The sequence below is a fragment of the Heloderma suspectum genome, chromosome 3, assembly GCF_057233095.1.
Source record: "Heloderma suspectum isolate Gila_16-S chromosome 3, 16-S_ref, whole genome shotgun sequence".
NCBI lineage: Eukaryota > Metazoa > Chordata > Lepidosauria > Squamata > Helodermatidae > Heloderma > Heloderma suspectum.
In genome coordinates this window covers 42,124,691-42,260,118 of record NC_139460.1, presented here as the reverse complement: position 1 = coordinate 42,260,118, position 135,428 = coordinate 42,124,691, and the positions used below count along the sequence as shown (strand labels likewise).

Genomic DNA, 135,428 nt, shown 5'->3' with positions numbered 1-135,428 from the left:
CATATGTTTGTTAAAAATGTTCTCACCAGTTCAGCTGTAAAGTGTGTGTGTGGGGAGTGGTGGCTAATGTTTTACACTAAAAGGAGCATGCATAGGAGGGGTCTCTGAGTCAGTAAGAAAGCAAGAGGGAAGGCTAGTGGAATCCAGATATTGCTATTAATTCCTAGATCTTAGCAAGCAATCCACAACTATTTCTCATAACTAAGGATGCCTTTATATACACTGGCAAAATTGCAGTCATTTGCTGAATAACACTTCATAGACTTGCTTGAAGGAAAGTTTAATTGTTATTGAACAGCACAATGAGGTGAACTGCTGAGGAGAGGTGAAACTTTAAGGGTGTTGTCAACTCCACAGTGAGGCTCCCAGTAGAGAAGCCAGCTATTGTCAGCTGAAGCATGCAGGCAACAGACGGAAGAAGAGTGGACATGATTAAAGGTGCTAGATGACAGAGACCTGGGTTCCAATTCCTGCAGCATTTATGAACTTGAGCAGGTTTTTCACTATGGTTTTCACTTCTCCTATGCCTATAACAGCAGCTCAACACACAAAAATTTAGCAGCTGAACCTTTTCCTTTACCCCCTTCAAGACAATGCAAGGAAATGCTTCACCTGCTTAATTTCTCTCTGTTGGGTTGCTGTTAAACGGGAAATTTAAAATTAAAAGATCTAATAACTCTGTATCTCACATTTCTGTGCCTTATGATCTGATCCTAAAATGCTTGCTCTTAAGTAAGTCCCAATTAATTCAATGGGACTTCCTTCTTAGTTAGCATGCACAGGATTGTTGCTGCTATTTAGGAACTAGCTGCAGTCTCTGGATATCACTAGCCTATAGCTGGGCAACTTGTGGCCCTCCAGATGTTTTGGCCCGCAAGTCCCATCAGCCCTACCTAGCATAGACAATGATGAGAGATGATGGGAGTGATAGGGCCAAAACATCTGGAGGGCCACAAGTTGCCCTACCCAGCATTTCTGACCATTGGAAGTTGAAGTCCAAAACATCTGGAGGGCACCAGTTGGGGAATGCTAGACAATACTGGGTTAGATGAACCAATGATCTGGTATGTTCCTACTTTGTGGGGGCCACTTTCTTACCCAGAGATCCGTGGAATAGAAGGGCAGAATTTGGAACACTGATAGGATTGTGTGTGAAGATTGTGAAGTGTAGATATCAGGAAGTAAAGCAGGAAGGCTAAGAGTCCTGGATGCCTTCTACTGAGCCACAGAGTGCAAAGGGACACAGCTTGGTGATACAGCTTCTCAGTGTCCTTGCAACTGGGTATAAGTACATCTCAAATGTCCCACCTTTGGCTGAGTGCTGCCCAACTTTGTGTATGCTAAGAGGCAGGCTAGCTTCTACACAATAATAAGAAATGTGAACTTTGTGTGACTGAGGACAATGGCCTTTTTGGAGGGACTAGAACAGTACAGTGAGGAGGAGGAGGCGCCATTGCCCAGCTGAGATATCTGAAGACTCATACAGGCATACCTGAGGTCAGAGGAAGGATGCTTACCAAACTGACAGAGAAGTTTTCTGTGAGAGTTACATTAGTTACTCGAAAAGAGCTGTGTAGAAAGGCATCTGATTGGAGCCAGTGTTCCTCTCCTTGAATTTAATGAATGCTATTAACTTTCTGTATTGTAAAAGCAAAACAACACAAAAGGACCACCCCACCCCCCAGGTTTAGCATGAGAAAGAGAGAATGTCAATGAAGTAATTTTTTAATGCTTATTTATGATGGTGAGTGTGTGTGGCTATTATTAAACATGGTATGAAAACAGCACATGGAGATACCTGGTATGTGGCAGCTGCTTCCCTCCAAGAAAAATGTAACTGGGTTACTGGGAAAGGAAAATGTATTGGTACACACTCCCCCAAGTGGAGAGAAATTGCAGAAGAAGTTTACTGAGCTTAGTTTTCTTTGGAACACTGGAGACCTACAGTGTCTTTCTCATACTTGCTTCATTTACAAATATGCAAGCAGAACACATTGGAAGCAAATAGGCGCACCTTCAGAGGGCAGAAGATTCCCAGGAGACCAACTTGTGTAGCCCACCCCTTCCCAGGCTGCACCCACCAATTCCAACTAACTCTGAAGGTAGACACTCTCCATTTTGTCTTCCTACGTCTCTCTATTTCTTAATTTTAACCACACACTGTTCTTCTTTCTGCCTCTCTGCCCTCTTCCCTCAGTGGAGCTGTCTCTCCTTCTCCATGCTTTGATGGGTGCTGCATTTCAAAGTGAGATTCCCAGCTATCAGGAGATGATCTCCTGTCATCATCCCTCTTTTCATTGAAACATCAACCAATCATCCTGACTTATTAGTCAGCCATCAGCCTAACAAAGGAATGGTGAGCCTGATGAGGAAAGGTCTTCTGTTGACCTGACCCTCTGTATTTCCCAGTTTTGAAACAGTTTCTCCAAATGCTCTTGGGACTGATTTCCCTCTACACTAGATGCTAGAAACACAAAGGGATGAGTCTGTATATACAACCCAAGATCTCTGTCCTCACCAAGAGTGTGAAACCTGAGAGTGTTCTGCTTGGAAATGGAACTGAAGACAAGGATGTAAAACATCATCCCATATGTACATAATCTTCCAGTGGCAGAGTCCAGGCAGTACTGCTGCTCTCTGAATGGGCATAAGGGTGCCTCCACACTTGCCTGACCTCATCCAGGATGACAGCAAGCACCTTTCAGGCCATTTGCCAGTCTGACAGCTGTTCCAGAAGAACTGCCATGCTGCCTCCAATCCTTTGAACTCTTTGATGAGTATAAGAGTCTAACAATGCGCTATAGGAACATGCATATAATGGAGACTTGACACTGTTGTTTGTGTTTGAAAGAGTGGGATTTTGAAAGGAAAAGCAATGCAGGAGGGGGTGCTAATCCTTTTTTCATCTGCCTCCCCCCACCCTCCAGATCACACATTCTCTCTTGTGAAAAATATACATTTTTCACCCCACGCAGTTAAAAATGCATATACTTGAACACTGCAGAGGGTGGGGGAGCTTCATGGGGCAACTTGAGTTAAGCAGTTCTCCCTGCCACCACCCTGACCGGTTCTGCTCAAAATCCTGTCCCTGCCTCCAAAGCACCACGTCTTTAACAAAAAAGCACTGCCTGGTGTCTGTTACATACACTTGCATGTTAACATGTAATTCTGCTCCTAAAAAGAACTAGGAAGGGGATTTATGATGGGCGAACACCACTTCCCTCCCCCAGTTCTCCTTGGATTGGCTCAGAATAAGTCAAGCTATTCCCCCCTTCCCCCAAATCAGGAAATAGCCTGGCTTATTTTCAGTCAATCAGAATCAAATTGGGGCCCTGCCACAGACCCCTGTTGGGGCATAATGGTGTCTGATCCATCCCCCCATAAACTTTCAATCCCCCTCAAGTCTTCCTGCACTCACCCATCCATGAGCCTTCTTCCCTCCTGCCTGAGATATACACATTGACCTGGTTCAGACAATATGACAGCCCACTGTGGGTTAATTAACCCTTGGGGCACCACAACATGTTCCATGCACCATTATGAATATGCAAGCCCTAGCTGGGGGTTTCCATGGCTTGTCATGTCATCCAAACCTGGACGGCAGCGCTTGTTTGAGGGTTAAACAACCCTCGCATAACCCACAGTCTGTTTTAGGGTAATGCGAAGGTTGTTTAACCGTCAAATAACCCCTGCCACCTGGGTTTGGATGACGCAAGAAGCCACAGCAACCCCCAGCCAGGGCTTGCATATTCATAATGGCAGCCTACATGTGCCATAGCTCTTCACGGGTAAATTAACCCATGTTGGGCTGTCATGTCATGCAAACTGGCCCATTGTAATAATCCTATGCACCTCTACTGCCCCAGGCAGATGTGCATAGGATTGCACCCTCAGATGACTTCTTAAAGGGATTAAATATATTCCACAAAGGATAAATCTTGCCAATGGGTATCAGTAAGCCTTGATAGCTAAATGGAAACACTGTTTCCAGATGCTGAAGACAGTGGAGGTCTTTACCTTCATGCCCTGCTTGTGGGCTTCAGAAAAGACCTGTGGGGCCATGATGGGAAGTGGATTAGAATGTCCTTTGGTCTCTTATGTTCTCATCAAACATGAGGGCATGACTGCCTGGATAGAGAGCATGCTCTGGGCAAAGAAGACCAGTTTGTTCTATTGGGTTGTATCCAACCTTAGTCCAGCTTAAGTCTAGGGTGACCACTTATGAAGCACACCACACATACACACACACAAGGAAATGAATCACCAAGAAAAAGGGGGTGGTGATTTGCATATGCTAATGTATATACATGCACATTTAGAAATAATAATTATAATTTTAAAAATGCAGTACATTTCACCATAGTGGGGAAGGCTATGACCAGGTGACCTGTGTCCCTTCCTGTTCAGTCTGCTGTTCAAGTGCTAATGGTTGATGGGTAACGACAGTTCATTCATTCATTACATGTCTACACCACCAAAGAGCCAAAGCTTTCTGAGCATTTCTTTCTCTTTTATTTACTGCAAGTACATTTTAAAAGTCTCCTGGAGCAGCTTACAATCAGTCAGTAAAAGACAGTTGTATTTATAAGAACATAAGAGTGATGCTGGATTAGACCAAGAGCCCATCTAGTCCATCTCTTCACACAGTAGCCAACTAGCTGCCAACAGGAAACCCACAAGCAGGACATGAGTGCAACAGCACCCTCCCACCCACGTTCCCCAGTACATAGGCATACTGCTTCTGATACTAGAGATAGTGTATAGCCACCAGGATTCGTAGCCATTGATAGCCTTACCCTGCATGAATTTGTCTAACCTTTTAAAGCCAGCCAAATTAGTGGACATCACTACATCTTGTGGAAATGAATTCCATAGCTTGACTATGTGCTGTGTGAAGAAGTATGTCCTTTTATCTGTCCTGATTCTCCCACCAATCAGCTTCATGGGATGACCCCAGGTTCTAGTATTATGAGAAAAGAAGAAAAATGTCTCCCTATCCACTTTCTCCACACCATGCATAATTTTGTACACTTCTATCATATTCATGATGGAACATAATATAAAAACTTTAACATACAAAAATTTAAAGTACTTTAAAACAGTTAAAAATAATTAACAATAAAACTACCAGGACCTGATTAAAGAAAAACCCTAACATTAAAAAGCCCCATCATATGCCATCAAATGCCTGGGAGGAGAAGAAAGTCTTAACGTGGCACTGAAAAGATGACAAAGCTGGTGCCAGGTGAGAGTATTCCACTATCAGGGGCCCACCACTAAGAAGGCCTTATTGTTGCCATCTTCCAAATCTCACCTGGAGGAGGCCCTCAGAGGAGGTCCTCGGGTGTTGATTGTAATGTACGGGTAGGTTCATATTAGGAGTTCGGATGGTTCTTTATCTTTAAACTGGAATTGGACAGGACAGCCCCTCAATAGAGGATCTTTTCACACATAGGATGATCGTCTGGCAGCCCTTCACATAAATGACTGTCCTCTATAAAGGGGACACATGGCCGCTCTACGTGATTTCATTTCAACTGGCCTGCTCTAAGAAGCACTAACATTGGATACAACCTATGGCCTTACATATCCATTTTGCAGAGCCTCCTTTTTACAGACCTATGCCACTGGTTTCATATCTGCAGGGTTGTACCCTCTTGGGGAAAATGCAGGTTGAAGTTAGGCTTTTTAGACTCCAGGTGGCCAAATTGCAGCATGGATGCTGCAAGTGGCACAGGCAGCAGAGCTCTGTTACAATTTCTCTTCTAAAATGTTTTGTCTGTATACCCCACTTACATGGCCTCAGGGTGGCAATGCCTAGAAAGGTTCAGAACAAAGGATGGGAAGGGAACAAAAGCAGATTCCCGGCATTTGAAAAATACAGAAAAGCATTGAGGCCTGCCTAAAAGGGCTAAGATGGAAACATTTTTTAAAAAAACAACAACAACACCAAATTCAATATTGCAAAATAAATATGCAGTCTTGTAGAGCTGTTTTTGAAAACATGTTTATTCATGAAAATAAAGTTTTTTTAAAAAAGTAATCCAATTCCAATCATGCATACATTCATGGATTCCAAGTCTCTTCGTGAATAACAAATTCAGTTCTTGCTCTGTCGATCATATCCCCAAACGTGAAATACATATGCTACAATGACAATGGCTTTGTATAGTAGGTGTTCATAGACATCTCTGAAGCCAGAAAATGTCATAGGAAAGCCATTCCATCAAGCTCATTCTCACAGGGGCAAAGGATGTGTTAAGAAAAACTATTTCAAGGAACTTATTTGTTCGTATAGTTATCACTTATAGAACAAAAGGAGGCGGGGGAAGGAAAGCAGTTCTGATAAAGGTGAAACTTGGACACCTTTTCTCCAAAGGTCAGCTTTCTCATGGGGAGAATCAACTATTAGATAATGATTAATGAGAGGTAAACGGTGAGAGATCTGTGTGTTTCTTTAAATTAATCTCGGACTGATGAATAGCATTATCTGTGCAATCACAGCAGGAAGGAAGATACGAAGTGTACAAGAAAACAGGATTGCAATATAACCGCAATATTATATATCTTACAATAAGTCAGTCTTTAAATCATTCAAAAGCAGATCACCTGAAAACAAAACAAAAAAATTATCCCCCTGATTCTTCCGTACTAGTGTAATGAATTGGGCCTCAGAGATACAAGCCTTCTATAAAGACTAGTGGGGACCTGCAACAAAATATTGCAGTGTACCCCCAGCTCCTACTAGGCTTACAGGGAGAGAGAGAGAGGAACAGAAAAATTCTATCTCCAGAAAATGAAGTGAGTTACTCTGAATTTCTTATCTTTATAGGCAAAACTAGCACCAACATTCCTAAAGTCCTGGAAGCTCACAGAATCTTGTCAGAATGCTTTGGGTCTTAAAAAAAAATTGTTGTTGTTGTTATTCCTTTTAATTTACAACCATATTTCTGCCTTCCTAGGGACTAGTAGAAACCACAACCTTATTTTTAGGTGGCCTGTTTTCAATTCCAAACTGATAGCACCCGTGTTCAGTAAAAAAGGGTATGGTATTATAACTCCTATTTCAGACTATGTGGTTTTGTGTGTGCGTGCACACACACACACACAGAGCCCCCCAAACAACACTCTTCAATCACATTGATGTTAAGTTAGTTCATATAAATAGCAAATGCCATAGCAAAAGTGTCCCTGGACTGTTCTACTTCCGAGTGTAGGCTGGGGGTTGCATGATATATGTTCCTCTGTATCGAAGATCCCTACGCATATGGAACTAAATGTGAAAGACAAAAATCTGGTATAGCCTTCCCCTGATGTAGTAGTTTTGTATGTTCAGGGAGTCTTTTGCCTTTAGAAGCATTCATCCATGTATTCAGGGAGTCTTTTGCCTTTAGAAGCATTCATCCATGTATTGCACCCCGCATGGTCTGAAGTGGCAAAGTGCAGGAATGCTTTTAGCAGCTTATCTGTGTAAAGCAGGCTTTATTTGATTGCATGCTATTTGGAGCCCCATATGGCTGGCCAGACTGCTAAGGGATTGTGAGGAGCTCCAGAAGGGCATCTCCAGACTGGAAGAACGGGCAACAAATGCCAAATGCAGTTCGATGTAAGCAAGTGTAAAGTGATGCACGTTGGGGGGGACCCCAACTTCAAGTATAAGCTGATGGGATCTGAGCTAGCAGTGACTAACCAAGAAAGAGATCTTGGGGTTGTGGTGGATGGCTCAGGGAAAATGTTGATCCAGTGTGTGGATGCTGTAAACAAGGCAAATTCCATGAATAGAATAATTAGGTAAGGATTTGAAAATAAAACTTCCAAGATCGTACCCCCCTTATAGAAATCTATGGTGCGACCACCCTTAGAATACTGTATACAGTTCTGGTCACAACACCTAAAAAAAAGGATATTGTAGAGTTGGGGGGATCAAGGGGATGGACTAACTCCCCTATGAGGAAAGGGGAGCTAAACATCTGGGATTGTTTAGCTTAGAAAAAAAAAAAAGGCTAGTAAGGGGCGACATGATCGAGGTGTACTAAATTAAGCACTGTGTGGAGAAAGTGGATGGGGAGACATTTTTCTCCCTCTCTCATAATAATAGAACCCAGGGTCATGCCATGAAGCTGAATGATGGGAGATTCCAGACAAATAAAAGGAAGGACTTCTTCACATAGGACATATTTAAACTATGGAATTCGCTACCACAAGATGTAGTGATGGCCACCACTATATGGCTCTAAAAGAGGATTGGACAAATTGCTGGAGGAAAAGGCTATCATTGGCTACTAATCCTGATGGCTATATGCTACTTCCAGTATCAGAGGCAGTATGCCTATGTACACCAGTTGCTGGGGAACAGGGGTGCTGTTGCACTCATGTCCTGCTTGTGGGTTTCCTGTGGGCAGCTGGTTTGCCACTGTGTGAACAGAATGCTGGACTAGATGGTTCCTTGGTATGATCCAGCATGGCTGTTCTTATGTTCTTATGACTTCACTCTTCTTCTTTTCTGTGTGCCTTCTCAGCACCCTATTTGTGCTTATCAAAATAGGTCAAGTGGGATTGAGGGGAGCATATGTTTATGAAGGGCTCATGTCACCAGAAAGCATTGTTGTGTAGGGGAGAGAGAGGGCCCATCCAGATGTTTGTTTAAGTGGCCAGATGTTGCTCAGATCTCAAGACATGGTTCCTTATGGAATTCATTCTGTTGCAGAAATATTGCTGTGCCTCCAAGCTGAAACATTACATAATGGCAGGATATTAGTTCCATCACTGGTGCTGGATCAGGGGCTAGCACTAATGAAGTGCTAAAAGTAAAATCCATCTATATGATTGTCTGGTAAGGTTCATGCACCCTATGTTTTTTGTTGCAAGCTGTGCATTGCAGAGCCATATGGTCTTGAGCAAGTCATTTTTTGTACTTGTTTACACATCTGCAAAATGCCCAAATTATTTGACAATGCCCAGTATCCTAGTTGTGAGCTACTAGGAATGCTGGAGAGGGAAAAACGAGCTTGCTCATTTTGTTACACACTCCTGTTGGTCTCTTTTGGATCATTATCATGGTCCAGTGTTACCTGGATAAGCTGTTGAGAATACTTCTGCGGCAGAAGACTAGTTCCTACCCAAGTAGAAATTAAATTCTCCAAAGCATTGCAGCTCTCTGTTACATAATTGCTCTTTGCTCCATGGGATCTACTTCCAACGATTTACACGAACTCCCTATGAATATATAATTGTGTGTTCTAATGACAGGTTGGCTTGGGGTAGATCCAGCTGAAGGAAATTCCTCATAGAGATTTTATTTTGAAGTTTCCTAAGACTAAATTCCACAATCAAATCCAGTGATTAGGAAAACTCTTTCCTGCAGCACACCCAGAAAGAATGTTACTGAGAACATAATCTGGGAACACAGGCTGAATGATCCAATTAGTAGTACCATTACCATCCCCTCTGATAGCGAACTTTGGTGGTTGAGTGCTGACAGGATTGGAGCCAAAACAGGGCCATTAAGAAACAAGGGAGGCATTAGCATTCATGAGTGAACATGTTTGAAGCATGCAGAAGTACAATTTTAAAAAATCCAAAATGGCCCAATGAAGACTGAGCATGCTCAGTGGGCTTCAGGAGTCATGGAACGTTGAGTGTTGGCCTTCTTGAGCCCCTTACATCTCATATTGCTGGTTGGCTGCCTATAAATGTGAAAAGGACCACACGTGTTAGGGGGTGAGAATACACTGAAACATTTTGTTGCAGGGCCCACTTATACTGGCATTAATTAAGCTGACTCTCTCCTGCCCATTTGGCCAAGACCTCTGAGATCCTTCTGACACTTCAGATGTTTTCTAGTAAGAAACCAAACTTACAAAAGGAGGCAATGCAATGAATCTTGAGTTAACAGTACATTCCTGTCCATTTTTACCCCAAAGTAAGTCTCTTTGGCCTGGTTCAAGCCATGGCGGATTACAGTATGTGCTGGTGGCGATTGTGAATATACAAGCCATGGCGGATGGTTGCCACAGCCTGTTGTGACGTCTGAACCTGATGCAGGGTGGGTTGTTGCAGTAGTTAACAATCCACCCCAACCCCAAAACAACCCATGGGTTGTGGGTGGTTTGTTAATCAAGGCACCCTCACTGGGTTCGGATGTCACGATAAGCTGCGGTGACAGCCTGCTATGGCTTGAATATTCACAATGGCTGCTGGCATGCACTGCAACCCACTGTGGCTTAAACCAGACCAAAGACACGTTTGAGTAAACATGGATGGGATTGTGCTTGTAAGCCACAGTAGGCTGCTGCAGTCATGCGAACCGGCCCATAGAGTTCAAGGGGGGCTACTCCCAGGAAACTGGGTATGGGATTACAGCCTAAATGGCGTGAGGCATTTTTGTTGTTTCTTTCATCAAGTTCAAGGCTGATTCAAAGAGAAATTACATTTCAAGGGTATATGTAGGGGAGGGAAGCTGACACGTCCCTCAGATATCCACAGTCCTTTGCACAAACTTAATTTCAAGCTCTGTTGAAGACTGCATTTAGCTGCATTTTTTTTTTTAAAGGCATTGGCTTAATTTCTGAGGCAGATGTGTGAAAATGAGAAAGATGGACCTTTCGCTGTGAGGATCGCCTCATACTTGGTCCTTGAATGTTCAGAACAGCATTGTTTTTCCCCTCCCCCCAGCACTGCAGCTGAGCTCAGACAATGCACAGAACAGCTATCCTTGGCATGCTTCAGTGGAGACTGTTGCTTCTTTCAAGGTATTAGGTCAACTTTTAATTCAAGAAGACTGAAGTTTATTAAAAATAAATATATCTGCATTTAAAGGAAGTAAATCTGTGGGCTTGTTGAGAAATTCAGCTTGGATTGAGGAAACAAATCTATCCCTTTTTAATTGCAATTCAAAAGGATGGGAAAGATGAAAACAACACATATCAAGAAAGAGGCTTCACAGTGTAATCCTGTGCATGTTTACTCAGAGAAATTTAATGGGGCTTATCTTCCTCCCACGCATGTGTGCATGGGATTGAAGCCTAAATCTACAATTTACCTGATGCACAATTTATAGAAATGGAGGGATGTGCTTTAAATAAAACATTGACTAGGATCCTGAGTTTTCTCCTCCTGGCAGGAGTATCTCCTGAGTGAACCTCTGCTCTCTGGATGCTCCTGCCAGCTGAAGGGGTGGGAAGGGGATTTTCACTGATTTCCTTTTCCCTCAGCCCATTATGCCTTTGATAATCTGCTCAGGACAGCTAGAGAACCTACTGGAACAGGCACAGGGTGGCTGCAGGGGAAGAAGGGAATCAGCAAAAATGGCCTTCCTCTCCCTGCCCACCAGTGGGAATCTTCCCCTGGTTCCCAGTCCCGTCCATGAACAGGAGGAGGCCTTCCATTCCCAGAAGCCTATTTGGGACCCAAGGCAAACTATACAAAATGTAATAAAAAGAGATCCAAATATAATATACAGGAAAAACAATGAAACAACATCAAATAAAGTGAACAGGGCAGGAAATACATAAAATAGACCACTCACATAACCAGCTTAAAGACCCACTTTAAAATGTCTGGGCAAAGAAATAGGTTTTGACTTGGCCAGAGGAAGTTTTGACTTGGCTGGAGAAAATACGATGTCGGTGCCAGTCAAACCTCCAAGGACAGGGTATTCCTCAATTGGGGTGCTACAACAGAGAAGGCTATCATCGTTCCCCCTGAAGTCCCCAGTGGCACCTCACAGAGCAGATTCGGGGGGGGGGATAGGGAGCTGCTGGGCGGGGGGAGGAATCAGTAAAATTACCTTCTTCCCCTCCATCCACAGGGTCATCCAGTTCGTGGAGTTCCACTTGGCCCAATCCTAGATCCATTGTTTCAACTCCAAATGTTAGCTGTTATCTGCCTTTGTGAACTTTTCTTTCTCAAGTGAATTCTTATTTAGGAGACTGGTAATGTCCCGTCCCGTCCCGTCCCCACAAAAAAATGACAGAGCATGGATGAAATAAGAGAAATGCCACATTAGTAGCTATACAGCAGCCCTTCCCAACCTGGTGCTTTCCTGATGTGTTGGACTGCAACTTCCATCATTCCCAGTCAGCATGCTATATAGAATAATCCCATGGCAGTCTGTATCTAATAACATAGAAACAGCCAATATATCACCATCAGTCTTTGTGGCACCATACAGAAAATAGCTCACAATTGAAAATGCAAAGCAGAGAGAAAACCAGTCCAAGAAGAGAGATGACAACTGGTGAAGGTGAGGGACTGTGATGTCCTGTGTATCTCTTTCCAGCCTAACCATGGAGATCATTCTTATTCCCATTTTACAAGCTGAGGTCTTGGAGCAGGGGTTGGATCATGTAGCCAGATGTTGCTGGACTCTAACTCCCATCAGTCAAAGCCAGCATGGCAAATGGTCTGTGATGATGGGAGTTGTAGTCCAACATCTGGAGGACTACAGGCTCCCCAAGCCTGAATTAGAGTTAAAACCTCTTTAAGCAGGGATCTTACACTATCAACTGTTTGATGATGGGAATTGTAGTCCAACAACATCTGGAGGACCACAGGTTCCCCAACCCTTAAAGTTGAAAGTTACCAGCTTCCCCCGCCCCCCAGCTTTTAGCAGGATATTTCCGTTAACATCTGTTTGTTGACAACCAGAAAATCAGCCAGTGCATCTCTTTGCTTTAAATTCAGCTGCTCAAGGCAAAGGAAGCAGAGGGGAAATGTATCCCCATTTCAAAGGGGAAAATGTTGGCAATCCTATGGGTAGCTGATGCTGGAAGGAAAAGTAGGGTGCAATCCTATGGGGATGGCTGTAAGCCTCTGAACTTGGAGGCCATCCAATGCAGAATGGGAGGAGCAGCAGAGGCAATCTTTGCCTCTGTGCTCCCCACACTCTGCATTTCAGCTAGACAGGTGTTTTCACCCATCTAGCTAAGCATCAGGGAGGGGGAAGGAAGAGGCTTGGGAGGCTGAAGGATTCCTCATATGGCAGCCTCCCCAGTCCCCTCTGCTCCCCACCTACAGAACCACCCCCTTTCCCCCCTCTCGAGGTTGGAGCACTGACTCCAGCCTCAGATCCAGGAATCTGAACTGTCCTAGGGCACCCAGACTCTGTCTAAGGGCCATGGGATTGCTCTCCCTGTGACTTTCCCAAGATCATACAACACAGAAACAGCAAAGGTGGGGCCTGAAGCTTGGTTTCCTACAGGCCAACCTTCTGTCCACTGGTCAATACTGTTTCTATATTGGCATAGCGTTTGGGAGAGCTTTGGTTTCTTTAATAGATATTCATGATATTGAATGGATATCAGATGTGCTGAAATAAGGGGCATCCCATAAATAAGGGACTACGGACAACCATAGAAGGATTCAGCAATTTTGTGTAGTACTCACTAGAGTAATTGGACCATTTTGGTGTGCTGATTCAGTGAAAAATTAATTCAGTCTCCAATAGTGTATACACATTGGCTACGATGGAAACCAGATAAGGCTGACGGTTATTGGTTGATAGGTCTTGGGGACCAATAAAAAAGGTTATTGCTTCCAACAAATGTTTGAGTTTTGCTTCGATGTTTGATGAAGTGGTCTGAAGCTAGGTCATTCAGTCTAGAAGAGCATCCTGGGAGCTGTCTGGTATTTGCCTGTCTAGACTTCCAATTAAACTATGGCTACCTAGAAATTTCCCCTTGTTTAATGAAGCCAGTTATGGGGATACATATGGGAACTATGTGTTTGTTTTCATTACGCAAATTTATTTGGTTTGCATTTTAAACGTTAAAATGTACCCTTTGAAGAATAACAGGGAATTTATGACTCAGAGTCAGCTTAGCAGTGGTGGAGCTGACTGGGGCAACAACTATGTCCCTACACTCTGGTTCATTAAAAAAAATGCCTCTAGTCCTTATTGTTGAGAAGAAGTGCACCATAGGCTTCTTCATAGGCATAGTAACCATAGCAATAAATGAAAAGTTGACACAGAAACTAAGAGTCCACAGAGGAGTAAAGAAAAGAGACACTTTTGAGAAGGATTGGCAAAAATATATAGACTGTGTAAAAGAAGAGTCAAATGGAACAAGCTTGGTGGAAGCCTATAGAAATCTATGGGACTCATGAAAAGAAGACAATAAAGGAATGAAACAGAATGAATTAATACATTATTCTGGAACAGAAATAGAAAATAAAGGAAGAAGAAGAAACCTGAAACTGTTTGAGCTGGGGGAGGGATTGGGGAGGGATTTTGAATTAATATTAATGTGTTTTTTTGTTTGTAATTTCTTTTGGAAAAATTTGTTTTAAAAAGGAGAGGAGACCAAAAAAAAGTTTAAAAAATTGGGAGCTGCATCTTGTAAAATCTCAGAAACTCTGACAGATCAATCCTATCAATTTTTTTTCCTTGAAGCAAGTCCCATTGATTTAGTGGGGCATACTCCCAAACAAGTGTACACAGTTGTGCAGCTTGATCCTATGTATGTACCTGGGAGTAAGAATCATTGAGTTCAATGGGGCTTACTCCCATAAAGTGTGCAGTGCAACTTGAGGCTAATCTGCCACAACCCCCCCCACACACACACACAAATGCACACACAGCCTTTGAACATCTCTATGTAAATAGGTAATTGCTATTAAAGTAGACTAGAACAAGGAGGAGAGGAGAGGCATTTGTAATTCAAGTGAGCATTCTGGCCAATATACATAAGTTTCACATTTGAATTGCAAACCAATTTGAACAAAACCAGTTTGTAGACTGGTGGGAAAGTGATTGGAATCTTCAAGTGTCTGTCTATAATTATATTAGAAACTGACAATCAAATTCTTTAGCCAGTTCAATGTTTTTGTCAGGATAACTGCTATCCATTCTATCCATTTTCAGCTTTTAATACAAAGATGTACAGCAGTGATGACATTTCTGCTATAAAATATTGAGAATCTATCGGTATAGCCTAGAGAGCTGTGCAATAGATATTTCTAGTCTTTGCAACACATAGTGAAAGATACAGAAAAGGACAATCAAAATATGTATTCTGGGGGCTGGAGAAACTCCCCTACAAGGTTACATTTGGGGTTTTTAGTTTAGAAAAAGGGTGAGCAAGGGGAAACACGATGGAGGTTTATAAAATTATGCATAGGGTGGAGAAACCAGATAGGCTATATATGAGAAGCTGGGGTCATTCAATGAAACTGAATGATGGGAGATTCAGGACAGACAAAAGGAAGTACTTCTTCACAAGCACATAGTTAAACTATGGAATTCACTAGCGCAAGATTTGATTATGACCACCAACTTAGATGGCTTTAAAAGGGGATTAGACAAATTCATGGAAGATAAGGCTATCAGTGACTACTAGTCATGATGCCTATATGTACCTCCAGGATCAGAGGAAGCAGAAGCATCCCTCTAAATACCAGATTCTGGGGAACAACAGCAAGACAGAGCTATTGTGCTCATGGTCCTGCTTGTGGGCTTGTGTACAAAATTATGTACGGTGTGGAGAAAGTGGATAGGGAGACATTTCTCATAATACTAGAACCCGGGGTCATCCCACGAAGCTGAATGGTGGGAGATTCAGGACAGATAAAAGGAAGTCTTTCACACAGCACATCGATAACTATGGAATTTGCTACCAAAAGACATAGTCATGGCCACCATTTTGGATGGCTTTAAAAGGAGGTTAGACGAATTCATGCAGGGTAAGGCTATCAATGGCCACTAGTCCTGATGGTTATATGCCACCTACAATACCAGTATGGCTATGTACACTAGCTGCTGGGGAACACGGGCAGGAGGGTGCTGTTGCACTCATGTCCTGCTTGTGGGTTTCCCATGGGCAGCTGGTTGTCCACTGTGTGAACAGAACGCTGGACTGGATGGACCCTCGGTCTTATCCAACATGGCTGTTATTCTGTTCTTGTGTTCCAAACAGGCACCTAGTTGGCCACAGTGGGAAATAGGATGCTGGACTTGACAGACCTTTGGTCTGATCCAGAAGGGCTCTTCTTATCTTTTTATGTTTACTTTCATATTTTGCTGGTATTTTCATATTAAATACAGCTTTCTGTTCTTCCCATCCACCCTTTAAACAACAAGAGTAAGAATTTAGCACATAATATTGCAGAAGGATGAGGGTGAGTAGGTGGAGGGAGACAGTTTTGCACACTAGACAGTGGTCCAATAGTCCAGGGCTCCCCCAAATGACAATTTGGAGAGCAGCAGACGATGGGGGTAGTGGAAAACAGGGCTCCTTCTTATTGTTAAACGTTTTAGAGTTTGGGGCCAACTGATTGGGCATTTTATTATTTTTACTTTAAAATGTATTATTCTTTTCCACAACAAAATGGTGTTTATTCCCAAATAAATGTGTTTAGCACCAGGGCAGCAGAAGCAAACTCCATTTCATTCCTGTAGTCATAACAGTGGTTTGATTTAAGTGGGTTTAAACTGCAAAACTGCACATGCTCAGGGTATTTCTTTTCTTTTTAAATCAGGGTTGGCAAATAGGTCCTTCTTTTGTTTGCTTTAACATAGCAGGAATGTAGAACCAGGTGTGAACAATGGAACTGTGGGATGGGGAGAAGAGAAAAAGGAGTTGTGTACTTCATAACTGAACAGTGGAGGCTGCTGGCTCTGATTTCAGTGGGGCTATGACTCCATTCTGGGTTTCAGTCAGAATCAGCCAGAACTCTAAAGGAGCTATCCAAAGTGCTGAACCCTATCCACAAAATGGTTTCAGCACCTTGAATAGCTCCTGTAGAGGTCTGGCTGGTTCTGACTAAAGCCCAGAACGGATTCAAAAGTGAAATCACAGCCACCAGCCTCCACTGCAACTGAAGTAATACCCATGGCTGTCTAAAGGGGGTCGGGGAGCGCATAAGAACATTAACTCCAGAGTCTACAAGGACCTAGCTGCATTGCAGCGATGATAGCTCCTGTCAGACCGGGCCTCCCTCTGACAAGCGTCTGTGTACGGATTGGCTTTCAAGAGTGAGGGGGCCGCCATGTTAGACTCCAACTCCCAGCATGCACTGTTCCCTAGCGGGAGCGTCCTAGGCGTCGCGTTGCATCCTGGGAACTGTAGTCCTAGAAACCCCTCTCACGCAAAACACAGAGGTGTTAACTGAGAAGGGGCGTGGCCCCGCGACGGTCGTTTAGCGGAAGTGCTGAGCGCGAGCCTCCCTCAGGCGGGCAGGCGGGCGGGCAGGTAGGTGAGCGGCTCCATCTCTTTCCCCGGGCGCGGCTTGGAGGCCGGGCGGCCGGGCGGGCTGTCGCGGCGCCGAGGAGCGGAGTGGGGAAGTCGGGGCGCCACGCGAGTCGCTTCTCTTGACCGTTACGGGGCGGGCTCGAACCCAAGCCGGACGGCCGGGCGGCCCTGGGAAAGAGAATTCGAAGTTGGCCTTTCCCCCACAGAGCGTCTGTGCGACTCAAGGCTCTTTTTAGGCTGTTTTTAAAAACGTTAGCGTGGGGAGACAAGCGATGAAGAATGACATGAATGCAGATTTTAGCTTTAGTATTACTGGCAGCAGCGTCTCCCCACCCCCACCCTCCGTAGCAACTCTTCTTTTTACCTCAGGTCTTACATTGTGTAAACATTTAATTCAAGAAGATAAAACACTTACATGTGTTTATTTAATAGATTTATGTACCCATTGCCATATTTAAAAATACCTCTAAGTGGTTTACAAGAAAACTTAAATTCATTAAGGGCGCAATCCTATCCGTGTTTAGACATGGCTGGGGCATGCTGGGAGTTGTAGGACTTCTTTCTGTCTAAACATGCATAGGATTGCGCCCTAAAATACCTAATGATTGTGCCCTAAAATACCACAGCCCTTTTGCCTGCTGAGCCTTGGAGCACAAGGCTTCTGGATGCCGCTGAGTGCTGAATTTTGGCTGGGAGGGGACTTGTAACAAGACAGATTTTTGCTGAAGCGGTTTGCAGGGGGTGTTTGCGTGTATTTGTTGTTGTTGTTGTTGTTCAGTCGTGTCCGACTCTTCGTGACCCCATGGACCGTAGCACACCAGGCCTTCCTGTCCTGCGCTCTCTCCCGGAGTGTGCTCAAGTCCATATTCATTGCATCAGTGATGCTATCTAGCCGTCTCATCCTCTGCTGTCCCCTTCTCCTTTTGCCTTCAATCTTTCCCAGCATCAGGGTCTTTACCAGTGACTTTTCTCTTCACATTAGGTGGCCAAAATATTTGAGCTTCAGCTTCAGTATCTGTCCTTCCAAGGAGCATTCAGGGTTGATTTCCTTTAGGATTGACTGATTTGATCTCCTTGCAGTCCAGGGAACTCGTAAGAGTCTTCTCCAGCACCACAGTTCGAAAGCATCGATTCTTTGGCGCTCAGCCTTCCTTATAGTCCAGCTCTCACAGCCATACGTTACTACTGGGAAAACCATAGCTTTGATTAGATGGACCTTTGTCGGCAAGGTGATGTCTCTGCTTCTTACTATGCTGTCTAGGTTTGCCATAGCTTTCCTCCCAAGGAGCAAGCGTCTTTTAATTTCATGGCTACAGTCACCGTCTGCGGTGATCTTGGAGCCCAAGAAAATAAAATCTGTCACTGCTTCCATTTCTTCCCCTTCTATCTGCCAGGAAGTAATGGGGCCAGATGCCATGATTTTAGTTTTTTTAATGTTGAGTTTCAAACCAGCTTTTGCACTCTCCACTTTCACCCTCAACAAGAGGCTCTTGAGATCCTCTTCGCTTTCTGCCATTAGGGTGGTATCGTCTGCGTTTCTGAGGTTGTTGATAATTCTCCCGGCAATCTTAATTCTGACCTGTGATTCATCCAACCCGGCGTTTCTCATGATGTACTCTGCATATAAATTAAATAAGCAGGGCAACGATATACAGCCTTGTTGTACTCCTTTCCCAATTTTGAACCAATCGGTTGTTCCATGTCCGGTTCTTACTGCTGCTTCTTGACCCTCGTACAGGTTTCTCAGCAGACAGGTAAGGTGGTCTGGTACTCCCATCTCTTTCAGAATTTGCCACAGTTTGTTGTGATCCACACAATCAAAGGCTTTAGCGTAGTCAATGAAGCAGAAATAGACATTTTTCTGGAATTCGCTTGCTTTCTCCATGATCCAGCGAATGTTGGTGATTTGATCTCTAGTTCTTCTGCCTCTTCGAAACCCAGCTTGTACTTCCGGTAGTTCTCGGTTCACATGCTGCTGAAGCCTAGCTTGTAGGATTTCGAGCATAACCTTGCTGGCATGTGAAATGAGCGCAATTGTACGGTAGTTTGAGCGCTCTTTGGCATTGCCCTTCTTTGGAATTGGAATGTAAATTGGAATGTAAACTGAACTTTTCCAGTCTTGTGGCCACTGTTGAGTGTTCCGAATTTGTTGGCATATTGAGTGCAGCACTTTAACAGCATCATCTTTTAGGATCTTAAATAGCTCAGCTGGAATACTGTCATCTCCACTAGCTTTGTTGTTAGTAATTGCTTCCTAAGGCCCACTTGACTTCACTCTCGAGGATGTCTGGCTCAAGTTCAGTGACTGCACTATCATGGCTATCAGGGACATTCAGATCTTTCCTGTATAGTTCTTCTGTGTATTCTTTCCACCTCTTTTTAATCTCATCTGCTTCTGTTAGGTCCCTGCCTTCTTTGTCCTTTATCATGCCCGTCTTTGCACAAAATGTTCCCTTGATATCTCCGATTTTCTTGAAGAGATCTCTAGTCTTTCCCATTCTACTGTTTTCCTCGATTTCTTTGCATTGTTCATTTAAGAAGGCCTTCTTGTCTCTCCTTACTATTCTCTGGAACTCTGCATTCAGTTGGGTATATCTTCCCCTTTCTCCCTTGCTTTTCGCTTCCCTTCTTTCCTTAGCTACTTGTAAAGCCTCATCAGACAGCCACTTGGCTTTCTTGCATTTCTTTTTCTTTGGGATGGATTGAGTTGCTGCCTCCTGAACAATGTTACGGACCTCCGTCCATAGTTCCTCAGGCACTCTGTCTATCAGGTCTAATCCCTTAAATCTATTCATCACCTCCACTGTATATTCATAAGGGATAAGATTTAGGTCATACCTGAATGATTTAGTGGTTTTCCCTACATTTTTCAATTTAAGCCGAAATTTTGCAATAAGAAGCTCATGATCTGAGCCACAGTCAGCTCCAGGTCTTGTTTTGACTGACTGTATAGAGCTTCTCCATCTTTGGCTGCAAAGGACATAATCAATCTGATTTCGATATTGACCATCTGGTGATGTCCATGTGTAGAGTCGCCTCTTGTGCTGTTGGAAAAGAGTGTTTGCTATGATCAGTGTGTTCTCTTGGTAAAACTCTATTAGCCTTTGTCCTGCTTCATTTTGTACACCAAAGCCATGCTTGCCTCTTATCCCGGTGATTTCTTGACTTCCTACTTTAGCATTCCAATCCCCTATGATGAAGAGGACATCTTTTTTTGGTGTTAGTTCTAGAAGGTGTTGTAGGTCTTCATAGAACCGATCAACCTCGGCTTCTTCAGCATCAGTGGTTGGGGCATAGACTTGAATTACTGTGATGTTGAATGGTTTGCCTTGGATTTGTACTGAGATCATTCTATCGTTTTTGAGATTGTACCCCAGTATTGCTTTTCCCACCCTTTAGTTGACTGTGAGTGCTACGCCATTTCTTCTAAGGGATTCTTGCCCACAATAGTAGATATGATGGTCACCTGAATTAAATTCGCCCATGCTTGTCCATTTTAGTTCACTGATTCCCAAGATGTTGATGTTCAGTCTTGCCATCTCATGTTTGACCACCTCCAGCTTACCTTGATTCATTGATCTGACATTCCAGGTTCCTAAACAATATTGTTCTTTACAGCATTGGACTTTCTTTTCACCACCAGACACATCCACAACTGAGTGTCCTTTCGGCTTTGGCCCAGCCAGTTCACTCTTTCTGGCGCTACTTGGAAATTCCCTCTGCTCTTCCCCAGTAGTATATTGGACACCTTCCGACCTGCAGCAAAATAGTTAAATCACCCCGTGCACTCCTCCGGTCAACTTGGCAAAATCCTTTCCCCTCCCCTCCTCACATGCTTGCATTTCCCTGAAGAGTAAAAGAGAAGAAAACACCAGGGTACTGTATCATAATGCTGGACCACGCTGAAAAGTTGTCAGATACTATTTACTCTCAGAACTCTTCCCCATGCAATATGGGCACAATAGAATAGGGTAACATTGCAGGGCTGTCGTAAGCCGGGCTGTCGTAAACCACGCTGTCTGTCTCCCCTGCTGCCGCCCCCCTTTCAGTATGGGGATAATGATTTGTATTGGACTTGGCAGGGCAATTTTAAAAATGTTTAAAGACTCAAAGATTAAACTTTTCACAGGAAATAAGACTGGAGCTTGAGTTAGAATAACACTTTTCCTGCAGGAAGATGATGCTGATAACCATTCACAGCTATATTAAAATCCTGAGTTTCTCCATTGTTTCCTATAGAAAGCTCTCACTTTTGCCCTAGGAAAAGGTTTTTTTAAAAAATGGCTTCCAGTGTGAATGCAGAATTTCCTTATCCACACAATAGATGGATTACAATGTTATTTCAACAGTCTTGTGGCACCTTAAAAACCAACAAATTTATCTTGGCATAAGCTTTTTGGGGCTGTTGTCTACTTCATCTGCTATGTTCTTATCTCTGTTCTTTCCCTTCTGCAGCACAGTTCAGGAGGCAGGAAGATACCTGCATAGACCTCTTCCTGAGGCACCACATTAAGACTGGGCTCCTAAGCCTTAATGGGACATAAGCCTCCCTGAACAAAATGCATTTTTGTGGGTGAAGATAGAAAACCAGTCTCTTGCACCTTGTATCGCCTCCCTGCTTTTATATTTTCTATCAGTAGAAAGTTTCCCATCCCTTTCCAGAGTATGGACACTTATGGGACAGACATCTTGTTACTGGCACCTGTGAATAAGACTTGGCTATGAAAAAAATGAGGTGACAGGGCTGTCAAGCTCTTCTTTAAGGCTCTCTCACCAGTTCTGCTGGCTTTCAGTGGTTATGAAAAGACACTGTATATGCTTAGAGCCTTTCCATCCATTTATCTATATTTTTCCTCATATTCCAGGACTTATACCTAATAATATACAATTTCTGGGGCTTAACTATGAGAAACCTGGATAATCCCCTGACTTGGTGTTGACCCCTAAGATGATGGTTCTGGGTTCCATGTTGAAGCCATCAGGTCCAGGGTGGCTCAGGACTTCATGGTTGCCATGACAACCATGAGCCTGTCCCAACATGTTGGGGGACATACTCTTGATCTGGTTTCTTGATGGGTAGGAGAATAGCGATCTGAAAGTGGGGGATCTAACATCTATTTATTTACAACATTTGCATACTGCTCCACATCTAAACAGATTCCAGAGTGGGGAATAACGAGATAAAATGAACAAAAGATAAAAAGAATAAAACACAATATTAAATTATTTAAAAAACAGTTGCCAATAAAAGTGAGGCTGGTTAACCAAGGATGGCTTCCTGGAAAACAGTTGTTTCAGGAGGCACCGAAAACAACCCAGTGTTGCTGCCTGCCTGACCTCCAGAGGCAGGGAGTGCCACAGGAAGGGAGCCACCACACCGAAGGCTCTTCTCCAGGTGGACCCCAGTCAGGACTCAGTCCACGTGGAACCACCAGGAACATGCCTTCTGATGACCTCAGTGATTGGGCAGGTTGGTAAGGGAGAAGGTGCTCTCTCAGGTATCCTGGTCTCAAGGTGTTTAGGGCTTTGTACACTAGTATCAAAACCTTAAACCACATGTTTAGACTCTCAGCAGCCTTTTCCCTTTGCAAGAGTGGAGTATATATTAAAATGGTCCACCCTTGGAAGCTGATGGATTCTAGAGGGCTGTGGGGGATTTTCCTGCTGGTATGGCTGGCAGTCCTGTCCTGGTTACTCTGTGGAATACAGAGATGACTAGGGTGGTTGACATGATCACTCCCAAGTGCCCTCTCCCTCTGAGCGAAGCCCAGGCATCTCCTTGGTGTATACCTGAGCTGAGGGCAATGAAGCAAGAGGAAGGATGGTTAGAACACTGGTGGAGGAAGGCTTGTGCTGAGTCTTCTAGATCCCTTTCAATCAACCTTCAGACCTGATTTTAGAACAGAAACTGCCTTGGTCACCCTGTGGGATGACCTTTGCCAGGAGAGGGACAGGGGAAGTGCAGCCCTGTTGATTCTCTTGGACCTCTCAGCAGCTTCTGATACCATTGACCATGGTATCCTTCTAGTATCCTTCTGGATAGGCTATCCTGGCTGGGAGTTGGAGGTACTGCACTGCAGTGGTTCTGCTCCTAACTGGATGGCTGATTCCAGAAGGTGGTACTGGGGGATCATTGCTCTGTTCCTTGGCAGTTATGTCATGGGGTATGCCACAGGGCTGTATTTTATCTCCCATGCTGTTCAACATCTACATGAAACCACTGGGGGAGGTTATCCGGAGATACGGACTGAAGTGTCACCAATATGCAGATGACACCCAGCTCTGTCTCTCCTTATCATCAAATCCACATGAGGCAGTGGGCGTTCTGAACCAGTGCCTAGGCATGGTAATGGACTGGATGAGGGCCAATAAACTGAGACTCAATCCAGACAACATGGAGGTATTGTTAGTGGGCGATTTGTCTGCCCAGTTAAACGATGTTCAGCCTGTTCTGGAGGGGGTTGCCCTCCCCCTAAAGGATCAGGTTTGTAGTTTGGGGGTACTCTTGGATCCAGAGCTGTCACTTGAGGCACAGGTGGACTCGATGGCACGAAGCACCTTTTATCAGCTTAGGCTGATATACCAACTATTTCCCTATCTGGACAGAGATAGCCTAGCTAGAGTTATCCATATCCATATTCTGATAACCTCTTATTTGGATTACTGCAATGCATTATATGTGGGGCTGCCTTTGAAAATGGTCAGAAACTTGAACTGGTCCAAAACAGGGCAGCAAGATCATTAACCAGGACTGGCCAATATAATCATATTATGCCAGGACTCTTTCATGGGCTGCCAGTCCATGTCTGGACCCAATTCAAAGAGCTGGTATTGACATTCAAAGCCCTAAACGGCTCCAGGCTACCTGAAGGATTGTCCCCTCCCATATACACCTGCCCAGACCCTAAGATCAGCTTTAGCAGGCCTCTTTTGGGAGCCCCTGCCAAAGGAAGTGATGTGGGTGGCTACTAGGAGGAGGGCCATTTCTGTGGTGGCACCCCAGTTGTGGAATGAGCTTCCCAGAGAGCTTCTCATGGTGCCTGTGTTGTATTCATTTTGGCACCAGGTGAAGACCTTTTTATTCTCCCAGGCAATTTAGCATTTTAGTTTTTATCTGGTGCTATATTGTAAATGTCTTGCTGCTAGTGTCTGTTGATTATTTTATTTTTATATTGTAGTTTTAAACTTTTATATTGTATTTTATCTCTATTTTATTGTTTTGTATTTTATTGTTTTAATTGTTGTGAACCGCCCAGAGAGCTTCGGCTATTGGGCGGTATAAGAATGAAATAAATAAATAAAATAATGTGTCACATTGAACTATAATACCAACTGAGAATAGCCCCCTATGTTTCAAGTCTACTGTGTTCTGTAGTTTAGAATGTTAAGGTTGTACTGGGGTTATATTCAAATGCTGGGGTTATATTAAAGTAGTTCAAAACACCAAAACAATCACTCTTCTGTACCCTCATCATAATTCATGCCACTGCAAAAGAGATTGCATGATGTAATTACAGTGTAAATAAAAATGACTAATAATAATAATAATACTGAAATTTGCCTCGGGGTGACAATCACTATGTAGCCAAAACAGCATCAACCAGGCAGAAGACAGTATCAGCATGCTTGGGAGAAACTCAAGGTTTGCAACAGTTGAAAACATCTTGAGGGCCTATTCAGCAAAATTGCCCGCTCAAACCATGGGCCAGATTCAAACAGTACAGGGGGAGAGTAATTTCGCCGACTGATAGAGGAGAAGGTAGCGAGAAAGCTGGAAAGTGAAATTGGTAGGGCAGGGAAACAAATGAGGACAGATGATGCAAATAAAGTTGGATTTGTATAGGGCACAAAATGTATTTTTAAAAATATGTAAGCCCCTTCCCTGCCAAATAAGGGCTGTTCATGCTCAGTAGCCATGGTGTGTTGACTTTCGGTTGGAAAAGAGAAATGTAAAGCTGGGGACAGGTATTTGGAATGGAGTATCCTGGAAGAGGGCATGGATGTCTGCCTCAAACCCTGAATAGGAGACATCCCACGCTGCAACATTTTGTTGCAGGTCCCACTTGTATGTAATAATCTACTTGTGTTTATTTGTATCTTACAATAAGAGCTTCAGTAATGGAAAAGAACTTTATTGGCTGAAAAACCATAATTTCATCTGGAGTGTGGAGGTCTGTACAAGAGCTTACAACAGATGCCTTAAATTATTAGCATTTTGAAATTGTTCTCCCCTCTCCAATGGAGAGGAGGGGAATGGGTTGTATTAATCAATGGTGGCAACTAAATATAGCTTATCTAGCTGGCTGCCTCCATATTGAGCAATAAGCAACTTGAAAAGTTCATATGCTTATATAAATTATGGAAATGAACAGAGATTCACAGTTCCTCCACTTGGGATATAAGGAGCTGTTTGTACCTTTTGTTCATGTAGCACAGTATCATATAGTCTTGACTTGACAGCAGCTCTCCAAGGCCTAAGCAGAGGTCTTTCACAGCCGTGTTACTTGAGACTCATTAACTGTAGATGTCAGGGACCTAACCTGGGACGACCCAGAAGAGGTTGCAAGTATTGTCAGGTTTAAAATAGTATTCCTACTATAGTTTAAATGCTATGACATCCAATTTGAAGAGTCAGTTGTTATGAAGTTCTGTATTATTATCACATTTTAATTGCTTTTCTCATATTCGTTACAGATCAACTAATGAAAGAATAGAAGATGCACACAAGATGGTTAAAATCTAAAATATTTGATCTAGAATAATACGTGCATTACATGATATGCTCAGAACGTAGAGTACTTTGCAAAGATGCTAGCTTCCTTACTCAGCTGCCCAACAAGAGCATTTACTGCTGCTTTCACTATTGTACCCATTAAGTTAAAATGTTGGTGTGTCCCGAAGAATTAAAGAATTAGCAGAGTTCACTGTTGTGCATGGCGTTTGGGAGGAAGATGTCCCTTTCTCGAGTTGAAAATCCTTGCTTTCTGCTTTTCTTGATCATCTTTCAAGCAATATTCATCTTGATACTGTACCGAGGCAGCACTTCAGTTGCATTTCACAGTTTCTCAGCTGTACCTAAGCAATTGGACTATTCAGTAACAGAGGATGTCTATACAAATCTCAGTTTGTTCACTCGTGTTCCTGATAAGGCAACTATGCGATCCTGCACGTCACAGTCATCAATACATGGTATGTACAAAATGAAAACGATGCAAAATAAGGACCTTACTTTTTCTCAGTCCTGTTTACTGATCTGGGTCAGTAAAGCCAAATGACTTGACTAACACATGGAAGCCAAGGTTATCTTAGTATGTATATGTCAGGTAGTTGTTATCCTGTGACAGGCCCCCAGTTATGACTAGATGCATGAAACATCTTCTATAGTGTTAATTTCAAATTTTATATCAGTCTTTTAGCATAGATAAAACTGATAGAAGTTGACAGCCTGTTGGCTGCTTTAAAAATGCACACACAGCTAACAACCCCCCCCACACACACACACACACTGTTTTAGCTTTTTCTAACGTTGGGATTGCAAAATACCCTATTCATTAAACATTGTGTATATTTCTCTTTTGGTGCTTTGAGCCAACAGACAACAGAACAAGTTCTGTGATTTACTGTTTTGCCTTGGCAGGCGATTGTTGTCCTTGTTACTTGTTTCATATACCACTGTTTTGATGTGTGCTAGAAGACCCTTAGTTACTGCAGGAAACATTGATCTGAAACTTGATGACCTTTCAGTGGACCCAAAAGTTGTGTCTTGGGCTATTTGAAAGGATTAGTTCAAGATAAAAAAACTAAAAATAGTAGTGTGGGGCAGGGCTTTATTTTTCTGGGGAAATTTTTCCATTTCATAAGTTCATTAGTAACAATAAATGGATGGCAATTACAAATACAATATTAGGCAAGTGTGGCAGTTTCAAAGTTGTAATTAATGTTTTTCAGGTAATTATCCCTAGCAAATATGTGAGAGAATACATATATGTCACTGAAATACGTATATGTCTCAGTGTCAAGTGGAACTAATTAGAAGTGACAGAAAAACTGAATGTGCCCCAACAACCATAGTGGAAGAGAGTTGAACTCTTTTGAAATAGATGAATAGTTGTCAGTATGTCATGCACAGTATTTTGGGTTGCTAAAATTAATTAGTTCAGCCTTCTCCAGCCTGGTGCCCTCCAGATGTGTTGGGCTACAACTCCCAGCATCCCCATCAGCCATGCTGAATGACGCATGGTGAGAGGTGTAGTCCAACATATATGGAGGGGAAGGCTGAATTGGAGAGCAATCCTGTGCTCCCTGGGTGAGTGTCCCAAGGAGCATAAGATGGCTTGGATTCCCTCCTCCAAGATCAGAGACAGCACAACGACCTTGGAAGTGGGAAGTCAGAGATCCACGTGCGGCCCCCCCTCACTCACCCCTTGCTGCTGGCATGAAGAAAAACTCAGTGGCTGCCTCTCTGACGTCAGGAACATTGAACTTGGAAAGGGGGTGTTCCGGTGAACAGGGAGGGGAAGAGACCAGGGTATGATTTATCCTGAGCCTCCTCCAGCCTTCTTCCCTCTTTTCAGCTGCGCCCTTATTGTGTTAACAGTTTTCAGTACCTCTGTTTCTTTCTTACTTTTAGACAATGTAAGGGAAGTACATGATTTTTTTTAAAGTTTTTACAATTATTCCAATAAAAATGTCTACATAATATAACATTTAAATCACATTAAGTGTACTTTAATTTTCCCCTTCAAATATTTCAGGTCAAATACTTGTGGTGTATTGGGACAAAAAAAATTATAATTTGTTAAGCTTTGTTATTTATTTTACTTGTATTTAGTAACCATGCTAAATTAGATCACTCTCTAGTGATTTTCTGATACAAACAGAACATTTTCAGATGCAAAGTGAAATTTTCAGATGCAAATGACCCTATGCAAGTCAGCGTAATTTGCATAGGAAAATTTTCTAATTCAAAATTTTCCAGGAAACTGACATCACAGTAGATAGTAATTGTATAATAGATAGAGATTACTTTGTTCTGGAAGAATTGTCAAATGTCGACCCAAATAGAAAGATTATGGAAAACATGAAACTAGGGGTGGGCGAATGAGCAATGTTCAAGCTCACCAAGATTCTTGGAACATCAGCTCACTGATCATCTTTCCTCGATTTGTGTCATGTTTGCAAAAACTGTTCATTTGTTTGAACAGGAAAATTGCACAAAATGAGCAGCTATCAAATGGGGAAAGTTCTTTTAAAAATCCCCAAATCTGCACACATTTCCAAAACTGTGCAGATTTACCCCATAGACTAAAGTGTGGGTGATTTAGAAGTTGCACATTTTGAGAAAGTTGTGCATTTTTCAAGGACAAATTTTGCGAATGCAAGTTTAGGAATTTTCAGAGAAAATGTGCTCCCATTCATGCTCAGAATTGTGAATGGGGCATTTTCAAGTGTTTTACAAACTGGAATGACATGCTCCTACTTGAAATGTGATAAAGACGGTCAGTGTGACCTATCTAGTAAGGGCTTGTGAGGGTAGATTGGGCATTAATCTTTTATATATAATAATCTGGTTATATCTTCTGGAATGGTTTTGTTGGATTCCAAGATATATTTTTGAGATTTTTTCCATATTCTAGCGATGTTAAATATAGGTGCTTGTGAAGATTAAAGTACAGCTTCTGTCAGAGTTAAATGAATGGGGGAACTGGAAAGAAAACTGCTGTTTCTTGTCTATGTCAGAAATTGGATTGTTGGTAGAATCAGTGAATCGAGTCAGGCAATTGACTTGAAGAGCAGTTTCAGTCTTGTCCCCCCAAAACACAGACACACAAGCAGGTAAAAGCTGGTTGAATGTCTTGATGTCTCTTGTGTTCAGGCATTCCAGACTGTGCCTGTGTGACAGGTTTAGCAAGTGCTCCTTCCTCCCAGCTGCCGTCCCACCTATATGCCACAGAGCTTGTTGGGCGTTCTGACTTTCTGTGTAACATAGACCTTATTGGGTTTTTGTTGTGGTTTCTCAGGTCTTCTGAGACTACCCAGATATAGTTTGGTAACACCAGATATACAACTTTGACCTTGTGTTGCTTTGCTGTTAAAGTATATTCTAATCTGATTTCGGAAACATTGGAGTTTTTGTGCATAATGCCTTTGAGACTCATTCTGCATTAATCTGACAAGAGGTCATAATTGTCCTTTCAGCTTCTTGCTTTTATCGTTGAAGTTTAAGAAACTCAATGTTCGTTTGGATGGTAGACTTTATTTTTGTGCTTTGGGTTAGGTATTTTCTTTTCTTTTCTTTTGCATTTCTTTATGTAGCTGTCTTTTCCAGGAAGCAGATTTTCCTATAACAATTAACTCTCCTTCTACAGGATGTCTTAAGATGTTGTACCAATTTGCATGTGCTAGAAATGCATCCAGTAATCTCACATTAACTACTATTTGGCATGCTGCTATTTTTGAAAGTTATGAATTTCCAGTAACTACCTCTGAGTAATTGTCTGACTTTGAATTTGTTCTCATATGCTTTGCATGCCTGCTTACGTTAAACTTACAGCTGCTTCAGGATGCAAATATCCCATAATTCGTTAAGGTGCAGTTTTCTGTGGCTTTTGGAATAAGGAGCAGTCGGCCAAAGGCAATGACATGAGAGAATCAATGAGCTCTTCTTTCCAGGAGGAAGGAAATCCGAAACCTGGGAAGGTAATTTGATAACAGATATTTGCTGCTTTGGAGTTGGGGCATAGTGTGGCAGCCTGGACTTTGAATCAAAAATTAGGTTGCATAGGCTAGACATCACAGAGGATATTAGCAGAGGGACCACTGCAGTTGCTGCTGCTGTCCCAAAGCCACTGACTTGCACAAAATCCCAAGGGCAAGCAGCTTGGCAACAGCTGTGGATGTTCCTGCTAGCCATCTTCTAGAGCTAGTTTGCAGAGAGTGCATCAGTGGCTGGTGTCACTGCTACTACAAGGGAGGTCAGCATAACTGAGTCAGCTAGTCTTGCAGCGATGATAGCTAATTTCTTTCTCTTCCCTCCTCCACCAGAGTGGTGGGTATAGGAACCAAAAGGCTTTTAAAAGCTTGGGAAACATGGGTGGCAAAAAAGTAAATTAGGTTTTGGAGGCTATTATACAATATTCTACCTGTACTTATTTATTTAAAATATTTCTAGGCCGTCTTTAAAGGCAGAAGCCCTCCCAAAGCAGCTTACATCATTAATATTCATATAAAAATTTAAAAAACAACAAAAACAAAACTATGCAATAATAAGGCAGCAAACATTCTTAAAACAACAGTCACCAGCAATAAAAGAAATTACTAAAAGCGTACAAGATTTTTAGGTCATTAGGGGATTTGAATCATTAGGGAATCTGGAGCTAAATGCCATCAGTATGCTGATGACACACAGCTCTATCTCCCTGTGACATCTGAATCAGGAGAGGCTACGCAAGTCCTGAATTAGTGCCTAGACTCAGTAATGGGCTGGATGAGGGCCAATAAACTGAAGCTGAATCCTGGCGAGATGGAAGCTCTGTGGGTGAGTGGTTCCCAGGTACAGGAGATAGGCTCATTGCCTGTTCTGGATGGGGTTGCACTCCCTCAGAAAGATCAGGTTCATAGTCTGGGGGTACTCTTAGATCCATCATTGTCGCCAGAGGACCAAGTGGCCGTGGCAACTTGGAGTGCCTTTTACCAGCTTTGGCTGGATCGCCAGCTACAGCCTCTCCTGATCAGGGATAGCTTGACCACTATGGTACAGGCATTAGTAACCTCAACACTGGATCATTGCAATGCGCTCTGTGTGGGGCTGCCCTTAAGGCTGGTCCGGAATCTGGAGCTAGTGCAGAATGCAGCAGATTGACTGTTGTCGGGAGCTGCCCCTTTTCAGCATGTTAACTCCTTTCCTGAGGGAACTGCACTGGTGGCCTACTTGCTACCGGGCCAGGTTTAAATTATTAGTATTACTGTACAAAGCCCTAAACAACTTGGGACAAGGATACCTGGGAGAGCGCCTCCTTCTTTACCAACCTGCCCAGTCACCGAGATCATCAGAGGGCATGTTCCTGGTGTCTCCACATGGACCCATGGCCTAGTTGGAGTCCACCTGGAGAAGAACTTTCAGTGTGGTGGCCCCCTTCCAGTGGAATTTTCTACCTTTGGAGGTCAGGCAGGCGCCAGTGTTATGTTCCTTCCGTCGTCTCCTGAAAACATTGTTATTTTGAGAGGCCTTCCTTGTGTGAACAGCTGTAGTTTATTAAATTCAACTTTATTGGAATTTGTGTTTTTTAAAAATGTTTTAACTGTTTTAACCTGGTGCTTTCTTCTTTTACCTTTGTTATTCACTGCTCTGAAATCTTCTGATGTGGAGCGGTATATAAATATTGTGAATAAAATAAATAAGATAATTGCAGTTACAGAGCAGAACAGTCCGATAAAGCGTAGTCAGGGGAAGGCCAGAGTAAACAAGTAGGTGTTCGGGGACTTCCTAAAAGGCTGCAATGATGGGGCCTGATTGACTCCTGATGGCAACTCATTCCAGAGGTGTGGGGCCACTGCAGAAAAGGCCCTCTCTCATATACTTGTCCACCTAATTGCCCTCAAAGGTGGCCAAGTGAGATGGGCCTCTCATGCTGATCGTAAAGTGTGGGCAGTCTGATGTGGGTGAAGGCAGTCCTTCAAGTAATTTGGTTCCAAACCATGTAAGGCTTTAAAGGTCAAAACTAGAACTTCAGATTGAACTCGAAAACATACTGGTAACCAGTGCAGCTGGTGCAATATAGGCTTTATATGATTTGACCACTTTGCCCTCACCAACACTTGGGTGGCTGCATTCTCCACCAGCTAAAGTTTCTGGACTGTCTTCAAAGGCAGGTCTGGATGTCACTAGTGAGTGATTCTGGATGAGTCTGGATCCAGTGAGTCTGGATGTCACTAGTGAGTGAATAATGGGCAAGGTCCGTCCTCTCCAGATAGGGCTGCAGCTGGTGTACCAGCCTAAATTGGTAAAAACACACTCCTGGACACTGCAGCCATCTGAGCTTCCCCAGTTAGCACAGAGTCCAGGAGGACTCCCAGACAATGGATTTGGTCTTTTAGGGAGAATGCAACTCCATCTATTCCTATCCCCAATATACACTGGGGACAGGAATAGCTTTCTTGGGTGGATACCCATGCTGTTGTTCTCCGCATTTTTGTTTTTGATTTAAAATAGCTGTGTGTGCTTCCATATAGGAGTCATCATAGAGCAGAAAAGGGTACAGCTTTAAAAAAAAAAACTCAAAAAGGAAAAAAAAATCCCTAATACCAAAGGTTTATAATGGGCAAATTTGGGTGTGATGCTAAGCCATGATTTAGTTGTTATGAGAATGAGCCTTTGCTTTACCTGGGCTCATGCATGCTCCCCTCCTCCTCCAGCACAGTTGCAAGGAAGGGGTTTTGCTTCCATTTAATTTTAGATTAACCGCAACTTACCATGATGTCCCAAGCCAGACAAATTGTGGTTAATATCTTCTATGGTTAGTGGAAACCAGCTAACTTCAAACCATAGTTTATGAAGCTGGTTTGTTTTCACTAGCCATAGTTAAGACTAACCACTGTTCAGTTTTCAGATGACATGCTAAACTGTAGTTAATCTAAAATGGAAACAGAACCTTCCAGTCTCCTTGCAGTTGTATTAGAGGAAGGAATAGTGTGAGACAATGGGGTGGGGAGGCTAGTTTAGCTTTATGTCCAGACACAGTCAACACAACAACGTGGAGGTGGGAAAAAAAGAGAGGGAGTTGTGTATTGGTTTATCCTAAAGAGTATTAATTTGGTTTCCATAAAGCTTCTGCAGTTAATTCCATTCAGTGATCATAGTATCAACAAATGTGCTGGTTAACCTGACAAAGTAGTTTTTTCTGTCTATTTGACTCCTGACAGGAAGCCAATAGGTTTGCAATTCACAAAAGTGACACTTTCAGTCTTTCAATCCTTGTCTAGAAAAAGTAACGTCTTGCTCCATCCAAATGGTTTATTCAGACCGTGGAAGAGATCGTGTTCTTTGTTTTTGTATGCACAAAATGTCCAGGGTCCTCATTAGTAGTGGAAGAAATAACTTCATTTCCATATTCTTGAAGGTTAAGATCTGTAGGAGGTTGTCTGCTGCTTTTCTGATTATACTCATGATTTATACTGATGATTCAATTTGCTTAGTTAACACTGAAGTCTTCTGCACTCACCTTGACCATAACTATCACCGAGAACTGTTTCTCCTCCTCCCTTGCAATCTGTGCTGTTTTGTACCAATATCTAGTACCAAGGCTTCTATTGATTATGAAAATGAAACACTTTTAATTTTAAAATACTAATTGAAGCTCTATGACCCTAGGAAGCTGCATTGTATATTTAATCACTCTTGTTATTTAAAAGGAAATTAAGGACTGATCCCATAATTGCATATGGAAAAACATGCTGGAATTGAAAATCCATGTAGATTTTGTAAGAAAGCAATAGATGAGCCCCTTCTTGGTGCCTGTTCCATGTGGATTTTGCATTTTGACATATTGGTCTCATTCAGATGTAACACTAAAATACGGTTTAGCATTACAAGAATGATCCTGTGCATGCCTCTGGATTGCACACTTCCCTTCTAACCCCATCTCTTCTGATACAGTATACAGTTTATTGCTTTTTAGCCAATCAGGCCGTCCGCACACAAAACAAATAGAATTCTCACATCAACCCAAAAGGGAGACCAAAGTACAAATTATTAATAAAATAACTAACAAGAGCAAGTTAAAAACATTTTAAAATCCTAAAACAATATCTGCCAGAATATTATTACCATGTTTACGGATTTAGTTTTTTTATAACAGTCAATGACTTTCGCCTCTCCAGGGCTCGACTGACAAACTTAGCAGTCCTATATGATGTATAATGATCTGTTCCAGCTAATAATAATCGAGTTATACTTGCACCAGAAGCATCCTCAAGCACAGCTAATAGGGGCTCAAGATATTGCTTCCTCAAATCGATATTTCTGCTAAAAAGTGTACCATGTCCTCTACCTTGGGGCAACCAGCTGGGCAATCTGCACTCATGCCATGATGGATCCTATAACGTGCCTTCACCTCCATCAGTTGGAGTGAGTTCAGTCTACACCTAGTCATGAGCCATCTCAATTCATGTGAGGTGATGGAAATCAAATACGGGGGAGCCTTCCCCAGAGAGGTCATGATGCTTTTATAGATCTTGTTAGAGCGACTTTCAGCAGCAACAGCCATTGTTGTTTGAATATCAACATCCTGTAACCTCTTTGAAATCTCATCCCTAGCTCTATCATGGCCCCACGCAAGCAAATATGATTGTGAAAAGCCCAACTCAGAGATAGATGTGGTTATCTTGTCTGCCCATGAGCCCCTTCCCATAGCTTCATATGCTAATAAGACCAAGGGGGAGGCCAGTTGGAACACTATCTTTAACCAGAAGAAAGTGGCAGCTTTTTGAACAAGCATTCCCACTGAGTGACAAGCTGTTTCTAGTCGGACAATGGCCTTAGAAGTGGATCTGGGAACCCCAAGTACTCTGGATATAAATTTATGCTGCACTGACTCCAATGAAGCAGTGTTAGCATGGGTCCAGGCAGGTGCCCCATATAATATTTGGGGAAGTAATTTGCCCTTGTATAGCTCTATTAAAGGGGCCACCATCTTACCACCTGGTCCAGCAGCAAAATGAAGAATGGCATTACTAGTTACATTAGTTGTCAAGGCTATTGCATTCAAGAGCTCCGACCAAGATCCTGAACTTTGGAATGTCACTCCTAGGTATTTATATTTGTTGACCTGATCAAGCAGATGGTTATCCAGCTGCCATCGGTATTTTTTCCTCCTTTTGCCAAAGACTAAGATTTTAGTTTTTTCGTAGTTGACCTGAAGGGCTTCTCTCACACAATATGAGCTTAGGGCTCTTAAAAGCCTACGCATCCCCACCTGGGTGTATGACAGGAGAACAGCATCATCTGCATATAATAATACTGAAATATTCCTGTCTTTTAAAAGAGGTGGGAAGAAGTCTGGATTATATAAGTAGGGAACCATATCATTAAGATATAGATTGAATAAAAGAGGTGCAAGCAAACATCCCTGGCGCACTCCTTTGTTAACAATAATGGGGCCTGAAAGATCACCTGAAGACTCTCTCACACGCAAGATAGAATTCTCATACAGCCCCTGTATTCTCCTGAGCAATTTATAATCCACATTTAAAAGTGTAAGCTTCTGCCAAAGGCAAGGTCTAGAATAGAACCAAAGGCTGCTCGAAGGTCTACAAATGCAGCAAAAAGTGAGTGATAAGGGGGAGATGTATATTTCCCAGCCAAATATTTTAGTAGAAAACAATGGTCTACTGTAGATCTGCCACATCGGAAGCCTGCTTGTTCTTCAACAAGGAGATTCTCCCTGAGCACCCAATTTTCCAGCTTATCTAAAAGATGTCTTGCATACAACTTACTTATAACATCCAGTAGACTTATACGGCGATAATTCTTAGGGTCTGACCAATTGCCCTTTTTATAAATAGGCACTACAGTAGCTACTGCCCAATCTTGGGGAAATTTCCCAGTTCTATCAATAAGTGTAAATAAGGTTGCTAACATTGGGATCCACCAATGAGGATAATCGATCAAGAAATCTGGTGAAATGCCACTCCTTCCGGGGGCCTTTCCATGCTTCAACTTCCGTATCAGCATAGTTATTTCCTCACAGGTGACTGGGGGCCAACTAGATGATTCTGGGTCTTCCTCCTGCAACGGGGGAAGACAGGCCATCTCATCATAAAAGAGGGGATGGAAGTGTCGTTCCCATTCATGTGTTGTAATAACGGAGTCAATGGATGGAGTCCCAGAGTATCTTAAGTCTGAAGTAAGGTGCCAAAATCTAGGTCTATCATTTCTTTCGAGTGCTGATGCTAGTTCCACCCATTGCAACCTAGCATGCTCTTGCTTTTTTTCTTTAATTGTATTTTTATATAATTTACGCAGTGCCAAATAGGACTGTGGTAAAGGGACTATACCTCTGTCTCTTAGGAGTTTATATTGTCTTTTAATTTCCTGCTTAAGTTTCCTACAGTCCATGTCAAACCATGGATTACCCACTTTTGGCCTCTGGTTCTTTGACTGGCCTTTCCAAAATAAGAGAGGTTCGACTGCTGCTATAATCTGGGCATAACATTCTAGTACTACTTCCGTCTCTTTGGAAGAGGACAGAGTATTCAGCAAGAGTTGTACATTCTCAGAATGCCATAAGCGTTCCAAAGCATTTAAATTCACATTTGCCCATTTACGATGGTATGTTGCAACCCTCGTGCTTGGGACTGGGAGCCTGTTTTCTTGATTTGCCTGGGCATTTTTAAAACATTCTACCTGGACAATCAGTGGTTGGTGATCACTACATGGATATGAATCTACTCTAAAGAGCGTAATCAGCCCAAACACAGCTGGAGGAACTGCAATATAATCAATTACACTAGCCCCAAGATGGTTGATAAAGGTAAATTCCCCTGTCAAATCCTCGGACAGAGAGCCATTCAGAATGAGAAGTCCAGATTGAAAGATCATTTGAATAAACTGCTTCCCTTGGGTGTTAATCGTGTGATCCTTTGACTGTCTATCCTTTATCAGTGGGAAGTCATCCAGGGAAAAATAGGAGACTGGCTCTATTGCATTCCAGTTTGGGCCAATCCGGGCATTAAAATCACCAACTAATATCAAATGAGCTCCAGATAGTTGGGTCTGCAGGCCAAGTATGTAATCTGTAAGGCTTTCCCAAACATTTTTGCTGTGATGAGTTGATTTCCAAGGAGGAATATATACATTTACCATGATATATGATGTTAAATTAATTTTGAAAAATATAGCCAAAGCCCAGGACTCCAAATTACTGATGAGATAGCTTTCGCCTTTCAATGAAGTTGATATACAACAGGCTAATCCCCCCCACGGGTGTCCCATGCCTCTGGGGATACTTGCAGGGACTTCATAGGTTTTGTAATTACTCAGAAGAATTTCCCCCGTGCACCATGTTTCCTGTAGGAATATGATATCAAAAGATCTAAGGTACCTTCTGAATGAACCATCTGCCCTTTTATTAGACCATCCAGAGATGTTCCAGGAGACACACTTAAGTGAACTCCCCAAAGCCTTATTTTGTCAGGAGGAACAATCTAATGTAATTTGATCTATTGAGGGGTCAAGCTGCATGGCACCGCGGGAAGTGGAGTTCTGGATCATGTGTTTCCTTTGAGAATTATTTGCTATTGGGACTACTGTAGTGTTGATTTCAGCTACCACTGTTTTCTGTTTTTTTTGTGGTATCAACTGAAAGTTGTCAATATAAGAATTAACTGCAGTATTGGTTAAGAGATGTCTAACAAAACATCATTTTTGAGTGGGGGACTAGAGGGACATAAAGACCTAAAGTTTGTTCTCTGAAGGCCCTGATCAGTGGACTCTATATCAATGGTCCCAACATCTGTCTCCTGAGTTGTAAAATCAATGAGCATTTCAGTGTTAGACTGCTCTAGAACATTATGTAGTCGACTTGCTTCTGGGGCATTCTGATCTATGGGTTTCCTTCTAGATATCTGCTTAAATAGTGGTGTTAATGAATAAGTTTTAAAGACCCTTCTAGCCCTTACTCCATATTTACCCAGTTGGAGCCTCGCAGCAAAGATTTCTTTAACCAACATTGGTGAGTTAAAAGTTATTATACATCTCTGTAAATACAGAGAGCCTGGAAGTGTGTGTACAGATCTAATATTTCTTATATGAATTCTTAAGTTCAACAATGCATTAAGATTATACACAACTCGGTTTTTCCCCCACCAACTAGGCAGAACCCCATTTGATAATGGTGATATTTCAAAGGCCACTTGGTCTGGGACTAAAATTAAGTTCCCCTTAAAGTCCCAATTCTTCAGTTCTACAAGTTCTCCACAGTCTGCAAGGTTCAAGGAATTCGAACGCTGGGATACAGTTGAAGGAACCAAAGCCTGTACAGGTTGAAAAACTGGAAGTGTCATGTCTTTCTGATTTACTTCTGGATTCACGTCTTGTTTTGTTCTGGTATCCTGATCCTTGAGAAGTTGTATAATCTCATCAAGTTGTTTTGTATATCCAGTGATAGGAATTAGTTTATCATTTATAGCTCCGATTGTCCCAAAAATATTAATTAGAGTTTTAAAAATTAACAAGCACTGTTCTGCCATGGTATCAATAATTGCCTTGTTCACATCTTCAGGCTTCATCCCGGTAGTTACCTGTTTCTCCTCATTTCTCCATTCCTGGGAGTCCTCAATTTTTCCTTCCTGGGACTCATCATTTTCCCCCAAAGGGGAGGCCAGGATTGAATATCGATTAGTAGTAAGGATTGGGAGTCCTCCAGGGGTATCAGAGCTATCGAGCATGAAGCTATCAATTTTAGATTGTTTTGAAACAGGGAAAGTTGGAGACTCTAGTTGGTCTCTCCGTCTCTTTTTCTTACTACACATTGCAAACAGAGGATAGAAAAATCAGGTAGCATCACTCCGCAAGCTCCTTCACTTGATAAATGCTTACAGAAGTCAGCAAAATTGGCAAAACAATGAGGCAGGCATTCACATATGCTTCTACGGCTTGTGTGTGTATGTAAGGACTTTATCAGAAGAATTCAAAACATAGTCCAAACACTGAGAGCTCTCGCATTGCCTCCTCATAGCTGGTAAAAACTTGAACAGATTAAACCTTTAGGGCAGCCAAAACATTACAGTTGTCTGGCGTGCACTACAATAATAGAGGTTTAAACTGGCAAATTAAAACTTAAAACACATTGTGACAATTTAAAACAATTAAAATTTAAAACAAACAAACAGACCGAGGAGCCATGAAATCTACCGCTGCTCGTGCTGACCGGAACTGGAACTCCGATCTCATCTCTTCTGATGTGCCTGCATGGAGGAGTTCAGAAGCTTTTGATTCCATTTTAGACTTAACTGCGGCTTGTGATGTCCAAACCCGGACAAACTGCAATTTGTGTTAATGATGGCTTACTAAAACAAGGTAAGTTCAAATCTTAGTGTATGAAGCTGGCTTGTTTTAATAAATCATAGTTAAGCAAGAGCTTCCAGAGCCATGCCAGAGGAGAGAAGATGTAGAGAATGTTTTTGTACTGCTTAGCCATGCTTATGTCCAAACATAGCCAATGTTTCCCACATGCATTCTTTTAGAAGTACTCCTCCGTAGAAGAAAAATAGTATGTCAAAATAAACCAGCTTTGCAGAAGAGTTTATCCCAATAAATGTAAACACCGATTCTGAAACTTGTATCAGTTGACTAGGATTTCATAGTGGTCTTCTCTCTCCCTCACCCACTAACCCATCTTCTCATACAGTTGGACCCTTAACCATCACTTTTGACATACTACCCAGCGAAAGAACAATCATCAGCAAAAATCCGTATGTCCAGTCAGGCTGTTATAGCCCTCCCCACTGCTTGGCCCGTTACAAAACTGCTGTCATTGTACCACACAGGAATCGTGAGAAGCAGTTGCGTCACTTTCTCTATTATCTTCATCCCTTCCTCCAGCGTCAGCAGCTTAACTACTGTATCTACTTGATTCATCAGGTAAGCTAACCTAAAAGCATGTCACAAGGCTGTAGCTGAGAGGTCACTTGTTTGTGTTAGCATGTTTTATTCAAAACCATCGTCTGATAAGTACTGGAAATGGGAATATGCATCTGTAATTCTGCCTACTACTTTAGATGTCATAGAATCATAGAATAGTAGGGTTGGAAGGGGCCTAGAAGACCATCGAGTCAAACCCCTCGCTCAGTGCAGGAATCTAAGTCAGAGCATCCCTGACAGATGGCTGTCCAGCTTCATCTTAAATGCCTCCAGTGTGGGAGAGCCCACCACCTCCCTAGGTAATTGGTTCCATTGTCGTATTGCTCTAACAGTCAGGAGGTTTTTCCTGATATTCAGCAGGAGTCTGGCTTCCTGTCACTTGAGCCCATTATTCCGTGCCTTCCACTCTGGGATGATCGAGAAGAGATCCTGTCCTTCCTTTCTGTGACAACCTTTCAAGAGCACTATCATATCTCCCCTCAGTCTTCTCTTCTCAAGGCTAAACATGCCCAGTTCTTTCAGTCTCTCCTCATAGGGCTTTGTTTCCAGTCCCCTGATCATCTTCATTGCCCTCCTCTGAACCCTCTCCAGTTTGTCTGCATCCTTCTTAAAGTGTGGCGGCCAGAACTGGACACAGTACTCGAGATGAGGCCTAACCATATCTTAAAAGCAAATGCTGCTTTTCTTGGAATCTTCTGTAGAGAGAAAAGATGAAATGTCAAAGATAATGCAGCTTCTCAAATCAATGTTTTTTTTTCCAGATGGGAAATGTTGCGAGTAAAGCCTAGTCCAAACAATTACCATGGATCCTTCTATGAAATTAATGCCCCCTCCACGTGATCTGTTGGTGTGTTGTTGTTTTTTTAAAAAAAATAATCAGAAACCAAGTACCATAGAGAAGGTCCTTTGGAGCAGGGGTTAATTTGCTTTTGTATTTTATGTTTAGGTACGTGTGTGTGACTAATTGAAATTCATGCTTGTATGTTACAATTCAGGCTCATATGTCATTATACCAATCTGATCATTATACCCATCACTTAAGGGGCACCAAATTTCCCAGTTTCATATAGTCTTCACTTGAAAGCTGTAATTTCTTTGGTGCAACAGCAGTTCGGAAATGTTTGGAATCTCAGTCCAGAACTTGATTATTAGCCCTTTCTTGTCTTAATTCTCTCTTCTGTTCCTTTCCTCAAGTTGTGTTATCCATAGTCCATACTCCTTTAGCTATTCTGCGCCCTTCCTTCAGCCTTGTGTCTCATCCCTATACCTTTTCCCAGTGTTCAGCCTGCTTGTGTAAGGTGTTCATCCCAGCCAAACTGATAACTTCATCTTCTCTCACAGGTTCTGGACTGCAAACGGTCTAGTTTCCTCAACGTGTGATCATTCTGTGGCAACACACCAAGTCAGCCAATTGTGTCAGTAGCTTCAGTGCCACAAGAACCATTAAAATATAGGTGTTATAAGCAGACATTGCCCTCAGATAACTTCATTGGTATGTTCCATGACTGAGTTACATGCTGTCTTTCCAGGCTGGAAGCGGTCCATTTAACCGAGCAAAGCTCCTTAATGTTGGAGTCCGTGAGGCCTTGAAGGATGATGACTGGGACTGCCTACTTCTGCATAATGTGGATCTCATTCCAGAGAATGATTATAACTACTATATCTGTGATGACTATTACCCCAAACACATGTCCATTGCTATTGACAAATTACGGTACAGGTAACATCACCTGATTATGTTAAGAATCTTCAGTAATATGAGGGTAGACATTCTCATTTATTATAAACTTTTTGAAGGGAAAACAAAAGCCGTAGCATGGCATTGGATTATAAAGAGGTTTTTGTGTAACCATTTTCTAGTTCCGTAGTTGGTGTAAACTGTAAAGAATGGATGTATGGGTTTATATGTTGTCCCATTTTTTAATTGGTGTCTGGAATTCCTGTCATATTTTTCTGATTTGGAATGATCTAATGTGTAGGAATCAGTGTACCAGGCCTAAAAATCAAAATGTTGTTGGGGGGAGGGGAATCATAAATCAGTGCAAACTACAAAATATAAGTAGGTGGTTGTTGTTGTTAAGTCGTGTCCGACTCTTTGTGACCCCATGGACCATAGCATGCTAGGCCTTCCTGTCCTCTGCTCTCTCCCGGAGCATGCTCAAGTTCATATTCATTGCATCGGTGATGCTATCTAGCCATCTCATCCTCTGCCGTCCCCTTCTCCTTTTGCCTTCAACCTTGCCCAGCATCAGGGTCTTTTCCAGTGACTAAGTACGTACGTTGCCGTAAAAATGATTTTATAAATAATACAAATCTAATTTTTTAAATCAAAAAATCCAAATGTTGTTGGGGGGAAGGGAATCATAAATCAATGCAAACAACAAAATATAAGTAGTTAACATTGCAGTAAAAATGAATGTATAAATAATACACATTTCTTTTTTTAATTGCCACTGTGGTCAGTCAATCATCCCAGAACTTTTGCACTTACTGGGCAGAACACTGGAAGGTGGGAGCAGGTTTACTATTTATAGAGCAATTGGGTAGGATACTTCTACACCATGCACCCACCACTTGAGTGCAGTCCCCGAGAGCTTCTTTGAAATTGAATTCATCCCTCTTACTGAAAGAGGTTTGAACTAGAGTATTAAGCATAAGAGTGTACAGGTATCCTGTTAGAAATGTTGCTGTAGGAGCATCTTCTATTTGGTGCTCATGGGCTGCAGTCTTATACAAACTTGCTTGATAGTAAGTCCTTCTGGGCTTACTTCTGTGTAGCAATGTCTATAGGATTGCATTTTTGATTGGGTTGGTGTTTTGCTTCTCCAAAGCTGTGTTCATCTTCATGGAGTATTTCATGATGTGTACAAGCTGCATAATCGTCTTAAACTAAATAATTTTAATTGTTTTGCTTTAAGCCAGGGATGGGGAACCTCAGGCCAAGGGGCCAAATTCAGCCTTCCTGGGGTCTCAGTCAGGCTCTGTGGGATTCTCCACATGGCTACACCCACCCCCTTCCCCTTTCCTCCAACCATTTGGTAGTTTCATAGCTTTTGTGCAGTGCTTTCCCCATTCTAAAAGGTTGAAATCCCCCCCCCCCCGTCTTAGTTTCTGGCAGTAAGAGCTTTAGAGTGCAATCCTATGCATGTTTAGACAATGTCCTACAACTCCTAGCGTTCCTGGATAGCGATGCTGGCTGGGGAATGCTAGGAGTTGTAGGACGGTTTTTCTTAACATGTGTAGGATTGTGCCTTTAATCTGCAATATGTTGGTATTTTTTGTATTTTTAGTCCTATCGCTTTTGCATTTGGCCCTGCCCACCACTGGAACTCGGCCCCTAAGAGCTTCTCAGCGATTCAATTCAGCCCTTGGGCTGAAAGAGGTTCCCCGCCCCCGCTTTAAGCAGTTGCAGGGGTGGGGAAACCAACTGGCTTTCTACTAATTCTACAAGTATTAAGTACTTTTCTTTTCTTCTGTTGCAAAGAAAAGCCAGCTCCCTTGTAGTGACAATTAAAAAATAGCTACCAGTTCCAGGATGCTTCTGTTTTTTCATACAAATATTTTAGTTGAATTAAACCCTGTTTCATTTATTAGGATGGTGTCCAGAATTTCTCTTATAGGTTTGTGACATTTTTCAACTACTTTACTTTCAAATGTGGTTGACTTAAATTGTAAAAAACTTTCAGAAATGATTGGTGCTAGGACACCTTTTATGAATGCAACATGGCTAAGTTAACCTGCTAAAATCTTTGCCCAAGGTATTTACTTCAGTGCCTGGGTAACACCTGTAATACTGTAGTGGCAAAACTATCAATTTGGACAATACGATCATGTTTTGCACTCTGATATTACATGTGGTTATGCAGAAGTAATGTCTATTGGATGTAGTTCCATCTAAATATGCTTAGAATCATAGCCTTAACAATTGGATGTGAAATAGTGTAACGCTGCTTTTATCTTGAGCTTACTTTTTCCATAACTAATATTCCCATGTTTTCCATCTTGATACAATAGCAAGCACTCCATTTGCATGGATGTGAACATGTTGAATGTGTTTTTTGATTGCTGTATGTTAGGCTGAAGAAAATGATAGCATGCTAGTCTTTTAAATCTTTGTACTGCTGGTGGTTTTATTTTTGTTTTATATTGTAGTTTTAAACTGTTCTGTTTCCTCCTGCTGTATTTTATGATTTTAATTGTTGTGAATTGCCCAGAGAGCTTTGGCTATTGGTCAGTACTGAAATGTAATAAATAATCTATAATAAAGCCACTTGCATGGGCGAATCCATGTACTCTTTGTTTTCATTAGTGCTATGCAAGTTCATTTGAAAATTGCCCTAGTTTTATTTTTCTCTGTAGTATACCACACCCATCCTTTTTCGGCGGTGTAACTGCTTTGACCCCAGAGCAATACATGAAGATAAATGGATTTCCAAACACCTACTGGGACCGTGATGGCGACGATGATGACATCGCTGAGAGGTACTATTGGGGGGACAAGTATTGGAAAAGATTGGGATAACTCAAACATAAACCTGTTCAGCAAGGCAAATATTTTGCCCATTAAAAGAATGAAGCAAGAGCTGTCAATCTATTGCTGAAGAGGATCCAACCCAATTGTGTTTAAGAGGCTAGGTTTCCACAAGACCTCCATTTGTCTAACCCACCCTCTCCCACCTCTGCTAACTCAGTGTGTGTATCAAAAAGAATGTGTGAGCAGGCTGGTAAAAATGTCTGTGCGAATAACTTTTGTGTACTCAGATGCAAGGTTAAACTGCAGAACACCTTGGTGAAATGGGTGTCTCTGCAGCAGAATTAAGAACATAAAAAGAGCCATGTTGGTTCAGATCAAAGGCCTATCTAGTCTAGTATTTTGTTCCCAGAAGCCAACCAGATGCCTATGGGAAGTTCAGAAGCAGAACATGAATACAATAGCACCGTCCTGCTGATGTTCCCCAGCAACTGGTGTTGAGAGGCATACTGCCTCCAGTACTGAAGGTAATAATATATAGCCATCATGACCGGTAGCCATTGATAGCATCCTCCATGAATTTGTCTAATCCCAAATTATCAGCCATCACTACATTTTGTAGAAGTGAATTTTATAGTGTAATTACGTGCTGTGTGAAGTACTTCTTTTGTCTGTCCAGAATCTCTCACCATTATTCATTAGATGACCCTGGGTTGTGGTAATATATGAGAGAAATACCATGCATAATTTTATACACCTCGTGTCCCCCTCACCTTTTTCTATGCTAAAAAGCCCCAAACGTTGTAACTTTTCTTCATAGAGGAGTTGCTCCTGCTCCTTGATCATTTTGTTTGCCCTTTTCTACTTCTCTTCCAACTCTCCAGTATCCTTTTTGAGGTGCAGTGACCAAAACTGAACATAAGTAGTCCAAGTGTGGTTGCCCCATGGATTTGTATAAAGGCATTATGTTATTGGCAGTTTTATTTTCGATTCCTTTCCTAATGATCCCCAACCTGGAATTTGCCTTTTTCACAGTAGCCACACACAGGGCCAACATTTTCATTGAGTTATCCACCATAAACTTATTCCCCTTTTCTCATCAATCAATTACCATCAGCTCAGACTACATCAGCACATAAAGTTAGGATTTTTTTTTTGTCTCAATGTGCATCACTTTATTCTTGCTTCCATTGAATCACATCTCCCATATGTGCCTGCCCGGACCTTAAGATCATCCTTAGCGGCCCTTCTCCGTGAGCCCCTGCCAAAGGAAGTGAGGCGGGTGGCTACTAGGAGGAGGGCTTTTTCTGCTGTGGCACCCCAGGTGTGGAATGAGCTCCCTAGTGAGGTTCGCCTGGCACCTACATTGTGTTCCTTTCAGTGCCAGGTGAAGACCTTTTTATTTTCCCAGGCATTTTAGCATTTTAGCTTTCTAGACTTTTAGCTTTCTTGTTTTAAACCTGTATTTTAAACCCCTGCACTGCTGCTAGGTTTTATTGTGGATGTATTGTTATATTGTGGTTTTAATGTTCTATATATTTTAAATTGTTTTATTGTGTGCCGTTTGGTTTTAATTTTTGTGAACCGCCCAGAGAGCTTCGGCTATTGGGCAGTATAGAAATGAAATAAATAAATAAAATAAATCTGCCATTTTAATGCCCATTTCTGCAGTTTGGAGAGATCCTTTTGTTTTTACCAGCCAGAATAATTTGGTGGCATCAGCAAACTTGGCCACATCACTGCTAACTCTTAACTTCAGATCATTTATGAACAAGTTAAAAAAAACTGGTCCCATTCCTAATACAGTTCCTTGAGGGTCCCCCTATTTATACCACTCATTATGAGAACCATCTATTTATTTGTACTCTTGGCTTCCTCGTCTTTACCCAGTTACCAACCCATAAAGAGGACCTCTCCTCTCATCCCATGACTGCTAAGTTTGCTCAGGAGTCTTTGGTGTAAGGGACTTCATCAAAAGCCTTTTGAAAATCCAAGTAAACAATGTCTATCGGATCACCATTATCCAATTCTAAATTGTTAGAGACTTGCTTTTGCAAAAACCATGTTGAGCCATCTTCAACAAGAGTTGTCTTTCTATATGCTGTAAACATATTTTGAAGATTCATAGCCAAACCGTAAAATTTTCATTTGATCAAAAGTCCATATGCCAGAGCAAACTGCTTTAAAGGGTATATATTGCACTGCTTTTATCCTGAAACTTGTTAGGGCAGCCAGTGACCTACTTCAGTGATAGTTGATGAAACTCAGTGTGTAATCTGCTGAGGCTCTTGGCTGAACTCACAGCTGTTTTTCTTAAGGCTACTTATTTGGGGCATATAGTGCAAGAATCCATCATCAAGACTGTGGCCGCAATCTACTGTTCTTACTCTGTTGTATTTTTTTAAATTCAAACTCCTTGTGCTATGTGACAAGCTGCTTTTTGTTTGAAAGAAAAGGTCTCTCTCACAAGCCTTTGTAGACATCTAAAAAGACTCTTGGTTTGAGACTTGTCTACAGGACTACCAAGTTACACTATGGTTTCTTACTGGATATTTAATTAAATATCAGCCGAATTGTATTTTGACCAAATTGAAGAGCCTTTTTACGCTAAAGCTGTTCCACTAATGATTACTGTGGCAAACTCTAAGGGAAAAATGAATACAAAAGCTTCACATCTTTCTTTTATTCTTGAACACTGTTGATGAATTATAAAAAATTAAATGGAACGTTTTGTTGAAACAATAGGAGCAATTTAAAGCATTGTGTTCTAAGACAGGGAAGTTGAATGGAACACTTTTAAAGCAAAAATGTGATCAGGCTAACGTAGAAAATTAATCTTACAATATTCTTTTGAAAACCATATTGGCTTGGATCCAAAGGTATCCTAGAGCAAGTAAAAAGCACATCTGCTTGTACAAAGAAGGTTCTGATTCTCCCCTCTAGATGTAGCCCCCCATCACACTCTTTAGATTGTAAATCTGAGGGCAAGGACTGCCTTCATAAAATAGAATAGTAGGGCTGGAAGGGGCCTACAAAGCCATCTTACAGTTTTGTTGATCTGCAACCTCCTCTAGGAGCCTTCCTAGCTGAAGAACGATGAAAAAATGCTTTAAATAAAGTAGTGTGAGAGGGCTGCCAGTGAAAAGAATATATGCACCACATATCCTTAGCACATATTTTTGGTAGCAAGCTAAAGTCATATTCAAAGAGAGGTTCTTGAAGCATGGCTCCCTTCCTACCTGCTGTGCTAGATGGCAGCCTGTTGGAAAGGTTGTGCAGTCTTCTGCTGCGGTGTGTGCCGTTGCTCAAATTTACTTTACTCTGGGTTTCATGCAGAAGATGGTATGCGACCAAGTTTTTGAGCAGAAGAGGGGCAAGATTTTATTTTTTTGCGGATTCCCGCAGTAACACAAGAACACAGCTAGCCTAATATAGCTCCACCCACTGAGCAAGAGCAAATGATCCAGATCTGAAAACAGTTGTGCGCACAGAGCTCTGCTACGCAGAAAATGTTTGCCATTAGTCAGCCAGGGAGCAAACTGTATATACTGACTTGACTTGACTTTAATGGCCTTAACCATTTCATCTGCACTGCAGTCTGTCTTAGTTTGACTGTTTTCTTATTGAGAAACCTTTCTCCGAAATGCGCTGTACTTATGCTCTGAAATGACGCTTCCCACTGTGTCTTCATTTCAAAAGGATTCGTACTGTAGGAATGACAACAATGCGATCTGTATTTGGACGTTACAAAAAGGTGGACAATGGACAAGCTTCTGGCCCTCCAGAATACCCTAGAAGGTGACTACAGGTTTCTTCTTCTTCACATGGCCACAACTATGCACAGTCAGTTTGTATGCATTCTTCTTCCTCATAGGTAGGGGTAGTTCAGACCTCTAAGGCTAGCTGTGACAGCAGCATGAAATTCCTACCACCTCTAAGTGGTACAGGGTTCCAGCCATTTGTATGTCGAAAACAATGTTAATCAAACTAAATCCCAGCAGACTGGAGCAAAAGATCTTTAACACCTAATTGGTAAATATCACCAAAAGAATCAAATCTGAACATTTCTGAAAATGTGGCTTGCAGCTCTACTAGAGTTGCTGAAAATGGTGCCTGGCAATAGCATAATTTGACCTCAAAATTCTTATCAATTTCATCTGTGCGAACTGCTTATGGCTATATAGAGTTGCAGGAAAGATGGTCTATATGTTTAGAGCCATATACATTAGATCCTGTGTTCTGCTTTCAAATCAGTGTACTCATCATATACTGAAAACCACTGTACAAAGGGCCAAAGTAGACAAAATGCCAGTCATGCATGCACTTGGCAATTGCAAGATTGGCTTCAAACAAATTAATGTGCAGGTACAGAGGACCCAATTTAGATTAGGAGCCTGGTGTGGAGGATAGGGAGCATTTACCCCTTTGCCCCCACTCCCTTGCGGTCTCAATCCAGATTGTTCCCCCGCATACACACACCCTTGTAATTTGTATTGAGGAAAAAGCTCCCATTTACTCCAACGGAAGCCCTTTTTCAGTGCAAGTTGCAGGCAGAGGGCTCAATCTGGATAGGGCCCACAGGAGGGGGTAAAGGGCTGACTTCCCTACTCCCCCATTTTCAATCCAGATTGGGCCCTTCTGCCTATCATTTACTTTTTAATAGCCCATCCTGCAGTTACAGACTATGTGCTTGGTATCTCATCTAGGTTGGCCCTTAGACTCTTTGGCTGCGACCATCCCTTTGGATATTGAGTCCTTCAGAAGCAGATTTTCAGTTTGTCACTTGATTTTCTTGAACAGCCTCTTTGTGTCTTTCATGCCCTTGCTAGTAGATATAAAAGCTTTCCCAGGTGAGGCTCCTAACACTTAGAAGTGCTTGCCTTAGATCACCTCTGTCTATTCATGCTTTGTAGCACCAGAACACCTATTTTTTATTTTGCTGAAAACTCAAGCTCTTTAAAATTGTTGTTGGATTTGCATTTTTATATCTCTACTGTCCCTGGCTTACAAAGTCCACAATCTTGCTTTCCCTTTCCCTCAGGTTTGCTTCAGTGCACACTAGAAAAACATGGAAAGACGATGGAATGAATTCTCTTGACTTCAAACTTTTGTTAAAGAAGAAGCATCCTCTTTATATGAACATTACAGTGGATATTGGGGCTCCATCAGTGCTGCCTCCTCAGGGTGCAAGAGAAGGAAACAAAACTTGAGTTTATATAGCAGCATCTGACCCTTCTGATTAGAGTTACCAGAGTACAAAAGTTTGTAGGTTGGAGACTTAGCTATGTTAATAGTAAAGAAAACCAACAGGAATGAAAACAGCTGTTAGATTTATTGTAAAAAGAAGAAAGCACTTAAGGGTGCAATCTTCCAGACAGCTGAAGGGCCATAGGAAGTGGGATAAATGGGAGGCCTGCCTGTGGCAAGGTGTGGGAGGTCTCCTTCTACACTGATAGAAAGTTCTACAGGTGTAAATATACTGCCTGCAGGAGGCTAAAAGTGGGCATTCCGGGGGGGGGGGGGGTGATGGAGATCTGCAGGATCTTAAGTCCCTCTTGTTCACTCGGCACACTAATGAGAAAGGGCCCAAAACTATGCCAGACCTAGGGCTGGCTCTGTAATGTTGCTCCCCTTGGGGTTAATGGGAGGGAAAATAAAATATCCCACCCTGGCTGCAACAAGCCAGCAGGGCTAAGAAAGGCAGCAGCTCTGCTACAGAATCTCTCCCCTGAGTAGGATTGCTCTGTAAGTGTTGCAAAGTGCAATGTCTACTGAACCCTGCACTCTTTCCTTACTTGTACAATCCTTGAAGAGCAAATCTTGGGATTGTATGACCACTTACACTGATATGGATACTTGCCATTACTGTATCTTCTCAGCACCTACCTGAATGTAAGGTAAATGTGGATATTTGACCTGTTCTAGAGTATTCTCCACTGGAAATCCAGGGTTTTTTGCACCAGTGTTAGGGCTTTAAGATTACAATTAAGCATTAACTATATTTCAAAGTATTACTTTTGTAAAGGTTTATTTTTCAATGAATTTAAATAAACTCAGATGAGTGCCAACATTTTGCCTCTTATAAGAGTTCAGATGCAATTGTTATCAGCTTTTCTAAAGAAATTTCTCTCTCTTCAGTAGTGGGTAATACTGGTTGAACGCACTTCTCTGGGGCTTTACATTGTTCCAGAAGCTTTTGATATACAAATGCACAGGGCAGGGACAAAGTAGGTGTGATGGGATAGCCTTTTTTGTGTGCATTTCCTCATGTTAGAGGGAAACAGGCACCCTTACCATCTGCAGCTCCACCCCTGCATCATAAGGGGTCACCCAACACCCAGAGCAGATGTATGGGTAAGGCAGGAAAGCCCTTTTCCATGAATGTGAACCAGTCATGTGGATTTTTCTGACAGGCCTCAAAATAGCAGAACAGCAGCAACTTTCTCAAAGTATTCAGAAGCTTTTATCCCTTCACTTCATTATGGCCTGAGTTTGAGGACTGTGCTATCAACAAGTAGAAATCTTCACAATTAATTACTCCAATGGGCACTTCACATATTAGAGATGAAGTAGCTACACATCAGTTATGCACAGTATATCCAATAATTTGTACATCATCCTGTGTAGGAAAGTATGAAAGACATGTGTAACTGGCTTGCATATTGTAAGGTCTAGGTAATGTGCTTGCTAACTAACCCATGTAGTGGCTTGCAGGTAGACACCTTGACATTGTTTATAATTTCATTTTAAATATCCACACCAAAACCTAGATAGATGTACTTGACTTAAATCTTTTTTTTTCATATTCTACTTTCCTGTTTTACAGAAAAGGCCCAGAATTAGTGGGCAAGTGTAGACTGTTTAATGTCTTGTTTTAAGAACACACCACTATTGAACAAATCCTTCTAGGAAGTACTGAAACTGCCCTCTTCCCCACAAAGTAGGCTATACTTTTAGTATCAAAACCTGAAATTCATTAGCACCTAGTACTACTCAACCTACCTTTTGGCATTACTGTGCTTCCAGACCATTCTGCACAAGTGCATCATGCCTGCTATACTAGGGAGAATATGCAGGAATTGCAGTTTACTCTTCATTATCTTGCTGATCTCCTTAGACAAATACAATAAAAAGCCATACCTCCTTAGGATCATTATTAGAAACTACCTGCAGAATGAAATAACCTTCTTGCTTGTTCTTAAGCAGAGATGGTAATTGGAAAGCTTAACTAAGACAGTGGAATGCTTTTCAACAAGATCTGTCATATTTTATTGAGAATTTTCCCAATGTTTCTCATTCTCACTGGTTGTTCTTACAGGATGGCGTTATATACCTTCCCCTCAGAAGATGATTATGATGAGTTCTTAACTGACTGGCTTGAGAAAAAAAACAGCCATTATCAACATGGTTATCCTATTTAAACTGTATCCATTGGATGAAAAAGCCCTTTGTCTTTGCACCTTTGAAAATGGCAGTATTGTCTTTATATCCCTCTTTCCACTTCAGAAAGGTGGAGCTTCAACCCCAGCTATCAAAACTGATAGCTTTCAAATGGTGGAACTTAGTTTCTCTCCAAAGGATGGGATGGGAGGGATGGATATATGTATGTATGTATGTATGTATGTTTAAAGAGATGCTCCCACGTAAACCCCAATCATCAACTGACTAGTGCTGTCCTGAAGTCCACAAGAAAATATCTAGCAGAACTACTGGAAATGAAAAAAACACTATTCCCCCTGTAAAGTACTTGCTGCTGGGGATTCAGCTGCTGCAATTCTGACGTGGGCAGTTCTTTTTTCCATTCTCACAAAATTCATTAGGTACAAAAGAGTTAGTTATGAAATCTTGGTTGGCCTGCCAAAATCCACTGTGATGTTGGTGTACAAAGGGTTGTAGTCCACTGAGAGCAGCTTATAGGAGCAGGAGTTTAGTCCATCTGTTTTCCATACTCGAGATACCTGACGTAGGAGATTCATCCTAAACATATTTTTTTTTAAGTTGAGTGGTTGGATAGAGAACAGAAAACAAATTGTGGATTATAAGTCAGGAAGCTCCTGTTTTAGACTTACGTGCACTATTAAAAAACCCAAGCTTCAGCCGCTGAACATGTCTTAAACTGCAGCTTTAGAAGCAGTATAGACCAAAACAATGAATACTTCTGTGTATGGGGGTTTGTTTGTTTTTTGCCAGTCTTGGCCTCCCACAATTGATTCTAAATTTTAGAATCTGCTCTAAAGTAGTGGGTATTGGCTATGCTCTGCTTCGCTCAGGGGTAGGCAATGTGGCACTTGTGGGCACCAATGCTTCCAAGGACACCTTTCTTGGTACCTGCCGAAGTGCCCCCCCCTCGTCCCCCAAACAAATATTTTCTTACCAGCAGCTGGAATCACTTCAAAGCAAAATGAGGGCCTCTGCCTTTTACTCAGTTTGGGCATTTTACTTTGTAACTAGCCACACCTCCTGTGGCGGTCATTTTGAAGTGGTGCCCAAGACAGTTTCTCAAATTGCCAAATGTGACCACAGTCCCAAAAAGTTTGCCTACCCCTGACTTAGACAGTATGTCATGTTCCCCAATTTTCATCCACCTACTTGTGCTTCATAGCAAGAGGTTAGTCATAGCAGCACTTCCTTAACTCACCTCTGTCCGTTTGCCTCATTGCCTTGGTCTCTTGTATGGAAGATCATAGTATACTTGGCTATATTGGGGGAAGGCCGGATCACCTTCATCTTCTGCATTTCAACCCTGAAGAAAAGGTGGTAACAATTAGGCAACAATTACTTGCAAGCAAGTTGAAGACACTGGGAGGGGAGAATCTTGTAAATGAGAAACAGAACTCCCACTCTCCCCTGGCTCAAAACTATTATAGAAAACAAGCATTTGACCTACTCATTTTACATAAAATGTAAAAACCACACCTAGTCCAACACACGCACTTACAAGCCAAAGGCCTTCTTGAATACAGCAGTCTTCGGCTGCCAGCAGAACAGCAGAGATGGAGCGAACCTAGCCTCCCTTGGGTGCGAGTTCCATAGCCTGGGAGCAGACATCAAAAAGGCCGTCTCTTGAGTAACCACCAAATGCGCCTCTGAAGGCGGCAGTCTCAAAAGAAGGGCCTCTCCAAAGATCTGAAGAACTGGGCAGGCTCATATGGGAGAAGGCGGTTTTTCAGGTAGCCTGGTGACAAGCCGTGTAGGGCTTTATAGTTCATAACCATATAGTTCATATAGTTGAATTCTGCCATAAACAGACTGGTACCCAGGGAAGCTGCTGAAACAACGGAGTCAAATGCTCCCCATAACTGGCCCTGGTCAACAGTCTGACCACAGCATTCTGGAGAGCACATAACAGTAGTCCAAAAGGGATGTAACTAAGGCACATGGGACCGTGGCCAGATCAGACATCTCTAGGAATGGGCACAGTTTGCACACTAGCCTCAGCTGTCCAAACGCACTCCTGGCCACTGCCAAGACCTGAGCATTCAGGTTCAGGGCAGGGTCCAAGAGTACACCCAAACTGCAAGCCTGCGTCTTCAGGAGGAGTGTAACCCCATTTAGTTGAATCCCTATTCCCTGATCTGCCTTTCAGCTGACCAAAACCACCTCCATCTTGTCTGGAATAAGCTTAAATTTGTTTGCCCTTATCCAGTCCATTACCAACAGCAAACATCAATTTAGATGCAGAACAGCTTCCTTGGATTTAGATGGGAAGGAGAGATGGAGTTTGGTGTTATCAGCTTACTGGTGGCACCAAACCCCCAAACTCCTGACAATCTCCCAGCAATTTCATGTATATGTTAAATAGTATGGCACGTGAGATGGAACCCTGAGGGACACCACAGGCTAAAGGCCATGTTGTCAAACAGGAATCTCCCAGCACCACCTGAGATCGGCCCTCCAAGAAGGAGCAGAGCCACCCTATAATATTCCCATCTCAGACAGACACCTCAGAAGGATAAGATGTGGAAAAATGGGGAACACATGATAGAATGAGCACCTTACAAAGTCAGTTAAGTGGTCCCCATTTTGTTCTTCAAGTGAGTCTAGTGATTCCAGTCTGAAGATATGAATGGAGTTACCAGTAGAATATGGAGTACAGCAGAAGTAGACAGGCAAAGTGGTGCCTGTAGGCACCAGTACACCCTTTGACATCTTTCTTGGCACCCACCAAGGTGCCCCACCCTGCCTACCATAAAAAAAAAAAAAAAATCTTACTGGCAGCTGAGATAGTTTCAGTGCAAAGTGAGGGCCTCTAGCAGCTCCCATCTTCTTTTCCCATAAATGCCTCTGGGCCAGACGTGGGGCTCAAAGACATTAGCTGCAGGCAGATACTTTCATCTGCTGTACAGCCACTGTGCTGGTTCCCAGGACAGTTTCTCAAACTGCCAGATGTGCCTACAGGTTGCCTGCCCCTGGAGTACAGCAGTGCTTTTCAAAACTGCATACTTTACTTCTCTTAATATTCAGAGCATAAAGCAACCTTCCTCAAGCTGGTGCCCCCCAGATATGTTGGAATACAACTCCCAGCATGCAAGGAGTTGTGGTCCAACACATCTGGAGGGCACCAAGTTGGGGAAGGCTGGTATAATGAATAAACACAGCAGAGATCCAGCAAACTGTTTGTAATCTGCCCAGTAAACTGTTTGTAATCTGCCCATTATTGGGCAGATTAGAAATGTAATAATAAATATAGATCTGATGACCACCTTAGTGTTAACAAAACAATCAAGCTAGAGAACTACCATATTGATAAAGGAGCGCGCTCTCTCTCGGTCTCACGCTCCCTCCCCCCCCCCCGCTCTCTCCCGCTCCAGCTCTGTCTCTTGCGCAATGAACGTAGCTTGAATTCAGCAGAAAGCGTATATGCCACAAAAATTATCCAGAGCTGCGGGAGGACCAGTGAAAGATAACCAGTAATAAATGATTAGAAGATTACAGGCCAAAGCTTCTGATTAAGATTCTAGGGAGACATGTCAAAGGAATTAAATCCACCAAGTGTGGACTCTATCTCAGGACTATTTATGCTTCCAAGTGATCAACTAATAGAGACAAAAGGCAAAATGTAAATACAGTAGCACTGAGCAGAAATCTCATACAAACACAGACACTTCACTGCCCTATTCACACATTGTGAAATTGGGGGAGGGGATATGTGTTATTTTGGGGGAGCATCCTGAGGAGTGAAATGCTTGCCATGCTCAGTCCTGCATCTTACAGTTAGGAAGCAATGAAGAAACAGCACCAGGCCACAGCAAGGAACTTAAGTGCGAAGGAGCTGTGGTTCAGTGGCAGAGCACATGCTTTATATATGGAGAAGGTCCGAGGTTCAATTCTCGGCATCTCCAGGTGGGGCTAGAAAAATTCCTGCCTGAAACCCTGGTGAGCCGCTGCCAGTCAGTGTTAACAGTACTGGGCTAGATGGACCCAGGGTCTGACTCAGTACAAGGCAGCTTCCTCTGTTCCTAACTGCCACACAAGTAGGCAGCAGCTGCGAAAGTGGGGACAGGCATGTTCTTGTGAATGCTTTTGCCTCCTCCCAAGTCCCAGGTTCAAACCAAATTCTCAAAAGAACTTTCAGCTCAGCTCTAAAATACTACTTTGCTTGCAAGAGTATGTCAGGGCAACTGCTGCCCTCTTCTGGATTTATGGACAAAAGTATCACTGGGAATCTTTCTTTGAGTAAGGAAGCTCTCTTAACGCAAACTACTAATTATATGCAAATGTGTCCAACAATTCCCCAATTTCTATTGCTCCTAAGGAAAAACAGTTTTGTGCTTTTGTGTGCAGTAGATCTGGAGCAACTTCTCTCCTCCCAGCAGAAATCCAGATGAGCCTTTCCCCTGACAAAATGCAAGTCAAACCTTCCCAGAGAGGGCAGGAACAGCAGTGGGGGGAACTGCAGGGGAAAAGTGTGCATACATACACCATTTGCCTGCTCCTCAGTACCTCCTCCTGAAGCTGCTTTTCCCTAGGAGTCGCAGCCATCAGGAGTTTGTGAGGCATATTCCTCTGTAATGTATGGTTCTGCCCATAGCGAGCCACAAAATGAGCAATGCTGTTCACACTGTATGATTACAGGTATTGTGGAACTTGCTCCTACTCAGTATCCACCAGGCTGTACAGGCATCATGTTTTCTTGGTCCAGTGCAAGTGGCTGCTAGTATGTGCTGCTAGTATTGAATTTGATCCACCCCAAGTTCTGATGTACCCCTCTCAGGGGAAGGGTGTACGTGGCAAGGCATTGGGAATAGAGCAATCACTGCTGCTCAGCCTCTGTCCTCTGGGACAGGATGATCTACAGAGCCTCATAAAAATTAAGAGCCATTTCATTAAGTCACTTCATCTTGGAGCCAAAGTAGATGATGACTGATAATACTGGAAATGTGTGATCTTGTATTAATAAGCATTAACCTCATTTGCAAATAAACATAATTTAGTGAAGAGCATAAGGAGAAAGAGAAGCCAAGAATCTAGACAACTCCAAACTCAACCGGCAAGCCACACAGTTGAAGCGTAACAGCTTTTTAAAACTGCTACTCAACTGGACAAGATGTCAGAGCTTGTTATAATACGTAAGTAAGGAGAAAGTAAAGCAGTCTTCCTAGATAAAGGAGTTTTCAAAAGCAACCAAAGTTGGCTTATGGAAAAAGAATATTACGTATCCATGTGATCTATTTCCAAAATTTCAGCACCATGACGCTAATTAATGAAGCACAGGCATGTGGTATACGGTGGAGACAGGTCAAGGAAGTCAAGTGTCATCATTTAGTCATGTCCAGAGAAAGACTGCTTCTTCATCCCAGCATATCACTTTTTAACATACAGTAAAAAAAATGTTTCTATCTTTCCTTTTTATCACTTAGCAGCATTTATTTTCTTGTAAATGAAAGTTCTATTGACTTTCAGGGAGAAAGATAAACGGAACAGACAAGCTGTAAGGCTGCAACAAAAAGGCCCTGTAAGCAGGAGCAAATTAAATTGTCAGTAAAGCTGGTCCTTCAATGCCATCAGTTCAGAAACTGGACTTTGAGAAATTGGATATGATATTCATTTTACAGGAGACTTGATGTTTTAATACTAACTCACTAGGACGTCAATTACCTCTTTTTTTCCATCTAGGGAAGTCCTATGAGAAATTTCCCCAGCTACAAAACTCAGTAGCCTTCACCCCCACAACTGGGATGTGGCATAATAGGCTAGACACACTTGCACCACATTCTGTACCTTCCATTCCTCAGCCCAAACCTATCACGTTCCAGTGACTGGCAAATGCCTACATCATGAGTTAAAATTCTGAAACACTATCGAAGTACCTGCCCAGTTTGCTCTGAGTCCACAGCTCTTAGTGAGGATGGGCCATGTCAGGGGTAGGCAAATGGAGCCCATGGCCACCTTTCTTGATGCCCGCCAAGGTGCCCCACTCCTCCCACTTTATTTTTTAATTAACAAATTTCTTACCTGCAGCTGGGATCACTTCAAAGTAAAGCGAGGGCTCCATCTGCTGCCATCTTTATTTCCCATGAATGCCTCTGGGTCACACATGAGATTCAGAGACATTCTTAGGAAATGAAAATGGGGGTGCCTGCTGGCAGAGACTTTCCTCTGCAGTGCATCCAGCCAACAAGAAAAAAGCAGGGAAGGTGGGGACAAAAAGGGATCCCTGTCACTTTTGTCTGGTAAGCCAAAGGTGGTTTTTTGGCTCTGGGCGGATTTTTGTGAACTGCCCAGAGAGCTTCGGCTATTGGGCGGTATAGAAATGAAATAAATAAATAAACCACATCTCATGTGGCAGCCATTTTGTGGTGGTGCCCAGGACAATTTCTCAAATTGCCAAAACAGGTTGCTTACCCCTGGTCTATGTGAATAGTTAAAAGATATGCTAGAAATCCTGGCAGACTATGCTGTTGTTTGTCTGATGTGGTCCTAATCAATCAACACTTAAGTTTTGCCTCTGAGTAATCATTACTGAATAGTTGGCTTGGCCCCTGCAAGCTATAGCCAACAGAGCTTGGCTCACATTCAAAATGGGCTTGTGCCTCTCTCTTCCTGTTAAACTGGTTTTGCCCATTTGATCTCCAGCTCTGATCTATCAAGAGAATTTTCCTTCATCTTAAAAAACAAAACAAACAAAAAAAAACCCTTCCTCTGGGCCCTAGAAGTCCCTAGCTACCTGCATCACTTTGAATGACCTGCCAATATTTCAGCCCCCTCCTACGTTTAATTTCTTTGCTGGCTTGTGCTCACCAACTTTAGCATTCAAACACACACCTACTATAAATGCACTAAAGGAAATCATCATTGCCCTATTTGTCTAGGCGTAATCAAAGGAGTTGATTAAAAAGATGTAACAAGTAGCTAGTTTCTGGTTGCTAGTCAACCAGAAACCAGCTGTAGTTACAAGAGGATAGGCTTAAGGTAACAATCTCATCTAAGCCCAGTCATTGCAAATTACTGTCTGCTTCATAAAGGGAAAGACTGTCAGAGTTTCAAAATCCAATTCAGGCAACTAGCATCCCTCAAATCACCCAAACAACTTATCTCCTTCTCCTTTTGTATTTGTCATGAGTAACATATGAGTCATATCCAAGGAGCTCCCATCAGCCACAACCCACACCACCCACTTTGCCTTAGCTGTGCAATTACCTGATCCGGAGGTCATCATCCTCTCCTCCCCAGCCCCAGTAGCTGTTAGAAAATCCATTCACCTTCTCAAATTGCTCCCTTGTTAGAGCAGTTACACCCCCAAAGTATCCTTGGTAACGCAACCTAGGAACACACAAGATGGAGTAGGGAAGATTATTTTTAAAGAGCGAAATAAGCCCCAGTGCACAATTGGCCAGAAAGTCCAAACAATTCCCAACTTGCTAATACAAAACAAAGAACTGTATAGCAATCTACTTCCAGGAGCAATGCCATGTTATTCGCCTAGGGAAGACAGAGGGCAGTGACTGGAGCAGCCACGTGGCTGGAGCTTGCCTCCATCAAGCATTCCTGTACACCAGCCATCATCTCTCTAGGCAGAATTGCCGATAGCAAATCCCCATTTTCAGCCAGCAAGGTTTGAAGTCCTTTGATATCACAACAGTGGCTACACTTGTGTTAGATGTACCCCTTTGGTGATGCCTATGGTGTCAGCAAGAGGCACATCACAAAACCCTTCCCTGCCCACATGTACTGTTTGAAAACCATTTCAGCGCATGAAGCCATTTCCCTGGTGATTTTTTTGAATTCTGAAGCTGTGTGCTTGCCTCGTCCAACATCCAAGCACATACATTTCAGAGACATTTTAAAAGGCTGTCTCCTACTAGGACATGACTCTCCTCTAGCAGCGAGCCTAGCTCCTTTGTACTCCCTTTCCTCATTTGAGGTGGGGGATTATTGCTGCAAATGGTTAATGCTATCTACCACTATAACCATAGGAAAGAGCTCTCTGTCTTTAAGCAGCCTAAAGCATTAAAATGTGAACAATGTTTGAAATGGGAGTGGCCAACATCTTTCAGCCTGAGGGCTAGATTCCATTTTGGTGAAACTCTTGGACGCCACATTCCAGTGGTGGGTGGGGCTACTGGCAAAAGTGGTCAGGGCTGAAAAATCCAAAACCCCTCCCCGCTTTCATCATTACCATTTTATAGCAGGAAGCATATCTACTCAGAAGCAAGCATGAGCATCATGTCTACTCACATGTAAGCAAGGCAGGCCTCTGCAGGATATGGCTCAGAAGGAAGCAGGACTGGATCACTCGGCAGCTTCCTCCGCTGGCCTTACCCTACAGGGGGAAAGCTCTTATCTCCGATCAGCAGCTGATCAGGGTTAAGTGGTTTCCCCTACTAAATACAGAAAAATGGAGCCCTTTCCAATGTTAAGCAGGGAACAGCGCTTATCTCCATTCAGCTACTGCATAGAGTTAATACCGACCCCGCCCGCACAGTTTAAAGCTTGTTTCTTAAGAGCAATGATAGCCAAGCGGTGGCCTAAGGGACAATTACAATTTGCAGATGCTCACCAACTGAACCCATTCAGCCATGCAACAAGGAGCTTTTTAGCCACCTTCTGTATTCAGAAGCAATAGGAACTACCAGAAACACATAGCTGTATCACTCATGCATGAAGCACTTTATAAGTCAAGGACTTTCAGCCCCAGCCAGCTATGAGTACAACAGAGCAGCAAATGAGCTGATGTAAAGGGGTGGGGGGAAGAGAGAAGGCCTCTGCCTTCTACCCTAAATATTTCCCTCAGGCCTTCTCGTCACCAGCCACTATCGTAAAACGAAACAGCTGCTCTTGGAATTATACCAAGTTAAGCCAACAAAGAACAAGGGTGTGTGCTGTGTCAATAAAAGGTGCTTCCTGTCTGCTTCTGATCAAGCAAAGATCTATAAATCTTGATCAACGGCATCAGTGACTCTTGAGAACTAAATGGACAGGACTGATTACGCTTCTCAATGGAGAGTGAAGTTCGGCAATGTTACCAGACCTGTGCCTTCTTTTAAAACATCTGGGGAAAGCAGTGGGCAACTTGTGCCCCTCCAGATAGTTTTGGCCTACAATTCTCATCAGACCTAGCCAGCATAACCAATGGGAAGGGATGATGGAAGCCATAGGCCAAAACGTCTGGAGGGCCACAAGTTGCCTACCCCTGCTCTAGAGAATGAAGACATTATCAAGGACAAAAGCCAGGATGGGAGAGCAGGTGGCAGCAGCTCCTTGAAAGGTGGGAGAGAACAAGTAGGCAAGCCTCACATCTTTTCCACACACTTCTTTTAAAATTACTGGGATTTAAGTTATGACTAACAAAAGTCCCATTGATCACAACAGTGAGATTCAACCCTATATTTTATGGCTTTTTAACTATATGCCCTTAAAGGTGGCATATACATTCCCAAAATACATACATACCATCAGTTTATTCTAGGCCAAAAGCTTCATCTAAGGCTGGATACTCTGAAAACTCATCAGAGTAACAACAGGCCTCAAGACAGCCCAGGTGCAAAGAGATTTATCAAGGGCAAAAATCTCTAACTCCAATGGAAGGAACAGAAAGGCAAAATACGACTCACTTGGTATGTAAATTGCATGTAAATCAACTCTGTTTCAAAAGATGCAGGATCTCTCACTTAACTCTTCTTTTCCTACCTGTAGCCTGTGCTGTTTCTGCCCACTACCAAGTGCTTTGGCTGACTGCCACACATGTAAATGTTGAAGTCGTTCTCTGGCACCAGATCCACATCATGGAATATGAAACAATCCCACTTCTCTTCTTTCAGGGCTTCCAAGTATCCCACATTCAGCAGTTTTGCTCGGTTAAACTTGAAATTGCCAGCCTGCAAACAAGAAATTCACATCAGACCTATGAGCTTTCCACCAGGATTCTATCCTCATCAACCATGATTACAAAAATCAGAGTCTTGTGGCACCTTGAAAGGCTAACAAATTTATTAAGGCATAAGCTTTTGTGGCCCCTTCATGGATCACTGCCTTGTTGTGGCCAAGGGGCTTGCGTAACTCAGTGAAACCATAAGCTATTCCGTGCAGGGCCACCCAAGACAGACAGGTCATGGCAGACAGTTCTGACAAAATGTGGTCCACTGGAGAAGGAAATGGCAACCCACTCCAGTATTCTTGCCAAGAAAACCCCATGGAACGTATCACAAGGTTAAAAGATATGACGCCGGAAGATGAGCACCTCAGGACGGAAGGTGTCCAATATACTACTGGGGAAGAGCAGAGGGTATTTCCAAGTAGCGCCAGAAAGAGTGAAGCGGCTGGGCCAAACCCGAAAGGACACTCAGCTGTGGATGTGTCTGGTGGTGAAAAGAAAATCCGATGCTGTAAAGAACAATATTGTTTAGGAACCTGGAATGTCAGATCAATGAATCAAGGTAAGCTGGAGGTGGTCAAACATGAGATGGCAAGATTGAACATCGACATCTTGGGACTCAGCGAACTAAAATGGACAGGCATGGGCGAATTTACTTCAGGTGACCATCATATCTACTACTGTGGGCAAGAATCCCTTAGAAGAAATGGAGTAGCACTCATAGTCAACAAAAGGGTGGGAAAAGCAGTACTGGGGTACAATCTTAAAAATGATAGAATGATCTCAGTACGAATCCAAGGCAAACCATTCAACATCACAGTAATTCAAGTCTATGTCCCAACCACTGAGGCCGAAGAAGCTGAGGTTGATCGGTTCTATGAAGACCAACAACACCTGCTAGAACTAACACCAAAAAAAGATGTCCTCTTCATCATAGGGGATTGGAATGCTAAAGTAGGAAGTCAAGAAATCACCGGGATAACAGGCAGGCATGGCCTTGGTGTACAAAATGAAGCAGGACAAAGGCTAATAGAGTTTTGCCAAGAGAACACGCTGATCATAGCAAACACTCTTTTCCAACAGCACAAGAGCCGACTCTACACATGGACATCACCAGATGGTCAATATCGAACTCAGATTGATTATGTCCTTTGCAGCCAAAGATGGAGAAGCTCTATGCAGTCAGTCAAAACAAGACCTGGAGCTGACTGTGGCTCAGATCATGAGCTTCTTGTTGCAAAATTTCGGCTTAAATTGAAGAACATAGGGAAAACCACTAAACCATTCAGGTATGACCTAAATCATATCCCTTATGAATATACAGTGGAGGTGAGGAATAGATTTCAGGGATTAGACCTGATAGACAGAGTGCCTGAGGAACTATAGACGGAGGTCCGTAACATTGTTCAGGAGGCAGCAACTAAATCCATCCCAAAGAAAAAGCAATGCAAAAAAGCAAAGTGGCTGTCTGATGAGGCTTTACAAGTAGCTGAGGAAAGAAGGGAAGCGAAAAGCAAGGGAGAGAGGGGAAGATATACCCAACTGAATGCAGAGTTCCAGAGAATAGCAAGGAGAGACAAGAAGGCCTTCTTAAATGAACAATGCAAAGAAATGGAGGAAAACAACAGAATGGGAAAGACTAGAGATCTCTTCAAGAAAATTGGAGATCTCAAGGGAACGTTTTGTGCAAAAACGGGCATGATAAAGGACAAAGAAGGCAGGGACCTCACAGAAGCAGATGAGATTAAGAAGAGGTGGAAAGAATACACAGAAGAATTATACATGAATGATCTGAATGTCCCTGATAGCCATGATAGTGCAGTCACTGAACTTGAGCCGGACATCCTCGAGAGTGAAGTCAAGTGGGCCTTAGGAAGCATTAGTAACAACAAAGCTGGCAGAGATTACAGTATTCCAGCTGAGCTATTTAAAATCCTAAAAGATGATGCTGTTATAGTGCTGCATTCAATATGCCAACAAATTTGGAACACTCAGCAATGGCCGCAAGACTGGAAAAGGTCAGTTTACATTCCAATTCCAAAGAAGAGCAATGCCAAAGAGCGCTCAAACTACCGTACAATTGCGCTCATTTCACATGCCAGCAAGGTGATGCTCAAAATCCTACAAGCTAGGCTTCAGCAGCATGTGAACCGAGAACTACCGGAAGTACAAGCGGGGTTTCGAAGAGGCAGAGGAACTACAGATCAAATCACCAACATTCGCTGGATCATGGAGAAAGCAAGAGAATTCCAGAAAAACGTCTATTTCTGCTTCATTGACCAGACCACCTTACCTGTCTCCTGAGAAACCTGTACGAGGGTCAAGAAGCAACAGTAAGAACCGGACATGGAACAACCGATTGGTTCCAAATTGGGAAAGGAGTACCACAAGGCTGTATATTGTCGCCCTGCTTATTTAATTTATATGCAGAGTACATCATGAGAAACGCTGGGTTGGATGAATCACAGGTCAGAATTAAGATTGCCGGGAGAATTATCAACAACCTCAGATACGCAGACGATACCACCCTAATGGCAGAAAGCGAAGAGGATCTCAAGAGCCTCTTGTTGAGGGTGAAAGTGGAGAGTGCAAAAGCTGGTTTGAAACTCAACATTAAAAAAACTAAGATCATGGCATCTGGCCCCATCACTTCCTGGCATATAGAAGGGGAAGAAATGGAAGCAGTGACAGATTTTATTTTCTTGGGCTCCAAGATCACCGCAGACGGTGACTGTAGCCATGAAATTAAAAGATGCTTGCTCCTTGGGAGGAAAGCTATGGCAAACCTAGACAGCATAGTAAGAAGCAGAGACATCACCTTGCCGACAAAAGTCCATCTAATCAAAGCTATGGTTTTCCCAGTAGCAACATATGGCTGTGAGAGCTGGACTATAAGGAAGGCTGAGCGCCAAAGAATCGATGCTTTCGAACTGTGGTGCTGGAGAAGACTCTTACGAGTCCCCTGGACTGCAAGGAGATCAAATCAGTCAATCCTAAAGGAAATCAACCCTGAATGCTCATTGGAAGGACAGATACTGAAGCTGAAGCTCAAATCTTTTGGCCACCTAATGCGAAGAGAAAAGTCACTGGAAAAGACCCTGATGCTGGGAAAGATTGAAGGCAAAAGGAGAAGGGGACAGCAGAGGATGAGATGGCTAGATAGCATCACAGATGCAATGAATATGGACTTGAGCACACTCCGGGAGAGAGCGCAGGACAGGAAGACCTGGTGTGCTACGGTCCATGGGGTCACGAAGAGTCGGACACGACTGAACAACAACAACAACAAATACACGCAAACACCCCCTGCAAACCGCTTCAGCAAAAATCTGTCTTGTTACAAGTCCCCTCCCAGCCAAAATTCAGCACTCAGCGGCATCCAGAAGCCTTGTGCTCCAAGGCTCAGCAGGCAAAAGGGCTGTGGTATTTTAGGGCGCAATCATTAGGTATTTTAGGGCGCAATCCTATGCATGTTTAGACAGAAAGAAGTCCTACAACTCCCAGCATGCCCCAGCCATGTCTAAACACGGATAGGATTGCGCCCTTAATGAATTTAAGTTTTCTTGTAAACCACTTAGAGGTATTTTTAAATATGGCAATGGGTATATAAATCTATTAAATAAATACATGTAAGTGTTTTATCTTCTTGAAGGGGACAGCAGAGGATGAGATGGCTAGATAGCATCACCGATGCAATGAATATGAATTTGAGCACACTCCGGGAGAGAGCGCAGGACAGGAAGGCCTGGCATGCTATGGTCCATGGGGTCACGAAGAGTTGGATACGACTGAACGACTGAACAACAACCACAACAAGCTTTTGTGGACTATAGTCCCCTTAATAAGATGCAATGCTTACAGTATCCTTCCTGGTTCACAGCAATTGTAAGACAAAGGCAACAGAAGCTGTGAGGCTGTGAGAAAAGGTAGGCCATAAATGTTAGAAATCAATAAATAATGTGTGCTTTTGAGCCCAATCCAGCTCTAGTTGCAGACAACTTATTACACATATTTAGCTCTTCCCTCCCATCAGCCCGCCATTCTACCTGGCTGTCACAAAGGGAGACACGAGACAGCAAGACCCTCTCTATCAGCTCAGCTGGGACTGACTACCATTTAGCTCCTCCATTCCTAGAACTGCCCCCATCAGCAACCATTCTGCCTGGTCATTATGTAATACTATGAAAAAGCTAGTACCTGGATTTGATTATTTTCCTTTTCCCTTCCCACTCCTTTTTCCTTTTGTATCACATCTTTTAGATTGTAAATCCTTATTTCAAACTGTAAACCACCTTGGATGTCTTGGCAGGAAGGTGGGACAAAAATATACTAATCGATGGATAATCAGCTGCTGGCTCTGGATGGGAATGCATACTGTCATCTAGCCAATTCAAGGGGACCCATCCGACCTTTGCGATGTGCATGCAGATGCACATCGGCTACATCTACAGAAGACTGATTCTACATACAGGTCTCCTTTGCTGGATCCAGGAATTTGTCAGTTAAACATTTTCATGCTTGCCCACCACTGTCATCCAAAGCTACACATCCTAAAGCAGATATGGTATTTAATGCTTTCAGATGTAACACTTCGTACTGGTAAATCAAAGATGACCAGATGATACTATCAAGATGCTTTAGTTGAAAAATATCTCTACATCCCATGACCATGGACTACAGCAGAGGCAACACACACTATAGCAATTTAAAACATTACCATTCAGTTTCCAAATTAAGTTTAAAAAGAAAACATTTCTTGAATGATAATTTAGCATAGAATCAAACTTCAGGGTCTTCTTGCCCAGGGGTCAAGAATCTGGAATATAAAGCTGGTTACGAATCTGGGGTCTTCTAGGGGCTCTGCTTGTAGGCCTCCCCCAGATCAAATCAGCCACCTTTACTCTTTGTTAACCCTTTTAGTACCAGATTAACAATAATATTTAACAGTGCAATCCTATGCCTGTTCACGCAGAAGTAAGTCCCACTGTGTTCAGTGGGACTTAAATAGTGAGTAGGACTGCAGCCTCAGTCTTGTAATTTGCATTAAGCTAATCAGTGTTGGTTACCCTTCATTTATAAGCTTAGAAATGATTGGAGGTGGTCTCGGACTTGGTGTTGAGGACCCCTAGGATGATGGTCCTGGGGGATCTCAACTTCCATGCCGAGGCCACTGTACCCAGGGTGGCTCAGGACTTCATGGCCACCATGAGAACCATGGGGCTGTCCCAACACGTCATCAGCCCAACACATATTAAAGGACACACGCTTGATCTGGTTTTCTCGACTGGGCAGGAGGATGGTGATCTGAAAGTGGAGGAATTAACATCTGTCCCTTTGTCATGGTCAGATCACTTCCTGCTGGGGTTTAAACTTTTGGCAGCCTTCCCCCTCTGCAAGGGTGGGGGACCTATTAAAATGGTCTGCCCCCGGAGGCTAATGGATTCCAATGGATTCCAGAGGGCTCTGTAGGATTTTCCTGCTGATATGGCTGGTGCTCCTGTCGAAGCCCAGGTCACTCTGTGGAATGCAGAGATGGCTCAGGCGGTCGACACGATTGTGCCCAAGCGCCCTCTCCCTCTGAGCAGAGCCCAGCCAGCTCCTTGGTATACACCTGAGCTGAGGGCAATGAAACAAGAGGGGAGATGGCTAGAACACAGGTGGAGGAAAACTCGTGCCGAGTCTGACTGAACACAGGTAAGAGCTCACTGTCAAGCCTACTCTGTGGCAGTGAGGGTGGCAAAGAGACAGTTCTTTTCCACCAGCATTGCTTCTTCTCAGTGTCGTCCAGCGGAGCTTTTCCAAGAGGTTCACAGCCTGTTACATTCTGGGCCAGGGAGAGAGACTGTGGAACCCTTGGTTGCACGCTGTGATGAGTTTGCACGGCACTTTGAAGATAAAGTTGCTCAGATTCGTCATGAATTGGACACCACGATTAATGCAGTTCCATTGATAGAGGCGTTTGGAGCACCATCAGGTCCAGTTTTATTGGATGAGTTTCAGTTATTGAGGCCTAGGGATGTACGAATTGTGTACCTTCGGTGCCGCTTGACTTCCGCAGTTTGCGGCCAGTGCTCCATTCCACCCTTCACAAGCCACCGGAATTCTCCTCTTTTTTTTCCGCTCCAAAAATTATGAAGATAAATCTGTACCGACAACCGTAATTCCAGTGCCCAGCCATCTCCGTGAGTCTGCATAACTTCCGTAAGAATGGCTATTTTTCATAGATATTTACATATTTTTTCTCCTGCCTTGACGTGCAGTAATTATTTTCAGCCAAAACACTTCCTCTTCCTTGTAGGGGCTTCCCAAAAGAAGGCTGTCCTAGGTGTGCCTGAGCAATGCACTCTTTATTTAAAGCAACGCTGTTTTAATGAAAGAAAAAACCTTTTAAAATTCATCCAGCTCACTATCAAACCTCCTGGTATAAACATACCAGGGAAACAGCTGGATTGGGGGAGAAGCTCCACCTCACACATACACATACACACACATAATGGAAGAATATAGTTCTTTATATTCCCTGGTATGTATATTCTTCATTTTGTCCATTCCCTGAGCATGTGCAGAGTGTGCTTGTTATTCAAACAAAGAGAAGCTTGCTAATCTTTCCCTTCATGCTGCATTTGTACAAGTGTGACTGCTTCAGAAAGAACTTTCCATTATACTGTCTCTTTTTCATGAGTTTCATAACAGAAGCGTGGTGTAGTGGTTAGAGACCAGCCCAAAGTCACCCAGTGAGATAACTAACAGGAGGTTTGAAAATGAGCTGGATGTGGAAATATAAAGCTTAGCAGGGAGAATAATACCTCGTGCAGGGCTCCAGGACCGGCACGGTCATTTTAAAAGGTTTTTTCTTTCTTTAAAACAGCGTTGCTTTAAACAAAGAGTGCATCGCTTAGGCACACCTAGGACAGCCTTCTTTTGGAAAGCCCCTAGGAGGAGGAAGTTTTGGCTGAAAGTAAACGGAGACGGAGGATTTCAATTTAAAAAGAACACCCACAAACAAGGCGGTGAGCACAATTCATTTTTTAAAAAAACTTACGTATTTATCATCGGAATATACTACACTGCGTTTTTATTTACGAAAATTTCACGACTCTGTGCGGACAACGAAAAAAAAGCCGCATGACTGCTGGCTCCGCAGGACCTCGTGGTGCCGTTCCACAGAGGATTCTGTGGCATGGACTGAAGGGAATTCGATCCTATTTCAGTCCGTGGCGGAATTCTCTGACATCCCTATTGAGGCCTGAGGATGCGGACAAGGTGCTTGGCCAAGTCCAATCGACCACTTGTGTGCTTGACCCTTGCCCTTCATGGCTTATTAAATCAAACAAGGAGGGGATGTCCGGCTGGGTCCAGGAGGTTGCAAATTCCTCCTTGAGAGAGGGAGTGGTGCCAGATGCTTTAAAAGAGGCAGTAATCAGACCACTCCTGAAAAAGCCCAACCTGTACCCGGAGGATGTTAACAATTATAGGCCAGTGGCCAACATCCCTATCCTGGGTGAGGTGCTTGAGCGGGTGGTTACAGGACACCTCCAGGCATTCTTGAATGAAACGGATTATCTAGATCCATTCAATCGGGCTTCAGGCTGGTTTTTGGAATGGAAACTGCCTTGGTCGCCCTGTGGGATGACCTATGCCGGGAAAGAGACGGGGGAGTGCGACCCTGTTGATTCTCCTGGCCCTCTCAGCAGCTTTCGATACAATCGACCATGGTATCCTTCTGGATAGGTTGTCTGGGTTGGGAGTTGGAGAAACTGCACTGCAGTGGTTCTGCTCCTACTTGGATGGCCGATTCCAGAAGGGGATTATTGCTGGGGGATTATTGCTCTGTGCCATGGCAACTGTGCCATGGGGTTCCACAGGACTCTTATTTTATCCCCTATGCCGTTTAACATCTACATGAAGCTGCTGGGGGAGGTTATCCGGAGGTGTGGGCTGAGGTGCCATCAATATGTGGATGACACCCAGCTCTACCTCTCTTTCTCATCAAACCCAGGTGAGGCAGTGGCTGTTCTGAATCAGGGCCTGGGCATGGTAATGGACTGGATGAAGGCCAATAAACTGAAACTCAATCCAGACAAGATGGAGGTACTGTTAGCGGGTGGTTCATCTACCCGGCTAGGTGATATTCAACCTGTTCTGGAGGGGGCTGCACTCCCCCTAAAGGATCACGTTCATAGTTTGGGGGTGCTGTTGGATCCAGAACTGTCACTTGAGGCACAGGTGAACTCAGTGGCACGGAGCACTTTTTATCAGCTTAGGCTGGTATACCAACGACGCCCTTATCTGGACAGAGATAGCCTAGCTACAGTTATCCATGCTCTGATAACTTCTCGTCTGGATTACTGCAATGCATTATACTGTGGGGCTGCCTTTGAAAACTGTCCAGAAACTTCAGCTGGTCCAAAATAGGGCAGCAAGACTGTTAACAGGGACTGGCCAGCGAGCTCATATTACGTCAGTACTTTTTCAGCTGCACTGGCTGCCAGTCCATTTCCGAGCCCGATTCAAAGTGCTGGTGTTAACATTCAAAGCCCTTAATGGCTTGGGGCCAGGTTATCTGAAGGATTGCCTCCTCCCATATGTGCCTGGCCAGACCTTAAGATCATCCTCACCGGCCCTTCTCCATGAGCCCCTGCCAAAGGAAGCGGGGCAGCTGGCTACTGGAAGGAGGGCTTTTTCTGCTGTGGCACCTCAGCTGTGGAATGAGCTCCCTAGTGAGGTTCGCCTGGCATCTACACTGTATTCTTTCCGGTGCCAGGTGAAGACTATTTATTTTCCCAGGCATTTTAGCTTTCTAGACTTTTAGCTCTGCTGTTTTAAATCTGTATTTTAAATCCCTGCACTGCTGCTAGGTTCTATTCTGGTTGTATTGTTATACTGTGGTTTTAATGTTCTATATGTTTTATATTGTTTTACTGTGTGCTGTTTGGTTTTAATTTTTGTGAACTGCCCAGTGAGCTTCGGCTACTGGGCGGTATAGAAATGAAATAAATAAAATAATAAATATTTTCCAATAAAATGTATAGTACACGTTAGCTGTAAATTTCTGTAATGCATTACTGATACAATATTGTTTTGCCACCCTTATTCTTCTGCAACTATAATAAAAAATAGCCATTTAAAAAAAATTGTGATCAATCGCCAACTCAAAAGCCTGTAATTGGTGAGGTGCACAGACTTCTTCTGGAGAAGACAGACACAAAAGCATTCAGAACCCTTCCGGAATAGAAGCCACCATCAGGCAAACAGGAAATGAATAAAAGATGAAAAGTCTTATTTAAAAAGAGGTTGCATTTTCTTTTCTTTTTTATATGCAGTTGATTTTACACAAATGAATATTAATGCCATACTTGTAGTGGCTTTTGTTTCATATTAGCCAGCCTGCGCATTTCCTGTAAGTAGAATAGCAGACGTGAATAAGAGAGGGAGTTATCACTTTAGAACTAAACCGAGGTTTAAGGCGGGTTCATACAATTAAATAGATGTTGCCTTAAGAACATAGGAAGCTGTCTGAGAGTCCCATATCACTCGTCCCTCTAGCTCTCCAGAGTTTCAGCAGGGGTCTTTCCTAGCCCTACCTGGGAGATAACAGGGATTGAATCTGGGATCTTTTGCGTGCAAAGCTACAGCTCCTGCCCTCACTATTTATGTCAGTGGTAATAAGGAAGGCTGAGCGAAGGAAGATAGATGCTCTTGAACTGTGGTGTTGCAGGAAAATTCTGAGAGTGCCTTGGACTGCAAGAAAATCAAACTAGTCCATACTCCAGGAAATAACGCCAGACTGCTCACTTGAGGGAATGATATTAAAGGCAAAACTGAAGTACTTTGGCCACAAAATGAGAAGACAGGACACCCTGGAGAAGATGCTGATGCTAGGGAAAGCGGAAGGCAAAAGGAAGAGGGGCTGACCAAGGGCAAGATGGATGGATGATATTCTGGAGGTGACGGACTCAACCTTGGGGGAGCTGGGGGTGGCGACGGCCGACAGGAAGCTCTGGCGTGGGCTGGTCCATGAAGTCACGAAGAGTCGGAAGCGACTGAGCGAATAAACAACAATAAAGATATAAAATTTCATCTATTCATTTGTATCAGCCAATGGCAGCTGGTGGCCCCCAAAATTGGGGATGCCTTGATCCTAACTCCATCCCCTTAATACAGCCCCTCCTACCAGCCTGCTTTAACTTCATCTCTCCCCACACCCCCGCTGCCATTCCTCTCCTCCAGGAATGACTTAGTGGGCATTTCTCTTTGCAGCATCTTCCTGCTTCTGTCTTTATTCTATCAACTAATAGTGAAGTACTATTTTCCATGCATGGAATCTTATATAGCCAAGGAGAACCATCCATCCACAAGAAGGAGATAACAGAAGGCTCGGGGAAGCCCAAGGTTTGAAAAAGTACAAAAAATACTTAGGGCACCCCCCATCCACCCAGAAAAAAACAATTCAGTGAACTCAGAGCATGCTCATTGGGCATGGAATGCTGACCGGGGGGCAGAGAGAACAAAAAAACAAAGTGGTGGTAGCTGGGAACAGAATGGAGTATCCTGGAAGAGGCTGGCTGGCACCGTAAACAGGAGCACTCCATGCTGCAATGTATTTGCTTCAGGTTCCACTTGTAAAAACTAATGTGGTTTAGACACATCACTTCATTAATAAGCATGTGTGGAAATGGTGTGAAGCATCTACCCAGTTAAGCACTCCTGCCCAACTCAACTGAGCCACGCAGAATAATTGTTCAAACTTCTTTCTCTTGAGAAGAGGAAGAATAACGGGTATTTTTACAAAATAAGGCTGCCCCTCCAACTGTATCCTCACAATCCCCATTTTTTCAGGCTGAAAAAATAAGGACTATCCTCGAAGTGAAAAAAAATAGATATGTGCCTTCAAAAATGTTGCTCTCTCCAGTACTGGTGGGGCTCCTCAACCACGAATGGCCCTTTTCTCAATATATTGCTGCTGTCATTCAAGCAGCACAGGAAGCAGCTTACAGGAGCATGCTTTGCTGACACCACTGCACTGAATGGAACAAGTGCTAGCCAAGTGCACACTACTCCTAACACATTTCGAAGGCCAGTCAGTGATACACAGTACTCTGTCCAGAACGGTGCCTGTCTAGAATTTAGCCCACCTTACCTAATTAGATGCTGAATACACATGCAAAGATTTCTGCAAGGTTTCTGGGCAGAAGATGTGTATAGATTTACAAAATGACACTCTCCCCCATCTCCTGAGCATTTAAGAACAATTTGTATTATTCCAGTAGGCTTAGGAAGTGGTCACCCTTCCACATCAATGGATAGGTTGCCACTAAGCCAGAGTGCAGTTATGCACAAGAGAACTACAAATATAGCTGATGTTAACCTGATCAGTTTGCTATCCCACACACTGATGAGACCCCAGACTCAGACCTGCTTAGCTTTAGGTGACCTCAGACCACGTCCTGATTTATATAGCTTATAAGTCTAGGTGGGGGCAAGGGTTGCTGTCAGTAAAGTACTGGACAGGCAAGGGAGTTCTGGAGGGCAGGCCACATGTGTCTATAAGAAACCTAGATGCACTATCTCTAGTTCTACTTAATACTTAAAAAACGAATTAAATAGATAGCACATGACTTGGGAGACTCACCCAGGAAATACACAAACAAAATACAAAAGCTGACCACACATTCTTATCGCTTTTAACATCTACGCTGCCACATTTTTGCTCAAGGGAAAATAAAGGCCAGAACACTCTTACTTGATTCTTTACAAAACCCATCACCTCTAGAAAAGTGAGTGCAAGAACAAAAATTCTCCAAGCATAGCCACAGTCTCACACACAAACATGAGCCAAACCCCAGGACGCAAACAGATAATTATTTGAGCAAGACACATTTTTCAAGCCCGGCAGCTTTAAGACTAACAAAGCTCTAGCAACTGTGCATAAAGTTAATTTGCCACCCACTCTGTTTAATTCAATCTGCTTTAAGCTCTTGCAGCAGAAGGCATAACAAACTCATCAGCACTGGTATACACAGGGACTCCTAAGCGCTGATAACACACTGAGATGGATTTGTATTAGAGCTGGGGAAAGTGACCTGGGACTTGCCTGAGGCAGTGTACTGATCACTGGACTGGAAAAACCCCCACAACAATGGTCAAAAGAGATAGCCTGAGGCCTGGAGAAATGTCCATGATGGGGCAGCAAGATGTGGATCCAGCCCTCACCCGTAGTTGCAGGGCAAATTTTAATTCTATGCAGACTTACCTGGTGGACAACATAAATGCCGTAATCCAGCTGCTGCCGCTGCAAGAATGGGTGAAGGTACTCCAGCAGGTACAGCAGGTGCTTCTCTCGATTGCGATGTGGGATCAAAATAGCCACTCGTTGCCGAGCTGAGCAGTCTCTGGGGCGATGGCGTCCTTTCACCACCTGAGGATTCTCTCTCTGCACCTCTTCCACGGTGAGAGACGCTTTGAAGGTGAGCTTGCTAGGGCCCCCTATTACAGAAAAAGGCAAGTCTCATTTTTGTAAAACTACCTACTGTAGGCTTTAAGAACTAGTTAACAGAAATGTCTTGAAGCGATTCCAGGAAATGGACCAGTTTATTTGAAGTTTCTTTTTGAAACTTCGCACTAGCGATGAGGGTTTTCTGGAAAATTTCCCTGTACAAATTTAGCTAATGCCCTAGAGAATTATTGTAAAGCTTATTTTACTTGCATTTAGTGAACAAACCATTAAAAAGTACCCCATGATAATTGTTTTGTCCCAACACCTGAAATATCTGCGGAAAAAAATTAAAGCACACTTAATGCAATTTAAATGTTATATTATGTAGTCATTTTTATTTGAATAATTTCATGTTTTTGCAAGACAATAGCATGTATATCCCGCATATTGTTTAAATTTAAGGGATTTAAACAAAATCAGGGAGCCCTCCAAACAAGGAAGTGCTGTAATAATGGGTGACTTCAATTACCCCTACATGGATTGGATAAATGCATGTTTCAGCCACAACAAAGAGGTTAAATTTCTTGATGCCCTAAACGCTTGTGGCCTAGAACAGCTGGTCATGGAACCAACCAGAAGGGAGGTGACCTTGGATTTAATCCTAAATGGTGCTGCCCAGGACCTAGTATGAGATGTAAATGTTGCTGAACCAACTGGAAACAGTGACCACAGTGCTATCAGATTTAATATATATATTTAAGTGGAAAATTGCCCAGGAAGTCCAACAGAGACTCATTTGATTTCAAAAGGGGAAACTTCTCTAAAATGAGGGAACTGTTGAAAAGGAAGTTAAAAGGGGGAGTCAAGAGGATTAAATCCCTTCAAAATGCTTGGAGATTACGCAAAACCACAATAATAAAATTATTGTGGTATGCAGGTTAGGAAAGGTAGCACCAAGTCCATGGGGTCGCCAGTGTGTTTAACAAGCAGTGTTAAGGGAGCTATTAGAGAACAGAGAGCTTCCTTCAGAAAATGGAAGTCTTGCCCAAGTGAGGAAAACAAAAGGGAGCACAAGTTTGCACAAAGGCGATGCAAGCAGGCAGTGAGATTGAAAAAAGCATTTTGAAGAGCATATTGCTAGCAACATCAAGGCTAACAATAAAGAATTCTTTAAATATATCAGAAGCAGAAAACTAGCTAAGGAAGCAGTTGGACCACTGGATGACAATGGAGTTAAAGGAGTACTGAAGGAGGACAAGGAGATTGCAGAGAAGCTGAATGAATTCTTTTCATCTGTCTTCCTTGCAGAAGATATAGGACAAATACCTGGGCCTGAACTGATGTTTTCAGGAAGGGAGTCTGAGGAACTGAGGCAAGTACTGGTGACAAAAGATGGAGTTCTCAGCCTTATTGATAAACTGAACGCAAATAAATCACTGGGCCCAGATGGTATCCATCCTAGAGTTCTCAAAGAACTCAAATATGAAATTGCTGATCTTCTAACCAAAATATGCAACATGTCCCTAAGATCGCCTCTATACTAGACGACTGGAAGATGGCAATGTAACACCAATTTTCAAATTAACGTCTTAACATCTATTCCAGGTAATTTGGTAGAAGGCATTATTAAAGATAAAATTAGTAAGCATATAGAAGGACAAGCCCTGCTGAAAAAGAATCAACACATTTCCGCAAAGGTAAGTCCTGTCTCACTAACTTTTTAGAGTCCTTTGAGAGTGTCAATAAACATGTAGACAGGGGAGATCCGGTAGACATTGTTTACTTGGACTTCCCAAAGGCTTTTGACAAAGTCCCTCACCAAAGACTTCTGAGCAAACTTAGCAGTCATGGAATAAGAGGACATGTCCTCTTATGGATCAGTAACTGCTTAAAGAACAGAAAGCAGACAGTAGGAATAAATGGTAAATTCTCCCAATGGAAGGAAGTAAATAGTGGGGTCCCACAGGGATCCGTACTAGGACCAATGCTTTTCAACCTGTTCATAAATGATCTGGAATTAGGAGTGAGCAGTGAAATGCCCAGGTTTGTGGATGACACCAAATTATTTAGGGTGGATAAAACAAGAAGGGATTGTGAAGAGCTCCAAAAGGATCTCTCCAAACTGGGAGAATGGGCATCTAAATGGCAAATGCAATTCAGTGTAAGCAAGTGTGAAGTGATGCACGTTGGGGCAAAAAATCCCAACTTCAAGTATAGCCTGATGGGATCTGAGCTAGTGGTGACCAACCAAGAAAGAGATCTTGGGGTTGTGGTGGACAATTCAATGAAGATGTCAACCCAGCGTGTGACCGCTGTAAAAGAGGTGAACTCCAAGTTAGGCATAATTAGAAAAGGAATGCAGAATAAAACTGCCAATGTTATACTGCCCCGGTACAAATCTATAGCGTGGCCACACCTGGAATACTGCATACAGTTCTGGTCACACCTAAAAAAAGATATTGTAGAGCTCAAAAAAGGGCAACTAAAACAATCAAGGGGCTGGAGCATCTCCCCTATGAGAGAAGGTTATAACAGCTAGGTTTGTTCAGCTTGGAAAAAAGGAGGGTAAGGGGAGACATGATAGAGGTCTATAAAATTACGCATGGTGTGGAGAATGTGAATAGGGAGACATTTTTCTCCCTCTCTCAAAATACTGGAACCCAGGGTCATCCTATGAAGCTGATTGGTGGGCGATTCAGGACAGATAAAAGGAAGTACTTCTTCACACAGCACATAGTTCAACTATGGAATTCGATACCACAGGGTTTAGTAATGGCCACCAATTGGGATGGCTTTAAAAGGGGGTTGGAAAAATTCATGGAGAAAAAGGCTATCAATGGCTACAAGTCCTGATGGCTATGTGCTACCTCCGGTACCAGAGGCAGTGAGACTACCTACACCAGTTGCTGGGGAACATGGGTGGGAAGGTGCTGTTGCGCTCATGCCCTGCTTGTGGATTTCTGGTCTACAGCTGGTTAGCCACTGTGTGAACAGAATGTTGGACTGGACCCTTGGTCCGATCCAGCATGGCTCTTATGTTCTTAAGGGAAAAAAGCAAAGGTTCAGAACACATACTGACCTGGTTTGCATGACATGGCTGGGTCATCATGGGTTATTTAACTCATGATAAGCCATGGTGCATGCCACGCACCATTTTCAATATATGGGGCGATCAGGGGTGGTGTGGTGTCATGCGAACTCTGCTATTGTGGGTTATTTGAGGGTTAAACAACCGTTACATAACCCTTGATCAGTAGTAGGCTTATGTGAGGGTTGTTTAATCCTTGAGTTTGAAACTCAACATTAAAAAAACTAAGATCATGGCATCTGGCCCCATCACTTCCTGGCATATAGAAGGGGAAGAAATGGAAGCAGTGACAGATTTTATTTTCTTGGGCTCCAAGATCACCGCAGATGGTGATTGAAGCCATGAAATTAAAAGACGCTTGCTCCTTGGGAGGAAAGCTATGGCAAACCTAGACAGCATAGTAAGAAGCAGAGACATCACCTTGCCGACAAAGGTCCGTCTAATCAAAGCTATGGTTTTCCCAGTAGTAATATATGGCTGTGACAGCTGGACTATAAGGAAGGCTGAGCGCCAAAGAATTGATGCTTTCGAACTGTGGTGCTGGAGAAGACTCTTACGAGTCCCCTGGACTGCAAGGAGCTCAAATCAGTCAATCCTAAAGGAAATCAACCCTGAGTGCTCATTGGAAGGACAGATACTGAAGCTGAAGCTCAAATCTTTTGGCCACCTAATGCGGAGAGAAAACTCTCTGGAAAAGACCCTGATGCTGGGAAAGATTGAAGGCAAAAGGAGAAGGGGATGGCAGAGGATGAGATGGCTAGATAGCATCACCGATGCAATGAATATGAACTTGAGCACACTCTGGGAGAGAGCGGAGGACAGGAAAGCCTGGCGTGCTATGGTCCATGGGGTCACGAAGAGTCGGACACGACTTAATGACTGAACAACAACAGCAACAACCCACAATGGCTGGATATGCAACCCCTTTGAAGGGTTGCATATTCAAAATGGGAGTCACATGTGCCATGATGAGTCGGCTGTGTCATGAGAACCAGCCCTCTAATACATTTTAACAAACCAAGAACTGGGCATGCTATGCTGACAACCACACATCAATTTCAACAGAGTTCAACTCAGTTCCACCGAGGTTATTGGGGCACCTTTAGTTTAGCTGTCACTATGTATCAGTGACAGCTAAACTATCACACACTGAGGCATATATATATTTCAGTAACATATATGTATTATTTCTTGTACTTCCCAGGGATAATCCCCTGAAAAATATTAAAAGTTTGAAACTGTCCAGCTTGTCTAATATTGTATTTGGAATTGGCATCCATTTACTGTTACTAAAGAACTTATGAAATGGATTTTTCCCCACAGAAAAATTAAGCACATCACTGCTTCGCATGGTACTAAAATCCCTCATGACCAAATAGATTTGCTGGCAGGCTACTCTTAAAGTAGCTGGAAGGGGGGTGGGGAAAGAAGGAGTTGGACAATGTCCCTCACCCCAAATCCCTCTCAACATGGTCCTCCACCCTTCAGCCAGGTTTCATTTAAAGTTTTCCTGGGACTTTCGGTTCCTAAACCTGTAGCACCATCTTAACATACACGTAACTCCAACTGGTAACTGCTACTTGAAAACCCAAAAGGGAACACGCGAAAAGCATCAAAGACAGAGAGTGTGTGACGTTTATGGGCATGCTCATACATTACTAGTATAGTACAGGAGCTGCTTTTCAGTGGCTGGATTCCCTCTGCCTGGCAATATCTGAATAATGAAATCATGTGGGAAATGCCCTTGTTAGCACTATTGGATACAACACAGACATCGGAAGTTCCCAAATAAACTGGCCTTATGCAAATATTATTCATCCATTAATAGAGCAGCACAAGATCCAGCCACAACACCGTGATATACAAGTCACATTTTAAAATGCCACTAAAAAAGCTTCTGTCAGACACAGGGATACAATGCCAGGAAGCAGAAGAAGATCAAGGAAGCACAAAGGCCCATTTTCGCAAGCCAGATGGGTTTTTGTCTACATGCAGAACATAGATTCAACTTAAGGAGCAAGAAGTTTGGAGTTCTTAGCTCAAGCCCCTAGAACCATGAGGTCTCCCTTAAGGGGATAGGAAAATTTGAAGAGACTTACACAGATGGGGAGACGAAGCAGGACAAGGGGATGTCACGATAGGCAGTTTCACAGTAGGCATTGCATTCCTCTTTGGATCTTCATTTCGCTTCTCTGTGATAGTGGTTGGCTTCCTGAAACTTCCCACCATGCTGTTTGCCCTTGGGGTTTCATGCACAGCATCCACCAGGTAAGTGGAGGTGACCCAGCCCACCAATAAGACACACAAGGTGAAGAGCATCAGCAACTTGAGCTTGTAAGAGACGTGAAGGCTGGCATAGCTCAAGCCCATGGCCCTTCCTGGTTTACAAGCTTGTCCCTCGACACTGTCTCCGGTGTATCCCTGTTGATGCACACTTCAAGGAGAGCAGGACAGTCAAAATAAAACAAGGAGTTCTGAGGTGCTGCATTCTGACAAGTCTCCTCTGGCTTTTGAATGCATGTCTTTCTAGCTGAGCGAGAAGTGGACAACAGACATTACAAGGGTGGACCTGTTCAGAACGAGACAAAAACATGTTCTACTTCCATCCACATTTAGATCCATCACCCAGCAGTGTTCACCAAGAGCAAGTATTGTGCAAATGCTAGAAAAACTCACACTAGGAATGGTCTCTACACAAAAATCACAGGTACAACATAAGACCCAGTTGATATACAAACATAAATACATGTACCATTTATATGTATACCTTTGCATGTGTTTTTTTTCAATTACTTGGTTCCAAGTACCACGTAGCCCCATTTATAGATCAACTGGGCTTTGTGTTTGCAATTTTTGTGCAGATGCTGTCATACCGCAGACACGAGCCACAGGCAAGTGAGGCTCTCTTCCTTACACTGTAATAAAACACACACGGGTTCATAAAGATAGGGAATCAATTATGAAATTAATATTCATAACAGTTGCACATGCTTTGCATGTAGAACAGCCTTCCCCAACCTGGTGCCCTCCAGATGTGCTGGACTGCAACTCCCAAAAAGCAACGTAAGGATGGTGAGGATTGCTAGAAGAGTGCCCCCTCTCGCTGTTTAACCCATCCTGCCAGCTACTGATAAAAGCAACAAACAGGCATGGGTCAACAGGAGGATTCCCCTAGCAATACAGTAAGGCTCAGATGCTTGAAAAGACAATCCCCTCTGGATTTGGGCCTGAAAGACTAAAGAAACATGTGGCTGCATGGAGCATAACTTGTAAGCAAGCACAACTGATGACATTGCACAACATCATCACTGATCACAATGCTCATCAGTTGAGGCATCAGTCTTCGCTTCCAACTGTGTGGCTTTGTGGAGCTTGAGCCAACAAGAAGTAGCCTTAACTGTGGTTTTACACCAGGAGGTTTTTTGATAATTGAATTTCCCTGGTTTTTGAAAAGGAATTTTTTCTCCAAGGTATTTGAATCTGCTTTCTTGCAAATCAACGTATATGATACATGGAATTATAAATACTTAACTAATGGTAATTATGATTTCATTTCAAGGTGCACGCTTATTTTTTTAGGTATACACCTCAAACAAACAATAAATGCAGGTAACTGCTAAGGAGACCACATCAAAAGCATAATAGTACAGTAATACTTTAATTAGGAATGATCAAAAGTCACAGTCTAGGGAGTCAGCTTTTGAGATATCCAGAAGGCTTCTTTGTGCTGAATCATAATAAAAAAGGGAGGGTCTAGAACCTTTAATTGAATCCCCCCCTGCAATTTATAATGAAGGGCGTGGATTCCAAATGGAGGGTGCAATTCTATTCTGACTTATTAGACAGTAAGTTCCATTAAATGAAATCCAACTTGCACTGTCCAGCCCTGTCAGCAGGGCTTACTTCTGAGTAACCTGCATAGGATTATGGTTTAAAGCAGCTGTAATTCCAGCCTCCCATCCCTATTTCCAGAGGCATAGGACTTATTTCTGAGTATGGCTAATATCAAGACTTCAAAACTGATGTAGACTTCTTCAATTAAATCATAGGTGCTAAGTTTAAAATTAGCAGCTAAATAGGTGTCATTTTTATAAGAAGTAGAATGTTGAGGCTTATAAGGGCAGAACTTTTTTTGCGACTCCCTTTTAATGCATCCTGTTCAGGAAATATATGAATTGGCTGGAAACTTCATTTTAAAAAGGCCCTTTCCCTAGTGATTTAAAGCACCTTGGTTTAGGGAGTGTCTAGACATAAATACAAACAGGGTCCTACTCCTCCAGAAAGCATACTCAGAAGGAGATGTACAATCAATACATCAAGGATCAAGCTCAGGGGGAAGATGTAACAATTTGAAGAAAAAAAGGGGGGCTGTGGAGAGTGTGACTGGCTGGTTGCCTGTGGCATGAAGCACCTTCTCCCTGGAGTTTTCAAGCTTTAAAAAATCAGATGCCAAATGAGAGTTTGAATTTGGAATCTAACACAGACAAGTGAAGGTAAAGGGAAGCTAGGCTCATGCTATGCAACAAATACACACACATATACACACCTTGTTTTTATGTACATTGGAAACACCCCTAGGACACTCAACCTTGACTTCTACTGATCTGCAAAATGACACAGAGGCACCATGGGATATCATCCAAAGATGACAAAGCAGCATGAGAATAATCGCCACGTTTTTATTGTTGTTTCCAGTATCATCTGAAGCCCTGAGTACATGTAGCTTCATCCAGTACTCATACAGCAGCAAGAGAAATAGAATACAGAAGGGCCAGCAATGGGCTCATTAAAAGCTAAACACACAGAGAGACAGGTCTACAAGTTCCAGTTTCACAATTCGGTCTGCTCTCAGCAAAAGGCCATACATAAAAGAAGTAGGGATATATGACAGGTAAGACATGCCATTTTGAGGAATGCAGCTATGCTATTCTGGCCAACTGTCTGGTGTAGAGAAAATAGTAAAAACTAAATTGGGATTTTAAAAAGTTTTATATCAAATAAGTAGAAATAGATAAGTCACAAATTATAAAAAATCCAAAGTCATCAAATGTGCACTATTGTTTGAAAAATTTAGAAGACTACAAAAATGAATTCACTACCTAGAAATATAGTCACAATAGGTCAGTTCACATGTAATACAAAATAATCCCTCTTGCCCCACCCTCCCTTCACATGGTCTACCTGGCGTAGTGGATACCATTTGTGTCCCTGTTTTTTCATGCGATAGGCTACGTAGTGGACACCATTTGCATCCCTGTTTTTTCACGCGATACGCTACGTAAATAGCTACGTAAATACAGATACGTAGCCCATCGCAAGTAGAAACAGGGATGCAAATGGCATAGCAGACGCCATTTGCATCCGGATCACTTCCTGTTTCTCAGCAGCAGCGAAACTGCACAGCAATAGCAGCCATATCGCTTGCGGAATGGAGCTGGCCGGCGGCTCCCCAGACTTACCGCGGAGCGGAGCTGGCCAGCGAGGATTCTGGGAGGAGGAACGGACCACCTCCCCCCCCCCCCACAGAACCCAGGTAAGGGGATTTGTACATCCCTACATGTGAGCCCATTGTCTGTATACTAGAGCTGTGCGCATATGGCCTCTTGAAATTCTCCACTTTACTTGCAGGCAGAGAAATTTGGGAGACAATTTCATCTAATTTCTCCATGAGGAGGAGAAATTCTCAACCATTTATCCCCATTGACAGAGCTTATGGCACAGCTTCTTTCTTTTTTGGTAACGGTTGTGGGGGGGTTGTGCGGTAGCAGCATCAACTGTCTTGGCAAGCTGGTCCCCAATTTCCATCCACTGCAATGCAGGTGGGGGCAGTGTTGTGTCTAGCTCCAGAGATGAGGTAGAATTAGTGCTCTGCCAAAATCTGTCCTCCAATTTCCTGAAAGTTTTCTCCCCCTCCATCAAAGAGGCTTCCATTGTTCTGCCTCATTCAGGATGTTTTATAATTTATTTTTGTGGTATTTTAGGGCTTACCTAATCACAGCTAGCCTCCCAGGCTGCCTGAACGTCCTGATCTGAAAAAGCCCTATGGGAGGAATTACCTCAAGGTGCCTTAAAATGGGCTTTCACTGAAGTGTAGGAAGCTGAGGAGGCTACAGGAGGCCAGAGAGATGATTGTACAGTCAAAAACAGGACACTTGTGCCCCTCCTTGGCCACCTCCTAAGTAAGGTAAGCCCAAGAAACCCACACCCAACCCATGAGAATTTCTCCGAAATTTCTTCACCGTTGAATTTTTTCAGAAGCAATTTCACTTCTACCAAATGGAATGAGAATGGAAAAAATGTGGGAGAAATTTTCAGCACAATACTACTATAGACTAATATCCATGAAGGGTGAGAAAGCAATTAAAACATGCATGAACAACCTGATTCATGGTGTTACTACAAAACTGTAAGATGTCTAAAGTTCAAGACTGAAGTATTGAAAATTTGGCAGTACTAAGTGGGGTGCTTCAAGTAGAAATGCCATCAGCTTTCCAGCTGTAATCTAGATCACCTTTCATGCTTACAGTGAAAACAGTATCTTTCACAACACAGCCAAGATAAATAAGAATTATAGTAACAGAGTTGTAGAGTATTATAGGACCTACATTGGGATAATGAGACATCAGAATGTGATGCAGCTGTAAAGTAAGTACAGGATACCTGAAGCTGTTGGGCATTATTTTCTTTTCCATTATCAACAACTGACTGCAATTTTGACAGTAGCATTTATTTCTTCTTACCTATAGATAGTGATGGTATTTTTATGTACTGAAAAATAGCTACAAGTAGAAGACAGCAAGGAACCTTCTTGGATTGGCTACTGTGTAGGCCATTGAAGGAAATATCCTGGGTTTTGCTTCACTGACAACTAATTGTCCATTTAGACAAGGAGTGCTTAAGCATTTCATAAACAGTAATGTTTTCCATAGCAGAAGAGCCATGGAGAGAAATGCTGCACAGAGTGCACTAAAGAAATGTATGAAGTAGTAGATTCCCTTAATCAGCCATTTCCTGCTTAATCCGCCCCAGTAATACCTAGTTTTCTGTAGAACAGCATATTGACAACCCCTGTGAAGAGAGACCTCTCCATCTGTTGAAATGATCATAGGACATCCCAAGGGGGGCATAGATGAAGTGTAAATAGGAAGGGACATACTGAAAAGGCACTTTAGAACAGGAGTGGGCAGAAAATAGATCTCCATATGTTTTTGGACTTCAACTCCCAGCATTCCTGGCCATTGGCCATGCCAGCAGGGGCTTCTGGAAGCTGAAGTCCAAAACATCTGGAAATCTACCTTCTGCCCACCCCTATTTTAAAAGAACATCAGAAAGGCCAGGAAGGCACAGCCTGGACCACCAAGTAGTAAGCTTTATACCTGCAAACAGAATGAATACAGAGAAATGAATGTCTAAAAATGCTGGTATGTTCTTAGGTTAGTCAACTGAAAATACAGAGGCTGTGTTCAGACGATTGCAACAGGGGAAGAAGTCATCGTGGCCTCTCCCCCCGCCCCCACAACTGCCATATGCATAATCCTGCATGATACAGCGTGGCTTGGCGTGTCGTTCAAACCAGTCGCACGGTGGGGGTGGCTTCGTACCCACCCTACAGCTTCTACTGCATGTCATGGGTTTTAGGGTGGGTACAAAGGCACCCATGCTGCACTGCCTGCCCAGTTCAGACAACCCGCCAACCTGCGCTGCATTGTGGGGGATTATGCAAATGGCAGTCACGTCGCATGCATGGGGGTTGGGAGATACACCACGATGGCTTCTTCCACCATCACAATCATCTGAACCCAGTCAGAGAGAGATCATCCAAAACTGAAAGATCAACCAGTTACTAGAGTTCTATGAATACTTTTACATCAACTCCTTTCCTGTTTTTTCAGGAATTTGTAATATGGCTTCAGCTGTCAGTCCTTACTCTCTGTGCTGAAAACCTTTCTGCAGTATCATGAAAATCCAATTCAGCCTGCACCGGAGAAGAGGCACTCAAGTCAGAGATGCAACTCGCTCGTGTTTTCTTAGTTTGAGCCAAGAGAAAGTGAACCCATTAGACTTACTTGATCCTGCCGCTGCTCTCCTTCCTGTGGTGAAGCTGTTTTGTTCTTTTTGCAGCTAAGACGACTCCTGTGCCAAATAGCAGAGCACTTTTCAGTCATGAAACCTCACACCATAAAGAGCCCTCTGTTGCCTCTCACAGATCCAGGAGGAGGAGTCTGCCCCAAACTGCAGAAACCACTAAAAGAAAAGTCAACAGTTTCAGCCTTTTCCCATTAAACGCCTCTCCCTCCCTGCTTCCTATGCATTTCATTTTCCCCAGCCTTTTCCCCTTCTATCAAGAGATGGAAAGAAGGCACATTAGGGGAACTCAGAGAGCTAGATCAGGGAATCACTCACAGATGTCTATGCAAATACCCAGATGGAATCGGTTGCCAAACATACAAGTAGCCCAAGTACATTTCTGCCCTTCAGATTTCTATCCTTGTGGGAATTCTTCCCAAGGTACACCACCTATCCTTTACATCCTTCGTTGCTTCCTAACCTCCATGTTACAAGCCCCTTCTCAAATGCTGAAGTGGTTTAGCAACCACAGTGCTAACAAATTCAACATTTATGTAAGTAGAAAGCTGCCCAGGAAGTCCAACACTGTCACATTTGACTTCAGAAGAGACTTTTCAAAAACTAGGGGACTGGATGAAAAGAAGTCAAGACTGAGGCCCAGTTCACATTGTTGTGAATGAGTGAGAACAACCTTGCAACGGGTGCAATTGGGAGGAAGGAGGCAGCACACTCATTTGTTCACAACAACCCAGGCTTTAAAAATCCCTGGGTTATTGTGACATGTGAAACAGGCCTGAAAGTCAAGCGGTTCAAATCTCTCCAAAATGCTTAGAGGTTATTTAAAAGCACAATAGTAGCTCAGCTAGAATATATATCTCAGATTAGGAAAGGTAAAAACAAATCCAACAGGATACCAGCATGGTACGGTTAATAAGACTCAAGAAAGCTACAAAAGGCAAGAAGGCTTCCTTTTAAAACAAAATGAGAACAAAAATGAGCAAAACTCCATCAAAACAAATCTAGTTGACAATATGGCAAGTAAAAACAGATTTGAGAAGCATACTGCTAAAAATATTAAGATGAGCAACACATATTTCTTTAAATACTCCCAAACCAGGAAACAATTGTTTTATTGCTGGTATTGTTTGTTCTTTTTGTATATTTCTTTTGTATTGTACTTTTCTTGTGAGCTGCTTTTAACTCTATGAGGAAAGGTATGACATGAATGTTTTAAATAAATAAAGGATGAAGGGGTTTGAACATGCCATTCCAGAAATGCAAGGGCCCCTTCTTTTCATGGAATGGACTCTGACCCAGCAGAGGCTCCTGCTGAAGACGGTGGGGAGAGGCAACTTTTGCTCCCCCCTGCAGTCTCCTGCACTACCTACACTATTCCAGAGGGCCCCCCATCTTTCCTGAGTAGCTTTTTCAAGGGCAAGGAGAAATCTGTGAAAATCATCTCCCACTTTGTCCTGTTAGGAGAAGTGTCCCATAAGCTGAATTCCTAAGACACCTAAGGAGATCACAAAGAAACTGAATAAATTATTTGTATCGGTTTTCACTGCAGAAAATATTGGACAGATATCCATGCTTGATATAATTTTTTCGGGGGCAGTATCTGAAGAACTGGATCAAACAGATGTGACAAGAAATGACATAATTGTGCAAATTGCATTGTATGCAAATTTTTTAAAGCCCCAAACTCCGCAAACTGGCTCGACTTGATTCAGATCAGGTTGGGCCAGCTCGCAGGAAAGTGAGCCAAAGTCCAGGGGGCTGAGCTAATAAAAGCTTGGTGAGCTTCACCCCTGGATGGATTCGTCCGACATCCCTACATTGGCCTTCCTTCTGCAGAATATTGGCAACGATAGGGAGCAGATGCCATTTCAGATTCCTACTTAATTGGAAGTGTGACTTCAGCAACAGAACAATAGATAATACATCTATAAGCGACAGGTCAAATTAAAACCTGAGGAAGTAAGCAAACGTAAGGAACTACTACACAAGGTTTTGCAATTAATATTAAACTAATTTAACTAATACCACACACAATTACATGTAATGGTCTGAAAGGTACATGTAAAGCAACTTCTCTACATCAAATTTAATCACTGTTTAAATGATTCTTAACTCTGTTGAAAATAAAGGCAGTGATATGAGGGTGAGAGAGAAGGATCCAGGCAGAGAGGATTTCATGCTACAGAGTATGCATATGAAAAGAATCTCAAGTATTCAACTATAACTGAAAGAACAACAGCGGGAGGGGTGGAAAGCATTCTATTTAAAAAGTGAAAATGCCCGAAAGCACAGATATTTATAACAAACCAGTTGGTGTATCAGATCATTTAATGTGGCCTGGAATGGAATGACCTGAGTTTAGAAATGAATAAGCAGGACCAGAATTCCAGTACGTGGGTTCTTCCTACTCAACTTGGTGCATGAAGAACAAACTGATCAAGGATAGTAGTTCTATCTTCTGCAACATGGATGTCATATCTCTGCATACAGCAAGCACAACAATGTGCAAATCCTGAATTTATTTCTGGCACCAATGCAGCTACAGGAGCTGTCGTATAACGTTTTCATTAACACTTGAGGTTATGCACAGTCATGTGGGTTTCCCAGGAAAATTTCGAATTATAAAATTTTCCTATGCAAACTGGCTTAATTTGCATAGGGTCACTTGCATCAGAAATTTTTCAGTTTGTGTTGGAAAATGTTCTGATGCCCTAAGGAGTGATTTAATTTAGCATATTTATTTTACTTGTATTTAGTAAACAATAACACTAACAAGTATCAATAGTATGTACATCCCTTACATTGTTTAAATGTAAAAAAAAAAGAAAAAAGCAAAGGTACCAAAAACTGTTAACACACTAATTCAGCCGTCTCCAACCTGGCGCCTGCCAGATGTGTTGGACTACAACTCCTAGCATCCCCATGCTCGCTGGGGATGCTGAGAATCGTAGTCCAACACGTCTGGAGGGCACCAGGCTGAGGACCACTTATCTCTTTTAACAGAGTTCAGGTCTCTTCCACTATGGCTGTTTGGGCATAGTGGCTTCTCTTTCACTACTTATTAGCTCCACTTCACACTGCAACACATGCATTTCAGTGGCACATATGTATTCTCTTACATAGTTGCTAGGGATCATCACTTGAAAAATATTAATTATGATGTTTAAACTGTCAAGTTTGCCTAATATTGTAATTACAATTGGCATCCATTCATTATTACAAACATATATATGAAATAAAAACGTTTCTGCGGAAAAAGGAACATCGGAAAATTTTCTGCCCCACATCACTGGTTATGTATGGTCTCCTCCCCACACTGCAACTACATGATAATCATCTATCCTTTCTATTTCAGTGCTTTTTGATAAACAAATGAACTGTGGTCCAGCTAGGATTCTTGATTTATTATTATATTTATATCCTGCTTTTTCCCTCTTGCAAGGAACCCAATATGGCTCACACAGTCCTCGTCCTCTCCATATTGTCCTCCCATCAACCTTGTGAGGTAGGTTAGACTGAGAGTCAGTGACTGGCCCAAAGTCACTCAGCGAGCTTCATGGCCAAGTGAGGACTAGAATCCAGATCTCCTGAGTCCCAGTCCAACACTCTAACCACTACACCACACTGGCTCTTGTTTAATCTGGTTCATGAAGAAAAATCATTCTACCGTTTAGGATCTAGTATTATCAGTATATATATTGTACTAACTAAACTTCTGATATAACCTATGAAAGATTTTCTTCTCAGTACTTAGGCAGTCTATCACTTCAGATGTCATCTCTAACAACAAACTAGTTTTATGAGCTTCAGTCTCTCAAGGAAGAACAGTTTTTAATGCCTCCTTTTGTACATTAGGTATGATAAACCCCTTGATGTCACTTACAGCAGACAAGAGAACAGCATCAAACCTCAAAAGCTTTTTTCCCTAGAGTTTCCAGATGGAAGGGGCATACAGTGACCTCAAGTCAGAGAAAGCTAGCTGTACTTCTGCCATTGAAATCAATGGGACAAGTTAGTCATAAACTAACTTGCTGCATTCATTTCGGTGGGGCTCAAGAACAAACCCTAACTGGCTTGAGCAATGGGTTTTCTTAACTTCACGGCAGTAAGACAAATTTCTGCTCATATAGGTATCCTCCTCATGAGAGTTGGAAAGCAAAAGGTCCAGTTCATTCTGTGAACCTTGTACTATCTTTTGGCAACTGCTGCCTTGCTGAAGAGCTAGCATAGCTTGCAGGTGCCAGAGAGCAGGGCAGTTTCTATTAGCAAAAAAAAAAAAGTCAGCTAAACAATGCTCAGTGTATCTTGAGGCAAATTATTTCCTCAAGTGCTGACTGCATCCAGAAGCTCTGCTTAATTAAAAGTTGGTTTAATTAAAGAAACACTGTGCCCTGGTGCATAAAGACATATATTTCAGTGAACCTTCAGAATAAAATGAACCATGCTAGTGCTGAAAAGACACCATATTAAATAGTAACATTTACTCTTGAAAACACTATACTGAAGTGTTCTGTCAGCTGAGCAACTGTCAGCAATTGTTCGGTGTCCAAAAGCGGCAATCGCAATCACACTAATTTGGGAGTAAGCCCTGTCACACTCAGTGACACTTCCAAGTAATCACACATAGAAATGGCAAAGTGAGGAGCGCCAGCCGTAGGAAGCCCTCTCCTCATTGCAGTCTAACCCCCTGCAGCCCCCCATGTAGCAGCTACTGCTTTTAGCCACTCACCAATAACTGACCTTAAGGACAAGAGTTGCTAAATAACACGGATCGGACTTTGCTTCAAATGGTTTCCTGGAAGAGGAGCACACATTAATAGAAGAGCTTTGGCTTAAAAAGCACAACCTGTGTAACTAGTACTCCGCTGAAGCAGAGCTCACATCAGCTGTCACAACTGGCTCTGTTTACTGCAATCAGCTCCTTCAGAGGAAAATAGCGGGTGGGGTAGGAGATTTTTGGCAGGAAACTGGTGTGGAGCCCTCGATCTGGATCAGGAGCTCAAGTTGTGTAGCAGTTCCGTGTGCTTAAAGTAATACAATGTGTAATTTGGACCTAGAAAGGAAACTGCATGAGGTACAGAGAGGAGGGAGTAATTTCTCCTGTCTCCCCATGATGTTTTTGATTGCTTGGAAGAGAGTGAAAACTGAGGCTTTTGCTCTGTTGTGTTGAAGTGCTGATGGGGAAGGGAAGTCCTGTGGGAATGAATACACATGCATACACAATACATCGATATTGATATCCAAGACAATTTGTACATGCTGTGCAGTTGCTTATGGAGAATATACATGCTCACAGGGGTCTCCCCCCTCTCCCTCACCCCGCCCCCCTTAACATTGGCAATGTAGCCTCAGATCACAAAAAGATTTCTATCTCTCTGGGCTAAAGTGTGATTAAAATTATTGTCTGAAATTCTCCTTTCTTACTTGTGAAAAACACATTTCCATAATTGCACCATTTCTTCATAGCCATCTCCCCTTGTTCCACAAGAATGACTGTTATATTTCTCTATGAATTTTCTTGAACCCCCATTTTGGGGGTACTAAATAAAGTGTTCAGTTGCAGTATTTTTCTAGAGCGCTTGTCTTCAGCCAATATTGTGATCCCTAACAGGATGCAAACCTATCTAAGGAGGATAGCAAGAGTTAAAGATGGTTATTTTTTGGAGGGAAAATGAAAAAGACTAACAGGGAAAACTGAAGAAGAGAGACAGAAATTGGAGAGAGAAAGAATATAAAACTGTAAATTTGCAAAATAAATAAATAAAAAGTAAACAGCATTTGACATTACAGGGTGAGGTTCATTTCGGGCGCAATCCTATCCAGATAGGCAGCTGCCTCCGAACTCAGAGGCAACAACCTACCAATGCAGGGCAGGAGAAGCACGGGGGGGGGGGGGATCATTCCCTCCACGCTTCTCCTGCCCTGCATTTTTGGCTAGACAGCCGATTACAGCTATCTAGCCACAAGAGGACGGAGAAGGGGAGGAGGCTGCTATACAACACATTGGATGTTTCGAACAGGCATTTGCACCCTCCCCGCCCCAGAACGTCCCCAGGCACACTCCTTTTTGGCCGCTCTGCACTCCTCTTGAAAGCACAGAGGACAGGACTGTTCTGCGCTGCCTTGGAGGCAGCACAGAAGTGGGGGGAGGTCAGTTCTCCAGGAACCGAGCTCGGACTGCGGGCCCTGAGGTCGGTTCCCGGAAAACAAGGTATCTCCCTTATTTTATTGAAATTTATTATTTAAAAGTACTTATAGGCTGCCTTTAAGGGTGGACCCTTAAGGGCAAAGGTGTGTCCTGTATTTGGAATAACTGAAAGTCTCTTTCTTGAGTAGGGCCTCAGGAGTATCAAACACTAGACTATTATTTTATTTACTAAGGGCTATGCCCTAATACAAGGAAGTACATTTTGTAGGAATTAGGTGTATTGAATGTGTTTCCACAGAAGCCAACAGAAAATGAAATTAATTATCAATATTGCCCAGTTTTCTAAGTTAGTTAATGCATAACTTCATACAATTGTCAGGCACCCCTTTATTTTTAAGAGGGGGCTGCTATTTTAAAAAAGCATGTCCCTTCACAGAAAATTACTGCCGTTGCTTCCTTCAAGATAGAAGAGCTCTACAAAATTCCAGCCAGCTGTATTCCTTATGGTTTCCTCTTGCACCTTTAAATTCCCATTTAGTTGTGTTCATACACTGGGCTACTCCAACCAGGGTTACCAGAAGGAAGACAGGAAGCAGAAAGAAAGAACAATGTGTTTTGTGGAACACTATAAACATCTTGCGTCACCTGTAAGTCTCACAAATTTATTCCAGCATAAGTTTTCGTGGACTATACCAGAATAAATTTGTAGTCTTTAAGGTGCCACAAGACAACAAAGATAAGAAAAGCCTATCTTTTCTGCAATAGGCTAACATGGTTATCCTCTGGAAACTATAAAGATGATAATTTCTTCTTCCTTTTTAAAGTGTAGACCATGAACTGAAACAACACTGAACATTTGGCAGCACTCACTCCTTTTAACTGGGCTGTTTATAAGCACTTTCACCACCACTACCCAGCAACAGGATTCGGGTTTCCTTGCTAGACTATACTCTTACGAAATGAGGGCTCCTACCCAGTCCTCGTTTATTTCGGTAGCTAGTGGGGCTACTGGTACTATGCTCACCTTTACGCACATCTAGCTGAAAAGCACCCAGGCCACAGTATTTATACTCCAGTCCTAAGCCTGTTTATTCAGAACCAAGTCCCACTGATTTCGATGGAGCTTGCTTCCAGGTATGCGTGTTAAAATCGCTTCCACACCGCACAATCCTATGCGTGTCTACTTAGAAGTAAGTTCCACCATGTTCAATAGGATTTACTTCCACGTATACACAGTGCAATCCTCTACGTGCCTGGTCAGAAGTTATTCCCACTGAGCTCAATGGGGCTCACTCCCCGGGAAGTGGATATAGGACTGCAGCCTTAATCCGCCGAACAGCCCGACCCTATCCATATTTACTCAGAAGTAAGACTCTTCCTATGCGGGCGTACTCTCAAAGGAGTGTGCGGGGCGCAGGGCTGCTGCAATCCTATGCCTATTTCCCTGCGAGCGCGGTCCATCGACTGCAGTGGGGCTTCCTTCCGAGTAAAACATTCATAAGCTCCGGTGGCACCAGAGCATCACCGCCCCGCTCTCATGGGTGCCACACGGCTCCTGTAGGAAAGCGCCTCAAGAACCGACTAGCCACCGCCCCAATCCCCCACCCTCTTCCTCGCCGTCCCGCACTTACGCGTTGCTCGGCCGAATTCCTCTTCCTTTTACTTCCCCTTCTGCTCAGGACTCGGGTATCAACCCAAATCCCCCGCCAACCACGGAGATGAGGACGGAACGGCCGCCTCTAACAACCATGGAGATCCTTCCCAGCGGCTAGAGCGTCACCGGTCTTGGCCGCGCTCTACGGTTGCTTAGCAACGAGGCCAGGGACCAAATAACCCTTGCTGGCCTACGGCTTTCTAGTTACGAACCAGCGTGTTTCCCTTTCTCTTTTGCGGTTTCCCACAAAAGTGCAAATCATGCTTCGTAAACTCTTACGAGTCCCCTGGACTGCAAGGAGGCCAAATCAGTCCATCCTAAAGGAAATCAAGCCTGAGTGCTCATTGGGAGGACAGATACTGAAGCTGAAGCTCCAATATTTTGGCCACCTAATGCGAAGAGAAAACTCTGGAAAAGACCCTGATGCTGGGAAAGACTGAAGGCAAAAGGAGAAGGAGACGGCAGAGGATGAGATGGCTAGATAGCATCACCGATGCAATGAATATGGACTTGACAGCACAGGACAGGAAGGCCTGGAGTGCTATGGTCCATGGGGTCACTGGAAAAGACCCTGATGCTGGGAAAGATCGAAGGGAAAAGGAGAAGGGGACAGAGGATGAGAAGGCTAGATAGCATCACCGATGCAATGAATATGGACTTGAGCACGCTCCGGGAGAGAGCGCAGGACAGGAAGGCCTGGCGTGCTATGGTCCATGGGGTCACGAAGAGTCGGACACGACTGAACAACAACAACAACAAACACATGATCACACCATTTCCTTATCCTCACTCACCTACCCCCCGCTGTCATTCAAACACCCGGCCTTGCTTCTGTACTCACAACTGCTAATGCGAACTAGAACCACTACTTTAGGCATCCATTAAAAAAACCAAACACATAAACAGCATCCTCCGGAGTGGTTAAGATGGATATAGAGTTACCTCTCTTTTTTTCTGGCGGGACTTTAGTGGCACCAGCAGAGATGCCATATGCACTTTTCCTTGCACGGAGATGCAGTGATGATAAAGCATCACCTGCTGAATTTCTTCCTGCGCAGCAGCTGTTAAAGGTCCAGGCTGCAGTAATTAAGGCTGCAATCCTATGCACTTACTTCAGAATAAGTCCCATTTAACTAACTTCTTTGTAAGCACGCATTGGGTTCTGCAGAATTGCGCCACTCAGAAGGAGCTCCCATGTAAGTGCGCAGGAGCTTTTCACTCCCATTGTTTTTTACAGAACAGATTTGTTGTGAAGAAATGTACAAATTATGACAGCATATGTTATACTCACCACATAATGTACCATCACTGTACTGGGAACAGCTTTTCAGCAGTCTCCACCTTGGGGGCCTTAATGTTTACATCAGTCCTCAGAAGCAGCACATGAAGCTATAGCATTCTATCACTATTCCACCTCCCCACTTAAAAAACAAACAAAACCCCATATGTAGCAGCTTGCTACCATCTTGTGGTCATCCTTTCATCCCAGCAAAAACATTACCAGACCATAAATAACCATGACCTGGCATTTCTCCTCCAACAGAATTATCACATGCCTGAATTTAGCCACCAGCATAATATCAGATTAAGCCATATTCAAATAATGGAGGGGAAATGTTTTCTCTCAATGCAGTGTTATAGAAATGTCAGTTGTAATATGTCTGTTATCCCATGATTTTATAAGCTAGGCTATGTCTATTCTACCTCTGTGTGAGATTGCCACGCTAAACAAAGACACAGCGCCTTATCAGAGACTCAGGAATGCCAAGAATGTGTTTACGTAGTACACAACTATCTCTCTGCTGCCTCTCTCTAGGCATGCCTAAGTATATAAAAGGTGTTGTCTGTTTCCTGTCTCCCTTTCAGCTAGACAAAGAAAGTGGTAGAGAGCAGGCATAAGACAGCACCCAGAGACTTGTGTATATAAGCCTCTGGATCACATTACTTGATTGTGACCTTTGTTGGAGCATTAGCCCCAAGGGTTGCCTTATTCTGCAGAATAAAATCGTGTTGGACCAGATCTCTGGCTCCTCTTGTTCTTGGTAAACAAATTGGAAAGTCTACCAGGGAAAAGAACACAATTTTTGTAACAGCAGTAGCTTGTGACATAAACAAGTTGTCTTCAGCATCCGCGGTGGCTTAGTGGTTAAGCCGCTGAATTGCAGACCGGAAGGTCGGCAGGACAGCAGTTCGAGACCCCAGTGCTGTGTGACCGAGTGAGCTGCCGTCTTCAGTCCCAGCTTCTGCCAACCTAGCAGTTCGAAAGCAAGAAATTGCAAGTAGATAAATAGGTACCGCTTCGGCGGGAAAGGTAACAGCGTTCCGTGCACCTCGGTGTTCAGTCATGCCAGCCACATGACCACGGAAGCGCCTTCGGACAGCGCTGGCTCTTTGGCTTAGAAATGAAGATGAGCACCACACCCTAGAGTCGGACATGACTGGTTGGGGACAACTTTACCTTTTTTTTACCTTCAGCATCATGGCTTTTCAATATAAATTAGTGTTATCATAAACAATTGTGTAGTGATGGCCAATTTGGATGGCTTTAAAAGGGGGTTGGACAAATTCCTGGAGGAAAAGGCTATCGATGGCTACTAGTCCTGATGGCTATGTGCTACCTCTAGTACCAGAGGCAGTGAGCCTATGTACACCAATTGCTAGGGAACATGGCTGGGAGGGTGCTGTTGTGCTCATGCCCTGCTTGTGGGTTCCCAGTTGACAGCTAGTTGGCCACTGTGCGAACAGAATGCTGGACTAGATGGACCCTTGGTCTGATCCAGCATGGCTCTTCTTATGTTCTTAATTGGGAATGTGGAAACTTTCTCCCATTAAGGTTGTGTCTGCTCCAGATAGGGTTGCTAGGTTACAATCCAGAAGACACTATTGTCTCTTTAATAGCTCCCTGGAGTCACAAATAAGGGTGCTGCTGAGATGAACACCCAGTTAGGGCACAATCCTATGCACGTTTAGAGAGAGAAAAGTCCCACAGTTCCCAGCATTCCCCAGCCAGTGCATGTAGGACTCTTTTCTGACTGAACATGCACAGGATCACACCCTTAATCTCTGGGAGGTTTTTGTTACTTCTACTTGCACTGACTAGTCCTCAAAGCACTAACTTCCTTGTATATAAATTATGGTCTTCTGATTTGAAGACAATATCAAAGTCAATGTTACTCCCCATCCCTAGCAAATTGAACCTTTGCCTATTGCCTTCTCTGCCCATTCCCTGCGATAGTTAGAAGTACCATTTCCCAATGATATATCACCAGTTGCCCCTCTCATGCTATTTATGCCACATGAGAAATTTATTAATGAAAGACAAACAGTAAAAGTGTAATGGAATGTACATCCTAGCTATCCCAACTTGGTTTTTATAATTGCATTACAGACCACTTTAAACACAAACTGACTTAAGCCTCACGTCTGAATATTTGCCAAAATCGACTAGGGCTGTACTTAGTAGAAGAGATTCCAGTTTGGGGGAATGCTAACTCTCAGCATCTGGAAAACAGTGCCTCCTATTCCCCACTTTAAAATACTTTAAGGGGAACAATATCGTGTCTGTTTCTATGCAACAGTCATTTTAAATATATACCACACACACATATGTAGTATGTTCAATATGGTGACAGCATGGTTTAAATGGGAGTAAAAGGATAAGGGCCAGGGCCCTAGGGAGATAGCAGGAGACTCCAGACGCAGCTGATGTGAGGATTCAGATCTGAGACTCAAAGTACCCCAGCTTAGATCTATTTGAATTGTACCCAAAGTCACATGCACGATATTAAAAATCAAACACTAGGTGGTGCTAACAAACTGATTGATATAATCATTTCCGTCCTTACCAGGTCATCTCCTAAATATGAGGTGAATTTCAATAGACCTGTTTTGGTGAAACATCCATAGAAATTCTGAGGGAAGGTAAAATAATTTCAATAACATCAGTAGAATTTCTCAACAGAATTTCATACATATCTACTGAAAAATACTAATGTTTAAGTCCAAATTTGACACCTACATTAGATAGCATATTCTCAAACAGTTTCCAAAATTAAAACATTGACGATAAAAAGTCATGTTCTTAATTTTGTTATCGCTTCCCCATATAAGGTGAACAACTGTGTATATAAAAAGTAAATTTGTGAATTTGTTGCTGTTTGTATTGTGAAACCAATTTGTGGGTAAACCTGCATAAGATATAATTGTCCCAGAATACAAACGTATATTAAAGCCTGAGGATTACTCTGGTGATAAAACTAAATAAGACACCTATAGGCCCTGATATACCTAATCTGCATATTACACAGATATTTGTGTCATGCATTATTAGAAAATACTAACGACAAGCACAGTATTAAACAGCATGTAAATAAGTACTACATATATTAGACAGTGGTATAAAAATATTGTTAAGAATTTTTATTGTTAAGAATTGTATACCAATTGTTAAGAACTATTGAATTCCCTCGCACATGCACGCACCAGAGCTGTGAACATGTGTGCTATAGATTTCCTATCAGAGTTCTTTAAGTTGCCCTGAGGCTGTACTTCTTAAGATGACAAGAGCCTGTTGACAGCCTGTAATATTCAGGTGATGTATCTCAGGGAGAGTTAAGATGGTCCATAGAAGGCAGAGGAGATGACTCATCTTTATTTCTATCACTAGCCTGTGGGACAGGGCAAGCCAAGTGCGTGTGTAAAAGAAAATGAAAGGACAAGACTGCCATTTGGAGTGTTTAATGGTGTACCTCTTCCTAAGCTCCACCTGTATACTTGGAAATAAATGCAACTATTTTAGAATTCCAATAAGCCTCCAGTGACCTCATTCCAAAGGAAAAAAAACCCCGGGTGAATGCTGTACCCCAGAAACTTCTCACTGCTCAGAAAGCTGGGGCGCACGTAACACCCATTAGAGTGAGCATAACACATGATAACCCTTCAACTGAAGGGTTGATAACCTGAGCATAACTCAGGTTATCAACTCAGGTGCTCAGGTTGATAACCTGAGCACCTGAGTGAGCATAACACATGATAACCTGATGAGGAAACTATTGGACTGTAGAAAAAGAAAAGAAAAAAGTGGGTAACAACGACATACGTATTGTGCTCAGTGCTGCCAGGTTTCTGATAGTCCTTGGGCAAGACACCCTCAATGGGCCCCTCTTTCAGTGAGTCCGCCTTCTCACCATCATTGTTCCCAGCTCCTATTGCTCCTCATCCTCTTTCTCACCATTGCTACCATTTGCTGATTTGACAGGCAAGAGCCAGTGAGCAAGCAGGCAGTGGCATCTACTGCTCCTTCTTGTCACCATCACTGTTGTCTGGGCCAGAGTGAGAGGCAAGTAAAAAAGCAGGTTGCAAGGTAAATAAGCAGGTGAAGAGGAACAAATTCAGAAGACTCTTGTCAGTGGGCCCTTGCTGGGCTGTAGGCCTTAGCCAAGTGCCCAACCATGCCTACCCTTGACACTAGCCCTGATTGTGCTAAAAACAATTGTATGGTGAGGTCCTAAGAAAATTATTAAGTACAGCATATTGGATATAGAGGGTTGTATCCAATACTGTCTGTCTGCCAGAGGGACAGACACCACTGTTGAGGGGTGTGCAGTGGGGAGGAGAGCCAGGGAAAGTCCTGTTGCTCAAGAGGAAGCCCACTTACATGATGTTGGATGTAGCCTAATGTTTTTTGTAATGTTCTTAGTGTTTCATCATATCTTAGTCTGGTATTTTGTTTTTATAATTTTATAAAATGTTCTGGGCTTCTAAAGATTCAATAGGGCATTACAAAAACAAAAATAGAGCTGATTAATATCTGATGTGTGGCTATTGTACAGTAAACAGTGTAACATCATTTCATTGTTCTTCTGACATTTGTTGTACTAGTGCCTTGGCAGGCAATTGCTGACATTACACAGATGTAGAATTAATATAATTACAAATGCATTTCAGAACACTTTATTTCTTTCATAGGGCTTCTGTACATGAGGCTTTTATCATGCTCTCATGACTGGTCACTCATGGAAGTTTGCGGGTCACCTCAAGGGCCTCTCCCATGTTTTATGACCTTTATTCCAGGTTTTTTAAGATTAGGGAAAGTGCAGCATTTTCTCTAGAAGCAGGATCATCTACTTTAACCACTGTGTGGACTTCTGTAATTGTGCTATACCACAGCACCATCTAGTGGCTGTATAATGAAATATATAGATGTTGCAGAGACACTCCCCCCACCTCCCAACAGCCTGGGTCAGCCCATGTAAAGGAACTGATCTTCATCCAGCATCTGAATCCAGAGGCAGAAGTCCTGGTAAAGTTGTGGGATAAAACTCTGGTGTAGAGAAGCCCATAGTCATAAGATGCTCAAAGACTGTTGACTCTATCCTGTACCAAACTATGTTTCCTTTGCTCTATGATACTTGAAAACATTATAAAAGAAACAGAGAATTGCAAAAATCTGGAAATTGAAGTTTTCCATCAAGTCGATCTTGCCTGTCTTCCTGTTCTACATTTTTTTCTTATACTGTAGCATACTGAGAGCTTGGCAATACAATCCTATATTTTTCTACTTAGAAATAAGTCCCAATGAGTTCAACAGGCTCATTACTCTCAGGTACGTGGGCAAATTCACATTGCAATCCTATACACGCCTATTTAGAATTAAGTCCCAATGAGTTCCATGGGGCTTACTTCCAGGTAAGTGAATATAGGATTGCAGCCTTAAACAATCAGCAGTTTTCACCAAATTAGTAACCTTGGGTCAGGATTAGTTATGAATGTTGCAAAAGTTCAGCAAATTTGCATTTAATGTGCTGAATATCTGGTTTATTTAAAGCCCATGTTTCCGTCTCATTGAGTCTGAAATATAATATTCAAGTTTATTGCCAATTTGTCAATGTCAGTTTGTCACTTCATAATTCATAACTTAACATGTTTTGCTAATAACTAATCCTCCTCCGCCTACCAGTTTAATCCAATAATGTTGTTTTTAATTTATTTATCTCAACAGCTTCCTAAAGTAGAGGCAAGGAAAAGCCACAGTAGCATTCATAAGCCTGAAATATTCAACATCACAAAACTGTCTGTAGTTAAAGGTCCATGCAAAACATTTGGATCATCAGAGATGTGAACAAAAAGGAGCACTGCTTCCATGGAGTTAAATGGAGGCACACTGCAAATTTAAATTATTATGATTTTGACATTAGACAGTCTGCAGTAGTGCAACACGAGGCTGTACATTACATGGCACTTTAATATTCATATGCATGGATTTATATGCATGTGCAGGAGTGGCAAGAGCATCCATTACACACACCCTGCTGCCCAGAGATTTAACTTCTAGAAACATGGAGAGGGAAACAGAGATGTTTTGCAGGTTTAGCAATTGCAGCTTTAGCAATTCACACTAACAAAATGTTTTAGGGTGCAATCTTATGCATGTATAGACAGAAAATAAGTCCTACAATTCCCAGCATGCCCCAGCCAGCATTGCTGGCTGGAGAGATGCTGGGAGTTGTAGGACAATTTTCTGTCTAAATATACATAGGATTGCTCCCTAAGAGGCATTTCTAAAAAGCAAACTAGGGACAAAATAGACCCGTCTTCCCCAACCAGAAGCCCTCCAGATGTGTTGGGGAACACACTTCCCATCATACACAGCCAGTGCCTATGCTAGCTGGGGGTGATTGGATTTGTAGCCCAACACATCCCTGTTTCCTGTCTCCTAGCTGAGCAGAGCAGAGGAAGCTGCTCCAGGTGGTCTAAGGGCTATAAAAGCAAGAATGCTCCCAGAGAGAGAGCGAACAGGGAGAACAAACAGGTGTTCAGCAGGAGAGGTCAAGAGGGAGATCCCTAACAATTTTTCTTTTAATTTCTTTTTCTTGTAACACACACTTTCATACCAGTGGGACTCTGTTGTTAACCTCCAGTGAATAGAGGACAAACCACAGCCTATCCCAGTACAGTCAGAAAGCCAGAAGCATAAAGGGAATAGAGACTATGGAACAAAAAGACTCTCCAGTGGTAGTGACCTGCAAGGTCTGTGCAATGTTTGTTTTCTTGTCTAAGATCAACATGGCCTATACGTGCAACAAGTGCAAGTTGATTACACTGTTGGAAGAAAAAGTAAGAGGACTGGAGTGGCGAGCATTAACCCTCCAGGGAATAAGAGAAGACGAAGAATTCTTAGACAGAATGGTGGAACTACAGCAGCAAAGTGAAGTACAGAAGCCAGAAGAGCAACAGCAAAGCTAAGGCAGAAGAGGAAAATGCTGAAGGGAGAAAAAATGAAGTAGAGGATACTCCTTGTAAAAGGGTAACATTTAGGAGCAGAAGAACTAGAAGCCACTCTGCACCAGTAGAAATAGTGGAGTTATGGAATCCTTTCCAGGTACTTGAGGATGAGACTGGAGGACAGCCTGCAGAAGAAGAATTACAGGGGACCCCCCATGAGAGTGAGCAAGATGCTGAAGGTTAGTCAAGGAGAGGCAATGAAACCAAGGCCTACAACAAGAAGAGCAGTAGTAGTGGGAGACTCCTTGCTGCGTGGGATTGAAACCCAAGTATGTTGCGAAGACCCATGGACTTGCCAGGTATGCTGTCTCCCAGGAGGATGGATTAGAGATGTGACTGAAGAGTTGCCTAAAAACTCATAAAGCCCACTGACAGGTATCCCTTTATTCTCATCCATGTGGGAACAAATGATACCACTAAGCGGAGCTACAAAGAAATCATGTCAGACCTTTGAAGCTTTGGGCAGGAAATTCAAGAACTTTGGGGCCCAGATAGTCTTCTCATCCATCCTTCCAGTAGTTAAAAGAGGAATAGAAAGGGAAAGGGAAATCCTCTGGGTGAATGACTGGCTACAAAGGTGGTGCCGGCACGAGAGATTTGGATTCTGAGACCACATGCTATATTTCCTGGAAGATGGACTGTTGGCAAGGGACAGGTTGCAACTCACAAGTGCTGGGAAGAATATGTTTGGCCACAGCATGAAGAAATTCATCAGGGGCATCTCTACACCAGCCTAAAATCCTGCATTTAAAACGGGGCTTTCTGCTTCCGTTTTAATTTTTTAAATGCAGGATCACAACTGACTCCCTTTACACGTGCTTCCTTTCCCCCATCCCCCTCCTTCTCCCCATATCTGAATCTTCCATTATCTTTCCTTGATCTCACTCCTCTTCTTACCGCTTCTACTCTTTTCACAGAGGAAACTGAAGCGGAATACAATGGGGTAATTTGATAGCTCATTATCTGCGATCTATTTAAAAATGGAACAATGGGCATTTAGTGCAGGAGACGCCTTGAATGATCACGGCGTCATGTAAACAGCCCGCAAGCTTCCATGAAGGAGCCATCTCAATCACAGAATAAAAGCTCAGTGTGAAGGAATCCCAGGAGGGCTTTAAACTGAATCCTATGGGGGAAGGAGACGTAAAGTTGCGGGTAACAATGGATGAAGGCTCATGCACCACAACAGAGAGAACAGCTCCAATAGTGCCCACTAATAGTCTTCAGAAACATTTAGGAAGAAAGCCAGACTATGAAGCACATGGTCTTCGATGTCTATATACTAATGCCCAGAGTATGGGAAACAAAAAGAATGAACTTGAACTCCTAATACTGGAGGGAAGTTATGGCTTGATAGGTGTAACTGAAACTTGGTGGGATGACTCCCATGACTGGAATACAGCAATTGAAGGATATAACTTGTTAAAAATGAACAGAAGAAACAGAAAGGGAGGTGGAGTTGCACTATATGTTTAAAATACATATCTCTGCACAGAAATACAGGAAGATGAGCTTGGTAGCCCTATCGAGAGCATCTGGGTTAAAATAAATGGAGCAAAGAATAAAAGGAACATGGTGGTCGGAGTCTACTACCGGCCACTCAATCAAGGAGAAGACGAGGATGAAACTTTTGAAAAGCAAGTTGCCAAAGTTTCAAGGAAGCATGATGTAGTAGTAATAGGGGACTTCAATTTCCCCAATATTTGTTGGGAGGCAAATTCTGCAAAACATGGCCCTTCCAAGAAATTCCTGACTTGTGTTGCTGATAACTTCCTCCTACAGAAAGTGGAGGAAGGAACTAGAGGATCAGCTATCCTTGACTTGATCATAACCAACAGAGATGACGTAGTGGATAGAGTAGCAGTTACGGGAACTCTGGGGGAAAGCGACCATGTTATACTTGAGTTCTTGGCTCTAAAGGAAGCAAAAGCCTAGTGTAGCCAAATGCATACCCTGGTTTTTAGGAAAGCCAATTTTAATAAACTCAGAACAATGATAAGTAAGGTCCCATGACAAGCAACTTGTATGAGAAAAGGAGTCCAAAATGGGTGGGAGTTTTTAAAAAAAGGAAATTCTCAAGGCACAATTACAAACAATTCCAACAAGAAAAAAAGGTGGAAGACAACAGAAGACACCAATGTGGCTTTACAAAAAGCTCAGAGATGACCTGAACACAAAAAAGGACACAGACAGGAAGTGGAAAGAAGGCCAAGCTACAATGGAAGAGCACAGGCAGGTAGCACAGAATTGCAGGGATGGCATCAGGCAGACTAAAGCTGAGAACGAGCTGAGGTTAGCGAGGGATGCTAAAAGCAACAAAAAGGCTTTCTTCAGATACGTACATAGTAAAAGACAGAGGAAAGAAATGGTGGTTCAACTATTAAATAAGGATGGCAAAATGACAACAGATGACAAGGAAAAGGCAGAAGTGCTCAATTCCTACTTTGGCTCAGTCTTCCTCCTAAAGAGGGTCTATGACTCCCCTGGCAAAGGTGAAGTGCAGGCTGAAGGGGCAAGATTGCAGCTTGAGATCGATAGGCATATGGTCAAGGAACACCTAATTACTTTGAATCAATTCAAATCTCCAGGGTCAGATGAACTGCATCCTAGAGTAATAAAGGAACTGGCAGAAGAACTCAGAACCACGGTCTATTCTCTTTGAGAAATCATGGAGGACGGGTGAAGTGCCAGACGATTGGAGGAGGGCTAACGTTGTCCCTATCTTCAAAAAGGGTAAAAAGGAGGAACCTGGGAACTACAGAACAGTCCGTCTGACATCAGTCCCTGGGAGAATTCTGGAGCAGATTATAAAGCAATCCATCTGTAAGCACCTTGAAAACAATGCAGTGATTACTCGAAGCCAACATGGATTTGTCAAGAACAAATCCTGCCAGATGAATCTGATCTCATTTTTTGATCAGGTAACCTCCCTTGTGGACTGTGGGAATGCTGTGGACATCATATACCTTGACTTCAGTAAAGCTTTTGACAAAGTGCCCTATGATATCCTGATGAACAAACTAGCTCAAAGTGGGCTAGATTAAACAACTCTCAGGTGGTTCCATAGTTGGCTACAGAACTGGATTCAAAGAGTGCTTATCAATGGGATCTTCTCAAACTGGGGAGAGGTAATGAGCAGGGTACTGCAGGGCTCAGTCCTGGGCACAGGGCTCTTCAACAGTTTTATTAATGACTTGGATGAAGAGGTGCAGGGAATGCTTATCAAATTTGGAGATGACACAAAATTGGGTGGGATAGCTAATACCCTGGAAGACAGAAACACAATTCAAAGTGATCTTGATAGGCTGGAGCTGTGCAGAAAACAACAGAATGAAATTTAATAGGGATAAATACCAAGTTCTGCACCTAGGAAAAAGAAACCAAATGCACAGTTACAAGATAGGCGATACTTGGCTCAACAATACTACAAGTGAGAAGGATCTTGGAATTGTTGCATATTACAAGCAGAATATGATTTAGGTCATACCTGAATGGTTTAGTGGTTTTCCCTACGTTCTTCAATTTAAGCCGAAATTTTGCAACAAGAAGCTCATGATCTGAGCCACAGTCAGCTCCAGGTCTTGTTTTGACTGACTGTATAGAGCGTCTCCATCTTTGGCTGCAAAGGACATAATCAATCTGATTTCGATATTGACCATCTGGTGATGTCCATGTGTAGAGTCGTCTCTTGTGCTGTTGGAAAAGAGTGTTTGCTATGATCAGCGTGTTCTCTTGGCAAAACTCTATTAGCTTTTGTCCTGCTTCATTTTGTACACCAAGGCCATGCCTGCCTGTTATCCTGGTGATTTCTTGACTTCCTACTTTAGCATTCCAATCCTCTATGATGAAGAGGACAGCTTTTTTTGGTGTTAGTTCTAGAAGGTGTTGTAGGTCTTCATAGAACCGATGAACCTCAGCTTCTTCGGCCTCAGTGGTTGGGGCATAGACTTGAATTACTGTGATGTTGAATGGTTTGCCTTGGATTTGTATTGAGATCATTCTATCATTTTTCAGATTGTACCTCAGTACTGCTTTTCCAGTAGAGGTGATGAATAGATTTCAGGGATTAGACCTGATAGACAGAGTGCCTGAGGAACTATGGACGGAGGTCTGTAACATAGTTCAGGAGGCAGCAACTCAATCCATCCCAAAGAAAAAGAAATGCAAGAAAGCAAAGTGGCTGTCTGATGAGGGTTTACAAGTAGCTGAGGAAAGAAGGGAAGCAAAAAGCAAGGGAGAAAGGGAAAGATATATCCAGCTGAATGCAGATTTCCAGAGAATAGCAAGGAGAGACAAGGAGGCCTTCTTAAATGGACAATGCAAAGAAATCGAGGAAAACAATAGAATGGGAAAGACTAGAGATCTCTTCAAGAAAATCGGAGATCTCAAGGGAACGTTTTGTGCAAAGACGGACATGATAAAGGACAAAGAAGGCAGGGACCTAACAGAAGCAGATGAGATTAAGAAGAGGTGGAAAGAATACACAGAAGAACTATACAGGAAACATCTTAATGTCCCTGATAGCCATGATAGTGTGGTCACTGAACTTGAGCCGGACATCCTAGAGAGTGAAGTCAAGTGGGCCTTAGGAAGCATTACTAACAACAAAGCTAGCGCAGATGACAGTATTCCAGCTGAACTATTTAAAATCCTAAAAGATGATGCTGTGAAAGTGCTGCACTCAATATGCCAACAAATTTGGAACACTCAACAGTGGCCATAAGACTGGAAAAGGTCAGTTTACATTCCAATTCCAAAGAAGGGCAATGCCAAAGAGTGTTCAAACTACCGTACAATTGCACTCATTTCACATGCCAGCAAGGTGATGCTCCAAATCCTACATGCTAGGCTTCAGCAGCATGTGAACCGAGAACTACTGGAAGTACACGCTGGGTTTAGAAGAGGCAGAGGAACTAGAGATCAAATCACCAATGTTCGCTGGATCATGGAGAAAGCAAGAGAATTCCAGAAAAACGTCTATTTCTGCTTCATTGACTACGCTAAAGCCTTTGACTGTGTGGATCACAACAAACTCTGGCAAATTCTTAAAGAGATGGGAGTACCAGACCACCTTACCTGTCTCCTGAGAAACCTGTACGAGGGTCAAGAAGCAAGAGTAAGAACCGGACACGGAAGAACTGATCGGTTCAAAATTGGGAAAGGAGTATGACAAGGCTGTATATTGTCGCCCTGCTTATTTAACTTATATGCAGAGTACATCATGAGAAACGTTGGGTTGGATGAATCACAGGTCGGAATTAAGATTGCCGGGAGAATTATCAACAACCTCAGATACGCAGACGATACCACCCTAATGGCAGAAAGCAAAGAGGATCTAAAGAGCCTCTTGTTGAGGGTGAAAGAGGAGAGTGCAAAAGCTGGTTTGAAACTCAACATTAAACAAACAAAGATCATGGCATCTGGCCCCATCACTTCCTGGCATATAGAAGGAGAAGAAATGGAAGCAGTGACACATTTTATTTTTTTGGGCTCCAAGATCACCGCAGACGGTGACTGTAGCCATGAAATTAAAAGACGCTTGCTCCTTGGGAGAAAAGCTATGGCAAACCTAGACAGCATAGTAAGAAGCAGAGACATCACCTTGCCAACAAAGGTTCGTATCATCAAAGCTATGGTTTTCCCAGTAGTAACGTATGGCTGTGAGAGCTAGGGATGGCGGAGAATTCCACCACGGATTTCAGTGAGGCCGAATGCACTGGCATTTGGCCCCCCGAAAACCATGGCGGAACGGCCTGCCACCCCCCTGCGCCCCCGCGGATCCCCCCGGGACGAAGCTTACCTGGGGCGGATGTTCCGGACGGTGGCAGCTCCAGCGGCGGCAGCAGCAGCTGGTCTTCCGACTGGCTGCCGCCACTGCCATTTGCAGTCTGGTCTGTTTTTTTTACATTGACATGATAGGCTACGTAAAGACTTACGGAGCCTATCACATCTGGGTAGGTTAAAAAAAAAAAAGCCTACGCAAATGGCGGCGGACCACTACGCTATTTGCGTTCCCCTTTCTTTTCACCGTAACAGTCTACGTAAATATTTACGTAGACTAAGAAGGCGAAAAATAAGAAACACCGCCATTTGTGTACGCTTTTTTTTTTTTAACCTACCCAGACGTGATAGGCTACATAAATACTTACGTAGCCTATCACGGCTAAATACAGGGACACAAGTGGCGGCAGCTACGGCAGCCACCATTTGCGTCCCTGCAGGCTGCCCAGCAGCCAGATGTCCGGCTGTGGGCGGCCAGAGACGGCCAGTGGCTCCGCAGCTTGGCCGCGGAGCGGAGCTGGCTGGGCATGATTCCGGGGGGGAGGGACGGAGTGCCTCCCCCCCATTGAGGATTCCAGGGGGAGGGACGGAGAGCCTCCCCTCCCCAGCGGAAACAGAATGGAACGGAAAGTAAGTGTTCCATCCATCCCTAGTGAGAGCTGGACTATAAGGAAGGCTGAGCACCGAAGAACTGATGCTTTTGAACTGTGGTGCTGGAGAAGACTCTTACAAGTCCCCTGGACTGCAAGGAGCGCAAATCAGTCAATCCTAAAAGAAATCAACCCTGACTGCTCATTGGAAGGACAGATACTGGAGCTGAAGCTCCAATATTTTGGCCACCTAATGCGAAGAGAAAACTCACTGGAAAAGACCCTGATGCTGGGAAAGACTGAAGGCAAAAGGAGAATGGGACGGCAGAGGATGAGATGGCTAGATAGCATCACCGATGCAATGAATATGGACTTGAGCACACTCCGGGAGAGAGTGGAGGACAGGAAAGCCTGGCATGCTATGGTCCATGGGGTCACGAAGAGTCGGAGACGACTGAACGAGTGAACAACAACAAGCAGAATATGAGCCGACAATGTGATGTGGCTGCAAAAAAGCCAAATGCTATTTTGAGCTGCATTAATAGAAGCATAGCTTCCAAATCCCGGGAAGTACTAGTTCCCCTCTACTCAGAACTGGTTAGGCCTCATCTGGAGTACTGTGTCCAGTTCTGGGTGCCACACTTTAAGAAGGATGCAGACAAACTGGAGAGGGTTCATCAGAGGAGGGCAACAAAGATGATCATGGGACTGGAAACAAAGCCCTATGAAGAGAGACTGAAAGAACTGGCCATGTTTAGCCTTGAGAAGAGAAGACTGAGGGGAGATATGATAGCGCTCTTCAAGTACTTGAAAGGTTGTCCCAGAGAGGAAGGCCAGGATCTCTTCTTGATCGTCCCAGAGTGCAGGAGACGGAATAATGGGCTCAAGTTACAGGAAGCCAGATTCTGGCTGAACATCAGGAAAAAGTTCCAGACTGTTAGAGCAATAGGGCAATGGAACCAATTACCTAGGGAGGTGGAGGGCTCTCCCACACTGGAGGCATTCAAGATGAAGCTGGACAGCCATCTGTCAGGGATGCTTTGACTTAAATTCCTGCATGAAGCAGGGGGTTGGACTCGATAGTCTTATAGGCCCCTTCCAACCCTACTATTCTATGATTCTATGACATCTGGAGAACACCAGCCTGAGAAGGCTGCAATAGACAGTGACTTACCAGAGATAAGAACATGGGATACATAGGAATCATTAGAGCATGTCTGCACTCTTCCTGCAAACTTCATAGGAAGCTGACTTACACAAGATCAGATTATTTGTCCATCTACTCCATCGTTGGCTTGTCTACTCTGACAGCCGCTCTCCAGGGGCTCCAATTTCAGTGGTGGCTCCAATTTCAGTGGAGATGTGAATCCATTCTGAGTTTCAATCAGAACCAGCCAGAACTCTAAAGGAGCTACTCAAAGTGCTGAACCCTAGCCCCAAAATAAATTTAGAACTGTAGATAGCTTCTTTAGAGTTCTGGCAGGTTCTGACTGAAACCCAGGGTGGATTCACTGAAATCAGAGCCACCAGCCTCCACTGCCAAAAACTGAACCTGGGTCTTTCAGCATGCTTAGCAGGTGGTCTACCACAGGAACCCTCCAATGTGAAAACAGTATACAGGGCGGCGGGGGGGGGGGGGGGGCTACTGAACCGAAACCTGCTTTTGTAGTGAAAAAGTGATTCCATACTGTGTTCTTTGAATTAATGAATGAGAACAGCAGCTGCTGATACAGGCAATGCCTGGGAATTTATTTCTTCAAATACAGGGTGCAGTTGTCTTCCCTAGAAGTTAAAGAAACAGAGACATGACTGAATGCGGAAAGCAGGAAGTGTGCAACAACCCTTTCGGAGGCACTGGACCATCTAGTGCAGTTCCTAAGGAGAGAGATGCTATAGTCCATGAGTTTGGAATTTGTTTTTTTCCCTTTGTCTGCAGCATAGCCCAGATACAGACAGCTGAGTTTCTTCAATTTTTAAAATGCAATAAACATGAGAAGAAGAACAATACTGAAGGTCAGAATCATGTTGTGGATGGCGTTGGACTTTCAGCAGAAGGACCTGGATTCAAATCCTTCCTCAGCCATTAAGCTCAGTGGGTGACCACAGGCCACACCTGCCTAACAGGGTTGCTGTGATGATAAATGGACTAAGCCCATCTATGCCGACTTGAAGGAAGGGTGGGATACAAATGCAATAAGGGCTTTTCCACATGAGGCATTGATTTGTGTTCTCGTCATTCCCTACTCATGGTTGTTTGCAAGTTCTTTAGTTGATGACCTGATCCTCCAGTTTTGCTTCTGTGTCTGAAAAGCACCTTTGGCAAGTTTTTAGAGCAGAGAAATTGTAGAACTGAAAGAAAACACTTTTTTACTTGCGTATTTGCACCATTCCGCCATACCACAGTGCCACCTAGAGGCACTATACAAGCATGCAGGTTTTTGTTCTGAAAGAGGGCTTTACATTCCACCTTTTCCTCTCAAAGTAATTATCTAGTTCAGGGGTGAGGAACCTGTGGCCTTCTAGATGTTGTTGGACTCCAGCTCCCATGAGTCCCAGTGAGCATGGCCACAGGTCAGGGATGATGAGGGTTGTAGTCCAACAATAACCCTCCCCCCTGCTGCTCTAGTTGATCTGAGCTTGTCATGCTTCATTTGGCCAATCCAATTTCTCTCCTAGCTGGTACTGTTGTGTATTGTGAACCTCAGTGTTAAATAGTCCAATGTCAGGAGCTCCCTAGCTGCCTCTTAAAGTCCCCTCCAATAACCAACTCAAGACACAGACTAAAGGGATTCTTTCCAAAGCTTTATTCCTTTACAACTCAATGACTCTTTCAGATGTTAATTTCCAGCAACTAAGCAAGGAACTGCACTGGGGTAGTTAGCAGAGTAGCCTAAGCTCCAGGTAAGGCAGTTGGTCCTCGTTTGAAGGAGTAGAGTGGGAAAACTCTGAACTTATGGGCTATGGAGAGGTCCTCCCTCTTGCCCTTGGGTCCTCAGGACGCGACCGTTGTCGTAGCGCCAAGCGGGCAAAGCGCCTCCTCTTGGCGCCCTCCATTTGGCGCCTCTCCCTGCGTCGGCGCCGAGCGTCCAGTAAAACCCCCTACCCCGCTCTCTCCCTGCCAGGGTCACTATCTCTCTCAGGAATGCAGGCAGGAGGAATCTCTGCGTGCAGCTGCGCCTCTGAGAGACAAGCGAGCTCCTCTCCCACAGGTTGTTTCTCTTCCTCAGAATCAGAACTGCTTTGGGATCTATGGGCTCAGTTTCCACCCTGACATCCAGTGGCTTGTGATGGCAATCTCATATTTCTTGTTTAAGAGCTCATTACCCTAAATGCCTTTTAAAGGAATGGGGACAGGAATAATGAGTGTTATCAACAAAGGGGTCAGACAGGAATCTGTAAACTTTGGATGTTATTCTTGGCAGCCACTTCCGCTTTTTATCAACAACCTACAATTGGCTCATTTGTAGGTTGTTGAGTTAACCCAGACCAATGGGCAGTTTAGAAGCTAAACAACCCAGTGGTTAACCCAGCAACAAACCATGCTCCAAGTTCTGAAATACGATAAGCAGTGCAGGGATGCAGTGTCCCTGGGCTGTTTAGCTCAAGAGGAGCAGGCAAGCGGCAGGAACCAGTAGGCATATTCACTCCTGCTCACCTTCCCAACAACCATGGTTCGTTAACCGTGGATTGTTACAACATGCAAACTGAGTCAATTAGATGTTCAAGGGCATGCAATCTCACTTTTCATTTGCGTGGAGTCATGGGGGTCCTAGTACTGTTGCACTCATGTTCTGCTTGTGGGTTTCCTTTGGGCAGCTGGTTAGCCACTGTGTGAACATAATGCTAGACCAGATGGACACCGATCCAGCATAGCTCTTCTCATGTTCTTATGTAGTCATACAAACAGTCCTTTGGAACAATGATCATTTAAAGCAGGGGTGGGAAACATGTGGCCCTTCAGATGTTGTTGGAATGCAACTGCCATCATCCCTCACCATTGGCTATGCTGGCTGGAGTCCAATAACATCTGGAGAGTCACAAGTTGCCCACTCCTGGTTTAAAGAAAAGGGTACTCAGGAGAGGCAGTTTGAATTTGGAGCCTTCTTGGACTGCATGATGATTGAAGACATTAATGATTGACGACATTAAGTTGCACCTGTAGAAGTATTGTTATGAAACGGAGTAAATACAGGATGCCTACGGTGCTTCTTAACATCTTTGAGTATCTTTTTTACCTTGTGTTGGCAGTCTTTGAGTTATCTGATGTTTTTGTACACTGCTATATAGATTCTTCTTCTACACCAGGGGTGGGGAACCTATGGCCCTCCAGATGTTGCTGTGTTTCAATTCCCATTGAACTGAAATTCCCAACCACAGCTGGCATGGCCAACAATCAGGGATGAACAGAGTTGTAGTCCAAGAATATCTGAAGGGCCCTAAGTTCCCCACCCCTATGCTACACACGTGGTTCTCTTATCATGGCAATTTTCAACCGAATTGTATCAGTCAGGTTGACAGGAATGCCCATTATTATATGTAACTCTGTAATTATATAATTCAATACAGTGTTATATATTTTAATATTCAATGCCTTGGAGTATTATTTTTCTATTATTGTGTATTAAATGTACAGTTGTGTATTTGTGTTTATCTGCATAACTGTTGTATGCCCATGCGCATCTCATTGTCTGTTATTGTTACAACTGTTGCCCTTGCTTTTGTTGTTAAGTCCCATTGAAACTGATGGGACAAGTTAGTCACAACAATGCCAAGCTCCATTGATTTCAACTGGACCTAAGTGAAGCTACCTTTCTTTGGACTGAAACTTATGACTTTGGGTGGGGATATAGGCTACTGCAAGGGTGGCAACTTGTGGCCTTCCAGATGTTGGACTGCAACTCCCATAATTCCTCATCACTGGCTATACAGACTAGGGATGATGGGAGTTGCAATCCAACAACATCTGGAGGGCCACAGGTTGCTCACCCTTGGGCTACTGTATAGTTTATTTTTTATTGTACCTATCACATAAGCCAGCGTTCCCAAACCTGGTGCCCTCCAGGTGTTTTAGACTACAACTCCCAGCATTCCTGACCATTGACCATGCTGGGTGGAGCTGATGGGAGTCTAATTCCAAAACATCTGGAGGGCACCATGTTCGGGAAGGCTGACAGTAGGGATGTCGGAGAATTTCTCCACGAATCTCCGGGAGGCCGAATGCCAACGCATTCGGCCCCCTGAAATTGGTGGAGAAATTGTCCACCCCCCACCCCCCCCGGGATGGGACTTACCTTGCGCAAATGTCCCTGGCGGCGGCGGCTCCCGGCGGCGGTTCGGTGGCGGCCGGTCTTCCGACCGGCTGCCGCCGCTGCCATTTCCAAGTAAAAACAACAACAACAAACGTGATAGGCTATGTAAAGATTTACGTAGCCTATCACGGCTAGATTTTCAAAAAACACCGTGATAGGCTACGTAAATGTTTACGTAGACTACACATGCCCAAATAAGGAATGCAAATGGCGGTGCCCATGGGTGCCGCCATTTGCTTACGCGCTTTTATTTTTTTCCCCCAAAGTCAGCCGTGATAGGCTACGTAAACATTTACGTAGCCTATCACGGCTGACTGCAGGGACACAAATGGTGGCGGCTATGGCCACCGCCATTTGCGTCCCGGCCGGCCAGGAGGATTCGCGGCCGGCGGGACGGGGCACCTCCCCCCTGGCCAGAATTTCGGCCAGAGGGACGGGGCACCTCCCCCCCGGCCAGAATTTCGGCGGGGAGGGATGGGGCGCCTCCCCCCTGCCCAGAATTTGGGGGGGAGGGACGGAGCGCCTCCCCCCCACTGCGAAGCAAGCTGCGGGACCAGGTAAGGGACTTTCGTCCATCCCTAGGCCTGACAGTAGCCTTGAAGACCAGATGAACCTAAAAATACTGCCTTCTAGTGATGGGAGAAAAAAACAATGTCTACTGAAATTGAAGTAATGCCATCTAATCACAGGGTTCTTCCGTACTAGGCCTTTATCATGTCATCGCCCTGCCTCATTCATGGAATTTTACAGGGCTTCCAGATGATGCCATCTTCCTCTTATAACGCTCCATGGTTTTTCACAGTTTCTTCAATCTTTTTCCTTGTTGCAGAAAATCTGTTAAGGAGAACAAGATGGAACAGCTTCACAATACCTTCTAATTGGTAGCACTAGGAGTCCTGTGACTAAAAGCAGCCAGAATTCCTGAGTAGGGCTTAGTTAGAGGTCCAGTTGCTGGGATGCAGCAAATGGGAGGCTAGTTCAATAACAAATTAAAATCCGATGTGATTCAATCATTAAGGTTTTCCTTTGGGTATCAGGGAACTAGACGGTTTATTCCACTGGCACTGCCCAGCCCTACACTGAAGACTGGTGACAATGGCATGGGAGGTAACCAAGTCAATCAGATCTCCCATGTGATCAGTTGCTACATATGATGGCATAATAGCATGGAAATAAGCCAGGCCAAAGTGTTCCCGTGCTTACAAGTGTTCCAACTTATCAGATGAATAAGCCATACATTTGTCCAATCCACCAAAAAACTGAGGGAGACCAGAATTGCTCTTATATTGTACTGGCCCTAAGAGTAATGTGTGGTATGAGATGGAATTCAGGGAAAGGCTGATAATCTTGTATTTGTTGTGGGCATACTTAGTGATGTGGTGTATAATGTCTATCAACACAATGGCTGATAATTTTGTATTTGTTGTGGGCATACTTAGTGATGTGGTGTATAATGTCAACACAATGGCTTCACACAAATACCTGGATCCAAAGCTCCCATCCTTTCTATGAATTGACTCCTTCCATTGGAAGCTTTGTATCTAACCCATTATGTTTTATCGGCACACATCGAAAAATGTAAACTGTGAATGTGAAAAGCACATGTATCCTACAGATATATGTAGGATATCCTACATAGTTCTATCCTACAGAGCTAGGATAGGCTGCAACTCCATGTTAGATGTACAGTTGTTAGAAAATCTAGGTTTCTTGTTTTTTAATGTGTGAAATGGCAATGTCTCAGCCCTAAGCAATTCCTACTCATGACACAACAGTTTTTATAGTACTGGAGTGTCTCCATGAAGATCTTGTAAGCTTGGTGCCATTAAGCTCTGTATTGACTGTTTCGATGTATTCCCAGAAATTTCTCATAATGCAGGCTTTTGCTTATAATTCATGACACTATGCCACCTCAAACCATGTTTTAACGTTTATTTTCATTTTTAAGAAAACAGAAGAAAACAAATTAATATGAGGTAGAAGAAGCATAGAGCAAGCTCCCTAGGAGATATTTAGCTATAGGATGCAATGTCTTGGGGCAAGAGTTTGGACTTGTTGGTAAACTCCATGATAAAACATGGATTACATACTAATGGGAAATTAGCATTTGTACACTCTTCATAATAAACACATAGTACTAGCACATTAAACAGAATCTATATGATAAAACATGTTATAACCTTTGTCAAAATGTACAACCTGAACTTTAGCCCAGTAACCACAACCTGTCTTTGAATGTAGACATTGTGGAATGAGGTACTGTAATCTGTACTCTGTTAATCAATTAGGTATATAATTATTTGACCTTTAATGCTTACTTCACCTTCCAAGAGTTAGTGTAAACGTAATAACTGCACACCGAGCTTCTTGCATTACACTTGCTAGAGATTTCATTAAAACAGCAACATCTTTTGAGAATAATAGCAGTGCATTTTTATTTCCTGTTTCAGTTCAGGGCGTTTGAAGTGGAGATTCTTTACATAGCTCAGGACTGCCTTGAAAGTGCTTACTACAGAGGTCAGAAGGAAAGTGAAGTTCAGGATGCTGTTTACACTTCAACAGATGTTGTTGTTGTTGTTGTTGTTCAGTCGTTCAGTCATGTCCGACCCTTCGTGACCCCATGGACCATAGCACGCCAGGCCTTCCTGTCCTGCGCTCTCTCCCGGAGCGTGCTCAAGTCCATATTCATTGCATCGGTGATGCTATCTAGCCATCTCATCCTCTGCCGTCCCCTTCTCCTTTTGCCTTCAGTCTTTCCCAGCATCAGGGTCTTTTCCAGAGAGTTTTCTCTTCGCATTAGGTGGCCAAAATATTTGAGCTTCAGCTTCAGTATCTGTCCTTCCAATGAGCACTCAGGGTTGATTTCCTTTAGGATGGACTGATTTGACCTCCTTGCAGTCCAGGGGACTCGTAAGAGTCTTCTCCAGCACCACAGTTCGAAAGCATCAATTCTTCGGCGCTCAGCCTTCCTTATAGTCCAGCTCTCACAGCCATACATTACTATCAACAGATTTAGTGAGAGTCAATCCAGAAGCTTACCTTGGTGATGGGATCACTTTTATCTCAATACTGAAAGGCAAAACAAAACACAGATTAACAACAGGGCTCTAAAATCTTAACTACAGACAGTGTTCAGAAGAAGAATCCTGGGAAGAAGATTCTCTCATTAGTTCTATGTCACAAGTTCTTCCACATTTTTGGCCTCTTTCCCATTCTTGCATGGAACTGTCTCTATGTGCACATCAGGTGCTCTAGAGTTGAACCAGGAGCCCAGTGGATCAGTCTCTCTTTCTCCTGACATCACCAAAACAACCAGTCAGGAGATAGAATTGCAGTTCATTCCGGCTGGGAAATTCATGTCAATATCCTATAATCCTCTGTTCTGGAAGTCAGGTGACACTAGAGAGCCAGTCCAGTGTCATTGGCTGCTATGAAGACTTTCAGATCTGCTAACCTCTCAGTCTAGACAACTGCTGTTGAGAGAGGCTGTTCAGGACTCTCACTGGGCGACCTAACTTCCTCCAAAGTGTATGCCCACCCTTGGGCAGAGCAGCTCACAGTGTACCAAAGATCTTCTCTACTTTTAGCATCCTCCCCCATCCCTGTTGATTCAAAAACATGTTGGTATTTTAATTTGTTTGGGAATTAGTTTATCAGAGCTTTTATGACCTTTGGTTTGCTCTGAAAAAACAGATTTCCATCAATTCATCTTTGGGATTATCAGACAATTTTGCTTGGATACAGCTTTATCTCTCTGTGTGATTAGGTACTGCTTTAAATATAATTTAAATATTAAAATGCAGTGCTCACAGTGCCTGGCAGCTTAAAAATATAGAAGTGACTGAAGTCTTAATATTTACCATATTCCAAATGGTACGTTGCTGAAAGTAAGAGTGGTTTTTTTGTACAGTTAACAGTGGAAGAAATCATTTCTGTTGCTTTTATTAAATGCTAAATTTCCTATGCTCTACCAGCTCATCAAGATTAGAAACAAATCAGGAGAATGACAATCTCTTATTCTGTTACAATTTTTGCAAACAGACTTCCCATTAATAGAAGTTTATCTACTTTTAAAAAGTGACTATATTGACTGAAATTCCAGTTTTGTGCCTGTATTTTTGGATGATTAAATAATTTGTTCCTAAAACATGCTGCGGCTATGTGATTATTATATTTTTATACTGTCAACCTGAGGAATGGCTCCTGTGCTCTTTTGGGAGGCTGCTGAGGGACCGTTGGAGGGACCCTTGAGGAAGGGACTATAGAACTTGGAAAGGAACAACTTTTATGATAAAGTACAAGAAATGAAACTGCAGTATACCAGACCTGGTTTTCTATTCTTAAATGGCATGTCTGCTCTTTAAAAAAAAAAACAACATTCAGAGCCTTGCAAGGAAGATATACTGTCTGATCCAAAAATCTACTCTGCAAAGTGTTCCAGTGACTCATTCCACTCTGTACATGTTCAAAAGTCATTTTCTTCACAGTTTGCATGTCACAGAACAAGGCCCTGGCACAAAAATGATTGCCACAATGCTGCTCCAAATCTGAAGCACACAGCATCACACTACCTCTGTGCACAATGGCATGCCAGCACCAGCACAATGTTAGTCTCCATCCTGTCCATTCTCTCATTTAATTAGCGAAAAGGAAACATGCAGGGAGTTGGACTAGATGATCTTCAGGGTCCCCTCCAACTCTATCATTCTGTATCGGGGTGGACACCGATACAGAGTGAGTTCAATATGAGTTCGATATGAGTTCTCAGGCACATTTTACATTTTGAAATATGTCTGTGGGTATAACAAACTGCTGTCAGGAGAGGGTTGGGCACACCTTCTCCCCCTCGGGATTTCCTTCCCCCCACTCATAATTTCCTCCTACCCCCCACAGGGTTGAGGCCTAGTATGCTAAAAGGATGCCTCCATACTTTGCTAGGATCCATATACCACATTTGATTGATTGATTGATTGATTGATTGTCTATCGATTAACAATATTTATATACTGCTTCATATTATAAAACCTCTAAGGGCGCAATCCTACGGCTGCTAGTCACCGGCTAGACGGTCATAGGATAGGTCGGTTCCCTGAGAACCAACCTCCACCCCCTCCCATGCCACCTCATAGGCAGCGCAGACTGGCCTCACACTCTGCACTTGGAAGAGGAGCGCAGAGCGGCAAAAACGGGGCGTTCCTGGGGGCGTGCTTGGGCAGGGAAGTTGGAAATGCTGGTATGACACTTCCTACGTGTCGTCTGGTTGCCGCTTCCTGCGCTCCGAGGCCCCATGGCTAGACAGCCGAAATCGGCTGTCTGGCCATGAAAGATGGGCAGGGGAAACGAGGAGGAGATCCACTCCTCACCATTCCTCCCACCCTGCACTGGATAGGTGGTCGCCTCCAGGCTTGGAGGCAACTGTTGACCCAGATAGCATTGCTCCCTAAGTGGTTGAGTTCATAATCTTATGAACTCTACTGTGGCTATACAGCAGTTTAGAGCATCCAGCTGTACCAGTACGTTGCTCCTAATTTAGGAGCACAACCTGCCTCACCAGACACTTCATAAAGCTGAGTCAAACTATTGTGTTTATCATTTCTTCTCTGGTTTCCACCATGGTCAAGTTTGATTGTTCCCCCCAAACTAAGTGGCTTTAGGGGAGGATTAATTAATGCATAGATGGTTTACTTGGGCATGTCCCAATTCTGTAAACTAAGAGGTAGCAAAACTGTCTGTTACACCAATGTCCTACTCACAATGATGCAAGGACAGAGCTCCAGGGAATTATCCAGGGTCAGTACCAAAGGCAAGGTCAATAGGCTGTCTAAACACAGGAAGTTTCAGAGAAGAGCTACATTATCAGGAAAATACAAGGGAGGAATCTGGGAGCTCGATACAGCTCCTCCATGATGTTTGATTTGGGGAGGCTCCTGGTGTACCTCCAAAAAGCTTATTAGAAGCTTCCTAGTCTAAAAGCTTATTAATGTGGAAGCTTATGAATATTTTCTTCTCTAACATCAAGCAAGCTAAGAACCAAAGCTGAACATATATGACCACCAAAGCTGAACATGTACAACCACCAAAGCTCTGGAATAGTTCTTGAGTGGTGTTGCCTTTTAATTCTGGTACACCAGAATCAAGCGCACTGGAGAAGTTAATATTGCCAGCAGCAGTTCCCCAGACTTCAGGATCCTAAGTCTTTCCTCAAACTTCTAATTTCAGTGTTCTTTGTATACTGTTTTCCATGCAAAGCCAAGACATCTTGGCTGAATTCCAGAATTTGTAATAGTCAACCTGTTTCATACAGGGTTTGTGGGCACCACCTGATGGACGCGAGGTCTTCCTTTTGTGATGCAAATGCCTGTTCCAAGTTGTTTCAGGTTCTTGGTCAGATTGAAGCACAGATGATCTCGCCATTTCTAGCTAATGGCTGACAAGAACAAATTGCTACTGTGCCAGTGCTTTGCTAGCTGCTTAACTTCTACTTTTTTTGCTAAGGAACACCTAACATGTCAAAAGTCCAGGCTTACTGGGTCTGAGAAAGGCTTTCTTCACACAGAGCTTTTATCCTGTGATTGAGACTGCTCCTTCACAGACATTTGCGGGCTCTTTACGGGACGCTGTGAACCTCCAAGGCATCTCCTGCACTAAATGCCCTTTGTTCCATTTTTAAATAGATCACAGATAATGAGCTATCAGATTACCCCATTGTGTTCTGCTTCAGTTTCCTCCGTGAAAAGAGTAGAACCGGCAAGAAGAGGAGTGAGATCAAGGAAAGATAATGGAAGATTCACATACGGGGAGAAGGAGGGGGAAGGGGAGGGGGGAAAGGAAGCGTGTGAAAAAGGGAGTCGTCATGATCCTGCATTTAAAACGGAAGCAGAAAGCCCCATTTGAAATGCAGGATTTTAGCCAAAAAAGAAGAATTGCATCACTAAAAAAAGAGGACAAAAGAGGACACTGATTTGCATAACATTTGCATGTGTAAATGTATAGGGGCAAATTTAGAAATAATAACTGTAATTTCAATAGTAATACAATGCATCTCACCATAGTGGAGAAGACTGACCAGGTGACCTGCTCAGTCCGCAATCCAGGTGTTAGGTGTTAACGGGCAACTTCAAAGCCCCTGTTGCTCTCTCTCCCTATGGTTCTTTACCTTCAAACCAGACTTGGACTGGACAATCCACCAAATAGAGGACTGCCAGCTTTTCAAAATAGAGGACTATCCTCTGTAAAGGACACATGATCACCCTATTTCATATACCATTTAAACCATAAAACACACACAAAATACGCATGAGCTGATCACCCCACCCCACTCTGCATGCTCATCTTAGCTGATGAATAATTCTTTAAAACATGGAAGCTTGAGCACCATCTTTACTGGTGGGTCCAATAAAATATATCAACTCATTGATTCTGCATTCGCCATCAGCCCACGGCTAGCTTGGCCACCATCACTTTAATCTACTATAAATTGATGGAGTCCTTGAGGTTGTTAGTATGCTAGCAACCTAATTGATGTGAACAATGGTAGGGAATTTTTGGAGAAAAATTCCAGCGCAGAAATAATGCTCATTCCTCAACATCCACGTATGTTAACGTTGCTGGCCGTAGAATCTAACTTGTTTGACATAAATACTTGACAGTTTGGGGATGAAAGGCCCTATTGAAATATAAAGTACTCCTAATCTGAGAAACTGTTCGCATATCAGCATCACTGTCCCCCTCCCAGTACAACAAACAAACCAGCACTCGTCCTCCACTTCCTTCCTCCTCCCTGCCCTGATACAGGCCCCAAAATGACTTTGTATGGAACATGGTTGTCTCTAATAAGAGGCAGGATGAGTCAACCCAACTCAAATGGCAGACTGTAAGAGGACATCTAAAGTGAGGTTTCTTGAACACTGTGCTTCTTAGAGTGGCCATGTGTCCTCTTTTACAGAGGACAGTCCTTCCTTTGAAGGGCTGCCAGAGGACCATCCTCTATTTGAACAGCTGTCCTGTCCAGTTCCAGTTTAAAGATATGAATAGTAAGAACTAGAATCATAGAATAGTAGGGTTGGAAGGGGCCTACAAGGCCATTGAGTCCAACCCCCTGCTCAGTGCAGGAATCCAAGTCAGAGCATCCCTGACAGATGGCTGTCCAGCCTCATCTTGAATGCTTCCAGTGTGGGAGAGCCCACTATTTACTTACTTACTTACTTATTTATTTAATCGCCCATCTGGCCGGTCACCCAGCCACTCTGGGCGATGTACAACGATAAAAACAGTTCATACAATAAAATTCAAAATTAATAACATCACATTTCTAAAATTACCCTAGCCCACCCCAAATGCCTGCCTGAACAACCATATTTTTAATGCATGGCGGAAGCTCATTAAAGAGGGGGCATGGCGGAGTTCCCTAGGGAGGGAGTTCCACAGAGTGGGGGCCACCACAGAGAAGGCCCTCTCCCTTGTCCTCACCAGCCTAGCTGTCCTGGCTGATGGGACAGAGAGAAGGCCATCCGAGGCTGATCTTGTTGAGTGGCCTATCTGGTGCTGCTGGAAGCGCTCCTTGAGATAGGCTGGGCTGGAACTGTATAGGGTTTTAAAGGTCAAAACCAACACCTTGAATTTGGCCCGGAAAACAACTGGTAGCCAGTGCAGCTCCTTCAGCACTGGAGTGATGTGATCTCGCCGGTGGCTGCCTTTAATCAGGCGAGCCGCCATGTTCTGTACCAGCTGCAGCTTCCGAACCATCTTCAAGGGTAACCCCACGTAGAGCGCATTACAGTAGTCTAAACGAGAGGAGACCAGGGCATGTACTACCGATGGGAGCAGATGGTTGGGAAGGTAGGGGTGCAGCCGCCGTATCAGATGGAGTTGGTACAGCGCTGTCTGGCTCACAGCTGACACCTGAGCCTCCATGGACACCTGGGAGTCTAGATGACCCCCAAGCTGCGGACCTGGTCTTTCAAGGGTAACCGTACCCCATTCAACACCAGGTCAATATCCCCCAAACTCCTCCCACCAAAAGTACCTCGGAGCTTGTTCCTCCCCATCCAGCCACTCACCATCTCCAGACATTTGGACAGGGATTCTACGGCCAACCTTGGTGAAGATTTGAACAAGAGGAAGAGCTGCGTGTCATCTGCATACTGGTGACACCGCACCCCAAACCTCCTGATGATAGCCCCCAGCGGCTTCACAGAGATGTTAAATAGCATCAGGGAGAGGATGGAACCCTGTGGCACTCCACAAGTGAGCAGCCACGGGTCCAAAACCTCCTCTCCCAGTGCTACCCTCTGGTACCTGCCGGAAAGGAAGGACCAGAACCACCGCAATACGGTGTCTCCAATGCCCAACCCCTCCGGGCGGTCCAGGAGTATACCATGGTCAACGGTATCAAAAGCCACTGAGAGGTCGAGGAGAACAAGGAAGGAGCATTTGCCCCTATCCAGAGCCCTCCTCATATCATCCACCAAGGCGACCAAGGCCGTTTCTGTCCCATGCCCAGGCCTGAAGTCCGACTGAAATGGATCTAGATGGATTACTACCTCCCTAGGTAACTGGTTCCAACTGTTGCCCATCAACTGTTAGGACCTGGACCTCAGACTGAACATGCAGGCACACAGGTCACCTTCTCATAGTCTTCTGCACTATGGTGAGATGAATTGTATTTCTATTTAAATTATAATTATTTCTAAATTTGCATCTATGAACATAAATCAGTATATACAAATTGTATGCAAATTGGCATCCTCTTTTTTTTTTTTGGTATGTGATGCATTTCCTATTTTTTGACAATTCATAAGTGGCCGCCCTATGCTTCATTAGTTTGATCTATTATAATATTTTTTACAACTGGGGGCAGGGGCAGCATTTGAATGTTCTGGCTCAGGTACCAAAATGTCTTGTAATAGAAGCTACAGCTGAGATGTCAGCAGATGTGCCCTCTCCTCTAAATATATACATTAACATGGAAGCACAGAAAGCTGCAAAAGCAGATATCTTCAAAATGCAAATGCCTTTATTTGGGAGATTACAGCATGCCTCTTGCTATATGATTGGCTTATGCAGAGCACCCCAGTGTAGCTCTGAGTTGCTGGTGTGACCAAACTGTAGCAATGGATATGCACTAGATGTACGTGATGAAATACATATCCTTACAAAGGATACAATGAATGTTCAGGTCTTTGTCCACCATACAACATCCAGCCTCACTCAGGGCTGGCATCAGCGCACCTCGCATCCTTAGTGCAGCTGTCAGGGTCTCTTGTGCTCCAGTACGACCCACTGCTAGGGTCCCCTTTAACAAAACGAAATCCAGCCCAGTGGTCCAAGCAGCCCTGGGCTGCTGGGTCTAGCCATCATTTAAACTTCCCATAATGCGCACAATACAGTGTTGCTATGGAAAGCACTGTGAGAAATTAAAATGGTGGCTAGACCCAGCTGGCTGGTACTCTTTGGGGTGTTGCTGACTGTGGCCGGGTAAGCCTATCAGAGGAGACGGCTCACCAAAGGGCACTATGCCCAGCCCCCCAGCCCCCAATCCTGGAGCTGGCCCTGGGAATGCCCTTATCAGAGAGGCCTGCCCAGTACTAAACCCCTTTCTTTTTCTGGGCTTTCCAACATGTCAGCTAACTGGTTTTAATGGCTGGCTGTCTGTCTTTCTGCCTGCCTGCCTTTGTTCCTTCCTTCCTTCTTTTCGCTCTTCTGCTATTTAAATTATATTTTTATTGTTCTACTGTGCTATACAATTTGTATCAGTGTTGTTTGCTTGGTTTTGTTGTTTCTTAATTTTATTGTCAAACTGTTAGTCACTGGTTACCAGGTGGCAAAATGGTAACTAAGAGTGCATTGGTAGGTACTCATTGCCTACCCAGTCCCCTCAGCACATGACTCATGACATACTGTTGCTGTCTGTCTACATCTCAGCGCTGGTGGTGTTCATTATCAGAGCTGAGCTTCACTTTGGGGTTTAATGCATGCAGGGAAGGCAGTACCGCAGTAAAGTGATATTAACTTTGCTGCTGTATCCCCTGCAAGCTTGTCTCTTAAAATTTGATTGTGTGTTGGCAACCTATTAACCAGTCTATTAATTCAAGCATTCTTACCTATGAGCAGTAAACATTAAACACCCCAATCTGGAGACGGGAGGAGGGATTCTCCAAATCTCCTGGTTTGGTGCTAAAAGCACTAAACTGGACTTGAGAGAAGCTTCTGCACAAAGGGCCCAAGCATCATTTTTTGAGTGGAGGGGCAGTCCAGACTTGTAACACAGAGCCTATCCTATATACATACCATGACCTATCACATCCATACCATGTCATGAAATTAAAGTTTATATTTTAATTTTGAAATCACATTTTCTACATTTCTGAAATTACACCATGGCCCACATTTAGGGTGGGCAGTTGTCTGACTTTATAGGGGTTAGTCCTCTATTTTGGAGACCTGGCAGGGATTAGTCCTCTTTTTTAACGGCATCCTCTGCTTGATGGGCTGTCCATTCCAAGTCTGGTTTATAATCAAATAACTATAAGGAGGGAGAGCAGGGAGGGGCCCATTAAGACTTAGCACCTGGACAGCCGACTGAACAGGCACACAGGTGATCTATCTATCTATCTATCTATCTATCTATCTATCTATCTATCTATCTATCTATTTATAGTATTTCTTGGCTGCCTTTCAGGGCAGAAGCCCTCCCAAGGCGTCTTACAACAATAAAATACAAAAGACCTACTCAGTCTGCTCCACTAGTTCTGTTTAAATTAGAGTTATTAATTATAAATTTGTATTCACACACACACACAGACACACACACACACAGACACACACACACTTGCATGTGTTCTGCAAATAGGTATCCTCATTTGTCCTCTTTTTTGGGCGATGCATAAATGGCCAACCTACGCACACTGGGCTTTTCTACCATGCCCCAACCTTCCCCATCCCTTTTTGTTATTTTCGTTTAACATAAACAACATCTCGCTTAAAGAAGAGTCCTACAAAACTTGCTGACTATTTTGTAAATTTTTGGTTGGTCATAATAAACGTATTATCCTATTGAATTTTAAAAATTCTTTTATCCTAATGGAACACCATGGCAAACATTTTCTGAATAGACCAATTCATTTTAACGCTTTTATCTTTCTGGCCTCCTTCACTGCAAACTTCTGAATATTTCACCAATGTCAATTTATCTTGCTTGTTCACACTCAAGAGACGAAATAGCTAGGCAGCCTAACTATTCTTACCCCATAATATAACTCTAGTAGTTTTTGATGAGGGCTAGCCTGCTGAAACTTCTGTCAGCTTCTGCCACAGTCACCGGCAGTATGCTAAAAACCTGTAAACACACCACTTAAAATTACTTGCAGGGTTTGGGGGTTGTTGTTTTTGTAAATCTCATTTATAGAGCAATCCCATGGTCCCAGGGTGAGTGTCCCAGGGACCATAAGATGCCTCGAGCAACTGCTCTGACCTTGGAAGGGGAGTTGGAGATCCAACCCCAGACCCCTCCCCCTCACAGCTGGTGCAGAAAGAACTGTGCTGGCTACTTCTCCAAAGTTGGAAAAGGGACCATGGAGGAGGAAAGGCTGTGTTCTCATAGGCAGGGAGGGTGGAGACCAGGGAAGCCAGGATATGAGCGTCCTCCAGCCTCCTTCTCTCCCTCTCTGAAGTACCCTTGCTAGATGGTTTGAAAAGCTTGTCTAGCAAAAATATAGGAGATTGGAGGGCAGGGAGACAAAGATTGCCTCCACCTCTCCTCCTGCTCCAGTTCGGCAGGGCATAGGAATCTCAAAAGCCCCCTGAACAGTGACAGCACATTCTATAGGATTGCACCCTTAATAATATAAATAGGGTTAGTTCATACTCTTTTCCAAAAGTAAATATGAAGGGTTTTTTTTCAGATGCAACATTTCACAAGCAAAATTATCAGAAAACTCTGAGTTGTATTTATACCTAGATGATGCAGTATTATGTGTGCGTGGAACTCACAGATATTTTGGGCCTGTAAAGACTATCAGAAGCACTGGCTCCCACAGCCCTTGGGATCAATGTCCCTGATTATTATGATGCTTTGTCCTCCCCAGCAGTTGTTCCTCCCTCCTGCCTACACACAAGGAATTCTGTATCTGGTAATTCCTGAGAAAGTATATCACTCACATGTAGGGAAGCACAAATCTCAGTGTCTCTCAAACTTCAAATCCTGGTGTAACTACACAAGCATACTATCTCTTCTGTGTAAAAGTACCTGGGGTAGTAACTCATAGTTCAGAATTGCTTGTCCTGCTCTAACTTTGCTTCTGATTGGCATTAGCAACTCTCACAGTAGCTGGCCAATAGATACAGGGAATGAGTTTCTATAATTACAAAATTATACATGGTGTGGAGAAAGTGGATAGGGAGACATTTTTCTCCTTTTCACATAATACTAGAGCACGGGGTCATCCCATGACACTGATTGATGGGAGATTCAGGACAGATAAAAGGAAATACTTCTTCACACAGCGCATAGTTAAGCTATGGAATTTGCTACCACAAGATGTAGTGGAGAGGAACACTGCCCTGCGACTGTAGACCAGCCTTCAGAAGGACGAAACTAGAGCTTGGCTTGCTATCTTCAATTCTTGGCTGAAGCTACTCTTTTTTCCAACTGGTTTAGCTCTGCTAATTCCACAAGATGATTTTCAGTCTGTTTGGAAGCAAACTCTGCCTCAAAAGCTCCAGACATTTGGACTCTCCTGGGGCTTCTTTGCTGCTCTGGGATATGAGAAGTCCAGTGTGATCCTCAAATAATGTACTGCAGATGTTGAACACCACGTTACCTAGGCCTAACCTTGAACCACTTTTTAACTGACAGAGCATTTCAGCCAAATAATCTGGCAAACGATCTATCTGTGATTCTGGTCCAGGAGCATTGTAGAGCTTTTATACTAGGACACTTCAGTGTCCTCCCCTCAGCAGTTCTGGAGAGAAGATATTGTAAAATCCCCTAACATGAATGCAAATGCCCCTGTGACACTGGAGAGGTCGAATTGGTGACTCATGTTCTTCTGTACTGCTCCTTTTACTGTGAGCTACGCAAATATTTTATTGAGTCTTCTTTATTAAAACTGCCAGGTTGTTCAGATGCTTTTGATGTCTTTTTGTTTCTTTCTGATCAAAATGCAGCCACCACTCTTAGCATTGCCAAATTCTGTGCTGTGGCATGCAAAACCCGCCAGGAACTGGCACTACGCTACATTTAGCACCTTCCTGGGCGAGGGGCTTGAGCGGGTGGTTGCAGAACAGCTCCAGGCACCCTTGAATGAAACGGATTATCTAGATCCATTTCAATCGGGCTTCAGGCCTGGTTTTGGAACGGAAACTGCCTTGGTCGCCCTGTGGGATGACCTCTGCCGGGAGAGGGACAGGGGGAGTGTGACCCTGTTGATTCTCCTGGACCTCTCAGCGGCTTTCGATACCATCGACCATGGTATCCTTCTGGATAGGTTGTCTGGGTTAGGAGTTGGAGGCACTGCACTGCAGTGGTTCCGCTCTTACTTGGATGGCCGATTCCAGAAGATGGTGCTGGGGGATTATTGCTCTGCACCATGGCAATTATGCCATGGGGTTCCACAGTGCTCTGTTTTATCCCCCATGCTGTTTAACATCTACATGAAACCGCTGGGGGAGGTTATCCGGAGGTGTGGGGTCTTTCTCATCAAACCCAGGTGAGGCAGTGGCTGTTCTGAATCAGGGCCTGGGCACGGTAATGGACTGGATGAGGGCCAATAAACTGAAACTCAATCCAGACAAGACGGAGGTACTGTTAGTGGGTGGTTCGTCTGCCTGGCTAGGTGATATTCAACCTGTTCTGGAGGGGGATGCACTCCCCCTAAAGGATCACGTTCGCAGTTTGGGGGTGCTGTTGGATCCAGAACTGTCACTTGAGGCACAGGTGAACTCAGTGGCATGGAGCACTTTTTATCAGCTTAGTCTGGTATACCAACTATGCCCTTATCTGGACAGAGATAGCCTAGCTACAGTTATCCATGCTCTGATAACTTCTCGTCTGGATTACTGCAATGCGTTATATGTGGGGCTGCCTTTGAAAACGGTCCGGAAACTTCAGCTGGTCCAAAATAGGGCAGCAAGACTGTTAACAGGGACTGGCCAGCGAGCTCATATTATGCCAGTACTTTTTCAGCTGTGCTGGCTGCCAGTCCATTTCTGGGCCCGATTCAAAGGGCTGGTATTAACATTTAAAGCCCTTAATGGCTTGGGGCCAGGTTATCTGAAGGATCGCCTCCTCCCATATGTGCCTGTCCGGACCTTAAGATCATCCTCAGTGGCCCTTCTCCATGAGCCCCTGAGTGCCAAAGGATGTGAGGTGGGTGGCTACTAGGAGGAGGGCTTTTTCTGCTGTGGCACCTCGGCTGTGGAATGAGCTCCCTATTGAGGTCGCCTGGCACCTACATTGTAGTCCTTTTGGCGCCAGGTGAAGACTTTTTTATTTTCCCTGGCATGTTAGCATTTTAGCTTTCTAGACTTTTAGCTTTGCTATTTTAAATCTGTATTTTAAATTCCTGCACTGCTGCTAGGTTTTATTGTGGCTATGTTGTTATATTGTGGTTTTAATGTTCTATATATTTTATATTGTTTTATTGTGTGCCGTTTGGTTTTAGTTTTTGTGACCCGTCCAGAGAGCTTCGGCTATTGGGCGGTATAGAAAATAAATAAATAAATACATACATACATACATACATACATAAACACAGAAACAAATAAATAAATAAATAAGGTCCTCCTCTGAGTGCCCCCTCCAAGGGAAGCTCGGAAGGCAGCAATGAGGAAGAAGGCCTTCTCAGTGGAACAAGCTCCCTGATGAAGTCCACCTGGTGCCAACATTACTTTCTTTTCTGCACCAGGTCCTGGGCCCAGTGCTCTTCAACATTTTTATTAATGACTTGGAGGAGGAGGTGCAGGGAATACTGATCAAATTTGCAGATGACACAAAATTGGGAGGGATAGCTAATACTTTGGAAGACAGAAACAAAATTCAAAGTGATCTAGATAGACTGGAGCGCTGGGCAGAAAACAACAGAATGACATTTAACAGGGATAAATGCCAAGTTCTGCACCTAGGAAAAAGAAACCAAATGCACAGTTACAAGATGGGGGATACGTGGCTCAACAACACTACAAGTGAGAAAGATCTTGGAATTGTTGTCGATCACAAGCTGAATATGAGCCAACAATGTGATGTGGCTGCAAAAAAGGCAAATGCTATTTTGGGCTGTATTAATAGAAGCATAGCTTCCAAATCCCGGGAAGTACTAGTTCCCCTCTACTCAGCACTGGTTAGGCCTCATCTGGAGTACTGTGTCCAGTTCTGGGCACCACACTTTAAGAAGGATGCAGACAAACTGGAGAGGGTTCAGAGGAGGGCAACAAAGATGATCAGAGGACTGGAAACAAAGCCCTTTGAAGAGAGACTGAAAGAACTGGGCATGTTTAGCTTTGAGAAGAGAAGACTGAGGGGAGACATGATAGCACTCTTCAAGTACTTGAAAGGTTGTCACAGATGTTAGAAAAAGTTCTTGCTTCTGGTCAAATGAGAGGCCAGGCAGGCGACAGTGAAGCCAACAAAGTTTTATTAATCGTTTTGCAAAACGGGTACAGAACAGTCTGGACCCAGGGCGTGGCGCGCTCAACCTTTTTATACCCACCCATAATGGCTCAGTACTTTTCCATCAGCTCTCTTACACATGCTCTTGGCTTAAGCTGACTCATTGGTCACATGGCATGCCTACGTGACTGAGTCACTAGCTACTTATGGCGTCCTTTTTATCTAACACAGAGAAGAAGGCCAGGATCTCTTCTTGATCATCCCAGAGTGCAGGACACGGAATAATGGGCTCAAGTTACAGGAAGCCAGATTCCGGCTGAACATCTGGAAAAACATTGTCCAATATGACAATGGAACCCATTACCTAGGGAGGTGGTGGGCTCTCCCACACTGGAGGCATTCAAGACAAGGCTGGACAGCCATCTGTCAGGGATGCTCTGACTTGGATTCTTGCATTGAACAGGGGGTTGGACTCGATGGCCTTGTAGGCCCCTTCCAACCCTACTATTCTATGATTCTAGATTAAGGCCTATCTCTTTTCCGAGGCATTTGGCAGCACATGATGAGTTTTTCATCGGCCCTGGATGGGTCTTTAGTTATGACTGACAGTTCAAAGTTGTTTTTAGTTATATGTTGTTTGTGTATATTGTCTGTACGCTTTTATGTAAATGGCTTTTTAACTTTTTATATTGTATTTAATATTTCAACTTCTGCAAACTACCCAGAGAACTTTGGCTATGGGGTGGTATAGAAATGTAATAATAATAATAATAATAATAATAATAATAATAACTGACATCAGAGACTCTGTAACCCTCCTTGGGAGATTGCAGTATGATCACAAACTTTATAATATTGTTGCCCTATTTCTCTCCCCATTTTATATAACCTTATGATTTTATCTTATTTTATCTCATGTATCCTACGTATATTTTATGTGTTTTATGTATTTTTATTTGCTATGCTTGTCATTGACCGTAACAATCAATCATTCCTGATACTTCTTCACACAGCGCATAGTTAAACTATGGAATTCACTTCCACCAGATGCAGTGATGGCCACCAATTTGGATGGCTTTAAAAGGGGATTGGAAAAAATCATGGAGGAAAAGGCTATCAATGGCTACTGGTCCTGATGGCTCTATGCTACCTCCAGTATCAGAGGCAGTACACCAGTTGCTGGGAAACATGGGTGGGAGGATGCTGTTGCACTCATGTACTGCTTGTGGGTTTCCAATGGGCAGCTGGTTGGCCACTGTGTGAACAGAATGCTGGACTAGATGGACCCTTGGTCTGATCCAGCGTGGCTCTTATGTTCTTAAATATCTTCAAGTGTACAATTTAAAATTCAGCCTCAACTCCCCCCCCCCCCATGGTAATGGGTTTGCAGCCTGGGCTGGGTCCCTCTGGATCTCCAAGCCTTGGTAACGTGTACCTTTTCCCCTCCTCCCACGCTGGGTCTCTTTCCACACAATGCACCACTATATTTTCCAGGCAGATGGGTCTATAATTTGATGTACAATGATCACTGCTACTAACTAATAAAGGTATTTGGCTTCTGTAGATTAAAACTAGAGATTTTTAAAGCATGTGCGGCTTAAAACATTTTGTTTTTAGACAAAGCTACGCACTGATACATGTCGTTCTTTGGTTCTGTTCCTGGACTTTTAATCTTTCTCATAATGCAGTTACTGAGGTTGCATTTGAAATGGAAAATCTGTGTGGGAGAGGAAAGGGCTTATTAACCCTCTCTACTCCCTTTTTTCCCTGCTGAAAATCAACCATCCTGCACACATCTGGTTTTAGTCCTACATAACTTAAATGTTCAACCTACATTAGCTGCCACATAAATTCAAGGCTCCAACACACAGGTGGAGAATTCCACATCAATGCTGGCTCTTTTCCCATCCGGTTTCTTTCCTTCTCACGGGGTGGTGATGCCGCTTGGGGTGTAGCAATAATTGCTCCCTGGTTCCTGCCCCTTTCCCTCCCCCTGCACGTTACCGGTGGATGGGGACTGACACGCTGCAAGTCTGCAACCCTCGGCACACTTACTTGGGAGTAAGCCCCATTGAACTTAATGGGGTGCTCTGAATCAGTTGATTCTGAGCTTGGTGGGGTGGGGGATCAGATCTGTCTCCCTTCGTTGCAGGGAGGCATTTTACCCTCTTCTCCCTCCAATCGAGAAATGTGCTCAAGCATTTACATGGCAGACACATGGTTTGAGAGCAACCTTCTTTGGTGCTGTCTGGTGCTGCTGTTGCCGAGTGGGCAGCACACTGCACTACGGCCAGGATTTGGGCAGTTTGGCAGGGGAGTCGCCTTGAAGCAAAGGGGACAATTGCCAGTGGGGGAGGGAGGGTGAGACGCAGATCTTTCCTTCCTCAGCAAGACTTGAGCGGAGGCAGGACTCACCCTCAAATGGTGTGCCCTCCTCTCCTTGCAAGGAAGGGAGAGAGCACAAGCCCTCGTGCCTGTCAAATATCCTCAGTCTCCTTCCATGCAACCCCACTCAGGATCTCCCGAGTGTGACACACCCCGCAGCCCATTCTCAACGCCTTCGTCATCCTGACCGTGTCCCCAACAACTGAAAACAGACACCCACAGCTGGTTTCTTCTGCTATTGGAGAATTTCATGGGGAGGTCATGGCACTCCTATTCCATGGGATGGAAAAAATACCACATTTTTTGCTTTTGGGGAAAACACAGGATAGGCTGGTGGAAATGGCAGGAGCCACCCTGGAGGGTAACGGCGTCATCTAAAGAGCCCGCAAACTTCCATGACAGACCAGGATAAAAGCTCTGTGTGAAGAAGCCCTCAATTTCTGGTCTAAATTCTTTCCCACATTCACAAAATATAGGACACAAAAGTGCGAGACAGTGTGTCATATGAAAATGCTCTCGATTTCTGCAGAAGAGGATTATAAACGTGAATGTAGGCCTGGCGTGCTATGGTCCATGGGGTCACGAAGAGTCGGACACGACTGAACGACTGAACAACAACAACAAATTTCTGAAGGGAGGTTAATAAAAGAATATGTTTGCTGAGCCATTTCCATTTGGACTCAGCAAGCATAGAGTCTCAAGAGTGTTGAAGTCTTTAATGCCGAATGCTGGCATTCGCGGATTTTGGCAACCCTTTAGGCCAAAAAGAAGGATCACTCTCCTTCTCAATTATTCTTCAGTTTCTTTGAGTCTCCTTTGGAAATGGCTGGTGTGAGTTCAGTTTAACAGTTAAACTAAAGTTTCAAAAGCCAAAAGACTTGATGCCAGTTAGACCTTTTCTCAGCTTCTGTGAATGCTCTGGCCGAGAGATTCTCACAATTTGTCAAGACTGAGGTTCTCTAAGGACTTGATGACTCTGCAGTTTACAAACACTCTGATTTACCTGCTATTGTTTCACCTTTGTACCTAACCATCTGAGCTTTCAACTGCTAAAGCTAAGTACTTATTACATTTTTTATCTCAGATTACATTTTTTAAAATCTCCGGTGTGTCAGGATAATAAACATACTTCTCCCTCCCATTTTCTCCTGTGTTAGGCTAAGAGAGAGTTAGTGACAAGAGGGCACTGAGCTAGCTTTATCCCTGAATGGGGATTTGAACCAAGAACCTGGGTCTCCCTGGCCTTAGTTCAGCATCCTAAACCAGTCTTTCCCAGCTTGGTGCCCCCAGACATTTTGTGCATCAACTTTTGTCAGTTCTAGCCAGCATGGGCAATGGTCAGGAATGCTAGGGGTTGTAGTCCAAAACATCTGGAGGTTGGAGAAGGCTGCCCTGAACACTACACCACAGTAGCTCCATAAAGACTTTGCTGTATTCCATACAATATGGCAAAGACTCCATAAAGGCTTTGCTGTATTTTTTCTTCCTATATTCTGCTCATGGAAGAATCCCAACCCATCTGTCCTTCAAGGAGCTTTGATCAGGGGTCCTCGTAGTCTTTCATCCAGGTGCTGGATGTCATCCTCATGGATTATTCTCCCCCCCCCCGCGCACACGCACACACACACACACACACACACTCCAGCACCATTTTTCCATGTTTAAACAAATCTGCAAAATCAATGGGACAACATTCATGAAGAAATATCATTGGAAAACTGAGCAAAATGAAAATGTAGTATGTGAACCTAGTAAAGAAAATAACTTGCTTTGTACACAATTACCTTTTCATGCCAAGAGGAGTAGATAGACTAGAGTCTATTGGTGGTAATGCGATAAAGGCCATAAGGATAACTGGTTCAGTCAATTCATGGCAACCATGATGGAAGAGATGAGTATGAAGGTAACTCAGGGAAATTCATACGCACTGGTCCTGTGGTTCCACTGAATTTATGGGGCTCTACATGAGGAGGAGCTTCCTCATTCAGTTCTGTGTTGGAAAATGCTCCACAGTACAGAACATTTCCCCAATATTGAAGTGGAAACCATATTTTATGTAGAGGCCCATGTGTACATGGGAATCCCATTAAGCTTTGACTTGAGATCATACTGTAGACCAGCTTTCCCCAACCTGGTGCCCTCTAGATGTGATGGACTACAACTCCTATCATCTCTGGCCAGAACAGTCATTGAGTGTGATGGCTGGGAATTATAGGAATTGTAGTCCATCACATCTGAAGGGCACCAGGTTGGGGAAGACTACTTAGACAATCCCTGCAGGCAGCCATCATTCAATCCTTCCGAAGTTTAACAGGAAAAGATTCCCCCTTTCATACATATACTATGTAATACTATTGAAATTGGTTTGATAGCTTTGCCTGGTCATGCCTAATCTTTTCCTCACTCTGTTGTAACAAATAAAGGGAGTGAAGTTGCATATTCTCAGCTATGCTATGTGGTCCCTGAGTAACTAACAACAGATTAATGACTGCAATCCTAGATGCACTTACATGGGTGTAAGCCCTATTGAAATCAATGGGGCTTAATTCTGAGGAGGCATGTATAAGATTGCTCTAATAAGAATTCAAACGGTCTGCAGACAAAAAGGGTGCCCTAAATGACCTCCATCTTTCAACACTGGGAACCTTTAATCAGGAAGAGCTGGAATAAGCTGCCATTCTGTATCCTAGTCTGACTGAAACACCTAATTGGAAAGGCCAGGGAAGCCAGTTCATTCAATGCTTATGGAAAAAACATATAGTTGAGTCCTGCTCATTTCATGCCTGTTAAGAAAACCTGATACTGTATTTTGCAGCGTTGCTTGTATTTCTGCATACAATTCACATGGCTTTTACTTCCCTGGTATATTATTTGTTTGCTTCTTTTCATTTATTTCATGCATCATGTCATCTTCTGCAGCCCCTTGTTAACCGTGGTGTTTATTTAATTTTTATGTATTCTAAATATTTTAGAATAAAAGTCATGTTTAGACATTAATAGGATTTTCAGAGACCAGCCTAACATTCCTTGTCTGTTTGATCCCAAACTTTTCTGTTTTAACTTGCTTTTTTCAACAGTAATGGGAAACCGGGTATTCCTCTTTCCCCTCAAAAATGGATCTTCTTCCAGCTTAAAGAGGGTGAAAAGTCCATGAGCATTATCTGCATTTCCAGTACTATAAACCTGTCTCTGGAATAACCAAGTTTGTCTTCATTCTGCATTCCGATAAGATGTTATTACAATAGTTATTTTAATCAAATCTCTAGCTATTAAATTAGTACATACTTACATGGGGTTTCTCTTAGCTGGGGGGAAAAGAACTGTTTCCAGTAGATTACGGTGCCCTTAAGTCTTGTGACAGAAACAGGCGAAGCCAAGGCTGGAAATTATTTTATTTTTTGCTACAAGACTGGATGAAACTATACTCTCCTGGGAGTCTGGGTTCTTGCA

General features: G+C 43.3%; 2 protein-coding genes across 7 annotated transcripts; one reads left to right on the top strand and one right to left on the bottom strand.

Annotated features, from left to right (window-relative positions):
- Positions 1-17,160: 17,160 nt before the first annotated feature.
- Positions 17,161-51,763, top strand: LOC146349603 (beta-1,4-galactosyltransferase 3-like). Of its 2 annotated transcripts, none has more exons than XM_084843036.1 (7): positions 17,161-17,189; positions 25,884-26,378; positions 39,596-39,828; positions 41,358-41,548; positions 44,188-44,310; positions 47,999-48,097; positions 49,341-51,763. In XM_084843036.1, the coding sequence occupies exons 2-7, from the start codon at positions 26,123-26,125 to the stop codon at positions 49,507-49,509; spliced, it is 1,071 nt and encodes a 356-aa protein (XP_084699162.1). In that variant the 5' UTR covers positions 17,161-17,189; positions 25,884-26,122; the 3' UTR covers positions 49,510-51,763. The 2 variants fall into 2 exon arrangements, with proteins under 2 accessions (XP_084699162.1, XP_084699163.1); XM_084843037.1 differs by having other exon boundaries at positions 17,167-17,193; positions 49,341-51,329.
- On the bottom strand, positions 47,671-93,033 carry B4GALT4 (beta-1,4-galactosyltransferase 4). 5 transcript variants are annotated; one of them, XM_084843043.1, is made up of 10 exons: positions 93,002-93,033; positions 85,204-85,381; positions 81,684-81,741; positions 79,905-80,052; positions 79,237-79,706; positions 73,867-74,099; positions 61,430-61,617; positions 58,940-59,062; positions 52,938-53,042; positions 47,671-52,276 (listed from the first exon to the last, which is right to left on the bottom strand). In XM_084843043.1, the coding sequence occupies exons 5-10, from the start codon at positions 79,505-79,507 to the stop codon at positions 52,135-52,137; spliced, it is 1,062 nt and encodes a 353-aa protein (XP_084699169.1). In that variant the 5' UTR covers positions 79,508-79,706; positions 79,905-80,052; positions 81,684-81,741; positions 85,204-85,381; positions 93,002-93,033; the 3' UTR covers positions 47,671-52,134. The 5 variants fall into 5 exon arrangements, with proteins under 5 accessions (XP_084699169.1, XP_084699167.1, XP_084699168.1 ...); XM_084843041.1 differs by lacking the exon at positions 79,905-80,052; XM_084843042.1 differs by lacking the exons at positions 79,905-80,052; positions 93,002-93,033 and adding an exon at positions 89,963-90,074.
- Positions 93,034-135,428: the final 42,395 nt, after the last annotated feature.

Excerpts from the sequence above, each read along its gene's own strand:
- LOC146349603 (XM_084843036.1), top strand. The coding sequence starts at position 26,123 with ATGGCGTTTGGGAGGAAGATGTCCCTTTCTCGAGTTGAAAATCCTTGC. Across the intron at positions 41,549-44,187 it reads ATTGACAAATTACGGTACAG|TATACCACACCCATCCTTTT; the intron begins GTAACATCACCT and ends TTTTCTCTGTAG. Across the intron at positions 44,311-47,998 it reads GATGATGACATCGCTGAGAG|GATTCGTACTGTAGGAATGA; the intron begins GTACTATTGGGG and ends TCATTTCAAAAG.
- B4GALT4 (XM_084843043.1), bottom strand. The coding sequence starts at position 79,507 with ATGGGCTTGAGCTATGCCAGCCTTCACGTCTCTTACAAGCTCAAGTTG. Across the intron at positions 74,100-79,236 it reads TGCTTCGTCTCCCCATCTGT|GGGGCCCTAGCAAGCTCACC; the intron begins GTAAGTCTCTTC and ends TTTCTGTAATAG. Across the intron at positions 61,618-73,866 it reads GCATTTATGTTGTCCACCAG|GCTGGCAATTTCAAGTTTAA; the intron begins GTAAGTCTGCAT and ends TCTTGTTTGCAG.